Raw genomic sequence first — 129,919 nt, 5'->3', positions numbered from 1 at the left:
TATTTATTTTTTTTTGAGATGGAATTTCAGTCTTGACCCCAGGCTGGAGTACAGTGGCGCAATCTCAGTTCATTGTAACCTCCACCTCCTCCAAGCAGTTCTCCTGCCTCAGCCTCCTGAGTAGCTGGGGTTACAGGCGCCTGCCACCACACTCGGCTAATTTTTATATTTTTAGTAGAGACGGGGTTTCGCCATATTGGCCAGGCTGGTCTCGAACTCTTGACCTCTACAATTATTTTAAAAATACAGAGTAAAACCAAAACAAAACACATACAGAGCCAGTCTAACTGCTCTGACCTAGAGTACGTGGAGGCTTGGGAGCTAAGAAGGGCTTGTTCCTATAAACTGGATATTTGCTGATATTAAAGAATTACTAGGCCGGGCGCAGTGGCTCACGCCTGTAATGCCAGCACTTTGGGAGGCCAAGGCAGGTGGATCACGAGGTCAGGAGATGGAGACCATCCTGGCTGACATGGTGAAACCCTGTCTCTACTAAAAATACAAAAAATTAGCCGAGTGTGGTGGCAGGTGCCTGTAGTCCCAGCTACTCGGGAGGCTGAGGCAGGAGAATGGCATGAACCCAGGAGGTGGAGCTTGCAGTGAGCAGAGATTGCATCACTGCACTCCAGCCTGGGCAACAGAGTGAGACTCTGTCTCAAAAAAAAAAAAAAAATTAAAGGTCAAGGTGGCTCCAAGCCTGTAATCCCAGCACTTTGGGAGGCCGAGACGGGCGGATCACGGCGGTCAGGAGATGGAGACCATCCTGGCTAACGTGAAACCGCGATTCTACTAAAAAAATACAAAAAAAAACTAGCCGGGCGCGGTGGTGGGCGCCTGCAGTCCCAGCTACTCGGGAGGCTGAGGCAGGAGAATGGCATGAACCCAGGAGGTGGAGCTTGCAGTGAGCAGAGATTGCATCACTGCACTCCAGCCTGGGTACGAGTGAGACTCTGTCTCAAAAAAATTTAAAGGTCGTGGGCGCTGCGGCTCAAGCCTATAATCCCAGCACTTTGGGAGGCCGAGACGGGCTGGATCACGAGGTCAGGAGATGGAGACCATCCTGGCTAACGCTGTGAAACCGTGATTCTACTAAAAATACAAAAAACTAGCCGCGGTGGGCTCTCTGTAGTTCCATTACTGGGAGGCTGAGGCAGGAGAATGGCGGAACCCGAGGCGAGCTTGGCATGAAGCTGAGATCCGCCACTGCACTCCGCCTGGCGACAGAGCGCAGACTGCCTCAAAAAAAAAAAAAAAAAAAAAAAATTACCACCATTTCCAGGTGTGTGTGTGGACGGGCTTACTGTGATGTTTTCAAAAAGAATTTTGCTGGGCATGATGCCTTATGCCTGTAATCCTAGCGCTTTGGGAGTCTGAGGTGGGAGAATTCCTTGAAGCCAGGAGTTAGAGACCAGCATGGGCAACATAAGACTCCCATCTCTAAAAAAATAAATAAAGGGCTGGGCATGGTGGCTTACGCCTGTAATCCCTGCACTTTGGGAGGCCAAGTGGGTTGATCACGAGATCAAGAGATTTAGACCATCCTGGTCAACATGGTGAAACCCCGTCTCTACTAAAAATACAAAAATTAGCCAGGCATGGTGGCCTGTGCCTGTTATCCCAGCTACTCGGGAGGCTGAGGCAGGAGAATCGCTTGAACCTGGGAGGCGGAGGTTGCAGTGAGCCAAGATTGTGCCACTGCACTCCAACCTGGGCAACAGAATGAGATTCCATCTCAAAAAAAAAAATGAAATTAAAAATAAGTAAGTAAGTAAATAAATAAATAAAGTTGGCCAGGCACAGTGGCTCACACCTGTAATCCTAGCACTTTGGGAGGCCAAGGCGGGTGAATCACCTGAGGTCAGGAGTTTGAAACCAGCCTGACCAACATGGTGAAACCCTGTCTCTACAAAAAATACAAAAATTAGCCAGGCGTGGTAGCGGGTGCCTGTAATCCCAGTTACTTGGGAGGCTGAGGCAGGAAAATCTCTTAAACCTGGGAGACAGAGGTTGCAGTGACCCAGGATTGTGCCACGGCACTCCAGTCTGAGCGATGGAGTAAGACTCTGTCTCAAAATCAATTAAATAAATAAATAATTGTAGAATCTACAGGAAGTTTCAAAAATAGTACATAGAGTCCTGTGTACTTTTCACTCACCTTCACCCAGTGATGACTTTATTTTTTTGAGACGGAGTCTCGCTCTGTCACCCTGACTGGAGCGCAGTGGCGCAATTATGGCTCACTGCAACCCCCACCTCCCTGTTCAAGCGATTCCCCTGTCTCAGCCTCCCGAATAGCTGTGATTACAGGCATCTTCTACCACGCCCGGCTAATTTTTTTTTTTTTTTTTTTTGAGACGGAGTTTTGCTCTTGTTGCCCAGGCTGGAGTGCAATGGTGCGATCTTGGCTCACTGCAGCCTCCGCCTCCTGGGTTCAAGCGATTCTCCTGCCTCAGCCTCCCGAGTAGCTGGGATTACAGGCATGCGCCACCACACCTGCCTAATTTTGTATTTTTAGTAGAGACAGGGTTTCTCAATGTTGGTCAGGGTGGTGTGGAACTCCTGACCTCAGGTGATCCGCCTGCCTCAGCCTCCTAAAGTGCTGGGATTACGGGCACGAGCCATGGTGCCTGGCCTAATTTTTGTATTTTTAGTAGAGACAAGGTTTCGCCATGTTGGCAGGCTGGTCTCGAACTCCTGGCCTCAAGTGATCCGCCCACCTTGGCTTCCCAAAGTACTGGGATTACAGGTGTGAGCCAGCATGCCCGACCCCCAGTGGTGATTTCTTATATAATTATAGTACAATATCAAGACCAAGAAACAGACATTGCTACAACGTTAGCTTTACTATAGGTCTTGTTCATTTTTCACGTGGATGTGCCACTGTGTGTATGTGTGGTTCTGTGCAGTTCTGTCCCATGTATAGATACATATAACCACCACCATAATCAAGATACAGATTGTTTCCTCACCACAGAGGAACTCCCTCATGTACCTCTTTAATTATACCCTTCTGCCACTACTTCTAGTCACCGAGCAACCATGAATCTGTTCTCCACCTCTATAGTTTTGTCATTTCAAGCATGTTACTTGTATATTTAATGGAATATGAATGTTTTTATAGGCACTTTTGTCTTTACCTTAGGTGTCACCATTGTCTATTTTCCTCCACCTGACTGTCTTCAGATGTTTAGGTTGCCTGCCTGGCCCCTGCTGGCACTTGAGGTTGTTAACCCTGCCTAATTGTTAATTAGAGCCTGATTTCTTAGTAGACACCTGGCCACTGCCTCTTCCCTAGGCTGGCAGCTGTGGCTTCTGACCCCCTCCCTCCAACCCCTCACCCTCCAGATGCAGGCCCTGACTTCCTGTGAGTGCACCATCTGTCCTGACTGCTTCCGCCAGCACTTCACCATCGCCTTGAAGGAGAAGCACATCACAGACATGGTGTGCCCTGCCTGTGGCCGCCCTGACCTCACCGATGACACACAGTTGCTCAGTTACTTCTCTACCCTTGACATCCAGGTACTGCAGCCCCTCTAGGACTCAGGTACCCTGAGCTTTGAATAGCAACCCTCCCACCCACCACCTCTGCATCCTGTCCCCAGCTTCGAGAGAGCCTAGAGCCAGATGCCTATGCGTTGTTCCATAAGAAGCTGACCGAGGGTGTGCTGATGCGGGACCCCAAGTTCTTGTGGTGTGCCCAGGTAAGTGGCCTGCCCAGGGGAGCTACTGTGGAGGGACAGGGGATGGTTCCATGTCAGGCCTTTGATAACTTTATGCTCTTGTACTTACAGTGCTCCTTTGGCTTCATATATGAGCGTGAGCAGCTGGAGGCGACTTGTCCCCAGTGTCACCAGACCTTCTGTGTGCGCTGCAAGCGCCAGGTGAGGCACATTCATCCTTTCAGAAATACTTGCTGAGCTACTGCCAGGTACTGTGTTAGACTCAGGGGAGTTTGTATACTGGAGAGCAAAATAGATATGAGCTCTGAGGTCAAAAGAGCTTACAGACTAGTCAGAAAGACTAGGCACAAGGAGAAAGGGAAGAAAGCAGAGGGAGGGAGGAAATCGGGAGAGAAAGGAAAGGGGAGGAGGAAGGAAGGGAAGTAAGCCAGAGGAACTAATTATACATAGGCTTAAGTTCTATGAAGAAAACAAACAGGAATCTGAGATCAGGGTAACAGAGTGGACCTACTTAGGGTAGAGAGGTCAGACAAGTCTTCTCTAAAATGGTTTAAGCTCAGGCCTAAACATTAAAAAGAAGCCAGCCATGCAGAGAGCATTTGGGAGAGAAAGAACAACACATGGAAAGGACCAGAGTCAGAAAAAAGTGTTGTGTGGCTGGAGCCTGGAAAGCAAGGTGGGAGTGGCAGGTGGTCAGAGAGAAGCCAGCTGCCAGGTCTGGAGAGCCCTGGAGGCCAAGTGAGGCAGGTATCCGTCCGCCTTCATTCTGAGAAAAAGCAAGGGTGATACTATCTCATTTATCTTTCGTTTATTTATTTATTTATTTTTAGAGACAAGGACTCACTCTCACCCAGGCTGGGGTCCTCTGGTGCAGTCACAGCTCACTATAGCCTCCAACTCCTGGTCTCAAGTGATCCCTCGCCTTAGCCTTCCAAAGTACTGGGATTACAGGCATGAGCCACTATGCCCAGCCACATTTATCTTTTAAGAAGTATAATATTTGGCTAGGCACAGTGGCTTCTGCCTGTAATCCCATCACTTTGGGAGGCCATGGTGGGTGGATCACTTGAGGTCGGGAGTTCAAGACCAGCCTGCCCAATATGGTGAAACCCCGTCTCTACTAAAAATACGAAAATTAGCCAGGTGTGGTGGCATGTGCCTGTAATCCCAGCTACTCTGGAGGCTGGAGCAGGAGAATCACTTGAACCCAGGAGGTGGAGGCTGCAGTGAACCGAGATCACGCCATTGCACTCCAGCCTGGGTGACAGAGCGAGACTCCATCTCAAAAAAAAAAAAAAAAAAAAATTTCATCTGCATCATGTCTGAAACAAAGTGAACACCTGAGACTACCATGGGACCAAAAACACCACCAATACTGTGGAAGCTACCTGACTTACAATTTTGAAGTCCTTTTGACAGCTATGGGGAGAATTGATCCTAGGGGTGCAGGAATGGGAAACAGACTAGTAACCAAGGCAAGCAATTGAGGCAAGGGCTGATAGTGACCTGGAGTAAAGTGGTAGCAGTAGGGATGAAGGAAAAGGGGATAATGTTGAGATGGTCTGTGGGGTGGAAACAAGGCAAAAGGAGTGTGAGGCGGTAGGAGAAAATGAAAGAACCAAGGATGGCCTCTCATTTTTAGATCTGAGCAAATGGTAGGTGGCAGTGACATAAACCAAGCTGGGGACCACTGGATGTGAGTGGAGGGGCTAGGAAGAAGGGCCAGGGGATGGGATAGAGCTCCCACATGAAGCCTACTTTCCCTCCGGCAGTGGGAGGAGCAGCACCGAGGTCGGAGCTGTGAGGACTTCCAGAACTGGAAACGCATGAATGACCCAGAATACCAGGCCCAGGGCCTAGCAATGTATCTTCAGGAAAACGGCATTGGTAAGGCTGCCCCACTTGGCCTGTTTGCTCAGAAGCCTGTCATTGCCAGCAGCTCTCTTCTTGAGGGCCTTGAGTTGCAGCGGCAGCTCCAGCCCTGACCTCTTGTCCTTTGCAGACTGCCCCAAATGCAAGTTCTCGTATGCCCTGGCCCGAGGAGGCTGCATGCACTTTCACTGTACCCAGTGCCGCCACCAGTTCTGCAGCGGCTGCTACAATGCCTTTTATGCCAAGAATGTGAGCCCAGAGAGTTGGCGAAGGGATGGAAGGGTGGGGGCCTCCATTGGGTTTGAGAGGCAGAGGCCATTGAGGAGTGGCCCCGGGGAAGAGAAGAGGTCAATGGGATGTAAAGCACAACTCTCTATCCCCTTACCCTTTGCTTGCTTCTCCAATGTCTCCATCTCCCCTCACCCATACACCCCTCACGCAGGGGTTCCTGAGAGGCCAGGACCCCAACAGTCTCCAACTTCCTCTCTCCCATCTGGGTTTCTGCCAGAAATGTCCAGACCCTAACTGCAGGGTGAAAAAGTCTCTGCACGGCCACCATCCTCGAGACTGTCTCTTCTACCTACGGGACTGGACTGCTCTCCGGCTTCAGAAGCTGCTACAGGTCAGAGGTGGTCAGGAGAGAAGAAGACTGGGCCCAGGGTGGGCAAGAATGGAAAAGACTTCATGCTAGGAAATGCAACAGGGACTGGCATCAAGGGGAATGTAACACCCATCTGTCTCTCCTCCTCAGGACAATAATGTCATGTTTAATACAGAGCCTCCAGCTGGGGCCCGGGCAGTCCCTGGAGGTGAGTGTTAGGACAAGCCTTTGAGAAGAAGAGATGGTGTGCTGGGTTCCCACTGTATGATGGGTAAAGGGGAGGCTTGGGTCTGGGACCACTTGTTGCATGCCCTTTGGCAAGTTAATTGAGACTCCAGGCCTTGTTTCTTCCGCTGTAAAATAGGGGTAGTATCTACCTTGCAGCTAAGCCACTTTACGTAAGACATCTTTAAAGAACCTGGTACCCAAGAAGGCATTAATACTAATTTTCTTCTCCCATTCCCAAATGATCATAATTCATTAATTAACTCAATGAGTGTTTAATGAGACGTGCTAGTTGCAGGGCACTGTTTTAGATTCCATGAGGGTAACAGAAAGGTGTTACGTGTGGTTCTAACCTCTTTCACTTCCTACAGTGTAGACAGAGGTAAGTCTACAGTCCATACCACCCTGAATGTGACTAATCTTTTCTGATCTTGGAGGCTAAGCAGGTTCGGGCCTAGTTAGTACTTGGATGAGAGATTGGCTGGGAATACCAGGTGCTGTAGGCTTTAAATTTTTTTAAAAAAAAATAGAGGTGGCCTGCCAGGTGCGGTGGCTCATGCCTGTAATCCCAACACTTTGGGAAGCCAAGGCGGGCAGATCATGAAGTCAGGAGATGGAGACCATCCTGGCTAACACAGTGAAACCCCGTCTCTACTAAAAAATAGAAAAAATTAGCTGGGCGTGGTGGCAGGTGCCTGTAGTCCCAGCTGCTCAGGAGGCTGAGGCAGGAGAATGGCATGAACCTGGGAGGCGGAGCTTGCAATGAGCCAAGATCGCACCACTGCACTCCAGCCTGGGCAACAGTGAGACTCAGTCTCAAAAAAAAAAAAAAAAAGAGGTGGCCAAGCGCAGTGGCTCATGCCTATAATCCCAGCACTTTGGGAGGCCAAGGCAGGTGGATCACCTGAGGTCAGGAGTTCAAGACCAGCCTGGCCAACAAGGTGAAACCCTGTCTGTACTAAAAATACAAAAAAAAATTAGCCAGGTGTGGTGGCAAGCACCTGTAATCCCAGCTACCCGGGTGGCCGAGGCAGGAGAATCGCTTGAACCCGGAAGGAGGCGGAGATTGCAGTGAGCCAAGATTGCGCCATTGCACTCCAGTCCAGCCTGGGCAACAAGGGTGTAACTCCATCTCAAAAAAAAAAAAAAAAACCAGAGGTAGCCAGGAGTGGTGGCTCACACCCGTAATCCCAGCACTTTAGGAGGCTAAGGCAAGAGGATTACTTGAGCCCAGGAGTTTGAGACCAGCATGAACAACATAGTGAGACCCTGTCTCTATTTAAAAAAAAAAAAGAGGTAAGACCTTCACAGAATAAGTAAGTTAACTAGTCAAGAGATAAATAACAACCAAAAAAAAAAAAGCTATCTCAAGAGGGTATGTGTTTATGAACCAAAAGCCAGCTTGGATAAAAGTAGGGACAAATTCCTACCTCTGTATCAGATGGTCTGCCGCTGATGGCACCTCTGAGTACCCACCAGCACCACTGGGAAAGCGGGAGTTGCTGTGCTCAGTCCCTTCCTTGGAGGCTGCCTTCCCTACCTTGTGAGTATCCCAGTTCTGGAGCTTTGTGGTTATTGGCCTCCCAACAGAGGCTCCCTTCTTCCCTCACCTTCAGGTGGCTGCCGAGTAATGGAGCAGAAGGAGGTTCCCAATGGGCTCAGGGATGAAGCTTGTGGCAAGGAAACTCCAGCTGGCTATGCTGGCCTGTGCCAGTGAGTGTCAGCAGGACATGGGCATGGTGTTGGGCGGTGGGTAGAAGTGGTGAGGGCATGCCCAGGCAGTAAAGTGGGTCCCTGGGAGCAGTAGGTCTCGCAGTGGGTAGAAGGGAGGAAGCTTTCTGGGCAAGGGCATGGATAGATAGTAGCAGGCAGTGTGGGCACAGGCAGGGGTTGTTAATCTTGTTCGTCCAAGTGTCTCAGAGCCCAGCTATGTTAGACACACTCAGTTAATATTAGTCAACAGAACAAATATTCTGCTCCCTTTTCTCCCCAGGGCACACTACAAAGAGTATCTTGTGAGCCTCATCAATGCCCACTCTCTGGACCCAGCCACCCTGTATGAGGTGGAAGAACTGGAGACGGCCACTGAGCGCTACCTACACGTACGCCCCCAGCCTTTGGCTGGAGAGGATCCCCCTGCCTACCAGGCCCGCTTGTTACAGGTATAGCCTCCACCCAGCCTCACCTCTGACCCCACCCTACAGAATTCACCTGGTGCAGGCTGTGTCTGAGCTCCAGGCTCCTAATATCATTACCTTCTCTCTCCTGCAGAAGCTGACAGAAGAGGTACCCTTGGGACAGAGTATCCCCCGCAGGAGGAAGTAGCTGAGAGTAAGGGTCCCGATGAGGGTCCCATGGCCTACTCCCTCAGGAACAGCTCCAGCACCAATAAAGAGGCATCTTACCACCCAGGCTTCTTGGTGGTCCTTCTTCCTGGTGCCACCATCTAGGGGCACCAGGGAAAGAGTGGGGTGAACAGAGCTTTGCTGAAAAGGGCCCCCTGCAACCTAGTGCCTGACCCTCCCTGGACTCAGGACCAGGAAGGAGCTGACACCCTGGATGGTCAAGGGAGGCCCTCCCCATCCAGCCACCTGGCCTGGGCTCCCTCCCTCCCTGCCTCCTTTCTTCCTTTCATCGAATTCGACTGGTATTTGAAGTCACCCAGTATGTATCAGGTGGGCACTGTAGGGGAACACAGATGCACAGGTGTACACAGCAATCCAGAGGTCCCAAGCCTGACTCCAGGAAACTGGCCTCCCTGGGGAAGCCGCAGTGTCACCCAGAGAAGGTCAGATACAAGCAAGAGTATCTGAGGGAGGAAGGGGAATGAGCCAGGATGGAGCTGAGCCGGTAGAGTAGGGCCCCCCTGCTGCGACAGTGGCATCCTGATAGTGAGATGCTTAGATGCTGCTGCCCCCTGGTGGCCACCAGTTCCCTGCAACTCTGAGACCACGTGATTTCTGGGAAAAGGCCCTCCCTGGAGGAGAACCGAAACTTAGGGTGGGGACTGTAGAAAGGGGTGGAGAGATCAGCCGCCCAGCCAGGAGTTAAGCTGAGGTCGTCTGAGCCCTGCAACAGCCTGGACAGCAACTCAGGTAAGATCAGCCAAGAATGGGAGTGAGCCTGGGATCTAGGGCTAGAAAGTCCAGCCAGATTGGGGGTAGGGGGTTCTAGGGGTCCCTCTGTTAGACTGCGGGATAGACAGAAGACCTCTAAGTCAGGAAGTGGGAGATTCAGCCTGAGAATGAGACTGACAAAGGCCAGCACCTCAGACTCTTGTAGGCAAAGGTCAGAAGGACCTACTGCTGGATTGTTCAGGGAAGAAGGCTCATTGCCCCAGCCTCAGTGGACCATTTGTTTCCTTGCCGTCTGGCCCTGCCCACTTGTGCTGCAGCTCCACCCCCACCCCTGCTTCCTGCCCCACCTACTCCTGGGGATGGCAGAGGGGTGGGGGTCAGAGGCTAGGTGGTGTAGGCTGTGGGGCAGTGGGTGAAGGGCCTGATGCATCTCAGCAGAGCCTGCCTCTGCTGATGCTCGGGAATCTAGACAGGGCCTCTCACCAGGAATGATCACCAAAGGAATTACTTCCTAAACAATACATTTCTGAAAAGTCCTGAAATTAAGACCAATGCCCAAGGTTTCCTTCCAGGTATCACAGCTTAGAATGCTAAAAACAATGTTTGGGTTTTTATTTTGTTTTTGTTTTTTGTCATTGCTAGTGATGGTAGAAAGGAAACAATTCTGTCTCATAGAGTGTTGAAATGTGTCTAGAGCTAAAAGAAAATGGATGGGATCTCTGGGACCTGTTGCCAGAATCTAGTCTCAATGGCCAGGGTCTCAGGAGATGTTCCCTCCCAAAGTGTCAGTTCTGACGCTTCCTGCTCCTCTTATCCCCCAGGATGGCATCAGGCAGGGCACGCTGTACCCGAAAACTCCGGAACTGGGTGGTGGAGCAAGTGGAGAGCGGGCAGTTCCCTGGAGTGTGCTGGGATGATACAGCTAAGACCATGTTCCGGATTCCCTGGAAGCATGCAGGCAAGCAGGACTTCCGAGAGGACCAGGATGCTGCCTTCTTCAAGGTGAAAGGGCTTGGAAACCACTGTTCCTCTGCGTGAGGGATGGTGTATACACTGGTACACTCACCCTCGAGCACTTGCGTCTACCTGGGTTTCAGACAAGGGAGAGATTGGAGAGGAAAACTAGCTGCATCATTTGCAGAGTCCAGTACAAAATGAAAATGTGGAGGCCTTGTTCAAAAATTCTGGGGATTTTGGCCAGGCGCAGTGGCTCACGCCTGTTATCCCAGCACTTTGGGAGGCCGAGGTGGGTGGATCACGAGGTCAAGAGATCAAGACCATCCTGGCCAACATGGTGGAACTCTGTCTCTACTAAAAATACAAAAATTAGATGGGCCTGGCGGCGCATGCCTGTAGTCCCAGCTACTCAGGAGGCTGAGGCAGGAGAATTGCTTGAACCAGGGAGGCAGAGGCTGTAGTGAGCCGAGATTGTACCACTGCACTCCAGCCTGGCAACAGAGTGAGACTCTGTCTCAAAAAAAAAAAAAAAAAATTCTGGGGATTTCAAGATGGCAACACAGAGCACAGACCCTGCATGATCCCTTCTGAGCTTAGAGCTGTACGCCCATAAAGCCAGTCCTGTTGGAGGGGCAGCTGGAGCCTGTAACACACTGCCTCTTTTTCCCTTGCTTTCTTTCCTAGGCCTGGGCAATATTTAAGGGAAAGTATAAGGAAGGGGACACAGGAGGCCCCGCTGTCTGGAAGACTCGCCTGCGCTGTGCACTCAACAAGAGTCCTGAATTTGAGGAGGTTCCTAAGAGGGGCCGCATGGATGTTGCTGAGCCCTACAAGGTGTATCGGCTGCTGCCACCAGGAACCTTCTCTGGTGGGTTTCCCCTTGCCCAATCACTCCTAGACTCAGCAGACTGGGGAGGAAGGATAGATGTGCGGGCTTCCCCCAGGCTTCTCATAGCTCTGCCTTGTCCGAGCCCTTGGAGGCTGCTACCCAGGTTTCCCTTCCTAGGCTTGCGCATTCTTCACTGCCTCAGACCTCTCCCTTACCCTCTGTCCCTGCTCAAGACCCTGACCTTTCTGTCTCCCTCAACAATTCCACAGGCCAGCCAGGGACTCAGAAATCACCATCAAAGCAACAGCACAGTTCTGTGTCCTCTGAGAGGAAGGAGGAAGAGGGTGCCATGCAGAACTGCACACTCAGTCCCTCTGTGCTCCAGGAATCCCTCAATAATGTAAGAGATGGAAAGGGAACTGGGCGGGCCTGAGGGCAGGACAGTAACTAGAGGGAGAGGTGGGCCAATGAAAGACACTGTGTCTTGGGAGGCCGAGGCGGGCAGATCACCTGAGGTCAGGAGTTCGAAACCAGCCTTGACCAACATGGTGAAACCCTGTCTCTACTAAAAATACAAAAATTAGCTGGGTGTTGTGGCATCTGCCTGTAATCCCAGCTACTCAGGAGGCTGAGGCAGGAGAATCGCTTGAACCCAGGAGGCAGAGGTTGCAGTGAGCCGAGATTGCCCCATTGCACTCCAGCCTGGGCAACAAGAACAAAACTCTGTCTCAAAAAAAGAAAAAAAAAAAAAAAGACACTGTGTCTGCAGGAGGAGGAGGAGGCCAGTGGGGGAGCACTCCATTCAGACATCGGGAGCAGCAGCAGCAGCAGCCCTGAGCCACAGGAAGGTACCACCTGCCCTGCCTCTTGTGTTGTCCCCCATGCCACACCCTCTGGCCCAAGACTCCCCAGTCCCACTCTGAATGACCAGTGCCTTTGCTTCCCTTCCAGGTACAGACACAACTGAGGCCCCCTTTCAAGGGGATCAGAGGTCCCTGGAGTTTCTGCTTCCTCCAGAGCCAGGTACATGGCATTTCTGACTTTCTCCTGTGCCCTGTGCCCCGAGGTCTTCCACCTTTGACTGTGCATGCATTACCTAGTCAGTCAGGGCTTACAGCAAACTGTGCCCACATTACCATAGCCCAAGGCACTGGTTTCTAGGTGGCGAGAATTCCACATGCCTGGCCAGACTCCAAAAAGCTTGCTTCCCAAAAATATCACCCTATACACTTTCCTGGAAATCTACATTGAGACGTTGATTTCATTGGGCCAAAAAGAGGCCCAATCTCAAGGGACCTTCTAGTAAACTACAAGCCCCTGGTCATTAAACCCTGAGGCCTCATGGTCAATCACATACTAGCTACTTGCCTGAGTGACAGGAAAACCTGAGAAGAAGTCCCCTGGCTGGTGCAGGGAGGGAAGGTGGAGCTATTCCCCTGGGGAGGGGCTGCTGCCAGCCTGCATGCTCCTCCAGCACCAAGTAGGGCTGTTCTATTCCCCAGACTACTCACTGCTGCTCACCTTCATCTACAATGGGCGTGTGGTGGGCGAGGCCCAGGTGCAAAGCCTGGATTGCCGCCTTGTGGCTGAGCCCTCAGGCTCTGAGAGCAGCATGGAGCAGGTGCTGTTCCCCAAGCCTGGCCCACTGGAGCCCACGCAGCGCCTGCTGAGCCAGCTTGAGAGGGGCATCCTGGTGGCCAGCAACCCCCGAGGCCTCTTCGTGCAGCGCCTTTGCCCCATCCCCATCTCCTGGAATGCACCCCAGGCTCCACCTGGGCCAGGCCCGCATCTGCTGCCTAGCAACGAGTGCGTGGAGCTCTTCAGAACCGCCTACTTCTGCAGAGGTGAGGCTGCTCTCTCTGGGCACCTGAGCTCCCACCCCCTACCTCTTAGTACCCCCTGGGCCCAACTTGGTGGGTCCTGCCACTTCCCTATCTGCCAGCAGATCCTCCATGTAGCCTATGCATGGCACTCCTGCACTTGTGTGGTGCACATCCTGTGTGGCCATATGCCCAGCCTGGCAGCTACCTGGCAGCTATCCTCCAGCCAAGACAATGGAAGAGGTGGTTCAGGTAGAGCCCAGCACAAGAGTGTCGCATCTTGAAGAACACCATCACAGTGAAGCATGCAGTCACTATGTGAAGGTGCACAGAAGAATTGGCACAGAGATTTTGAGCTTCATGGCCTTCTTCTATATACACAGATTTGGGAGAGCTGGCACACATCACACACTCTGGCCCTGGCTGCACTGTCTCTACTACAGCCCAGGCATGCCTTAGGGTTGCACTTCTCTCCCATCCAATTCCAGCTCCTACTCAATTCTAAACCTGACCTTAAGGGTGGGAGCAGGTGTACACGGGTGCAGAGTGTGGGTGTTCCCAGCGCCATGGGTACCCTAGCACTGGAAGGGTGTGAGCAAGCAGCAAAGGTCTGGGCACATCTGTGTTAGCAGCCAGGGCTGCTGCCTGGGAGGACTCTAAACTCTCCCAGCAGAGAGCTTTTTCAGCTGTGCAGTGATCTACTTCTAAGCACTTATTTGAGGCAGGGGCACCCTTTCCCTATTTGCACACGGGTGAGTAGCATTTAGTTCCAAGTACTTCTGACCTTGCAGCTCCTGCTGTGGCAGGACCCCCTCCTACCTCTCTCCATCATGGGTTTCTCACTATTGCCTCCCTGCCTGTGGCCCTCTCTTCTTTTTGTTCTTCCAACCCTTGACCCTTTCTCTTTCAGACTTGGCCAGGTACTTCCAGGGCCTAGGCCCCCCTCCGAAGTTCCAAGTAACACTGAATTTCTGGGAAGAGAGCCGTGGCCCCAGCCATACTCCACAGAATCTTATCACAGTGAAGGTGAGCTCAGAGCAGGGGCAGAGTACCCATCTAATGAGACCGGGGGCAGTGGTACTCCAGGACGCAAAGGGGGTTTCCTAGTGGGGAAGGAGCTCCTGGGGGTGGTGTCTGTCCCTGATGCACTCACTAAGACACTCTTCTCCATCTCTTCCAATACAGATGGAGCAGGCCTTTGCCCGATACTTGCTGGAGGAGACTCCAGAGCAGCAGGCAGCCATTCTGTCCCTGGTGTAGAGCATGGGGTACCCATCTTCCACCTCACCTCTTTGTTCTTCCTGTCTCCTTTGAAATAGACTCATTCTTCACACGATTGACCTGTCCTCTTTGTGATAATTCTCAATAGTTGTCTGTGATAATTGTATCCTGAAAATCCTCACACACACTGGCTGGTGGAGCACTCAAGGCTAATTTTTTATCCTTTTTTTTTTTTTTTTTAATTTTGACATATACACCCTCTTTCATCTGTAAGGGACTGGGAAATTCCAAATGGTGTGAACCCAGGGGGCCTCTTCCTCTTCCCTGACCTCCCAACTCTAAAGACAAGCACTGCCGGGCACGGTGGCTCACGCCTGTAATCCCAGCACTTTGGGAGGCCAAGACGGGCGGATCACGAGGTCAGGAGATCGAGACCATCCTGGCTAACATGGTGAAACCCCGTCTCTACTAAAAATACAAAAAACTAGCCGGGCGAGGTGGCGGGCATCTGTAGTCCCAGCTACTCAGGAGGTTGAGGCAGGAGAATGGCGTGAACCCGAGAGGCGGAGCTTGCAGTGAGCTGAGATCCGGCCACTGCACTCCAGCCTGGGCAACAGAGCGAGACTCCGTCTCAAAAAAAAAAAAAAAAAAAAAGACAAGCACTTTATATTTTCCTCTTAGATATTCACTAAGGATTTAAAATAAAATTTTATTGAAAGAGGAATCAGTATCTGATTTTCTGGGAGAAGAAGGTAGCAGTGGTCACAGATAGAGATGTAAACTTAAAAGTGGGGCACTGGGGTTCTCTTCCTGCTGACATCTCCAGCCTTTTTCCTCTCCTCTGCCCACAGGTTCTGGCTAATATGCTATCTGGGCCCTGAGGGTCCTGGGCCTGGCACTCTACAGAGGTACCCTCTGGGCAGACAAGATTAGGGAGTGGGTTGGGATAGGCCATCAAAAGGGGCATCAAGCCTTCAGCCAGGCACTATAGCCACCAACTTCACATGGTAAAGTCTGGGCTTCATAGTTCTTGCTAGAAGGCCTCAACATCGGGCCTGAGGTTAGACTGGAGGTCTAAATGAGGAGGAGACACTTGAAGGTGACCTGAAACTATGGTCTAGAGGCCCTGGGGCCTGAGAACAGAGGAGTCAGAGCGAAGAGTTGCTAAACCTGTACCTGTTGTTACTGGCACCTCTTCCTCAAGCACAAATTTCACCGTCACCCCAGCAGGGTAGTCCCAAACTGGATTCCTTGCTCTATCTAAGCCCCATAAAAGACACTCTGGCTGGCTGGGTGCGGTGGCTCACGCCTATAATCCCAGCATTTTGGGAGGCCAAGGTGGGTGGATCACTTGAGATCAGGAGTTCGCGACCAGCCTGGCCAACATGGTGAAACCTCATCTTCTAAAAGTACAAAAATTAGCCAGGCATGGTGGCGGGCACCTGTAATCTCAGCTACTTGGGAGGCTGAGGCAGGAGAATCGCTTGAACCCGGGAGGCAGAGGTTGCAGTGAGCCAAGATTGTGCTATTGTACTCCAGCCTTGGCAACGAGCCAGACAGTATCTCAAGAAAAACACACACAAAAAAGGCACTCCGGCCTAGACTGCCATGTCACAAACATGCTGTTCATGAGACTTGAGGGCTCCAAATTGGCTGACACTCCTTTCCCTTTCCCCTGTGTTCATTTTACTACCAAACTGGAAGTTTTTCCTTCACCACAAGGCCACCTGTCACCTACTTTTTTGTACACTCACTTCCAGCAAACTAGTTCCAACCCAGGCCACAGCCTTCAGCTTCCTTCTTCCTGCATATGACACCAGCTTAGCTTTCCAGACTTCCTCCTGTCATTTCACTCTTCAGCCCTCAATGGCTCATACACATGATCAAATCTGGATGCCTAAGTCCTCCTAGGACCTTCTTGCTGCCTCATTTGGCAAGCTTCAGTGCTGCCTTTGAGCCTCCCTGCCTCCATGGACCTCCCTTCTTCCCTTCAGTCTTATCCATCATCCCCCTGGGAAGCCAAGTACCTAGACAGGCTCTGCACTAGCAGTGAAGAAATGAGGTACTGAGTGCAGAGTTGTACAATCCCTGTTGTGCCCTCAATGTGATGCAATGTGATGAAATCCCTCCTGGACCTTCTCTGTACAAGGTCTAAATTATCTCCTTGACTTCCATTTTATTTTAATTCTTTTAATTAAAAAAAAAATTGGCTGGCCATTGAGGCTCACGCCTGTAATCCCAGTAATTTGAGAGGCCGAGGCGGGTGGATCACCTGAGGTCAGGAGTTTGAGACCAGGATGGCCAACATGGTGAAACCCTGTCTCTACTAAAAATACAAAAAATTAGCCAGGCGTGGTGGTGGACACCTGTAATCCCAGCCACTTGGGAGCCTGAGGCAGGAGAATCGCTTAAACCCAGGAGGTGGAGGTTGCAGTAAACCGAGATCACACCACTGCACTTGAGCCTGGGCAACAAGAGCAAAACTCCGTCTCAAAAAAAAAATCCTTTTTCAGCTGGGCGCAGTGGTTTACACCTGTAATCCTGGCACTTTGGAAGATCGAAATGAGAAGACTGCCTTAGCCCAGGAGTTTGAGACTAGCCTGGGTGACATAGTGAAAACCTACCTCTACAAAAAAATTCTTTTTTTCTTTTTTTTTTCTTTTTGAGACAGAGTCTCACTCTGTCGCCCAGGCTGGAGTACAGTAGTGCAATCTTGGCTCACTGCAACCTCCACCTCCTGGGTTCAAGTGATCCTCCTGCCTTAGCCTCCTGAGTATCTGGGATTACAGGTGCACGCCATGATGCCAGGCTAATTTTTGTATGTTTAGTGGCAGAGTTTCACCATGTTGGCCAGGCTAGTCTTGAACTCCTGACTTCAGGTGATCTGCCCACCTCAGCTTCCCAAAGTGTTGGGATTACAGGTGTGAGCCACTGTGTCTGGCTCCCCAAAATTCTTAAAAATTAGCCAGGGGAGGCTAAGCACGGTGGCTCACACCTGTAATCACTGCACTTTGGAAGGCCGAGGTGGGTGGATCACTTGGGGTCAGAAGTTCAAGATCAGCCTGACCAACATGGTGAAACCCCATCTCTACTAAAAATATTTTAAAAATTAGCTGTGCGTGGTGGCACATGCCTGTAATCCCAGCTACTTGGGAGGCTGAGGCAGGAGAATCGCTTGAACCCAGGAGGCAGAGGTTGCAGTGAGCCAATATCGTGCCATTGCATTCCAAGCCTGGGCAACAAGAACGAAACTCCATCTCAAAAAAAAAAAAGTGAAAAAAAAAAAAAGAAGCCAGGTGTGGTGGTGTGTGCCTATAGTCCCAGTCACTCGTCTCCCAAACTGCTGGGATTACAGGTGTGAGCTACCATACCTGGCCTCCTTCCATTTTCTATCATACCCCACATCCAATTCATCAGCAAATCCTGTCGCTATTCCTTCAGTATGTATCCAGGGTCTGACCACTTCTCTCTGTTTCCATCAGTAACACTTTGGAACAAACTACCACCATCTCTCATATCTTCTCTGCTTCCTTCACATCTGTTTCCACTCGTGTCTACCTTAAGCTATTCTCAACACAGTAGAGATCCTTTTCACACACAATTCTGATCATGTCACTCCTCTGCTCAGAACCTTTCATTGGGTCCCAAATCACCCAGGGTAAAAGCCCAAATCCCCATAACGACCTCTGAGGTCCTGTGATGTGACCCTGCCCTCCTCTTTCTCCTGCCCCTTGCCATTCTTCCCCTGTCGCTTTGCTTCAGGCTCCTTGAACCCACCAAACACATTTCTACCTCAGGATCTTTGCAGTTGCCAGTTCTTTTGTCTAAATTACTCTTCCTTCAAGTAAGCACATGACTTACCCACTTTCTTCAAATTGTATCTCTTAAGAGAGGGGGCAAGGCTTCCCTGAAATACCCTCCCTAAATAGCAGTCGTCATTATTCTATCCTCCTATGCTGCCTCATTTTCTTCGTAGCACTTACAGTCACTTCATGTATTTCTTTTTTTCTTTCTTTCTTTCTTTTTTTTTAAAAGACAGAATCACCCACGCTGGAGCACAGTAGTGTGATCATGGCTCACTGCAGCCTCGACCTTCGGCTCAATTGATCCTCCTATCTCAGCCTTCTAAGTAGCTGTGAGTATAGGCATGTAATTTGAGAGGCTGAGGTGGGTGTCACTTGAGGTCAGGAGTTTGAGACCAGCCTGGCCAACATGGTGAAACTCTGTCTCTACTAAAAATACAAAAAAATTAGCTGGGCGTAGTGGCACACGCCTGTAGTCCCAGCTACCCAGGAGGCTTAGGTAGGAGAATTGCTTGAACCCAGGAGGCAGAGATTGCAGTGAGCCGAGATGGTCCATTGTACTCCAGCCTGGGCGACAAGAGCAAAACTCCATCTCAGGAAAAAAAAAAAAAAAAAAAAAAAAAAGCTCCCAAATTGAAGATAAGAAGATAAGGTCAGCTCAGCTGCGGTAAGAGATAAGTCTTAGGAAGAAGTATGCCCTGCAGTCAAGGCAGAGAAGGGCATTCTAGGCCAAAGAAATGGCTGTGCAAAGGTAGGAGGCATAGAGACAAGGGTTATTTGTTATTACAACCATACCTCTTAAATTTACACAAAAACAATTGTTTGAGAATATGGCTTTTCCAGGCTGGGAAGTATGTGCTGCATCCAACAAAGCTAAAGTCTATTTCAGCCGGGAGAACACTGGCAGCTGGGAAAGGACCACGTGGTGTGCCCATAACCTAAGTTGTTCAGATTTAGGAAGTGACCCCAGTAAGTCCTTTTGGAGTTTCGTGTAAGATTGACTTCTTCAGCTGGGGGCGGTGGCTCACACCTGCAATCCCAACACTTTGGGAGGCCAAGGCGGGCAGATCACCTGAGGTCAGGAGTTCGAGACCAGCCTGACCAATATGGTGAAACCCCTGTCTCTACTAAAAAATACAAAATCTGGCCAGGGGTGGTGGTGGGTGCCTGTAATCCCAGATACTCGGGAGGCTGAGGCAGGAGAATCCCTTGCACTGGGGAGGCGGAGGTTGCAGTGAGCTGAGACTGCGCCATTGCACTCCAGCCTGGGTGACAGAGTGAAACTCCATCTCAAAAAGAAAAGAAACAGCCTGACCAACATAGTGAAACCCCGTTTCTTCTAAAAATACAAAAATTAACTGGGTGTGGTGGAGGGCGCCTGTAATCCCAGGTACTCGGGAGGCTGAGACACGAGAATAGCTTGAACCTGAGGGGATGGGGGGGGCAGAGGATACAGTGTGCCGAGATTGCAGAGATAGCGCCACTGCACTCCAGCCTAGGCAACAGTGAGAGACTCCATCTCAAAACAAAACAAAACAAAACAAAAACGATTGACTTCTTCCTCATTGACCTGTGGGGGCTCCAACACTATCATCTCACATCTTTTTTTTTTTTTTTTGAGATGGGGTCTTGCTCTCTTGTCCAGGCTGGAGTGCAGTGGCACAATCTCGGCTCACTGCAACCTCCGCCTCCCAGGTTCAAGCATTCTCCTGCCTCAGCCTCCTGAGTAGCTGGGATTACAGGCTCGTGCCACCACGAGCAGCTAATTTTGTATTTTTAGTAGAGACGGGGTTTCACCATGTTGATCAGGCTGGTCTCGAACTCCTGACCTCATGATCCGCCCCCCTGAGCCTCCCAAAGTGCTAGGATTACAGGCGTGAGCCACCGTTTCCGGCCTCATCTCACATCTTTCTACCTCTGCAGCACATGACACGCCCTAGTTGGAAACAAAGTAGGAGTTTGTGGACTGGGGGGAGGGCGGGGTCTAACCTCAGGTCAGGCGCGTTGCAAGGTACATCTTGGCACCCGGAAGAGACCAAGCACAGTTGCCCCCGACGTGACCCGACCTCCCCTACCAATTGAGGCGCCCTTGTTGCTAGGCTAGAGGCGAGCGGCGGGGATGCGCTCATTGGTCAAGGAAGGAGCGCCTGTTACTAGAGGCGAGAACCAGAGCCCATTGGTCAGAACACCTCACAATGGACCCCAGCGGCACGCAGAGTCCTTATGATTGGTTTGCTGGCTGCCTCGGGAGACCCTGTTGCCTCGAGCCTAGGCTACTTGGCGCTCCCGACCCGACCCCTGTTCCCCATTGGCTGTCCTGGCAAAAGCTGCCATCTAATGAGGAGCGAGGTGCGGGGCTCCGGAGCGCACGCTTCCCGCGGTGCCATCTAGTCCTGCGGGAGGCATCCCGGACCCACACCGCGGCCGCCCAAGCCAGTGAAAGTCCCAGGGGCCTGATATCGCTCCCAGCGCTCGAGGACCGAGGCCTGCTGTGGAGGACACCGTGCTCCCTCGGGACCTGTTTTGGATTCCGGCCCGGGCGTCCCCTTGGAGCTCTGCATCTCCAACCTGGAACCCAACCCAGAAGGCTCAAATCGACGCATCACGTGGCGAGCGGATCCACTGAGGGTCCACAGAGAGGGGCGCCCATCTCCTGCATCTCAGTTATCCCGGTAATCGTGTATACACCAATTGTTCATTGCCTCATTAACTTGGTTTTCTGGGTGCACCCACCTTGCCACCAGAGAAGTCCAAATCCTGACTTCTCTCCAAGGTGTTGGGAATTCTCTGCCCTAAAGAATTCCGACTCAGATCCAAACGGCAATCTGGTGGAGTTGAGGGTGAAAGGCCAGAGGGACGATGTTCTACTATCCCAACGTGCTTCAGCGCCACACCGGCTGCTTTGCCACCATCTGGTAAGGGTGGGGCCCGTGGGCGTGCGATGGGGGATGCTGGCCGGGATCCCAGCCTGACAGCTCCCCCTCCGTCCCCATTTTCCCACCTTCCCCACCCACTTCAGGCTGGCAGCGACGCGCGGCAGCCGGTTGGTGAAGCGCGAATACCTGAGGGTGAATGTGGTGAAGACCTGGTAAGGCCCAGAAAAGGGAAGGAGGGCCTGGGGCGGGGGGTGAGTTAGGGGATGGGGTGGGCAACGCTGTGGGCCCAGTCCTGGGCGCAGCGGTAATCAGGGCCCATTGTTCCCCAGCGAGGAAATCCTCAATTATGTGCTGGTACGAGTGCAACCCCCGCAGCCCGGCCTGCCACGGCCCCGCTTCTCCCTCTATCTCTCAGCCCAACTTCAGATCGGTGTGATCCGCGTCTATTCTCAACAATGCCAGTACCTCGTGGGTAAGGCTGGGAACCCTCAGAGGTGGGGCGGGCTGAGCAGCTGTCTGCTAAGCTGGCTGTCTACCTCGCCCTCCCTGCCCACAGAGGACATCCAGCACATCTTGGAGCGCCTCCACCGTGCCCAGCTGCAGATCCGAATAGATATGGAGACTGAGCTGTGAGTGTTCCCTGGGCCTTTGATGGAACACCTGCTAATTTGGCCTCAGCCTAGCTCAGCCTCAGTCCCTGACGGCCTACATTCTCTCCCAGACCCAGCCTACTGCTTCCTAACCACCTGGCCATGATGGAAACCCTAGAAGATGCTCCAGATCCCTTTTTTGGGATGATGTCTGTGGATCCCAGACTTCCTAGTCCTTTCGATATCCCTCAGGTAGGGCTTATTCCCCCAGACTCGTGAATTGACAATGCAGAAGGGGAGTGCTGTCCCTGTGTCACTCTGATATTGGGGTTGGGGAAGGAAGCTTGCCACAGCTCTCTCCCACGGGAGGTGGTAACAAGGGGACTGCCAAGGTGGATCCATCCAGGCAAAGCCCCCTGTACTTATCTACTTGGGGCCAATCTGATCAGATGGTTTCCCCACTGGAGGCAGCTCTTGTCCCCACTTGTCTCCACACTGTTTTCACTGCCGAGGCCCTAATCCAGGCTCTCATCTCTCTGTACTGGGCTTTCTTACCCCTGTCCTCCTCCATCTATTCCCAATACTCCAACAGCTTAATGTCACCTCCTTCCTTAGTTCCCCATTTGAACAGTGGCTCCTGCTGCCAACAGATTACTAGCATTTGGGGCTCTCCATGCCCCAGTTTATTTTTTTATTTTATTACTATTATTATTATTATTTTTGAGACAGGATCTTGCTCTGTGGCCTAGGCTGGAGTGCAGTGGCACGATCTCAGCTTACTGCAACCTCTGCCTCCCTGGTTCAAGTGATTTTCCTGCCTCAGCCTCCCAAGTAGCTGGGACTACAGGCATTTGCCAGCATGCCCAAATAATTTTGTAATTTTAGTAGAGACAGGGTTTCACCATGCTGGCCAGGCTGGTTTCGAACCCCTGACCTCATGATCCGCCCGCCTCATCCTCCCAAAGTGCTGGGATTACAGACATGAGCCACAGCGCCTGGCCCATTTTTTTTTTGTTTTAGTAGACATGGGGTTTCGCCATATTGGCCAGGCGGGTCTCGAACTCCTGACCTCAGGTGATCCACCCACCTTGGCTTTCCAAAGTGTTAGGATTACAGGTGTGAGCCACTGCGCCTGGCCTATTATTACTATTTTTTAAGATGGAGTTTCTGTCACCCAGGCTGGAGTGCAGTGGTGTGATCTTGGCTCACTTCAACCTCCACTTCCTCTGGTCAAGCGATTCTCCTGCCTTAGCCTCCCAAGTAGCTGGGATTATAAGTGCCTGCCACCATGCCTGGCTAATTTTTGTATCTTTAGTAGAGACAGGGTTTCACCATGTTGGTCAGGCTGGTCTTGAACTCCTGACCTCAGGCGATCCACCCGCCTTGGCTTCCCAACATGCTGTGATTACAGGCGTGAACCACCATGCCCGGCACATACCCTGGTTTAGAACTAGTCATCCCCAGACTTCTCTCTCAGTCCTCTGGGCATCTGTGGCTCCTAAACACTAGTTTGGCCCTTATGCCTCAATGATACCACATTCATGTCTTTGCTTGTGCTGTTTCCCTAGCCCATAATGGTCACCCCTCATCCTCTACAAGTCGAGTTCTACATATTCTTACAGACCTGGCTTAAATGCTGCCCTTCTCTATGAAATATTTATCCCAGTCTTAGCTGGAACCAAATGCGGTTTGGGAACTCAGCGCTTTGCTAGGGCCTTGTTTTACCCTTTGCCTTGACTCTTGAGGGGTTACATACAACCTTGTCTCCCCACTAGACTTCCTTAAGATCAAGAATCTTTTTTGTTCACCTCTGTCAGCCACAACAGTTGACGATGCACTGCTTCTTTTTTTTTTTGAGACGGAGTCTCGCTCTGTCGCCTGGGCTGGAGTGCAGTGGCCGGATCTCAGCTCACTGCAAGCTCTGCCTCCCGGGTTTACGCCATTCTCCTGCCTCAGCCTCCCAAGTAACTGGGACTACAGGCGCCCGCCATCTCGCCCGGCTAGTTTTTTGTATTTTTTAGTAGAGACGGGATTTCACCGTGTTCGCCAGGATGGAGTGCAGTGGTCAGATCTCAGCTCACTGCAGTTCACTTCCCGGGTTCACGCATTCTCCTGCCTCAGCCTCCCGAGTAGCTGGGACTCACAGGTCACACCCCGGCTAGTTTTTGTATTTTTAGTAGAGACGGGTTTCACCCTGCAGCAACTAGAATGGTTCCCAACTCCTGACCTCATGATCCCCCATCTCGCCTCCCAAAGTGCTGGGATTACAGGCTTATTTCTCATCATACCGCCAGTTTTTTTGTATTTTTAGTAGAGACGGAGCCGACTGTTCGCCAGGATGGTCTCGATCTTCTGACCTCGTGATCCACCCGCCTCAGCTCCCAAAGTGCTGGGATTACAGGCTTGAGCCACCGCTACCGGCCACGTAGCACTGCTTCTTGCACAATTTTTTTCTTTTTTTGAGACAGTCTTGTTTCGTTTCCCAGGTTGGAGTGCAGTGGAGCAATCTCAGCTCACTGCAACCTCCACTTCCTGAGTTCAAGCAATTCTCCTGTCTCCACCTTTCGAGTAGCTGGAATTACAGGCACCACCACCACACCCTCGCTAATTTTTGTATTTTAGGAAATGGGAGCCATGATGTTGGCCAGGCTGGTCTCGAACTCCTGACCTCAACTGATCCACCCACCTTGGCCTCCCAAAGTGCTGGGATTATAGACGTGAGCTACCACGCGTGGCCTTCTTGCACAAATTGATGAGGGCTAGATAACTGGGGTTTGGGTTGGGAAGGGAGGTGAGAACAGGAACTGAGGAAAGGAGGCCAGATGGCGGGTGAGTTTACTGCAAGCTGATGTCAGTGCAACGAGAATTAGGCATAAAAGGAGATTACTGTGCATTGTTGAAGAAGGTTGTGAAAGTGGGAAAGCAGGGGGCTGAAGCTGAACCCTATCTTTTGTTTCCAATCCCTCCCCAAAGATTCGACACCTCTTAGAGGCTGCAATTCCAGAGAGAGTTGAAGAGATCCCTCCTGAAGTCCCTACAGAGCCCAGGAAGCCAGGTCAGCAGAGAGAACCTTCTTTCTGGTGAGAGGCATAGGCAGGCCCAAGAGCTGTAGAAATTACCATTTTTGAGCTTAAGAGCCCGGCCCTGTGAGGGGCCCTTTTTTTTTTTTGAGACAGAGTCTCACTGTGTCGCCCAGGCTGGAGTGCAGTGGTGCGATCTCGGCTCACTGCAAGCAATTCTCCCGCCTCAGCCTCCCTAGTAGCTGGGATTACAGACGCGCAATACCATGCCCAGCGAATTTTTATATTTTTAGTAGAGATGGGGTTTCACCACATTGGCCAGGCTGGTCTCAAACTCTTGACCTCAGGTGATCCGCCCGCCTCGGCCTCCCAAAGTGCTGGGATTACAGGCGTGAGCCACCGTGCCCCACAAGGGACAGTTTATGTGTGTAACCTAATCAGTACCTCACAAGAGTCCTCTGAGGTCAGATTTCTTATCCTTTTTTTTTTTTTTTTTTTTTTTTTTTTGAGAGACAGAGTATTACTCTGTAGGCCCAGGCTGGAATACAGTGGTGCATTTTAGGCTCACTGCAATCTTTGCCTCCCGGATTCAAGCAATTCTCCTCCCAAGTAGCTGGAATTATAGGCATGCACCACCACGCCCAACTAATTTTTGTATTTTTAGTAGAGATGGGTTTTCGCCATGTTGGCCAGGCTGGTCTCGAACTTCTTTTTTTTTTTTTTGAGACGGAGTCTCTGCCGCCCAGGCTGGAGTGCAGTGGCCGGATCTCAGCTCACTGCAAGCTCCGCCTCCCGGGTTTACGCCATTCTCCTGCCTCAGCCTCCCAAGTAGCTGGGACTACAGGCGCCCGCCTTGTCGCCCGGCTAGTTTTTTTGTATTTTTTAGTAGAGATGGGGTTTCACCGAATTAGCCAGGATGGTCTCGATCTCCTGACCTCGTGATCCGCCCGTCTTGGCCTCCCAAAGTGCTGGGATTACAGGCTTGAGCCACCGCGCCCGGCCTGGTCTCGAACTTCTGACCTCAGGTGATCCACCCACCTCAGCCTCCCAAAGTGGTGGGATTACAGGCATACGCCACCACACTTGGCTTTTTTTTTTTTTTCTTTTTTTCCCCAGGCTGGAGTGCAATGGCATGATCATAGATCACTGCAGCCTTGACCTCCTCCTCCAGGGCTCAAGCAATCCTTCCACCTCAGCCTCCAGAGTTGCTGGGACCACAGGGATGAGCCACCACACCTGGCTAGTTTTTAAATTTTTTGTAGAGACAGTCTCTTGCTATGTTGCCCAGGCTGGCCTCAAACTCCTGGGCTCAAGCAGTCCAAAGTGTTGGGATTAGAGGTATGAGCCATTTCGCCCAGCCTCCCCATTTTACTGATGAGGAAAGTGAGGCTCACAGTGGTTAAGCAGTGTAGCCAGGGTCAGGATGCCAGAGATTAGCCTGGGTCTGATTAGAATCCAGGTTACCTTGACTTCAGAGTCCATGCTTTTGCCTGACTGCACGGCTGTGGGAATTTGGAAAGAAGCAGAGAGGCTGGTGACTCCCCTGTTCCTCCAGACAGGATTCTGGTCACTGTGCTGCCCCCTGAGGCCATCACGCTCCGGGAGGCAGAGCCCATACGGATGCTGCGGATTGAGGTGAGTTGTTCCCTGCACACACGGCCTGAGGTCCAGCCCCCTTGCATCTACTTCTCTCTGTCCCCAAAGTCCTGCCTTTTCTGTCTCCATTTCCCTATTCTCTGTCCCTGGCACCTGAGCACCCAGTGGCTTCCTTGAACCTGGCCCTGTGGCATGCCTCTGGGATCCACTCTCCTGGATCCACCTGCCTTTTTCAGAAATGTTATTGAATCCCCTCCCCTTGCTCTTCCCTCTGGACAGGGTGAACAGGAGCTCCCAGAGGTCAGCCGCCGAGACCTGGACCTGCTGATCGCAGAGGAAGACGAAGCTATCTTGTTAGAAAGTAGGTGTCTCTGGCAGCATAGGGTCCGCCTGGAGCTGGATGGTCAGACCCCTGGCGTGGGCAGTCTGGGACTGGACAATGTTCCCATTTCTCCTTTTCCATCCTCTGAACTCTGATTCTCTCTCCACAGAGCTAAGGGAGGAGCTCCGGGTCCCAGAGGGTGAAATCGTAGTCCCCCGGCTCTCACCTCCAGCTCCTGCAGAGTAAGGGCAGGAATTCCTAGACCAGGTAGGGTGTTGGTGCTGGGAAAGGTCTCCTTATTTCTCTTGCCCATTTCCCTTCAGGGTGGAAGGAATAGCAGAGGCACTTCCAGTCCTGGTACCTGAGGAGCTGAGGCCGACAGGCTGGGAGCCTGGGGCCCTACTCATGGGTGAGTGCCCACCACGCCCCAGGGGCTTTTCTGGGAGTACTTCTATACTGCTGCAGACAAGGGCTCTATATCCCAACTCGCTAAAGGGAGGACCCTGCAGTTTCTTGCCCTGGTATCTGCAAGGGGTAAGGGGCTTATGGGACAGAGCCACAACCTTGGGTGTTGTTGCAGAAGTGACCCCCCCAGAGGAACTGCGTCTGCCAGCCCCACCCAGCCCAGAGGTGAGTAGCATCCCTTCCAATCCTCCTCCTCCTCCTCTTTGCCCTCCCCCACCAGGGCTGCCTCCCCAAGCCCAGGGCCACTGCTAGCTTACAGGGGTCCTTAGTGCAGATGATAAAAGATGTCCCTTTCTACACCCCATTGTGTCTGGCCTGCACTTTCCGGATGGGTACCCTTATGCAAGATATGAGCTGCTCACGTGCATGAAGACCCCACACAAGCCCTTTCCCCAGGTTCCTCTAGGGGCGGGGTGTGGGGCCCTGTTAGCAGTCCACCAGAATGACAGGAAAAAGAGTAATGGGCAGCCTTGCCCCTACCTGCCCTCCCCACTCAGCGGAGGCGGCCCCCAGTCTTCCCACCTCCTCGCCGCCGTCGTCGCCGGTTACTGTTCTGGGACAAGGAGACTCAGATCTCTCGGGAGAAATTCCGGGAACAACTGCAAACCAGAGCCCACTGCTGGGAATGTGTGAGTACAGCCCAGGCTTTGCGGGCAGAGGGAAGGAGGCAGGGACACCAGGGGCACATGCAGGCTGAGCCTTCTAAATTCCTCAGGAGGTTGGGGGTAGGATTGGGAACTTGATGAAAAATCCCCTCCTTTCTCCAGAAAATGCAGGCGATGTGGGTTTGCACATGTACAACTCTTCATGGTCCTTTAGTGACCCCAACTGTCATACCCATGGGCACCAGGTTAAAAAGTCCTTCTTTTAGCAATGAGCAGGGCAGGCAGGGTCACGAGCCCAAAAGCTGGGGGTCCAGAAGCCCCAGAACAATGCATTGCAAAGAGGCAAAGGGGACCTGAGGAGTGGCTGCTTCATAATGAGGCTTCTGACCTTTCCCCACCACACAGCCCAAGGTGCAGCCTCCTGAGAGGACCATCACAGGCCCTGCAGAGTTGTTCAGAACCCCAACTCTCTGTAAGAATGGCGGGGGATGGGCACAAAGGATCCTCAAAACCAATTTCTCATTCCTGGTGCTCCTCACGCCTCAAACCCTGTGCCTACTGCCTTCTTGTCCACAGCTGGCTGGCTACCCCTTGAACTACTGGGTCTCTGGACCCGCTGTGCCCAGCCACCCCCAAGAGCACTCAGGCGAGAGCTGCCCGAGGAGGCTGCTGAGGAGGAAAGGAGAAAGGCTGAAGTTCCGAGTGAGATCGAGGTAACTGCACCACCTGTTGCCTGCATCGCCCCAGTGCCAGGGTCTGCCTGACCAACTGGCTGCCCTCCCCTGCTATGAGGGCCAACAGCACAGGCTCACTGGCTTTGTGCCTTCTGAGGCCAGAGTCCCAGATGCTTGGGGTCTTAGTTCTGCTTCTCCTGTCCCCAGGTCCCGAGGGAGGCCCTGGAGCCCAGTGTTCCCCTTATGCTGTCTTCAGGTAAACACCTAGAGAAGAGGGGCAGTGGGACCACCACCCTTACCACTGTCCCAGGAAACTAGTATCCCAACTGCTCAAGCTATTTCATGAGTGAAGGCGTGTGTGTGTGACATAAGCAAGCACGGACTGCTCCTCCTCTGCTCTCTCACCTGTGTGCTTTTAACAAGTCACTGCATAGCTCTGCCATCTACTTATACCAGGTGGCCACAAGGCCCTAACTACCACCCAAGCAGACACCCACCAGTGCCTTTCCTCCCCGAACAGAGATCTCCCTAGAGGCAGCTGAAGAGGAGAAGTCCCGCATCAGCCTCATCCCACCAGAAGAACGGTGGTAAGCAGCCAGGCTCCATGGGAGCAAGGGCCCACAGCCTTTGGCCAGGTGGTAGAAATGGCTACTGGGATGGGTATACCCCTTGTCACTGTCACAGCTGCCACCTTCCCTGCTTTTACTCCCATGTTCTCCTAGGGCCTGGGCTGAGGTGGAACAGCCAGAACCTCCTGCATTGCCCGTGGTGCCTGAACTCCCTGAGGTGCCCATGGAGATGCCTTTGGTGCTGCCCCCAGAGCTCGAGCTGCTCTCACTGGAAGCTGTGCACAGGTACCAGGGGGGTGGCACCTTGATGGGGTGGACCTGGGTTGAAGCCTCTGCTAATGGTTCTTGATCCCTATAGGGCAGTGGCACTGGAGCTGCAGGCCAACAGGGAGCCCGACTTCAGCAGCCTGGTGTCACCCCTCAGCCCCCGCAGGATGGCCGCTCGGGTCTTCTACATGCTCCTGGGTGAGTGTATGCATGTGTGTGTGTATGTGGCGCAGGGACACACAGACCAGAGGCCCATACAGGGACTCCCCCAACCTGCCCTCTCCTCCCCTCTTGACCAGTGCTCTCAGCGCAACAGATTCTTCGCGTGGAACAAGAAAAGCCATATGGTCGCCTCCTGATCCAGCCGGGGCCCAGATTCCACCAAGGTTAGAGTCCATTTACAAAGCTGCCAGGAAACCGGCCACTTCTAGTAAACCATGTCATGGCTCACTGGGTCCTGCTTACTTCATTTCTGAATGTGCATTTCCAGCCTTCTTGCTCTCAGAGCTATTGTTCAAGCAGAAAACAAGCTGCTTTTATTACAGTATGATGTCATGACTCATTTGTAACAGATCCAGCCTCAGGGACAGCCCTGTAAGGCAGCAAGTAGGGCTGGTGCCAAATGGCTATGAGTCCCAGAATCTTTGGTAAGGCAGAACTGAACTGGGCTGAGAGGTGGTCTTAAGGCCTGGGCAGGCTCTGTTCTCTCTGGACTGGCTGCAGCCTGCGATCTAGGAGAGGCCCAGCACAGCCTGGAGCTCCTGAGCCTTGTCAACAGGCAGTGAGCCCAGAGCTGCCTGGAAGCTGTCGGCGTGCTGTTCGGCCAGGAATGTCAGGAGCAGCAACAGTGCGGCCTTGGTGTCTGGGTGCAGAGGGAGGGAGAAAGGTTGGGGCTCCTAAAGCCTCGCTGCCCCAGGTCCTCTGAGCCCTGCCACTCCCAGCCTCCCCCAAGCCCCTGCCCGTGACTCCTATCCTCACCTGGTGGGATCTTGTTGTCAGCCAGAATGAGGCTGCAGATACGCAAGAGCTCTGGAGCCACATCTACAACCTGTGAGGAAAGAGTGGCTGACTCAGGGCAGCAGCCCCGGACCCCAGGTCTAGGCGGGTGGTCAGGACCAAGGAGTGGCAGAGTCTCTTATTGGGGTGGTTGCACCTGGTACTGATTCACAGGCATCCAAGACAACTATGAACATGAGCAGGACCAGTGAAACTTGGTGGTAATAACTTTTTTTGGAGGGAATGGAGGATGTGGAACAAGATGATTAAAGTCATAGCCTCAAGACCTAAAGAAACCCAGACACCCAGGAGCTCCACCTACACAACAATCTCTAAAGGTGTAAGACAAGGATGACACAAACACTCTGACATGACTCCAAACCTAGCTACTTGGTACAGCCAAAATCTCTTCAGAGAGCAGAGCTGATGTAATTGAAATGTATGGTGTGGTGGCCCAGAGGTACCCAGGGCTCCACAGAGCACAGTTTGAAAGGGCCCTGGTTTAGGAAACCAGCCTGGGAAAACTGCAACTTCTGACTCAGACCAAAGGGTAGAAATGGAGCTTCCTCCAGAAAAATGCTACGTGGAGGAAGTCCTTCCTGTCCCATCACAGGACTGGCTGCCAATCCTTGCAGACAAATAAGAAATGGTGCAGGGAGTATCAAAAGAACAGCTGAAACTGTCACCTTGCATCAGGTGCAACCGACAGCCTGGAGCTCCTGAGCCTCATCAGCAGACAGTGCCTATCACTGAGTGGAGCGGCATGCTCCCCTCTGAGGGCTGCCAGCCACAAGGTTACCTGGTCAGGGCTGCTCTGGTACAGGAAGCTGAAGAGGCGCCCAATGGTGACCCACTCCTCCAAGTCCTTCTTCAGTGGCAGGGCATGCAGTAGGGCAGCCAGCACCTGGGCACACAAATGTCTCAGGCCAACCTGCCCTGCCCTCCACCACCCTCCCTCCTCAGCTTCCAGGCTCTGCCTGATGTCTCCCTCCCTCACCTGGGGCTCTGGTTTCCTGGTGGGACTGGCCATCAACAAACGGGCAAGTGCCGCACAGATGTTGTCACGGACACGATCGTGTCTCTCCCGCGCCAGGAGGGGAAAAAGGAGCCCCAGCAGCTTGGGGAAGTGTCTGATCCACAGTCAAGGAATGGCCACACACTCAGGTAGACCTTGCCCACCTGCAAGCCCTGGGGACACTCCCCCAACCCCCAGTCCCTCCCCTCCTGTGAGCCAAGGATACTCCTGGGCAGGGTGGCCCCCGTGCTCTGCTAGCACACCCAGCCCAAAGATGGCATTGCTTCGCACCTCAGGGTCTGCCTCTCGGGCGGTGCTCAACAGCACAGGGAGCAGCCGAGACACAAATTGGGCTGAGGCAGCACCCAGGCCCTGAATAGTCTCTGCCAAGGTCCCCACTGCAAAGGACTTCTCTGCCACTGTGCAGCCCTGTTTCTGATGGGGGAGAACAGGAAGGAGTACAGATCAGCCTGGGCCAAGGATAAAGGCTGAGGTGGGCACTGGGTGCATGAGGGGACTAGGGCTTGAAGCCAGAAGATGGACACTCACTGTCTTGCACACCAATAATGGCAGGAAACCAGCAAAGAATGGGGCAAAGGAGTCTCCCCCAGCCGCGGCTGCCAGGGCAGGGATGGCCTCTCCAGCATGCTCCAGCAACATGGCGTCGTACTCAGCCTGTGGAGCCAGGTCAGGGGCTGGAGCACCAGGGCCAGCTCAGTGACTGCACACCTCCCTACCATGCTCTGCTACCAGCTGCAGGGGTCCCTGGGGCTGCCCTTGGTTGATAGGGCTGGTCCCTCTCAGACTGGGTGTTTTCATGACCCAGCTTCTTCCCCTAGCTCTTCTGCTCCTGCCTATCGCTCTAAGCACACCCCAGTCCACACTGCTCTCCTTCCCTGAACTCCCACTGGCTTAATGGGATCAGGGTTGTGTCTCTCTGACCATTACCAATCTCTTTTAGTGGCCCTGGCTGCCCCAGGCCAAGAACAAATACACTGCCCACCCCTGTCCCTGTGGAGACTGCCTGGACCACCTGGTCCCAGTTTTCATCCCTGGCGCTCACCTGATCATCATCTTCCTCTTCCTCCTCCTCGTCAGTATCCTGACAGGCTGTCTACAAGAAGAAGTAGCTCAACTTAGCCAGAGCTTTCATGCCCTTTCTCTTTTCATCGGGGTATGGGGGTGGACTTGTAGCCAGTCCCCAACCTGGGCCCGGCACCTCTCCTTCCCGAAGCCCACCTGCCCTGCTCACCTTCCTCTGCAGCACAGCCTTGAGCATGCTACAGAGCTCAGCCAGGCGCCCAGGGGGCTTCAGAGTGAGGGTCCCACAGCTGCGGAGCACCCCTGTCAGGGCCTCCAGCACGGCCATCACCACCTGGCGCTCCCGCTCCCTGTTCACTGAATGCATGTAGGATGGCACCACTCGGGCCAGGGCAGCCTGCAAAGCTGGGGACATTATTGGCTGAAGCACTGGTCAGGCCCTGCCGTGCCCCAAGAACCCTCAGCCTGGCCCAGCCCCTCCTTCTCACCAGCAGTGTTGGGTTCTGAGGGGCAGCTTTGACAGGCCTTGTGCAGTGCACAGCAAAACTGACCCAGAGCCTCATGGGCTGCCTTCCGCACATTCAGGTGAGGGCACTGCAAGATGAGGAGGGGCGGGATGTGTCTGCTGTGTGCACTGTGAACACAGGGCCCCCAGCCTGAGAACCCCACCCACTCTACCCACTGGCCCCCTCACCTCCAGCAGTTTAAATACTTCTTCAAAGACACTTTCCATGTATGGAAGGAAGGCCACACTACAGAGAGAGACAGAGTCATGGGTAAGGGGCCCCCAGGCAGGGTTTTCAGTGCCAGGGAAGGGCGAATGCTCACCTGGTGTTCACAGAGATCTCCCCTAGGGCAGCACAGGTGTCTTCCTTCTCATCGAAGAAGGCGTTCTCCACGCTGTACCTAGAGTAAGATGGGGAGGCAGTGGTGATCAGGCACCAAGAGGAGCAGATCCAGCACTAGTCCCCTGGTCTAAAACCAAAGTCTAGATTCCTGATCAGAAGAGCACCCCTCCGCACCCTGAGATCTCTGAGTCATCCTCTTCTTCCACATCCTCATCCATGAGCTCCTCCTCTTCTTCCCCATCACTCTCATCGTCAAACAGAAGGAAGGAGCTGCTCCCGTCATACTGAGGCTGGAGTGGAGGCATGGCAAGGACTTTGGCTCAGCTAGGCCCAGGAGATAAATCCCATTGCAGGGCTGGCCTGGCCCAGCCCACCCTCTGCTCACCACAATGCCCTCGGTAGAACGCAGTGACAGCAGCATGAGCGTGGTGATCTGTTCCAAGTGGGGTGCCAGGCCCTCGCCCATCAGACCCGATAAGGCGGCAAATAGGCTGTACCTGGTCAAAGCAGGCAGAAGAAGCTGTATGGTCCTGCTTGCTACCACCAGACAGGATGGGGGAGCCCGGGAACACCTGGCTATGGTCCGAACCAGAGGACTAGAGTCTGGGGTGGGGATTCCAGTGGGTCCAGTGGGCAGAAAGGAGGGGTGGGGACAAGGGCAGAGGCAGGGTGAGGGATCACTCACGTGCAGCGCCGCAAGTCAGGGTCGTCTACCTGGTTGCAGAGGCCCAGACCCAGCTGGCAGCATTCCTCAGCCAGCGGCCTCATGGGCTCCCCCACCGCTCGTGCCAGCACTCCCAGTGTCTCTGTGGGAGCAAGGGCTCCATTAGCACCAGGAGGTGGAGGTGGGCTATAGGACCAAAGGTGGTAGCTGGGAGGGATTCAGAAATCCCCCCCTACCCTTTGGTACAGGGTGAAGAACACCCCCTTTGATGAGAAGGAAGACATCCGTGCTCCCGTGGGGGCAATCTCTGTCAACACCAGGTGAGCATCGGCCCTTTGCTGGCACTGGGATCCCCACCTGGGAGCCTCTCACTCACCCAGGCTCTGGATCTGCACAGGCTGAAGGTCCTCACGGCCTGTTAACAGGAATTCCCGCAGGTGCTCCATGATGGCAGGGAAGTAGGGCAGCAGCGAGGCCTGGGCAGCTGTAGCTGCAGGATGGAAGGACAGAATCAGAGCTGGAAAGGGCAGGGACCACCAGCCACAGGGCCTTTGGGTGAACCCCACATCCCTGCCTCCTGCCTCTCCTCACCAATGGCTCCTAGGGCGCTCACAGCCAGCTCCTTGGCCCGGGGACTGCTGGGGCTCCTCAGAGGCTGTAGCATGCATTCCATAAGCTCCGGAAGGTAGGGCTGCACTTTGGGCCCTGTGGGAAAGGATGCTCCTCTATCAACCAACCCAGATCTCCTACCTGCATGCCCACCTCCCTCCAGGCGGAAACCCCTTTGTGGTGCCATCACACACTTTCCCCCACCATAGGCAGCAATGCAAGGAGATGCACATCCTGCACATTCAGCCAAAGCCGCTGCCTCATCCCCCTCCCCCAAGCTCCCCACTGCCATCACTACCTAAGTTCTCCACGAAATTCTCCAGGGCATAGCAGGCCTTGGCTAGGTGGTGTGTGTGTCCAAGAGGCACCGACTTCAGGTAGGCGAGGAGCAGTGGCATCACCTCCCTTGAATAGCTGCTGATATGGGGCTGGGGGAGGAAGCAAGCAGGGCTTGAGTCAGGTTCACCTGCAGGGCACATACAAGAGTGCGACGGCAGCAGGGATGCTTGAAGAGATGAAAGGTGAGGGGAAGGGGACATTCAAGTGGTGGCTCCCACATTCAGCCTGGTTCACCTGTAGGTTTTCTGAGAACTGGCCCAGGGCAAATAGCGCAGCATTGCGTACAACTTGCGAGGGGTCCTCCAGGCCCTTGCACACGATCTGCAGCAGTGGGGGCAGCAGTCTGAATAGGGCAGGACAAGAGGACACAGGCTGAGGAGCTATACCTGACAGCCCTAGGCTGACCTGTTCTCTTCATTTTCCCTGGAAAAAACAAGGCTTTTCCTGTCACCAGAGGGTGGGCAGCAGCCCCTGATCCCTACAGTGGGGAAGCCATGTCATTTATCTTCTAAGCCAGGACACTTTTGAGAATGGGGGAAAATGCTGTTGATAAATAAGCTTGAACAACAAGCGTAAACCATGACAGCCATGGTCCTCCCCGTGGGCAACCCTCACCCTGGGATAGGGGAATAGATACCTCTGCCTGATGTGGTCACCAGCTCCGTCAGACAGCACGGCCAGCACCAGGAGTCCAGCCTTGCGCTGGTATGGGCTCTCGCTCCGCAAGGCCTCTTCCAGCATGGGCATCTAGGGAAGCATGTGGCACACTTCTGAAACCCCAGCAAGAGCCTGCCCATTCCTGTGGAAATAGACCTTCACACCTCCCAGGGTCTAAACGTCCTTGGCCTCAGGGGACTAGGCACACTTGGAGGTAGGGACACCAGAAGGACAGAGCCACACTTACCAGCTGGGGACAGAGCTTGTCGGGGGGCAGGTGTAGTGCCAGCATGTCCACAACCTAAGATAGGATGGGGACACTTACTTTGCTCGACTCCATCTCTGCCTCCCCAACCTCCAACAGCCACCTAACACCTTCCCCCTCTGTCCTGCCCCACATCTCACCTGTACAGCAAAATGCTTGGGAGTCTCCCCCATCAGCTCAATCTCCAACTCTTCCTCTTCTGAATCCTGGTCCTCAGGATCCAACTGGCCTGGCAGGGGCTCAGCAGCCATAATGGGGAAAAGGGTGTGTAGCAAGGGTGGCAGGAGACGATTCTTCAGTAAGGCCTTGACAGAGAAGGTGGAACAGTGTCCCTAAGAATCTGCTCCCAGGATGGGCTCACATTAAAAATTCCAGTCTTCCAGGCCATAAAGGGTCCGACAGAAAATTCCCAATCTCCCAGGCAGGAGCTGGGGTGAGGCTAGGCCAAGGCTTGAACCCCCACAGTACTTTAGAGACCCTGAGATGAACCGAAAGTCCCAGGAGTGAGACTAAGGGTGGAGAGTGGGTGGGGTGATGTGTGTCAATGGGCACTCACTCACCTTGCTCTTGACTTTGACCAAGAAAGTGAGGCAGCAGAGAACACGTACGCGTATCGCGTTGCCCAGGGCCACATTTCTAGCCACCTGTCCAGAGAATAATAAGAATCAGAGACAGGGAAGGAAAGTCCCAACAGAGCATGTAGCAGGGGCCATGTCCACTCCAGGCTCACCTCCAGGCAGAATGTGAGGACCTCAGAGAGGTAGGGGGTGATGATGGGCACCTCTGACTCCAACAGTTCATCCAAAACCTCAAGGGCCTCACAGGCCTTTGCCTGACAAACAAGGCACAAGGTTACCATGCTCTTCTTCAGTGGGCCAAGCTGGTCACTTTTGCACTCTTCTTCCAACAGAGCTCCTGCCCACCTGTCCTCACCTCATCTATGGGGATCAGAGTCTGCACAGCCACGATCAGCTTGGGCACCAACATCCGAGCGAGAGGCTGAGGGACACATCACAGACAGCATGATGCAGCCTAATCTCACACCCCAGCAGCTGACAGCTTCCTCATAGCCTGAATTGCGAGGAGGAGCCCAGGCATAATAGCCAGGCCCACCTACAGCATCCCCTCTCAATTGTCAGGAAGGGCCACAGGCAGGTAAAGAATCCAAAGCAGTTTTGTAACTTTTACAGATGAGGACATGAAGGCCTGAGGAAAGGGAGTCAAAGATACGAGGGCCCACATCTCACCACGTCTTCAGTGCTGAGGTAGGGGGCCATGGTGGTCAGAGTGCGCAGGGCGTAGAAGAGCAGCCCAGGAGAGCCCACCTCACCAAGAGTCTCATTCAGAAGCCGAAGCAGCTCCCGGTGGTGGGGTTGGAAGGCCTCGGGCCGGGAGGTCACCACCACACTTAGCAGCAAAAGCCCCATCTGTCCAAGAATAGAGGATTGGAGAGCAAGCTTACATGGTCTATCCCACCTCTTAGTCCCTCCCTCCTGCCAACCATGTGATGGTACCTCTCTCTCTGGGCTGTGGGGGCTGTGGGTACTGTGCTGAAGAAGCTGCAAAAGCTGTGGCCAGGCCTCCAGGCCTTCCTTTCGAAAAATGGTGGCTGAAAGCTGGGCCAGGCTGAGGCTCACACAGTGCCTGCAAACAGGAGAGATCTCCTCTATCACTCTCCAATACCTTCCTCTGCACATAGTGGCCAGGCACAATGGGGCAGCCAGGAGAGAAACTTTCAGGAGGTGTGGGCACAGGGTCTTTACCAAGTTGGGACACATGAGACAGCAGCTCAGAGGGAGCCCAGCAGCACTGCGGGCATGTAATCTGGTAAGTTCAGTCTTACTAGCCTGAATTTCAGTCTTATTCTTCTGACTTGAGTTTGGCAGATCATAGTCACCCTTCCTCAAGAACTTCAGTCTTCAAAACAGCCTTAAAATTCTCACTCCACCTTGGGTCTAGAACTGAAGTCCCTGCCCCACAAGTCCCAGCCTGGAACTGAAAGGGAAGGCAGAAACCCCGACAAGGTCGTCAGGATCCCGAGAAAAGGGGGTAGGTACTTACTCTGTTTCTCTCTGCAGGGCCGTCAGGATCAGGGACTTGAGGCTGGAACACAGGGGGCAGGTGTTTGGTATACAGACTGCCCAAGAAAAGTCTCCGCCTGGCCCCGCCCCAATCCAGGCCCAACCCACCTCTCCCGTTGCTCCGCCGCCAGCCGTCGCCAGCGAGTGTTCAGTCGTCTGCGGGTCAGCACCGCCGCAAACTGGCGGATCTAGGACGAGGAAACAAGCACGTGGGGGTCCGGGCAGGAGGGTGCTGAGCGGACCGCAGGGGGCGGATATTGGGGCTTGACCAGTGGCGTACAGTGGGAAGCTCGGAGGGGAGAGTCAGGGGTCTCTCACCTGGGGGTCGGCCGCCGAGGCCAGCAGGTCGCAGAGAGCCGGCAAAGCGGCGGGGGCCCGAAGAGCGATCTGGAGCTGTTCCGTGGCCTGGGGGGAAGCTAGGGGTGAGAGTCGGGTCTTTCCCGCAACCTCCCGCTCGCCCTGGCCCGGTTATGCCTACTCCCGTACCCGACGGATGCGCTCGGTGTCCGGCAGCAGCAGCTCCCGTAGGAGCTGCTCCAGGCCGGCGGGCTCCATGGCAGCAGCTGAGCCGCCGCTACTGGGCCGAAAAGGGGAGGGGGAGGGACAGCACGTGGAGGCTCTGACACCCACTTCCGGCGGAAAGGGCGTTGCCACACGCCCCGAGGGTTGCCAAGGTGATTCAATTCACTTCCCACAAAGAGGTCCGACTCCTCCACTTCCGTTATGCTGAGCAGCGGCTGAGTCGCGGAAACCCAGCTCTGGCAATGTAGGTTCCCCACGCCGGGAGTTCCCAAGTTGGGTTGGAGAACTCAAGCTTCGGGCATTCAGTGGCCAGCTCGGCTTTCTAAAGGACCGTGCCCTTAACCGCGGGGCTGGAGTTCCTATATCCAGACCAAAACCTCCAACTACATGATCCTTTTTCTTAACAAATTTTATTTTGATAATTGTAAAAAGAAAAATCAGGACCAAAACTAAAGGCAACTTAAAAATTTCAAATATATACTCCTTATGTAATAGAGATTTATAATTTCCAGGCCCTCTCTGGGGAAGGAAGGCCCAAAGGGCAAAGGGGAAGGCAACAATGCCATCACACAATTCAGTCAATCAGAAGAGAAGCTGGTAGGAGAGCTCAAGGAGGCATGAAGAAAGGGAGAGAACAGCAGTACTTCTGCCACACAGAACTCAGTCCATCTTGAGGTTAACATAGATATACCGGATGAACTTTAGGGAAGAAAAAAAGGAGATGGTGCCCAGCATGAGGAAGAAGACATAACCAGTGAGTAAGGAGTAGCCAAAGAACTCTACTGTCTGTACTGCCCCAGACATGTTGGAGCGCCGGGCATAATAGAAAACTGAGTAGAGGAAGATGAAGAGGCCAGTGGAGCCAACGCTCAGCACAGATCGCCACCACCAGCGGTAATCCTCCCCAGACAACTGGAAGTAGGTGAGTGCAATGGAGATGCAAGCCCCCACACTCAGCAGGATGGCGAAGACAAAGAAGAGGATGCCGTACAAAGTGTACTGCTCCCGACCCCATACTGTGGCAAAGATGTAGTACAGCTCCACAGAGATGGCACTGTGAAGAAAAGAGATGATACACAGCATTAAAGGGCTGTGCACAGTGGCTGGGCTGAAATCCAGCCCCCACCCTCTCCCATGTTGCTGGGTCATTGTGAAAAGTGAGTTCACTCCACTCTCTGCCCCAGATCTCCTGGCTTCATGGGGATTTTTTTGCCTATGATTAGCTGCTCTCACTTCAAGAATATCTTCCCTAATAGATTGAGGGCAGGGATCTTATTCATTTTACTTTCCACTTCATTCTTTGCCTGGCACAAAGAAGTATTCAACAAAGTAAATGGATCATCAAATGGGCTTTAAACCCCACATGATGTCCACAGACACTAAAGTCAGAAACCAGGAAGGTGAAGGGGGAGATGTCTCTGGAGGCCCTTATAAGTGAGACACTCTTATATCTGAACTGATTCAAGCTCAGTCCTGCTTGGAGATAGGAGGAACCATTTAATGATCTCTGAATGGTACCACTGAACCAGGGATCAGCGGGTTGGGTTAGGGTACTGGATGAGTAGGGACAGGAAAAGTTGAGGTCAGGAACCTGAGAGTGATAGCCATGGAATAAAGGGAGGATACCTGAAAGGCAGGAAGCCTCCAACAGTCATGTGGATGACAGTAGACTTGTACCAGGGCTGGGGTGGAATCTCCCGGGCGATGTTCTTGGTGCGACAGGGTGCATCAAAGGGGCTGGCGTTGTTCTTCCCGAAGATGCCTCCAATGACAGTGAGGGGAAAGCCCACCAGCAGCCAAACCGTCAGAAGCAGCAGGATGGTTGTGGCTGGCAGAGCCTGTGTCGAACCATTGGCCCAGTGCACTGAGTTCACCACACTCCACGTCAGGAAGAAAGGCACTGCAGGGATGGCCCCCGGAGGGAGGGTCAACACTAGGAGCTACATCTCTAAGGGTACCCACTTATATCCAGGACCAAAAGGGGAGGGGGGTGAAGCAGCCTGCCACTCTTAACAGCAGACTCATGCTCCTGGATGTCCCTACAGAGTCAACTGCCTTCACTTCCACCCTTTCAGATCCCGTTACTCTTTGCTTTTTTTTTTTTTTTTTTTTTTTTGAGACAGAGTCTCACTCTGTTGCCCAGGCTGGAGTGCAGTGGCACGATCTCCGCTCACTGCAAGCTCTGCCTCCCGGGTTCACGCCATTCTCCTGCCTCAGCCTCCCGAGTAGCTGGGATTACAGGCATGTGCCACCACACCCGGCTAATTTTTTTGTATTTTTAATAGAGACGGGGTTTCACCGTGTTAGCCAGGATGGTCTCGATCTCCTGACCTCTTGATCCACCCACCTCAGCCTCCCAAAGTGCTGGGATCACAGGCCTGAGCCACCGTGCCTGGCCTCTTTGCTCTTAATCTTACCACCACCACCCCCCATCCCGGTGTCATTAAGGATCCAGTTAGCTACTACATAATCTGAGAGTAACACAAATCCACCTGCCTCCAGGGGCCTGTCTTGCCTTGGAGTTGGTAATTCCTAGCATGAGACATTTCTTTGGATTAAGGCCCTGTTTTCAGAAAGCCTTGGTTCAAATATAAATGTGATGGGATATAAATCAGACACATAGGATTGGGAACAAAAAGGGTTCAGAACAGGGACTACTACTGCCTTTGAAAGGGCAATCTGGTTTGAAAGCTTAGAGTGGGCCCACCTTCAAAATAAAAATTAAAGGGTGTTACTTTAGTGTAATGGGTGAGAATACAAGTCAGACTGCTGAAACCTGGTTCACTACTTTTTAGGAGTGTAATCTCAGACAAGTTACTTAAGCAGCCTTTAGTTCAGTTTCCTCATCTGTGGAATGGAAATATTACCTACTTCACACAGTTATTGCTGAGTGCTTACCACACTGCCTAGGACATATTATTTATTTTTATTTTTTTGAGACAGAGTCTCGCTTTGTCGCCCAGGCTGGAGTGCAGTGGCGCGATCTCGGCTCACTGCAAGCTCTGCCTCCCGGGTTCACGCCGTTCTCCTGCCTCAGCCTCCCGAGTAGCTGGGACTACAGGTGCCTGCCACCACGCCCGGCTAATGTTTATTTTTGTATTTTTAGTAGAGACAGGGTTTCACCTTGTTAACTAGGATGGTCTCGATCTCCTGACCTTGTGATCTGCCCACTGTCAGCCTCCCAAAGTGCTGGGATTACAGGCGTGAGCCACCGCGCCCAGCGAGGGCTTTATAATGTTAAACTATTCAAAAGAAGTGCATTCTTGTCTTTTTTGGTTTTCTTGTTTCTTTTACAATATTCCTTCCCTTCAAGCCTCATCCTGACTCTATCCCAAGTTCTATGATGTGTTCTTTTTTTTTTTGAGACAGTCTCACTCTGTCACCCCAGCTAGAGTGCAGTGGTGCAATCATGGCTCACTGTAGCCTCAACCTCCCAGGCTCCCTAGACTCAAGCAATCCTCCTGCCTCAGCCTCCCAAGTAGCTGGAATTACAGATGTAAACCACCATGCCCAGCTAATTTTTTGTTATAGAGACAGGGTCTCACTATGTTGCCTAGGCTTGTCTCAAACTTTTGGACTCGAGTGGTCCTCCGGCCTCGGTCTCCCAAAGTGCTAGGATTACAGGTGTGAGCTACTGTGCCCAGCCACAATGTATTCTTAATTCCTAAGTCCAGAAAGGCCCACCAGGGAAAGGAATGTCCTCACCAGAGAAGAGACTGGTGGTAAGAATGATGTTCCACACCCAACGCTCGCCTCCAATCTGCCGGTAGAAGTGGCTGGACACGTAGCCAGAGATGCAGCAGGTCAGGGCATACAACAAGATGGCTGCCGAGTTAATGGCCCCATGACGGTGCACATTGAACATGCCCAGCAGTGCCATGACAATAATGCCTGCAGGACGGTAGTGGAAAGCCCATGTTAGGCCTTACCTGTGTCTCTTCTAGCAATTTCAGAGGAATCAGCCCCCCTTCTCCCAGACCCAGGGCCTCCAGCAAAACAATCTCCCCCAGTTTTGCTATCCAGAAAATCTACAATAGAATACGCGCATCCTTGCTAGAGCCACCTTATCCCTTAGGTCTGCCCCTCTGGATAGAAGATCCACAGACCTTTTCTGAACAAACTCCATACCTAGTTCTACCCCATGAGATAAATCCCCAATTCATTTTTATCACCTCACCAGTGCCAAGGGCCAGGAACTGGGCGCCCACGCCAAGCACAGCACAGAGCAGACCACGGTATGGGGGGAAGCGGAAGACATCTGTATGGATAATTTTCCAGCCATTGTCACCTTGGTCAAAGTCATCACCAGAACCTGCAGAGGTGGTCTCCTCATCTAAGTTGTACCGAGCCAGGTCATTCCGAAGCACACGCATTAGAATGACAGCCACAAAACCCACCAGTAAAAACACAAGCACCATGGAGTTGATGATGGACAACCAATGGATTTCCAGTGTTCGAGGAAAGAAACCACCATCATCACCACGGCGCCTGTCACTCCGACGCTCTACTGAAGTCTCAGACCAGCGCACGCTATAAGTGTGGGTAAGGCCTAGGAACTCATCAGGTCGTAACCCATCCAAGCTGTGGGGCTTGACGTCCCGCACTGAAACATTGGCAAATATAATTCGGTCTCCATGAAATTCTAGGTGGAAGTCCAAATGGGTCCAGAGTCCTATCTTGTGGCTGTGTGGCAAGAAGCCGCTCTCCTCCATGTAGCCCACAAAGCCCCGGATTGGCAAGTCATCTACCACAAATTCAAAGTAGTACAGTTCTTCGATGGCCTGGCGCAGCTGCTCCACCTATAAAGAGCAAGTCAGGAGTTGGTCACACAAGACCTCCCCAGGCAGAGAGTTAGAGCAAAGTTTCTCACCTTCAGCACTACTGATATTTTGGGGTGGACAGTTCTTTTTTTTTCGAGATGGAGTCTTGCTCTGTCGCCCAGGCTGGAGTGCAGTGGTGCAATCTGTTTACTGCAGTCTCTGCCTCCTGGGTTCAAGCAATTCTGCCCTAGCCTCCCGAGTAGCTGGGATTACAGGTACCCACCACCACACCCAGCTCATTTTTGTATTTTTAATAGAGACAGGTTTCACCATGTTGGCCAGGCTAGTCTCAAACTCCTGACCTCATGATCGGCCCACCTCGGCCTCCCAAAGTGCTGGGATTGGCCAGGTGCGGTGGCTCATGCCTGTAATCCCAGCACTTTAGGAGGCCGAGGCGGGCGGATCACAAGGTCAGGAGATGGAGACCATACTGGCTGACACGGTGAAACCCCGTTTCTACTAAAAATACAAAAAATTAGCCGGGCATGGTGGCGGGCACCTGTAGTCCCAGCTACTCGGGAGGCTGAGGCAGGAGAATGGCACGACCCAGAAGGTGGAGCTTGTCATAGTGGGGTTGTCCCATGCACTGTAGGATGTAGCTTTCCTGGCCTCTTCCCATTACATGCTGGTAGTACCCCCAGCTGTAACAATAAAAAATGTCTCCAGACATTGCTAAATGTCCCTTGGGGAACAAAAGTGTTCCCTGTTGACAATCACTGGATTAGACTCCAGTATGTTGAGATTCTCCAAAAGAAAGAGCAAGTATGACTTGACAGGGTTAAAGCCTAGAAAAAGGAGAGTGGTAAGGTGTAAGGAAGTCTGGAGTGGACTAAGAAGTACCAGGATTCACTAAAGAAAAAGCATGACAGGGAAGGTTAGGTAGAGACTACAGGAAAACAGTTAAGAAACAGCCAAGAGGTAGGCATGGAAGGAAACAGAAATATGTAGGACTGATAGTTGGGACCTCATGACCAACAGAGAAGCTTGCAGTAAGAAACCCTGGGCTCTGATATCAGTTCTGCAATTCACTGTCAATGTAATCTTGAAAAAAGTAACTTCTAAGCAAGTTCGTAACTTAGTCAACTGAATTAGAATAGCATCACCTACCCTGCCTGCCACACTGGGTTGTATTGTAGTTAGAATCAAATCAGACAATTTCCATAAAGGTACCCTGAACCATATATGTAAGGCACTGTTAGTCTCTGGGAAGGAGGGCTACATGATAGCCAATGTGGAGAGGCTGACCTGCGCAGAACTGAGCTGCATGTGGCACAGAATTCTCTTCTCCACGTTTTCCCGAAAGCGGATCTCATACAAAGACTCAGCCATTCGGTCCCCATCCAGCACTTCACCCAGGCTAAGGCTTTTGTGACGTATCTTCTCAGGGCAGCAAACTGGAAGCTGATAGTAGTGGTAAGTTTCCTGAGGGTTATGGTAGGGTCCCACTTTGTTGACATATAGAATAACAGGGTCGCCGGCCTTGTAGTGTGTCACGCCTTCCACCCCTGGCCCATGGCCTGTGCCCAGCAACAGTATCAGGATTGGCAACCACTGGCAGCTCCAACTTCGAGGGTTCCCTATGACTGTCATCCTTAAGGCAGTGGAACCTGTTTGGGGGAATCCTGAGGTTACAGAAACCAGGGAGGTTACAGAAACCCCAGGTCAGGTGCCTCGAACTGAGGTCCCCTGGCTCCACTTGCTCCCATTGACCCCCTCCCCGCCCCCACCCTAGCCCGCCTCTCTCTATCCCAAAGACCCCGCTCCACTTCTGCTCTCTCATCCTCCCAACCTGGGGTTCATCCCTCCCGCAGCCCGTCCGACCCGGGGCCTCTATTTCGCGCCCTGGCCCGTTTCCATGACAACGCCGCGCGGTCTCGCACCTCGGGTCCCTTCCCGCCATAGCCCCGAGGTCCTCACCGCGCGGGAAGGGCTGGCCGAGGCGGCGCCAGCGGCCTCCGCGGCCCCGTAGCTGCCCTTGGGCTCCTGCCGGGGTCTCTACCACAGCGGCGCGGTAGCAGCGGGTTGGAGAGGACCTGCCAACCGACCTCCACGGGGTTGCCCGCTGCTGCGCCTGACAGCTGCAGCTGCGGCTACACCGCGCTGGACACAGCTCTGGCTCACTCAAGAACTCCCCGCTGCGCCTTCTCCATCTGGAGGCCCGGCCCAGCTCCGGCGACCCCGTGAGGCTCGGCTCGCCCCGCCCGTCCTGGGCAAGGCGGGGGTCCTCCCGGCGATCGGCAGCGCGGCCCAGGACACGTCAGTCTTACCACTTCCGCCCTCAGCGGCGGGGACCTCAGCCTGGCGGAAAGCTCGTTGCATTGAATGTAGAGGGCCTTAGACGCTGCAGCCCCTGGGGACCCCTTCGCGACGGCTTCCCGGGGAGGGGCCTGAGGCCTGGCAGCCAGGACCCTGACGCCCCTTCGGGAGAGGAGTGGCATCTAGGCCGCTCGCTTGCTCCGGGAAAGATTTGGGGTTTGAGAGCTCTTGGCCAGGAGGCTCGCCCTGGCCGAGGCCCGAGAGGTGTACCCGCAGGCAAGAGCCTAGCGAGGGCCGGGGAGATGGAGCGCAGGCGGCGGCTTTGTTCGAGGCACTTGCCAGCTGAACCACCAGCTGCTGAGCCCTGCGAGGCGGTTCGTGGCCCCCCAACCGGGGAAGGGGCTCTGGGCATCTGTCCCATGCAAGGGTCCCACCGTCTGAATCTCACCTCACTCCTCTCCCACCTGTCACGAATGGCCCGCGCCAAAGTAATAAATATGTAATAGGAATGTCTTCCAGAGGCTATGCTGGAGACTTCCCTGGCCGCACAGCGAGCGTTCAGTGCCCCACCATAAGCAAGCCGAAACCCGGTCTGGCGCAGAGGCGCCCAAGGAGAGAGGGTGTCTGTCCTTTCACTCTCTGAGTTGGGCAGCCTGACACGGTTATTGTTAATTGGTAAAGTATCTCGCGGTCCGTTAGTCTTCTTCTATGTTTTTGTTCTTATTTATCACTGTGTATGTCTTTGGGCTTCTCTTAACTTTGTATGGCAAATTATTTTGAAAAAGTTTACCCTTGTGTTTATCTCAGCGACTTTAAAGGGGATCTGCCGTCTAGGGAGTTCCCCTTGAAAATTGGACCTTTGAGTAGTGACTTCTGTTTTGCCACCTGGGAGCAACGTGTAAGGAAGTGGACTTAAGGTTCTCTCTCCCCAGGGGAAGAAGCACAGTGGAAAAATCACAAATGACTTCTGGCCTGAAAAGCCCTTAATTTACCTGCTTCTACAATTACTGCCCTTTATGACCCAGTTCATCTCCCTGCAGACATAGGTGAGGGTCAAAGAAGTAGATGGTGGAGTTTTTTAGACAATCAGTGAATTTTGTAATTAGAAAAAGAACTGAGGTCGGGCACAGTGGGCTCACACCTGTAATCCCAGTGTGTCCGAAATTGGTGGGTTCTTGGTCTCACTGACTTCAAGAAGGAAGCCGTGGACCCTCACATTGAGTGTTACAGTTCTTAAAGATGGTGTGTCCGGAGTTTATTCCTTCAGACGTTCAGATGTGTCTGGAGCTTCTTCCTTCTGGCGGGTTCGTGGTCTTGCTGTCAGGAGTGAAGCTGTAGACCTTGTGGTGAGTGTTACAGCTCTTAAAGGAAGTGCCTCAGGAGTTGTTTGTTCTTCCCGGTGGGTTTGTAGTCTTGCTGGCTTCAGGAATGAAGCTGCAGACCTTCGCCTTGAGTGTTACAGCTCATGGCAGCATGGACCCAGAGTGAGCAGCAGCAAGATTTATTACAGAGTGAAAGAACAAAACCTCCACAGGGTGGAAGGGGACCCCAGCGGGTTGCCACTGCTGGCTCAGCCAGCCTGCTTTTATTCCCTTATCTGGCCCCACCCACATCCTGCTGATGGTCCATTTTACAGAGAGCTGATTGGTCTGATTTGACAGAATGCTGATTGGTACGTTTACAATCCTTGAGCTAGACACAGGGTCACAGAGTGCTAGTTAGCTAGATACGGTGTTAGCTAGATACAGAGTACCAATTGGTATGTTTACAAACTTTGAGCTAGACACAGAGTACTGATTGGTGTATTTACAAACCTTGAGCTAGACACAGAGTGCCGATTGGTGCATTTACAATCCTTGAGCTAGACACAGAGTCAGAGTGCTAGTCCTCCAAGTCTCCATTCGGTTAGCTAGATACAGAGTACCAATTGGTGTATTCACAAACCCTGAGCTAGACACAGAGTGCTGACTGGTGCACATACGATCCTCCAGCTAGATATAAAAGTTCTCTACTTTTTTAAAATCAGGATTCTCAGGGGAGGGGTTACCTGGTCATCAGCATTTTCTTTTCTTTTCTTTAAAGCAAGCACTGAGGCCGGGCTCAGTGGCTCACACCTGTAATCCCAGCACTTTAGGAAGCCGAGGTGGGTGGATCACCTGAGGTCAGGAGTTCGAGACCAGCCCGGCCAACATGGTGAAACCACGTCTCTACTAAAAATACAAAACAATTAGCCGGGCGTGGTGGCTCATGCCTATAATCCCAACTACTTGGGAGGCTGAGGCAGGAGAATCGCTTGAACCCGGGAGGCGGAGGTTGCAGTGATCTGAGACTGTACCATTGCACTCCAGTCTGGGCAACAAGAACCAAACTCTGTCTCAAAAAAATAAGCACTGATTTTGTTTTCGTTGTTTTTTTTTTTTTTTTTTTTTTTTTTTTTTTTTTTTTTTTTTTTTTTTGAGACAGAGTCTCGCTCTGTCTCCCAGGCTGGAGTGCAGTGGCGCAATCTCAGCTCACTGCAAGCTCCACCTCCCAGGTTCATGCCATTCTCCTGCCTCAGCCTCCCAAGTAGCTGGGACTACAGGCGCCCGGACCACGCCTGGCTAATTTTTTTGTATTTTTTAGTAGAGACAGGGTTTCACCGTGTTAGCCAGGATGGTCTTGATCTCCTGACCTCGTAATCTGCCTGCTTCGGCCTCCCAAAGTGCTGGGATTACAGGCGTGAGCCACCACGGCCGGCCAGCACTCATTTTGATGTATACCCAGATTATATGAGCATACAAGGTAAAGTCAAAATAGCCTGGCATATGAGACCGCTCAGACCTGGATCCTAATTACTTCTCGAGGTACATTCCTCTTCTGGAACCCTATCCTGTATTCAAATAGAAATACTGAATATCATATTCTCTCAAGCCTACAAGCCTCATATTGTTCCTCCTGCCTAAACCACCCAATCTCCTATTCCCTACTTACCTTTTTTTTTTTTTTGAGACGGAGTCTTGCTCTGTCGCCTAGGCTGGAGTGCAGTGGCGTGATCTCGGCTCACTGCAAGCTCGGCCTCCTGGGTTCACGCCATTCTCCCACCTCAGCCTCCCAAGTAGCTGGGAGTACAGATGCCCACCACCACGCCCAACTAATTTTTGTTTTTGTATTTTCTGTAGAGACAGGGTTTCACAGTGTTAGCCAGGATGGTCTCCATCTCCTGAACTTGTGATCCGCCCGCCTCCACCTCCCAAAGTGCTGGGATTACAGGTGTGAGCCACCACACCTGGCCATTTTTTTTTTTTTTTTTTTTTTTTTTTGAGACAGAGTCTCACTGTCAACCAGGCTGGAGTGCAGTGGTGTGATCTCAGCTCACTGCAGCCTCCACCTCCCAAGTTCAAGTGATTCTTCTGCCCCAGCCTCCAGAGTAGCTGGGACTACAGGTGCGCACCACCACGCCTGGCTAATTTTTGTATTTTTTAGTAGAGACGAGGTTTCACCATATTGGCCAGGCTGGTCTTGAACTCCTGACTTTGTGATCCGCCCACCTCAACCTCCCAAAGTGCTGGGATTACAGGTGTAAGCCACCGCACTCGGCCTTACCCTTTTTTTTTTTTTTTTTTTTTTGAACAGTGCAAATCTCTATAAAGCCTTCCCTTACATCTCCTGCCAGGTTTGTTTATAGCATATCTCACTGTATGGTTATTTTACTTCTTATGTGTCTGTCTCCCTTGCTAATTTCAAACTCCTCACAGGAAGACTGTAATTTATTCATCTCTGTTTCTTCAGGGCCTAGCAGTGTTTTTGTATATATTAGGCAGCTTAATACATGACATGATCCTTGCATGAACTGGTTTACCCCCTGTACATGATGAGAGACTAGAGTTGCCACCAAGTTACCTATCCAGGGGCCAGCCTGTGGGATCAGATGGGCAGGATTGGGTGGGCCCCCTTACCATGGTGTGCCCTGGAAAACTGCTCATCTTGCTAAATTGAGGATGTAGAGCTGGTTTCCAGCAGAACTTTGGAACCATCCTGCCAGCAAGGTCAGACTGTCAATAAATAGGAATTTATTGCTGGCCTGTGGCATGATCTGTTCTTGAAGTATTTGTTCTGTTCTGGAGGATGGAAGATATAAGAATTTGGATTCTTCCCTTGTTCTTTCCTCTGCCCCTCTGTCCCCCGCTGATATAGTTGGGATAGTTATCCCTGCCCGAATCTCATGTTGAAATGTAATCTCCAATGCTGTAGGTAGGTCCTGGTGGGAGGTTTTTGGATCATGGGGGTGGACCCCTCATGGTTTGGTGTAGTATTCACCCTATGAGTTATCGCAAGATCTGGTTGTTTAAAAGTATGTGGCACCTCCCCCACAACTCTGTCTCGCACTCCCATTCTGACCCTGTGACGTCCCTGCTTTCCCCTTCACCTTCCGTTTTTTTTTTTTTTTTTTGAGACGGAGTCTCGCTCTGTCACCCAGGCTGGAGTACAGTGGCGCGATCTCCGCTCACTGCAAGCTCCGCCTCCCGGGTTCGTGCCATTCTCCTGCCTCAGCCTCCCGAGTAGCTGGGACTACAGGCGCCGCCACCTCGCCCGGCTAATTTTTTTTTTGTATTTTAAGTAGAGACGGGGTTTCACCGTGTTAGCCAGGATGGTCTCGATCTCCTGACCTCGTGATCCGCCCGTCTCAGCCTCCCAAAGTGCTGGGATTACAGGCTTGAGCCACCGCGCCCGGCCTCACCTTCCGTTTTGATTGTAAGCTTTCTGAGGCCTCCCCATAAGCTGAGCCAGCACCACGCTTGCTACACAGCCTGCAGAACGGTGAGCCAATTAAACCTCTTTTTTTTTTGAGACGGAGTCTTGCTGTGTTGCCAAGCTAGAGTGCAGTGGTGTGATCGTGGCTTACTGCAACCTCCCACTCCTGGGTTCAAGTGATTCTTCTGCCTCAGCCTCCAGAGTAGCTGGTACTACAGGCATGCACCACCATGCCCAGCTAATTTTTGTATTTTTAGTAGAGATGGGGTTTCACCATGTTGGCCAGGATGGTCTCAATCTCTTGACCTCGTGATCCACCTGCCTAATTTGGCCTCCCAGAGTGTTGAGATTACAGGCATGAGCCACTGCACCCAGCCTAAACCCCCTTTTTTTTTTTTTTTTTTTTTTTTGAGACAGAGTCTCGCTTTGTCGCCCAGGCTGGAGTGTAGTGGCGCAATCTCGGCTCACTGCAAGCTCCGCCTCCCGGGTTCACGCCATTCTCCTGCCTCAGCCTCCTGAGTAGCTGGGACTACAGGCGCCCGCCACCGCGCCCGGCTAATTTTTTGTATTTTTAGTAGAGACGGGGTTTCACCGTGGTCTCCATCTCCTGACCTTGTGATCCGCCCACCCCGGCCTCCCAAAGTGCTGGGATTACAGGCGTGAGCCACCGCGCCCGGCTAAACCTCTTTTCTTTACAAACTACCCAGTCTCACGTTTTTGTTTGTTTTTGTTTGTTTTTGTTTTTGAGACAGGGTCTCACTTTGTCACCCAGGCTGGAGTGCAGTGGTGCGATCTTGGTTCACTGCAACCTTCACCTCCCAGGCTCAAGTGATCCTCCTAAGTAGCTGAGACTGTAGGCACATGCCACCACACCTGGCTAATATTTGTATTTTTCGTAGAAATGCATCTTCGCTATGTCGCCCAAGCTGGTTTTGAACTCCTGGGCTCAGGTAATCCACCTGCCTTGGCTTCCCAAAGTGTTGAGATTACAGGCATGAGCCACGGTACCTGGCCTCAGGTATTTCTTTTCTTTTGTTTTTTTTTGTTTTTTTTTGAGACAGAGTGTTGCTCTGTCACCAGGCTGGAGTGCAGTGGTGCAATCTCGGCTCACTGCGACCTCCAACTCCCTGGTTCAAGCGATTCTTCTGCCTCAGCCTCCCGAGTACCTGGGATTACAGGCATGCACCACCACGCCCAGCTGATTTTTGTATCTTTAGTAGAGACGGGGTTTCACCATGTTGGCCAGGATGGTCTTGATATTCTGACCTTGTAATCTCTCTGCCTCAGCCTCCCAAAATGTTGGGATTACAGGTGTGAGCCACCACGCCTGGCCTGGTATTTCTTTATAGCAATGCAAGAACGGCCTAATACACCCACCACACAAAATCTTTTTTTCCTGGTTTTTTTTTTTTTTTTTTTTTGGATGGAGTCTCGTTCTGTTGCCCAGGCTAGAGTGCAGTGGCGTGATCTTCCGGCATTTTTTTTTTTTCCAGACAAAGTCTCACTCTGTAGCCCAGGCTGAAGTACAGTGGCATGCTCTTGGCTCACTGCAACCTCTGCCTCCTGGCTTCAAGAGATTCTCCTGACTCTACCTCCCAAGTAGCTGGGATTACAGGCGCCTGCCACCACACCCAGCTAATTTTTGTATTTTTAGTAGAGATGAGTTTCATCATGTTGGTCAGGCTGATCTTGAACTCCTAACCTCAAGCAATCCACCAGCCTTGGCCTCCCAAAGTGCTGGGATTACAGGCGTGAGCCACTGCGCCTGGCTACAAAATCTTAAATCTAAATAACTCCTCTGTGACCACAACCTCCTGTTCTTCTCATGCTCTCAATTCCTACCAAACTTGTTTTTCCATTCCAGTGACACCTGCAACTCCTCCCTCTGCCCCTTTGGCCAGTTTCTAGCTTGTCTTCTGTGTCAGCTGCCTTGTTATAAAGAAATACCTGAGACTGGGTAATTTATAAGAAAAGAGCTTTAATTGGCTTGTGGTTCTGCAGGCTGTACAGGAAACATAATGCTGGCATCTGCTTCTGGGAAGGCCTCAGGAAGCTTACAATCATGGCAGAAGGCGAAGGGGGAGCAAGCATCTCACACAGTGGGAGCAGGAGCAAGAGGGCAAAGGGGGAGGTGCTACACACTTTTTTAAATGACCACATCTCATGATAACTCACTTCAAGAGGGTGGTGCTAAACATTCATCAGAAACCCACCTCCGTGATCCAATTACCTCCCACCAGGCCCCACCTCCAACGTTGCAGATTACAATTGACCATGAGATTTGGGTGGGGACACAGATCCAAACCATATAATCTTCCTTACCCATGCAGCTTAGATTCCGCATTCCATCATTTCAGCCACGTTCTTGTGTATGTTCTTGATGCCCCTCTCCCATTGTTGTTTCACTGCAGCTGCCAAGCAAAACCCTAAATCATCCATCAACATTCAAGTACCTATAACCAAGATGCTAAAAGAATCACAAAACTGTAATATGTATCTATGGACAAGTTGTTCTCCAACCTCAGTTGGGCCAATGCTACTCATTTTCTAAACCAGCTCTTTTCTGTTCTCCACAATTCATCTGTCTTCTCATCAGTTGACCTGCCTATATAGCTTAGTGGGAGATGAAGTAAGAGAAGCAATTACAGATACCATGTTAGGTGCTGTGACAGACAAAGTACTGGGCCTGTGGGAGCACCCAGGAAGAAGGAATATCTAACTGAAGCTTGAGCAGTCAGTTAAGGTTTCTTTAAAATAGCTCCGCTGGGCGCGGTGGCTCATGGCTGTGATCCCAGCATTTTGGGAGGCTGAGGTGGGTGATCACCTGAGGTCGGGAGTTCGAGACCAGCCTGACCAACATGGAGAAACCCCGTCTCTACTAAAAAATACAAAATTAGCCTCACATGGTGGTTCATGCCAGCTACTGGGGAGGCTGAGGCGGGAGAATGGCTTGAACCAAGGAGGTGGAGGTTGCTGTGAGTCAAGATCACACCATTGCACTCCAGCCTGGGCAACAAGAGCGAAACTCCATCTCAAAACAAAAACAAAAACAAAACAGCTCCTATGCCAAGTTCTCAAGGAGATCTGGAGTTTGCCACAAATACAGAAAAGCAGTTTTGGAGTATTATGTGTGTGTTAAAAAATAAAATTGGGGAGGTAAGCAGGATCAGACTTAAAGCTGTATGAAAGAATCAGGACTTGATCCTGAAGAGAATGTGGATAAACGGAATTGTTCCAAATGGAAATAAAATCAGATTTATGCTTTGGACTTGGGATGGACCAACTGGAGGAGAGCAGAAGGCTGGCTGGGGCCATCTGTTGGATGATGGAGGCGTGAACTAAGGGAGTGGCAGTGGGCTCAGAAAGCCATGAGAATATTATCAAAGAGATAATCAGGAGGTAGAAGAGATAGGATTTGGTGATAGATTGAATGTAGGGACTGAGGCAGGAGAGTCTGGGATGACATTTGAGTGTCTCAATTAAGGGTGATTAGTGTACAACTCACAGAAAGGTCTGAGAGAAGAAAATAAGTTCAATTATTGATATGTTTAAGTTCGAGACGGATATGGTAAGTTCCATGCCTGGGGCAGACATGGCCATGTAATACTGGCTGCTCTATCTGAACTCCAGAGATATATGGGATGGAGATGAAATTAGGAGCAGTCAGCATAAATGTAGTATTGACACTATGGGTATGGACAAGATTAAGGGAGGATGTGAAGGTTTGAGAAAATAAAGCTTGTGATAGAACACTTGGGATATGATTAAGGGATGGATGGAGAAAGATACAGCTTCAGTGAACGCTGAGGAATGACCAGAAGGATGTGGAGAAAAACTAGAGAGTTCTGACTCATGAAAGATAAGAATGCATTTCAAGGTTAGATTTTCCTAGAACATGTTCAATACCTTACTGTTGCAATACTTTCACACTTGTATTTCTCATTTTCTCATGCTGCATTATAAGCTCTAGGATCGGCCGGGCGCGGTGGCTCAAGCCTGTAATCCCAGCACTTTGGGAGGCCGAGACGGGCGGATCACGAGGTCAGGAGATCGAGACCATCCTGGCTAACCCGGTGAAACCCCGTCTCTAGTAAAAAAATACAAAAAAATAGCCGGGCGAGGTGGCGAGCGTCTGTAGTCCCAGCTACTCGGGAGGCTGAGGCAGGAGAATGGCGTGAACCTGGGAGGCGGAGCTTGCAGTGAGCCGAGATCCGGCCACTGCACTCCAGCCTGGGTGACAGAGCGAGACTCCGTCTCAAAAAAAAAAAAAAAAATAATAAGCTCTAGGATCATAGTGTCTCTATTGGCCTTATTGAACTAAGGGGGCCGCAATGGGCTTGGAAAGCCTTGAGTGTATCATTAAAGAGATAAGTAGGAGATAGCAGAGACAGAATTTGATGAAAGATTGTATGTAGGGATTGAGGAAGGAGGAAGGGTCTGGCATGACATTTGGGTGACATTTTATCCAACTATTCAGCACACTTCTGGTACTTAGTAGGTACTCATATATCAATGAAAGGGCTGATCTTTAGGAGTTTCAGCAGACTGTGGAAGGTGCCTCTGGGAATGAGTATGTTTCCAACTGCACTTCATTCTCAAGTTTTGTGGCCAATGATGGATAGGAGGTGGATTGTGATGTATTCAGAACATGGGACCTTGAGGAGTTCCGTAACCAAAAGGACAAAGTAACAACAGCCAGTGGAGACAAAAAGAACTGCTTCTCTTTCTTTCCCCCTCCAACTTCCTAGTGGAGGGCTGAGCCCAGCATCCCAGACTTGTGTGACTATATAGGCAAACATCTGGAGACCTACTTCACTTTGATACCCTAGCCTTCGGCGGCTCAAGGTGTTGGCCTTTGGATAGGAAGCTTCCAATAGTAAAGCTCCCTGCTCTCAGCAAGCCCAACACCATGGGGAAGGGAGATGTCGTAGAGGCAGCACCAACCACCACAGCCTACCACTCCATCATGGATGAATATGGTTATGAGGTGGGCAAGGTCATTGGCAATGGCTCCTATGGGACAGTATATGAGGCTTTCTACACAAAGCAGAAGGTCATGGTGGCAGTCAAGATCATATCAAAGAAGAAGGCCTCTGATGACTATCTTAACAAGTTCCTGCCCCGTGAGATACAGGTTGGAAAGGGGGCTGGAAGAGGGAACTGGAGCTTGGTACTAAGCTGCTTGAGGTTTCTCAGAAGGGGTATGGCCACGAGGGGTGGGGCCAGAAATCCCTAAACCAGAACTGAATGTCTCACTAGCAGCTAGGAAAATTTATGTAAGTTAAACCTCTTTCCCATCCACCCACTCACCTCCAGCCCCCCAAAAAGTAAAGGTGCAAAACATAGCATTTGACCACAGGCCACCGGTTCTCTGGGGTTGAGGGGTTGATCCTATTGCAAAGTTCTAAGTCAGTAGCTGAGGGCAGGAGATGGCTGGGAGTGCCATCACAGTTCTCCCTTCCCAGGTTTGATGGGTCCTTCTTCTGGGGTCAGGTAATGAAAGTCTTGCGGCACAAGTACCTCATCAACTTCTATCAGGCCATTGAGACCACATCTCGAGTATACATCATTCTGGAGCTGGCTCAGGGTGGTGACGTCCTTGAATGGATCCAGCGCTACGGGGCCTGCTCTGAGCCCCTTGCTGGCAAGTGGTTCTCCCAGCTGACCCTGGGCATTGCCTACCTGCACAGCAAGAGCATCGTGCACCGGTGAGGGCGCTGCCACCCAGACTGGGTCCTTTGCCCTCAAGGGGGTTTTATGCACATCTCCCATTTGCTGCCCTTTTTTCCTCTCTCGAACTCCCTCCTCAATATCTAGGCCTATTCATGTACTCTATTTTAATCATATGGTCAAGGATACTGATAAAGTACTCACTGTATGCACAGCATTTTATGAAATATGATGGTGAGCTCCCGGTGGTCCTCAGATACCATCCTCTCTCTCTCTCTCCCTACTTTGGTCTCTGCTCACAACTCCATGGCTTTCCTTCCTCTCTACCTTGTGCCCTCATAATGGTTTCTACCTCCCACTTCTTTCCTCATCTTTACCCTCTGACCCCTGGCCCTTCAGCTCCCAGTCTAAAACTAAGCCCTCTCCCCAGCCTGATGCCCAGCCTTTCTGCTGCTGGTAGGGACTTAAAGTTGGAGAATCTGTTGCTGGACAAGCGGGAGAATGTGAAGATATCAGACTTTGGCTTCGCCAAGATGGTGCCTTCTAACCAGCCTGTGGGTCGTAGCTCTTCTTACCGCCAAGTGAACTGCTTTTCCCACCTCAGCCAGACTTACTGTGGCAGCTTTGCTTATGCTTGCCCGGAGATCTTACTAGGCTTGCCCTACAACCCTTTCCTGTCTGACACCTGGAGCATGGGCGTCATCCTTTACACTCTAATGGTCGCCCGTCTGCCCTTTGATGACACCAATCTGAAAAAGCTGCTGAGAGAGACTCAGAAGGAGGTCACTTTCCCAGCTAACCATACCATCTCCCAGGAGTGCAAGGTACTGGCTACCTAAGGAGGGGTGAGCCCTCAGGGATGACCAACAGGGAGGGGTGAATATCCAACCTACGTCACCCAACCTAGGCCTCCCAACCCTGGGGAAAGGCTCTTCCCACACCAGAGCCATCTCACACACTAGTTCCTGTCCTATAATAAACAGTATGGAAGGCATAAAGGGCCAACCACTAGGCTCCAAACCTTGCTTGATACACAGGTTCTAGCTTCTGTCTCTTTAGGCCAGAAGAGAATTATGGAAAGCATTCCTCCCAAGGAACTTTTCCCTTCCCCTCCAGGGAGTTAACTGCCTGGCTCTCCAAGATAAAATCAGAGCCACACCTACTTTGACCAGAGTGGCATGATGGGCTATCCTGCTTCTTTCTTAGGTCCAGCTGCTCATTGCCTGCGTGGCACAATGGAGAAAAACTCAGGCAAGACCTCTCTCTCCCCTGCTCTAGAACCTGATCCTCCAGATGCTACACCAAGCCACTAAGCGTGCCACCATTCTGGACATCATCAAGGATCCCTGGGTGCTCAAGTTCCTTCATGAACAACCCACCCATGAGATCAGGCTCCTAGAGACCATGTGCCAGCTCCACAACACCACTAAACATCACCAATCCTTGGAAATTACGACCTGAAAATGGCTGAAGGAGGGGGCTGAGAGAGGAGCAAGCAGGAGGTCTTGGGCCAAAAATCTTTTATACCAAAAATAAATCTAAATCTGATTTAGTTTTATCAGCTAGGGTCAAAGACATTTTTTTCTCAAGGCAATCTTACAGCAGGGAACACTGCTGGGGTAAGAGACGATTTCTGCCCACAGCCTGTAACCAATAATCTTGACACTGTTAAATCAACAGTGTAATTCATGATGTGGCTCATAGGAGATGGGGTGCTCAGATTAACACTCTATTTTGGGAAGCTTTATTATTCAACTCAATATATGCTCATTATTTTACATCTTTGTGCTGTTTAAATGCTCAAGCGGTGGGGCAAAAACCCTGGTTGCTCCACTTTGATTATGGCTCTGCCTGTCTATAGTCCAAGATGATGGCACTGTTAGTTCTTTTAGAAATGGGTATTCGAGCTGGGTGCAGTGACTCACGCCTGTAATCCCAGCACTTTGGGGGACCGAGGTGGGCAGATCACTTGAGGTCAAGAGTTCGAGACCAGTCTGGCCAACTTGGCAAAACCCTGTCTCTACTAAAAATACAAAAATTAGCCGGGAATAGTGGCACCTGGCTGAGGTGTGAGAATCACTTGAACCCGGGAGGCGGGGATTGCAGTGAGCCAAGATCGCCCTATTGCACTCCAGCCTGGGTGACAAAGTGAGACTCTGTCTCAAAAAAAAAAAAAAAAAAAAAAAAAAAAAGAAAAGAAAAGAAATGGGTATTTGGGTGTATGAAGGACCTCGGTTCCTTTTCCCTCTTCCAGTGTCACCTTAACCACTACTGATAGAATAGCAGGGAGACAAGGCTTCTCACACTGTTGTTCCCAGACATAGAATTCAAACCAAGCCTTCTAGTAGTGAAAGCTACTATGGGTTCTGGACAAAGGAAAGCTACTTGCTCCTTCCATGGTATTCTCCCTCCTTGTCCTTGAAAATGGGCTTTGTAAAATAAATTTGGGGTTGTCTTGGCAGAGGCACAACCAGGGGAAAGCAATGAGGGAAGACTCAGAGATGCCTACACATGGTTCTAAGTGGTAGATGGCAGTTTCTTCAATCGCAGCAACTAGGCAACTCTAGGACAAACCGACTTGAAAGATGAAACAGTGTTTGTCTGGAACATGGGTTGAGATATTAGGAATGCCCATTTGTTCTATGTTCCAACCTCCCTTCTTTGCTGTAATTATTTATTGCTTGAAATAAGGCTCTTGAGGACAAGGCTCCAAGGGCCAGGGGAACAGCTTCAGGGGTAGACAAGGCAGTATAGACACTAGGATTCCATCTGCCCAGTTTTATTGGGAACAAGGGCATTATAACTGCTATCAAAGAGAAGGGAGCCCAAGGGCTCCTTCTGTAGCAAGATCTTCTTCAGAGTTGAGCCAGGGCTGGGAGGGCAAGAGACCCTTTTTTCAGGCAGGGTCATACTACCACCCTCAGCAGGACTTCCCCAAAAAGTTATTCTCCTTTAGCTCAGCATTTGGCACTTAAGGAAAAAAGGACCAACAAAGGTAGCATTAGGAAGACAAGCCCAGATTTATCAGGATACCCACTCAGCCAACTGCTTTAGTGCTTCTTCATCTTCATCCGCTTTGGGAGCTTTGAGGACAAAGATACCCAGAGAAAAGAAAGGAGAAGGATTAAGGTCTCAGCAACTCCAACCATCCCCTACTATGACATTCAGAGCCTGCTGAATTCTGTCTCCCCACAAAAAACCTAAAGGTGTGGTCCTTCTGCTTGCTAGGCTGCTGTTCAATCCCATAGCACCTTTGTGCAAATTAGAAAAAAGGTGCCTCTTGCTCCTGCCATTTGTAGCCCTAAACCAGGGTACACAGCTTGCTGAGTGAAGCACAGGCTAGGTGGGTGCCCATATGCAGTCAACAACCTGCACAACTGCAGCAGCAGCCCTTTCTGTGTGGCTCCTTTGAGGCAGGATGGATGAGGAATAATCTTTCCCCATACCTCTCCTACCCTCTTAAGTCCTCAAGACAACAGAACAACCCTGCATACCTGGCTCTGCCGGCAGATGAGTAGAAGGTACACTAGGCAATTTGACTGGGGGTTCTTCCTCCTTGTCGCCCACACTTAACAACTCCTGGGCCAATTCCTCCTGTTCCAGCAACTCTAGCTCCTCCAGCAGTTCATCCTGTATAGGGAAGACAAGACCATTTAAGATGAAGAAAAAAACATCTACCTCCAAAAACATATTGCTTTTGAAGTTCCCTCCCAAACTTGCCCCAAGAGCCTCTCTTGGGTGTTCCTTCTGGCCAGTCCCATACTTTCTCCAAAATGCCCTGACCCCTCACCCCCAATCACCTCATCCACATCATCTCCAAAGCCCATAGGCCGAGAAATGGCATCTGAGATCTGCTGGGCCACCTCCTGTTGTTCTGTGATGTCAGTCATCAGTTCATCTACCTTGTCAATGTCCCTGAGAATGAGACAGACAGCTAAGAAATCAGGCAACAATGCCCCCTTGACTTCCTCATCTCACATGAATGAAACCCCTCCTGCCTTGTATTGTCACACTGATAAGCCCATAGCTATCAATCAGAAGAGATCCCTGGAAAACTGCAAAGATGCAAGTCTGGGCTAAGAAATAGCAAGGAGCCACACTGGAGAGGATAGGTTTCATTCCCTTTCCTGAAGGATCTTTAAGAATTAGAAAAGGTAGCCGGGAGCTGTGGCTCACAGTTGTGATCCCAGCACTTTGGGAGGCCAAGGCAGGTGGATCACCTGAGGTCAGGAGTTCAAGACCAGCCTGGCCAAAATAGTGAAACTCCGTCTCCACTAAAAATACAAAAATGAGCTGGGAACAGTAGCACACAACTGTAATCCCAGCTACTCAGGAGGCTGAGGCAGGAGAATCACTTGAACCCAGGAGGCAGAGGTTGCAGTGAGCCGAGATCGTGCCACTGCACTCCAGCCTGGGTGACAGAGCAAGACTGTCTCAAAAAACAAAACAAAACAAAAAAAGAATTAGAGAAGGCATCTTTGCTCCCTAGAATGCCCCAGGCAGCGAAAGAATCTTATAGGAAGCAAGGGGCAGACAGAGGTCTAGCCATTACAAGTATCTATACTGCAAATCCACATTCTGAGAGGCTTTAAAGTTTAAAGTGTGAGGCCGGGCGCGGTGGCTCACGCCTCCCAGCACTTTGGGAGGCCGAGGTGGGCAGATCACGAAGTCAGGAGATCGAGACCATCCTGGCTAACACAGTGAAACCCCGTCTCTACTAAAAATACAAAAAAAAAAAAAAATTAGCCAGGCGAGGTGGTAAGCGCCTGTAGTCCCAGCTACTTGGGAGGCGGAGGCAGGAGAATGGCGTGAACCCGGGAGGCGGAGCTTGCAGTGAGCCGAGATTGCGCCACTGCACTCCAGTCTGGGCCACAGAGCAAGACTCTGTCTCGGGGGGGAAAAAAAAAAAGTTTAACGTGTAATAGCAAGCCACTCTTCCCAGTTCTTGGGTCCCCTCCACCCCTTCCCCGTACCCACATGTCCTGGTAGGCTTTCTTCATGCCTTGGGCAGCAAGCTCCATGGTACGAAGGACTTCTGCATTGGTGGTGGCATTCTCAATGGCCTCACGCTGAAACTCCAGGGTGGATAAAGTCCCGTCAGTTTGTGCCAGCTGCTGTTCGAATCTTTTCTTCCTCCGCAAAGCCTGTAGGGCAGCTGACCCAGCCGATACCCTTAACATCAAGGGTCAGAAGCACCTGCTTCCCATCTGGGCCCTCCCCATAGGCTTGTTTCCCTCATTACCTCTCTTATTCTTGGTCCCATACTTCTTGGCTGTTTGTAGCTCCTGTTGAATCTTCTGCTCCAAAAATTCCTGTTTCTTGATCAGTATCTTCTCTGTCTCCTTCAGTTTCTGTATTGCTTCTTCAGGGGTTGGCCCTTTCTCCTTCTTACCTGAGGAGTCCAGTGGAGTAGGCCCAAATTTTGTGAAGGAAAAATATTAGCCACCAATCATTGAATACATAGTATGTGCTAGGGACCTGTGTTATTGTTAATCCCCAAATCTCTACAATGAATGTGCTCTCTCTTCACTTAAAAATGTGAAAACAACCACAAAGATGTTAAAAATCACAATTAATAAGAGATTGTTCAGGAATCAAAATGTGGCAGTATGAGTTCTAAAACCAATATTCTTTTTACTATTCCTGGCTGCCTTTTTTTTTCTTTAGGCAAAGTTTCGGTCTTGTTGCCCAGGCTGGAATGCAATGGCGTGATCTTGGCTCACCTCAACCTCCGCCTCCTGGGTTCAAGCGATTCTCCTGCCTCAGCCTCCCAAATAGCTGGGATTACAGGCATGTGCCACCACGCCTGGCTAATTTTTTGTATTTTTAGTAGAGACAGGGTTTCTCCATGTTGGCCAGGCTGGTGTCAAACTCCCAACCTCAGGTGATCTACCTGCCTTGGCGTCCCAAAGTGCTGGGATTACAGGCGTGAGCCACTGTGCCAGGCCTTCTTTTTGTTTGAGACGGAGTCTCGCTCTGTTGCCCAGGTCAGAGTGTAGTGGCATGATCTAGGCTCATTGCAACCTCTGCCTCCTGCGTTCAAGTGATTCTCCTGCGTCAGCCTCCCTGAGTAGCTGGGACTACGGGCACACATCACCATGCACACCTAATTTTTGTATTTTTTTTTTCTTTTGAGATGGAATCTCCCTCTGTCACCCAGGATGGAGTGCAGTGGCGCAATCTTGGCTCACTGCAACCTCTGCCTCCTGGGTTCAAGCGATTCTCCTTCCTCAGACTCCCTGAGTAGCTGGGACTACAGGTGCGCGCCACCACACCCAGCTTTTTTTTTTTTTTTTTTGTATTTTTAGTAGAGACGAGGTTTCACCATGTTGGCCAGGCTGGTCTCGAACTCTTGACCTCAGGTGATCCACCCGCCTCGGCCTCCCAAAGTGCTGGGATTACAGGCGTGAGCCACCGCGCCCGGCCAATTTTTGTATTTGTAGCAGAGACGGGGTTTCACCATATTGGCCAGGCTGGTCTTAAACTCCTGACCTCATGATCCACCCACGTCGGCCTCCCAAAGTGTTGCGATTACAGGCGTGAGCCACCGCGCCCGGCCAAGAAGGCAGTCTTTCTTCTTCATCTTAGATCCCTCTTGCCCAGCACAAAGTATTATAGAACAAGGTTTTGAAAAGGGCTGAAGACAGCAGGAAACTCGTCTTCAAGCCTGAACAGTGGGAGCCAGCACGATCGCCACGCCCTCAACTCAAGTCCCCTCCCCGATCTTGAGTTCTTCCCTCAGAGAGTGAGGGAGGACGGCGGACGGGAACCAGGCGCCTTGACATGGTGTGCCTTCTGGCACCGGCGATGAGCCTTGCTCCGCCATCGGCCGCCGGGGTTTTCCAGTCAGCCTGTCTCCTGATTCTCTTCCCCTGCCCGGCGCAGCGGTCCGGCCGAATCTCGCCGGGATCTCCTCTTCCCCTGCACCAGCCAGCGCCTCCTGGCTGGCCAGTCCCACCCCGGCTCACCCTTCCCGAAGAGCCTGCCGAGACCACTCATCGCGAGCTCGCCTATCCCGCCTCCGCCCCTCGGCGTCCTCCAGACTTCCGCCTTGCTCCTGGGAGGGTGATGGTCTCATCACACAGGGACCAGCTTTGCCCAATCCCTCCTCAGGGCGCCGCCGCGACATCATCAAGAGGCGCAAACGAGACCACCGCTGTCACGTGACCCAAGCCACCAGTCCCAGACCGAGGTGCTCCTCTTAAAGCAGCCACATCATTTTCTATTACATAAAAAGGCAGTCCTGTCTCCACCCCAGAGTATGTGCTTGTTCTCTGGAAGGAAATGTGCAGTGTGATGGCACCTCAATGTATGGGGTCAGTGGGAAAACTCTTCATGCTCTTTACAGGGCTCAGGAAAGTGGGGTGGTATAGGTTCAAGCACTTGGGGTTGCCCTAAGTTTAGATAGCAAACCTGATGCAGTCTAATGTCTCACATTCTGGTCTTTGCACCTCAGGACAACCAACCCCATTTCACAGGCTAGAAAAATAGAAACTCCCCATACTGTGAGTAAAAATCTCTACTGTCACACACAGATGAACTTTAATAAATTACAAATGCACCTGAAAATGTCTTCTTGATTTCCTTTCAGTTTAGGCCTCAAATGGGCTTTCCTCAAGGCTGGACCTCAAGGCCCAGTTTGGGCCTTTGCAAATGTCTCTAACCCTTGACTTAGAGTTTGAAGATTCATTCCATTCTGGATATGAATGCAGGTAACACCTAGAAAGATAAGAAGTCACATTTCATCAGGCTTTCAGGGTTCTCCATTATCACTCTGACCTTTGTGGGTGCCACCTATAGGGCAAACTATCCATCCTGTGTGTATCTACCTAATCCCTCCTAGGGACCCCAAATGGCTGTTGCTCATCACTCAGTACCCAGTTTGCTGACGTCTACAATATTCCGCCTCTCATCATCGAAGAAGATCATCTGGGAGAAAGGAATTCCAGTCTTCTGCTGCAACCTGTGGAAGATAGGGCATGGGTAACCAAGCTAGTATCTTGGTTTCCCAAGCCTCTCTGGTACTTTCTCACCCTGCTCCTCCCTTATGTCCGCATACCTCTCAAAGTGTGTGACTTTGCTGCCTGGATAGATTTCCCGATGAACAAAGTACCTGATGAGGTCAAAGAGCTCCAGTAGCTGGTTGGCCCCTTCTATCTCACTTGTCCTGCAAAACGGTGTAAAAGATGGGATTACCAAAGTGAAGGGCCAGGGCTACGTTAACTTATTAAGCAAAGCTAGTAAGTATAGCCAGGGAAATCAACTTGCTGTTTTTCTGGGATGGACAGGCATCCTCAGCCTCTGTTTAACTCCATTGCCTTCCTGTTTGACGAAATTGGTGCTGGGCCAAAGTTTTAGTTTTTGTTTTGAGACGGAGTCTAGCTCTGTCACCCAGACTAGAGTGCAGTGGCCCAGTCATGGCTCACTGCGGTCACAATGTCCTGGGCTCAAGTGATCCTCCCACCTCAGCCTTCCAAGTAGCTGGGACTACAGGTGCACGCCACCACATTTTTTTTTTTTTTTTTGGTAGAGATGGGGTCTCCCTCTATTGCCTAGGCTGGTCTCAAATTGCTGGCCTCAAGTGATCCTCCCGCCTAGGACTCCCAAAGTGCTAAGATTACAGGTGTGAGTCACTTTGCCCGGCCTCACTTGTTTTTTTTTTTTTTTGAGACACTGTCTCACTCTGTCACCCAGGCTAGAGTGCAGTGGCTCCATCTCAGCTCACTGCAACCTCCACCTCCTGGGTTCAAGCGATTCTCCTGCCTCAGCCTCCCGAGTAGCTGGGATTACAGGCGCCCGCTAATTTTTGTATTTTTAGTAGAGACGGGGTTTCACCACGTTGGTCAGGCTGGTCTCGAACTCCTGATCTCGTGATCCGCCCGCCTTGGCCTCCCAAAGTGCTGGGATTACAGGAGTGAGCCACCGCGTCCGGCTGCCGGCCCCACTTTTTAATAGTTAAAAGACCAAGGAGAAAAAATATGCAAATACTTGCAAACTTGCACCGCCCCTATTTTTGTAGCCCAGGGGTTTCACTGTAAGTCTCTTGCATGCACCCTTCAGCATTACACTATCAGTTGTCAGTCGCTCTTACCTTGAAGCAGCCGCACCGGGCACCCCAAGACTCTGCAATCGTTTTAGGACCTCAGGCACCTCTGGGTACAGTCGGACGTCTTGGCCCCGCCTATCTCGTACAGTTCCATCACTGGGGAGGGCAAGAGTGCGCTCAGCCCTGGCTGGGTCCCATCTCGCCCCAGTCCTCCCTGTCCCTACCTCACCTGCTCTTATGGAACGGAGGGTCCACGTGCGTGTCGACCCAGAAAGGCCAGAGAGTGTAATCTGAGAGAGGAAGGAGAGGGAAGGTTCAGCCTGGTGGTGGGGGACGCAGGGATTCGGGAGCAGCAGTTAGGGGTATGGAAAAGGACGGCGCCTTACGAAATTCTCCTTCCCGTCCCTCACCCAAATCAAAGACTGCCAGCTTCGGTAGCCGCGCCATGACCCGCACCGCAGGCTGCGCGCAGCAGAGTTGGTGCTTCACCCAGGGCGGGTAGAGAGTGCGGCACCTCCGGCAGCTAAGGCTGCCACCCCGCCTGCCATAGACAAACGGCTACTAGAGCGTCGCCACTCGGGGCGTCATCAGCCTAGATATGGCGCAAGAGGGCCATCTGATGCTGGGCGGGGAAGAGGATTGCAGCGAGGTACCAACACGACCGCCACACGCAACCACAGCAGTCAAGTCTCTCCAAGGCATTGGCCACGGGCATCCTCCCTACTTCTCCACTCCACCCAGCCTTGCCCGATTCTATTATACTAAGAAGCCAGGGAAGAAGGAAAGCATTTTCTAGCACCTGCCTCTTCTTGAGACCCAAGTGATACATTACAGTTTGTCACTCAATCTTTCTCCATTATCAACCTCTTGATAGTGCAGAACCCAAAGCCCTCAGTAATATTCCAGCCAGAGTGCAGTGTCGGCCAAACCCTTGACGGCGTTCTCCAACCAGACCTAAATGTCCAGTAGAGCCACATTCAGAGAGAATTCACTCTCTGAAGGTTTCCACCATCCATGTCAGCACTACGCTGGTAGATGTTTAACAACCAGTTTGTGGGGAGGAACTGATCTGTAGTGTTTGCCAGTTTTTGTAAATAATCCTACCATGGCCAATTTCAAGCTACCAACATGAAGTCACTTAAGAAAGTTGGAAAGAGGTGCCAATAGTTGGCTCTCATTAGCCACTAGGAACTGGCTCCAGCACACCAGTAAGTATGTTTTCCTAGAGTCTGATAATCCTTCTAAGAGCACCATCCCTTCCATTGTCCGATTCCTTCAGCCTGCTATAACTGAGTGAGCATTACGTCCATTTTTTATTTCAGTCAACTTGTGCAACAGAAGAAAGATTCCAGGAGGCCAGGAAATATTTTATTGACAACCAGGGACACAGCCATAAGAGAAGGAAGCACACAGGACTGCAAACTAACACCCAACAGCCAGCAAGGGCCCTCTGGGCCAGGAATACTGAATCCTGGGGTCCTCACAGTCTCCCACCAGTAGATGTACAATACTGGGCATCCAGGGGAGGGGGCAGTGGCTCTGGTGTCCCAGAGAGTGAGAGGATATATGATGCCTCATTATGAGCGACACGGTACAGAGGTAAAATGGAGGGTCCATCACTGCCTAAGACCACCTCCTCCTCTCAGAGCCAACACCAGGTGAAGAACTGAACCACCTAAAATCTTGTAATCAGCTGCTGTCTTCTCATCATTCCTGCAGGAAAAGGAAGCCGAAAAAAAAGACTTAGGAGTTTTTTTTTTTTTGTTTTTTGTTTTGACAGAGTCTCGCTCTGTCATCTAGGCTGAAGTGCAGTGGCACGATCTCAGCTCACTGCAACCTCCGCCTCCTGGGTTCAAGCAATTCTCCTGCCTCAGCCTCCCGAGTAGCTGGGATTACAGGTGCCCACTACCACACCCAGCTAATTTTTGTATTTTTAGTAAAGATGGGGTTTCACCATATTGGCCAGGCTGGTCTCGAACTCCTGACCTCAGGTGATCCACCCACCTCAGCCTCCCCAAGTGCTGGGATTACAGGCGTGAACCACCACACCCAGCCAGAACAGAAGTTCTTGAGTTTCATGGATCTCTTTGGGGGTCTGCGAACTTGAATGAGAAAAAAAATCCCATCTTTATTTTTACTAACCCCCAACTGAAATTTAACATTTCTTCTAACTTTAAACAAAGCCCAAAAACCACAGTAGTATTAGCAATATACGCAAATTGTTAACAATAGAAATTAACTATTTTCTATCATGATCATTTATAGGTATCTTGAAAATATTTCAAAATTATGGTCATATTAGACCTACCATTAGATCTTATTAATAAAAAAGTACGTATATTACTACATCACAAATTTTAGTATTTTAATAACTATTTCAATATAATTAGTTTTCTTTTAATTCTATATATTTTGTTTTATGCCTGAAAAAATCTTATTCTGAGAAGGGGCTTAGAGGCTTCACCAGATTGCCAAAGGGTCTAAGGCACCAAAAACAAGAGGCACCCCTGATCCACCTCAGTACGTGCCCCCTCTCATCTCATCTTCACGTAGGATTGCCACGCTGTCATTCTCACTCCAAACTCACATCTGTTTGCCACTGTAGATGAGCCTCTGCTGTTGTGGGGGGATTCCCTCTTTCTCCTCCACACGCTCCTTGATCCGCTCCACCTTTAAAGACACAAGTAGTCAGGGGCTGCTCAGGGGTAGGACCATGGAAATGGAAAGAACAAGGGCTATGCAGACAGCATAAGAGCAAAAGGACCAAGTTCATAAGCATATGCAAACAAATATACATGGCAAGAAGTGCATGAAGAGGAGCTGGGCATGCATCACCTTGTCTGTAGGTTCAATGTCAATCTCAATCTCCTTTCCGGTCAGCGTCTGAAACAGGCAATGGTTTCATGAGTCCTTAAAGCCCAATGTACAATTTGTCTTCTAGGTAAAACATCCTATCTTGGTCTTTGGGATCTAATGCCTTCTAAAAGGTGCATATTCTTATCTTTGGAGAATGAGAAGGCTTTGAACATACCTTCATTTATCAAATTTTTTAGGCTGTGAACAACTTTGATAGGGCAAGATTCTTTGAACCATCAGATCCTCTTAATTCCATGAGTCATCTTCCAAAATCAGTCCCCCAAAACCAGTGAGAATATTGGCATTCTTTTGGATAATATGGCAATGAAAGGTATCTTTTATTTATTTATTTATTTTTGAGATGGAGTTTTGCTCTCGTTGCCCAGGCTGGAGTGCAATGGCGCAATCTCAGCTCACCGCAACTTCCGCCTCCCAGGTTCAAGCAATTCTCCTGCCTCAGCCTCCCGAGTAGCCGGGATTGCAGGCATGCACTACCACACCCGGTTAATTTTGTATTTTTAGTAGAGACAGGGTTTCTCCATATTGATCAGGCTGGTCTCAAACTCCCAACCTCAGGTGATCCGCCCGCCTTGGCCTCTTAAAGTGCTGGGATTACAGGCGTAAGCCATTGCACCCGGCCTGAAAGGTATCGTAAAAAAAGTCAGAAGGACCTTGTTCTAAATATCAATACTAGGAATTAATATTCAGATAATTCAAAGAATTCTCAAGGACATCAGAAATCACCTCTGAGCAGTAGTTTTAAAAATGCTAGAATTGGCTGGGCATGGTGGCTTACACCTGCAATTCCAACACCTTGGCAGACTGAGGCGGGAGGATCACTTGAGCCTAGGAGTTCCAGAAGAGCCTGGACAACACGGCAAGACCCTGTCTCAACCAAAAAAAAAAAAAAAAAATTAGCTGAGTGTAGTGGTGCATGCCTGTAGTACCAGCTATTTGGGAGGCTGAAGTGGGAAGATCGCTTGAGTCCAGAAATTAGAGGCAGCAGCAGTAAGCCATGATTGTGCCACTGTACTCCAGCCGGGGCAAGAGGAAGACCCTGGCAACACCCTTGCGGAAAGAAAAAAAAAAAAAAAAAGAAAGAAAAAGAAAAAAGAGAAAAGAGGACTAGAAGTCAACATTACATCTCCCATATCTTTCCAGACTTCTACCTAAATCCTAAATTGCAGCTCTTGTCTTCTTGACTTCTTCCGTAAGTTAAGGGCTGGTGATATCCAAAACAATAATTATACTGATTATGCAGTCATAAATGTTGTGTCATCGCCCATCTGTCCTTGCTCTTAAAGCTCTATCTGCATTAGTCTACAGTGATCCAGGCCACAAACACACCATGCTGAGTTTAATTTATGGGCATTTCTTTGCTTCCGTTGTTTTCCTTGTTGCAATATCCTCCCCTTCTCCTTCTCCAAACTTCAAGACCCCTTAAATAAAAGACAATCTCCTGGCAGGGCGTGGTGGCTCATGCCTGTAATCCCAGAACTTTGGGAGGCTGAGGTGGGTGGATTACTTCGAGACCAGCCTGGCCAACATGGAGAAACCCTTCTATACTAAAAAATACAAAATTAGCTAAGTGTGGTAGCACATGCCTGTAATCCCAACTACTCGGGAGCTGAGGCAGGAGAATCGCTTGAACCCAGGAGGCAGAAGTTGCAGTGAGCCGAGATTGTGCCATTGTATTCCAGCAATGTATAAAACCTCCTGTATAATGTGTAGACCTGTTCCCAGTGTACTTTACTAATACTTCCAATATTAATATACCAATTACAGCTAGTTGTTTAAGTGTTAAACTTTCCCAGTGTTCGACACATAAGCAGTCAATGAATATTTTTGAAAGGCTAAATATACTGATGATCATGCTATAATCACAGCTAACATTTACTGAAAACTATTTTTTTCCTTTTCTTTATTTTTTAAGGGTCTTGCTCTGTCACCCAGGCTGGAGTTCAGTGGTGTGATCCTGGCTCACTGTAGCCTTGACCTCCTGGGTTCAAACAACCCTCCCACCTCAGCCTCCTAAGTAGCAAGGACTACAGGGTGTGTGCACCACCACACTCAGTTATTTTTAAATTTTTTTTTTTGTAGAGATGAGTTCTCTCTATGTTGCTCAGGCTGTTTTCAAACTCGTGGGCTAAAGTGATCCTCCTGCCTCGGCTCCCAAAGAGCTGGGATTACAGGCATGAGCCACCTTGCCCAGCCATTGAACACTTTCTAAGGGTCAGGAACTATGATCAGCATCTTACATGCATCACATTTAATTCTCCCAGTATTTATGAGATACGGACTATTACTATTTCCATTTTATAGATGAGAAAAATAAGACTTAGGTTAAAAACATAGCTATGCAATCAAAAGTAGAGCATGGATCCAGATTCCCTGGTCCCAGAGCCTGTGCTTTTATTGCTATCTGGCTGCTCTAGTATTGGGACCCAATGTACACTCTTATACTAGCTCAGAAAATAACATATGGTTTCTCCTTATGGTATTCACATAGACCAGCATGAAAGAGAACTCAGAAAATTTCCCAACAAGGAGAATTATTTAGTACTAGTATGTTTCCAAAAATACAAGAACAATTTCTTTGGATTAACCTGTTTGGATGTGAAAGAATAAATTACAGCAGTGATTCTCAAGCTTCTACCCCAACCTATGCTGGTCTGTGTGAAAATTTTCAATAGCCTATGGTAAAATGAGAAAAGCAGTGTTAACAGTGAAATTTTCATGAAACTAAATATATTCAGGTGTTAACGTCCTTTTAGGGAATGGTGGTGACAATTTGTGGTAACTTTAAAAAGACAAAATAAAAAGTTTGTAATTCTGTGTTGTCCACAAATTATTTCACTTTATTTATTTATTTTTGAGACAGGGTCTCAGTCTCACCCGGATGGAGTACAGTGGCGTGATCATGGCTCACTGCACCTCGACATACGGGGCTCAGGTGATACCCACCTCAGCCTCTTAAGTAGCTGGCACCACAGGCGGGCACCACCACGCCTGACAACATTCTGTATTTTTAGTAGAGATGGGGTTTTGCCATGTTGCCCAGGCTGGTCTTGAACTCCTGACCTCAAGTGATCCACCTGTCTTGGCCTCCCATAGCGCTGGAATTACAGGCGTGAGCCACCGTGCCTGGCTGATAATACAATCATTTATTTATTTATTTATTTAATTTACTTATTTATTTTGAGATGGCGTTTTACTCTTGTTGCCCAGGCTGGAGTACAACGGCACAATCTCAGCTCACCCTGCAACCTCTGCCTCCCAGGTTCAAGCGATTCTCCTGCCTCAGCCTCCCAAATGGCTGGGATTACAGGCATGCACCACCACAGCTGGGTAATTTTGTAGTTTGAGTAGAGAAGGTTTTCTCCACGTTGGTCAGGCTGGTCTCAAACTCCCGACCTCAGGTGATCTGCCTGCCTCGGTCTCCCAAAGTGCTGGGATTATAGGTGTGGGCCAGTGCGCCCGACCACAGATTCTTAAAGAGTGAAAAAAGACTCTTGGAGAAGATCTAGAGCTGCTCTCCCAGGAGCAAAATGCTTGGACCTTATATTTTTAAAAAGAATTATTGGTTTCTAAATTCTAAAACTCTAGAGCTGGCCCTTTGTTTCTGAAATCCACTGTAGAGGCCCATAAATATATCTAGAGAGCAATCTGGCAATATAGTGTCCCAGCAACAAACTTCCTGGAAAATACCCATGACTATGTCCAAAAGTATACCTACAATGGTTATTGCAACATTTTGATACTATAAAATTAGAAACACAATCTAAATATCAAACAGCTGAGGGTTAAATAAATTATGGTACAAGCATAGACAAAAAATTACAAAGTCCTCAAACAATGTTTAGGATAACTATTTGTAATATATTAACAATATACTGATAATTTAACAAAAAAGTTATAGTATATAGAGTATAATTAAAATTTTGTAAAAACAACACATGCATCTATATGCTCTCCAAAAAGCCTGGAAGTATATTAATGCTTTAACTTGAGTAGTGGAATTATGGGTGATTTTAATTACATTATTATGCTTTTCTGTATTTTCCATTTTTTATGCCACAAATGTGAATATGCTGTAATGATAAAAAATTATTTAAAAACCAATGTCCTTGATTAGGATAAGAGTTTGTAAAGCAGCACTGTCCAGTAGAAATCTAATAAAAGCCATATATGCAATTTTTAAATTTACTAGTAGCCACATTGTCAAAGTTTTTTAAGAGGTAAAATTTTAATATTTTTAAACCCAACATAGCCAAAATATTATTCACATGTAATCAATATAAAAATTAATATATTTTACATTCTTTTTTCCACCCAAATATTCAAAATCCTGTATTTCATATTTACATCACATGTAGAGATGGGGCCAGGCACGGTGGCTCATGCCTGTAATCCCAGCACTTTAGGAGGCCGAGGGGGCGGATCACGAAGTCAGGAGTTCGAGACCAGCCTGGCCAACATAGTGAAACCCCATCTCTACTAAAAATACAAAAATTAGCTGGGCATGGTGGCGCAGGCCTGTAGTCCCAGCTACCAAGGAGGCTGAGGCGGGAAAATTGCTTGAACCCGGGATGCAAAGGTTGCAGTGAGCTGAGATCATGCCACTGCACTCCAGCCTGGGCAACAGAGCAAGACTCCATCTCAAAAAAAAAAAAAAAAAAAAAGAGACGGTAGGCTGGGCATGGTAGCATATGCCTGTAATCTCAGCACTTTGGGAAGGGGACATGCGAGTACTGCTTGAGCCCTGGAATTTTGAGACCAGCCTGGGCAACATAGTGAGATTCCCACCTCTACAATAAAATTAGCCAGGCATAGTGGCACAGACAGATCTGTAGTCCCAGCAACTGGGTACTCAGAAGGCTGAGGCAAGACTGCCCAAGCCCAGGAGTTCAAGGCTGTAGTGGGCTGATTGTGCCACTGCACTCCAGCTTGGGTGACAGAGTGAGACCCTATCTCAAAAAAAAAATAAATAAATAAAATTCAAATGGTAAATTTTCATCTGAAATACTTGACTATATTTAAATTTCATAATTTACAACAGAAAAAGTAGATTTATAAACCCAACAACATACTTAAAAGTTTGGTTTTTTTTTGAGACGGAGTCTCCCTCTGTCGCCCAGGCTGGAGTGCAGTGGTGCAATCTCAGCTCACAGCAAGCTCTGCCTCCCGAGTTCACACCATTCTCCTGCCTCAGCCTCCTAAGTAGCTAGGACTACACGTGCCTGCCACCACGCCCAGCTAATTTTTCGTATTTTTAGTAGAGACAGGGTTTCACCGTGTTAGCCAGGATGGTCTCAATCTCCTGACCTCGTGATTCACCCGCCTCAGCCTCCCAAAGTGCTGGGATTAAGGTGTGAGCCACCATGCCCAGCCTGTTTTTTTTTTTTTTAATTTTAATTAATTAATTAATTAATTTATTTATTTATTTATTTATTTATTGAGATGGGGTCTTGCTCTGTGTTCCAGGCTGGAAAACAGTGGAGTAATCATGGCTCACTGCAACCTCCAACTCCTGGGCTCAAAGTATCCTCCCACCTCAGCATTCTGAATAGCTGGGACTATAATAAGTACACACCACCATGCCTGGCTAATTCTTTTTTTTTTTTGAGACAGGGTCTCACTCTGTCACCCAGACTGGAGTGCTGTGGCATGATCTTGGCTCACCGCAACCTCCGCCTCCCAGGCTCAAGCGATTCTCCTGCCTCAGCCTCCCAAGTAGCTGGGATTACAGCTGCATGCCACTACGCCTGGCTAATTTTTGTATTTTTAGTAGAGATGGGGTTTTACCATGTTGGCCACACAAACTCTTGACCTTGTCAAATGATCTACCCGCCTCAGCCTCCCAAAGTGTTGGGATTACAGGTGTGAGCCACCATGCCCGGCCTGAAAATTGTTTTGTAGAGATGGGGTCTCGAAATGTTGTCCAGGCTGGTCTCAAACTTCTGGCCTCAAGTGATCTTCCCGCCTCAGCCTCCTAACTCACTGGGATTACGGTGTGAACCACTGTACCCGGCTAAGTTTCAGTTTTTAAATTTAATTAAAATCAAGTACAATCAAAATTTCAATTCTTCAGTCTCTCTAGTTACATTTCAAGTGCTCAATAGCCAAATGTGGCTAATGGCTACCATTTTGGACACTTTTCAAATATTCCAGCTAATACATGAAGCAACAAGAATATTACAGCATTCCTAGTTTGTAACCCCCAATGAAACAATGGATGTAGGAAATGACTGACATCACAGAAAACAAAACAATCTGATGGAAGTACATACCACATCACCACCTATGAATTCGTCTCACATATGAACATACAAAGACTAATCAAGCCTCTAGATCTAATTACCAGCTGACAGGAAATACCGAGGAAAGAGGAATATGTTAAAAGACAACACGGGGGCCCGTTGCAGTGTCTCATGCCTGTAATCCCAGCAATTTGGGAGGCCGAGGTGGGCGGGTCGCTTGAGGCCAGGAATTTGAGACTAGCCTGGCCAACATGGCAAAACCCCATCTCTATGAAAAATACAAAAATTAGTCAGGCATGGTGGTGCACGCCTGTAGTCCCAGCTACTCAAGAGGCTGAGGCACGAGAACACAAGAATCGCTTGAACCCCGGAGGCAGAGAAGTTGATGCAGTGAGCCAAGATTGCATTGCTGCACTCCAGCCTGGGTGACAGAGCAAGAGTCGTCTCAACCAAAAAAAAAAGAAAAACATGGGAATGTAATCAGCAAAATTCAAACTGCAGGAAACTCTAGTTTACTCAACAAGGAAAAAATGGGAAAAAGGAGAATCTACAGATTTAAAGAAACTTAAAAACACATAAACCAATGGCAATGTATGGATCTTAACTGGATCCAGATTCAAACTGTTAATAAAAAAAAAAAAAGAGACACAATAGGGTAATTTGATGATAGTAAGGAATCAGTTAAATTTTTAGATGTAATAATTATGGTTATGTTAGAAAAAAGCTTCTCTTTTACAGATAAACACTGAAATATGTGTGAATAACATATGCTATGCTATCTGGAATTTGCTTTAAAAAAACCAGGTAAAAGGAGTTGGTGGGTTTACATTAAATAAGATTGGCTATGAGATGATAATTTTTGAAGGTGGATGAAGGGTGCATACACCCTTCTCTTTCCTGATGTATGTGTTTGAAATTGTCCATAAAGTTGTTTTAAAGTAACTGAACAATTTTAGAAGATATTCTTGATATATCACACCACAACCTGACAATACATTCAATGATATTTAAACAAGTATAAGATGAGCCTAGGCCGGGCGCCGGGGCTCACGCCTGTAATCCCAGCACTTTGCGAGGCCAAGGCGGGCAGACTACCTGAGGTCTGGAGTTCGAGGTCAGCCTGGCTAACATGATGAAACCTCGCCTCTACTAAAAATACAAAAAAAAATTAGCTAGGTGTGGTGGCACGCACCTGTAATCCCAGCTACGCAGGAGGCTGAGGAGGAGAACTGCTTGAACCCAGGAGGTGGAGGCTGCAGTGAGCTGGGATCACGCCACTGCACTCCAGCCTGGGTGACAGAGAGACTCCATCTCAAAAAACAAAACAAGGCCGGGCGCGGTGGCTCAAGCCTGTAATCCCAGCACTTTGGGAGGCCGAGACGGGCGGATCACGAGGTCAGGAGATCGAGACCATCCTGGCTAACCCGGTGAAACCCCGTCTCTACTAAAAAATACAAAAAACTAGCCGGGCGAGGTGGCGGGCGCCTGTAGTCCCAGCTTCTCGGGAGGCTGAGGCAGGAAAATGGCGTGAACCCGGGAGGCGGAGCTTGCAGTGAGCTGAGATCCGGCCACTGCACTCCAGCCTGGGCGACAGAGCGAGACTCTGTCTCGAGAAAAAAAAAAAACAAAAAAAAAAACAAAAAAAAGATGAACCTAAACCTAACATACTGCTCTAGGCACTGGAGGAGATACAAAAGAAATGTGATCCAGCCTTGCCAACAATCTTTATCAAGCAAAGATGTACAACCAAGAAACAATTAGACATAAAATTAACAGAATAAGGCTGTATACAAGGAAGTTCTGGCCAGGCGCAGTGGCTCATGCTTATAATCCCAGCACTTTGGGAGGCTGAGGCAGGTGGATCACTTGGGGTCAGGAGATCGAGACTAGCATGGCCAACATGGGGAAACCCTGTCTCTACCAAAAATACAAAAACTTAGCTAGGCATGGTGGACACTTGAACGAAGGTGGAGGTTGCAGTGAGCCGAGATCGTTCCACCGCACTCCAGCCTGGGTGACAGAGGGAGACTCTGTCTCAAAAAAAAATAAAATAAAATAAAAATTAAAAACAAATCAAAACAAAACAAAAGGAAGTGCTATATTGTCCAAACACAAGGGGGCAATGACAAAGTGCTATGGTGAATGAAAATCAATGTTAATCAATTTAAGCCTTGAATGAGATAACATTATATAACACTATATATAGTGTCTTAATTTATATTATATAACATTATAACACTATAAGAGCCAAAATAAAAACGAATGACATCAGCATTTTTATGGTGCTACAAGGGTACCAGCTAGTAAGGGTACAGAGCAACTGGAATGCTCACACACTGCAGGTGGGAATATAAAATGGTACAACCCCTTAGTTTCTTTATAAAGTTACATATATCTACCACATGACCTAGTAATTTCATTCTTAGGTATTTATCCAAAGGACATAAAAACACGTTCACAAAAAGATTTGCATAACAATGTTCATAGAAGCCTTATTCATAATAGCCAGAAACTGGAGATAACTCAAACACCCATCAACAGCAGAATGGATAAACAAATTACGATATAATCCGTCCAATGGAATACTATTCAGTATAGAAGGAATAAACCACACATTACAATAGACATTACGCAGAATGAAAGCAGCCAGATACAAAAATTGTACATTGAATACTTCCATTTATATACAGTTCTAAAACAAGCAAAACTAACCTATGAAACTCTTAAGGAGTAGGGATACAAATGTTGAGATTTTGTAATTACATCAACTTATGCTATTGTTAAAAACTCACTGAACTAAACCCTTAAGAACTGTGCATTTTATTGTATGTTAAAAAACATGAATGAGAAAACTAGTTCACATAGTAAAGACAGTTGCCAAAGTAATCTACAATGAGGAAATCAATGAAGGATCTGGGTTTTGGGAGTAATATAATGCAAAAGAAGCTCAAGAAAGACCTGCACATTATGGTTTTGTACATCACATCTTGGTTTAGACTACACTTTAGAGGGGATATGATGGTAGGAAAACCTGGTTGGAAGTATAGACCCCAGACCAGAATGAGGGTAATGGAAATGGAAACAGAGGTTTTAAGTGAAAAATTAGGTCCTATAAAAGGACCATATAATTTTAAATGACTCTAAAGAATTGTATTCCAGACACCTGAGTGACTGATGGGATTAATAAATGAGATGGGTATTGGGATATGGCTTATGACAGAAGATGATGCATTTAATTTTAGAACCAGAGAGACAAGGTAACAAGATTTAAATCGGGAAGAATTTAATTGTAAAATCTTACAGAAAAATATGGAAGTCAGCTACACAGAGACAGCAGTTGAAATGAATTATTCGGCTGGGCACGGTGGCTCATGCCTGTAATCCCAGCACTTTGGGAGGCCAAGGCAGGTGGATCACTTGAGCTCAGGAGTTCAAGACCAGCCTGGGCAACATGGTGAAATGCCATCTCTACTAAAAATACAGAAAATCAGCCAGGTGTGGTGGCATGTACCTGTAGTCCCAGCAATTTGGAAGGCTGAGCTGGGAGCATCCCTTGAGCCTGGGAGGTGGACGTTGCAGTGAGCTGAGATGATGCCACTACACTCCAGCCTGGGTGACAGAGTGAGACTGTCTCAAAACAAAAACAAAATGAGGCCAGGCGCAGTGGCTCACACCTGTAATGCCAGCACTTTGGGAGGCCGAGGTGGGTGGATCACCTGAGGTCAGGCGTTCAAGACCAGCCTGGCAAACATGGCCAAACCCCGTCTCTACTAAAATATAAAAGTTAGCCGGGTGTGGTGGTGGGCGCCTGTAGTCCTAGCTACTTGGGAAGCTGAGGCAGGAGCATCGCTTGTGAGGCGGAGGTTGCAGTGAGCCGAGATCACGCCACTGTACTCCAGCCTGGGCGACAGAGTAAGACTCCATCTCAAAAAAAAGAAGAAAGAATAATTCAAAAAGGGGTCCAACATGGTAGCTCACTGCTGTAATTCCAGCACTTTAGGAGGATGAGGTGGGAAGACCACTTGACCCCAGAAGTTTTAGACCAGCCTGGGCAATACAATAAGACTCCGTCTCCACAAAAAAATAAAACAATTGGCTGGTATGGTGGTGGTACATGCCCGTAGTCCCAGCTACTCAGGAGGCTCAGATGGGAGGATTGCTTGGGCCTGAGAGGTCAAGACTGCAGTAAGCTGTGATGGCACCACTGCACCCTAAGCCTGGGCGACAGAGTGAGAACCTGTCTCAAACAAGCAAACAAAAAAACGGAACTGTAATAAAAATATGTCACTTACATGGTAATTAACAGCTATCTTTTTTTTTTTTCTTTTTTAAATTATTATTTTCTTCAGATGAGACTAACAGCTATCTCATGTATAACTGCTTTCCTATGTATTTAATAAAGAAATGCAACAAACAAGAGGGGATGGGGGAGAGGGGGAGATAGAGATGGGGCACAGAGGCCTGTTTGAAGGCAGAAGGGTAAGTGTTGTAGGAAAGAAGACTGGCAATTTTAGAGAAGTACCATATAAATATGAATTCAAAGAAATAGAAAAACATCTAGAATCTTGCTATTCAAAGTGTAGTTCTCAGACATTCAATATCACCTAGGAGCTTGTGAGATATGCAAAAACCTGTGCCCCATCCTAGACTCACAGAACCATAATCAGCATTTTAGCAAGACCACAGGTGATAGGATGTTGTATTTTCTTTTCAAGCTTCCACACACAGCATTGATTTTTTTGTTCAGTTTTTTTTTTTTTTTTTTTTTTGAGACAGTTTCACTCTGTTGTCCAGGCCAGAGGGCAACAGCACAGTCTTGGCTCACTGCAACCTCTGCCTCCCAGGTTCAAGCAATTCTCCTGCCTCAGCCTGTCCAGTGGCTGGGACTACAGGCACGTGCCACCACACCCGGCTAATTTTTGTATTTTTAGTAGAGACGGGGTTTCACCATGTTGGCCAGGCTGGTCTCGAACTTCTGACCTCATGATCCACTTGCCTCAGCCTCCCAAAGTGCTGGGATTACAAGCATGAAACACCATGCCCAGCCTTTCAAACAGTATTTTTTAAACTGCAGGTCTCAACCCATCAGTTGGCAGGTCTAAACCCATCAGTGGGTTATCAAATCAACTTAGAATTGAAAGTTTGAGAGCATATCACAAATAGCAAAGTTTTTGTGTCTCTATGGGTTGTGACATAAAATTTCTTAGTGTGGGGTGACATTTTCAAAAAGTGTACAAAACATTCAACATTAGTAACTTAACTTCTTTGGACCTAGTGGACATGAGAATCCATATGCATTGAAAAGTCAATAAAAGTATTCAATAGGCCGGGCGCGGTGGCTCATGCCTATAATCCCAACATTTTGGGAGGCCAAGGCGAGTGGATCACCAGGTCCAGAGATCGATACCATCCTGGCCAACGTGGTGAAACTCCGTCTCCACTAAAAATATAAAATTAGCTGGGCGTGGTGGCATGCCCTGTAGTCCCAGCTACTCAGGAAGCTGAGGCAGCAGAATCGCTCGAACCCGGGAGGCGGAGGTTGCAGTGAGCTGAGATTGTGTCACTGCACTCCAGCCTGGTGACAGAGTGAGACCCCGTCTCAAAAAAAAAAAAAAAAAAGTATTCAACAGTGTTTCTCAAGATTTTGACAGTGATTCATACTAAAAAATAATATGAACTAGTAACACCCCCTGCGTAATATACATATAAAATAAAATAAAAAATTTCAGGCCTGGCAACAGAGATTCTGTCTCAAAAAAAAAAAAAAAAAAAAAAAAAAATTAACAAAACAATATCCTTACCTAGCACTAAACTGATGTTTCCTATTTTCTCCCCCCCTCTTCTTTTTTTTGGGGGAGGGTGGGGGAGACAGAGTTTCGCTCTTGTCGCCCAGGCTGTAGTGCAATGGCGCTATCTCAGCTCACTGCAACCTCCGCCTGCCAGGTTCAAGCGATTCTTCTGCCTTAGCCTCCAGAGTAGCTGGAATTATAGGCGCCCACCACCAGGCCGGGCTAATTTTTATATTGTTAGTAGGTGGGGTTTCACCATGTTGGCCAAGCTGGTCTTGAACTCCTGACCTTAGGTGATCCACCCACCTCGGCCTCCCAAAGTGCTGGGATTACAGGCATGAGCCACTGCGCCCAGCCTTTTTTTTCAGGCAGGGTCTGGAGTGCAGTGGTGCCATCACTGCTCACGGCGGCATCGACATTCCAGGATCAATCAATCCTCCCATCTCAGCCTCCCGAATAGCTGGGCCTACAGGCATGCGCCCAGACCCTTGGCTAATTTTTTGTATTTACTGTAGAGACAGGGTTTCGCCATGTTGCCCAGGATGGTCTCGAACTCCTGGGCTCAAGGGATCGGCCCGCCTCGGCCTTCCAAAGTGCTGGGATTACAAGAGTGAGCCACCGCGCCCAGCCTATTTTCTCTTTTTAATGGTGCCAGTGACCCATTCACCTATTAAACTGATGTTACGACTCTTACATAGGTCGCTACTCAACGTTAAAAAAAAAAAAATCATCATTAATATACTATTTTAATACTTGACCTCAAATCTTAGCTAAGAAGTAGTTTGGAAGGACGAGGGAAGACAAGGTTAAGAATGACTATTCTGCACGGTAAACATGCTAAGAAGCTGATGAAATAATGATAGATTTACTTAGCTACAAAAAGGCCAAACTAGCATTAGACTTCATCACTTGTCAGCAGTTTGTTTTTTTTGGGGGGGGGTGGGTGCGGGGGGATCTCTGTTTGACTGAAGGCACAAAAGAGGAAACAGCAGATAGGACTAATGAGGGCTGCAATTTGGTGAAGAACCACCACGGGAGTTGAGAGATGCAGATGGAGGAAACCATGGCTAGTACCAAGAACTAGGGCAGCGGTAACTAACCTGCCTCAGCCAAGGAAGCGAGGCTGGTCCAGGATGCCAGGCTCAGAAAGGCAGATGCTGACTGAACACACTCCCCGCTTTGGTTCCTGTAGGACGGGTGAGATACCACACCTTGGCAACCACCAGTAAAGGCTCATAGTCTAGCCCCTGGGAGGCCCCGGTTTCCCCGGGCTAACGTTTTAGGGCTGTGCTCGGAGGTGACCTACGTTAGGGACTGGGAGAAACAGGTACCCTGGGAATGAAGAATGGAGAGCAGCGCTTACTCCAAGAATCTGAGAGACGGGGGAGTCAAGCCGCTGCTAGGCCTTCTCTATGACTGCGGGGGTTCGAATACAGTGAGACCCGACAAAAGCGACCCCATTCTGGGTGACAGCACAGTCTTGGCAAAAAAGCAGGGATGGCAAAAGACCCCAGGGTCGTCAGGTGGGACCCGGGCCCCGCTCTCAAAGCCCTTCTGGGTCCCCCTATTTCCCACCACCCCTCGCGCCGAGCCCTGAGGCAGTCAGCGTCCTCCAGGCTGGGGAAAGGCGTGGTTTTCCTTCCCCACGTCTCCCGTAAGGCACGGTTGCCAGCCCAGTACTACTGCGTCTTGGCAAGGCTGGAGGTGCTCCCACCTTCACTTTAATTAGCATCTTCTTTCCAGTTTGGGGCTGCACACGGATAAATTGCTGCTCCTACCGCTCCGGTCGCCGCTGCCGCTCTCCAGCACTCTGCCTGCAAGGGCCACTTCTGCTTCCGGGTCACTGTCTGGCTCCACCCCCCCCCCCCTTCCCACTGAGTTCCGGAAAGGCTCGGGAGTGCTCCCGCGTTTCGGTTCGGTGACGTCGTAAATTAAAATGAGGCATCCAGTTTAGCTACAGCAGAGATGACGACTCTGCGATTCTGAATCCCTAGCGAGCCCGGGCTAGCGAAAAGTGGGGGCAGAACGAACTACAACTCCCATCGTGCCAGCGGGCGGTCCCGCCCGTTTTCCCCTGGGGATTGTAGTCTAACCGCCCTCCCACGCTTGGATCCAACAGCAACCTCAGTGCGTGAACTCTGTTACCCAGAAGGCCTCGCCCGGCCGCCACCGAAGCTGGAATTCGTCGGCTAGTAGTTCTCGCCGGCTACTAGAGGAACCTGGCGTGGCCCAGAAGGCTCAGCGGGATTGCAGAGGTTAGTTGCTAAGCAAGGTGGTCTTTCGTCAACTGCCTCCTGGACCAAGGCAACAGGAAGTGAGTACCCCTATTCCGGAAACTAGTTATGAACCCTCTCCGCCCCCCGTCGCTAACACTCCTTCGTCCCCCTGGGTCAGCCTCTTGCCCCATTGCTCTTTGCAGGGGTGGAAGAAGGAAGTGTAGCGGGGTAAGGAATGCACCGTCAGGGTCTCTCACAACCCCTTCCCAGCTCTTCTCGTCAACAAACAGTACCTGGGATGGAGCCCTAGGGTAATCGCAGCCACGGGATGGGTCGAGGCGACAGGCCTCAGGGACCACACTTCGGCCTTTGCCCGACCTTCCACAGCTTAAGCGAGGAGAGCCCGCCAGCCGTAACAGGGCGTTAAAGCCCAGGGGAAGATTGCTCCTAATGACTTCCTGCCTTCCAGCCCTCAGATTCATCGCTACCCCGAGGCTAAGCGCCATGCCTCATATTGACAACGATGTGAAACTAGACTTCAAGGATGTCCTTTTGAGGCCGAAACGCAGTACCCTTAAGTCTCGAAGTGAGGTGAGCAAGCTTCTCTACATGCTGTTTCTTGACCCCACGCTCCCGATGGGCCACAACCAAGAAAGATGCCTGTCCTTGTTCTAATATGGTACGTTTTGTGGATTAATGAAATGCTCAATTTCCTGTTCATATCTGTAGGTGGATCTCACAAGATCCTTTTCATTTCGGAACTCAAAGCAGACATACACTGGGGTTCCCATCATTGCTGCCAATATGGATACTGTGGGCACCTTTGAGATGGCCAAGGTTCTCTGTAAGGTAGGGCTTTCCTCATGCCCCATCCCTATTGGTGTCCAGTTAGCCCAGCTGACTGCAGAGGTGTTTGCATCCCCACGCCCATGCCCAGTCAGCTCTCTGGCAGTTAGCAGTCAGGATGCTCTGATTTACGGTTTTTTCCACTGCTAAAGTCCCTTTTTCCGATAAGTTCAAAAGGCTCTCTGAATTAGTGTGATTCAAAGCTAAGTTTTGCTCCCATATTTCTGATATATGAACAGAATTTTCCCTTTTGTCCTGTCTAGCAGTTTGTACACCTTGCCAACTTTTCCCACCACCCAGGTCACCCCCTCCCAGTCACATGCATCCCTTCAGTTACACGATTGTCCACATTGAGCTTTCACTGTTTTCGTCCAGAAACTACAGTTTAAGCATTCAAAAATCCCAACTAGAAGATCCTAGTAGAAGCAGCTTATTAATTTTCTTTAATAAGAACAATTCATTAATAAAATAATACTTCTGCCATTCTTTTTTTTTTTTTTTTAATCTTCCTCTTCTTTAAGTCCTAGGTTCCTGGGAGTTTCTGGGATGTGCCCCAAATGGGATGTGTTTTTCTTATATACAAGTTGTTCACTTTGAAATGGAAGATGCTGCTCCTATCAGTACTATTACCTGCCTCTATACTTGTTGCTGAGAAGGTAGAGAGTTATCTGGGCACTCTGAGAACATGCACTCTGCTGGTTGATCCATGTAGCCCTGGTTGATGAATTCTGCTACTGTTTGTGGCTCCATTAGTCTTAAGGACCTCATATCCTTTTTTCTATTTTTGATTGCTATGTCTTTGTGGAATGTCTTGTCATTTCTTTGAGGTTGATAGTTATGCAGTTTTGTTTTTACTTTATTTGTATTGCCATTCAGTAACTGCTTAGGAATCTTGCTGTTGCCCACTGTCCATCTGCCCTGACCAGTAGAATTCAGAAATGGTGACTCTGACTGCAGAGTTAACAGACATGCTGTAATACATGAACCTTTTTGGGGACTGTCTTGATGCTTTATGTGGAGCCTGGCTTTCAGTATTGCTGATGAGAGGTAAAGAAATCAGGTTTTAGAGATAAGAGCCAAGTCTCACTGTAATAAAAAGGTTGGATGCAAGCAAACATCTTTTTTTAAGCTTGGTATGTGCTCATCATGCCACACTGTGCTAGTATATCTCCAACGTCTGCTGACTTCCTATCCTGTAGTGACTTTTCTTTGCTTATCAGTATGTTGATGATAGAATGTTTGTTGAGAAAGCAGAATTCGATACCAGCTTTAGCTAGACAGTGTTGATCTCTGAGTACGTATGTAGAGCACTTGCTTGTTGCTAGCTAATACATGACTTCCTTGGGTTTCTTGTCAGTTGCAAGATTTGTGCTGTTTCAGCCAACTGCCGTCTCTTGTCTGTTTGCATGTAGACATGTAAAGCACAAACACCAGCATTCACAATGGCCTTTGAATGCCTTTCTCAAAGTATTGGGATATTGTTTGCAATTTGTTGAGCTAGAGAATATGAGCTTGATGAGTCATTATATTTTTGAACTTTATTAAAATGGACTGAATGAAACAGATTTTTTAGCTTGATCCATGTCTCCAACTAGGAAATTTGTCCTTTTTTCCACTAGAGATGGAGACAGGATAGGGTAGCCCCTTATCAGCTCTTATCAACCTTAAGCCATTACCTTTGGTGAACATCCAGACCTACTGAATTACTGCTGGTAAATGAACAAGGACATAACCAAAAATAGTTCAGTACTAGGTTACCTTAGGAGGAGGGGCTGAGTCAGTGCAGAGAAACACAGGTTTCATCCAGCCTCTTCATGGTTCTTTCATGTCTGCTGTCTGTCCCACTGCACCAGCAGCTTGTCAGCTTTTAAGTTGGAAGCAGTGAATGTGCTGGCAGATGAAATCCAACCCAGATCACTCAGTACTTGGATGGGAAATCTGACAAGTACTAGCTTATGATAAAAAGCCTTACTGGTATTTGTAGGGAGAAGACAGGTTGAACTCAAATCCCAGCTCAATCTGACTTCTTCGACTTGTTTCCTCCCCAACTTCAATCATGTCCTCCCTCAGATAGAATAGGTCTGTTTCTAGAAAAAAAGACCTTAAAGTTTTCTCCCTTTGATGCTTCTTTGTCTTCTCCCCAGTTCTCTCTCTTCACTGCTGTCCATAAGCACTACAGCCTTGATCAGTGGCAAGAGTTTGCTGGCCAGAATCCTGACTGTCTTGAGGTAACACTGGGCATACCCTGCGCCCTTCCTTATCCCAGTTTTTTAGCAATTGTATTTTGTCTTTCTGGGGACCAACCCTCACCACTGAGCCACTGGCTGCCCACCAGATCATCTCTGATATGCCAATGGCTCTGTTTCTCCCACAGCATCTGGCTGCCAGCTCAGGCACAGGCTCTTCTGACTTTGAGCAGCTGGAACAGATCCTGGAAGCTATTCCCCAGGTGAAGTATATATGCCTGGATGTGGCAAATGGCTACTCCGAACACTTTGTTGAATTTGTAAAAGATGTACGGAAGCGCTTCCCCCAGCACACCATCATGGTATGTTTCTATTATAGTCGGTACCTTTTTATCTTTTCACTTTCCTGCCACTCCATTTTGCTACATCAGTCCATTTCTCCTCTGCTGCATGATGGTATTCCTAGTCCATTTAATCATGATACTGGATGATTATCCATAGTTCTAAGCTGAAAATGTCTATTTGGTCAGTGTAGTATGTCTGACCCTTGGTTCATAGTCTTTGTAAATCTAGTGTGCCTGATGTCACTCACCAAACCGTGATGGAACATCTGTGCACTGTACATACCTGTGATACATAGACATCTGCCCACTGAAATGGATACATACTACAATCACATAAAAGGGGTCACATGAAAAATGATTTATTTTTTTTACAAGCTTGTAAGAGTGGCCCTCATTTTCTCCACAGCATTGAGGGGTGTGTCTACTGACCATCAAAAGCCAATACAACTGGTCAAATGGGTCTTTAGCCTTCCCTGAAGCCAGACAGGTTCTATGACAGAATGGCTTAAGGACAGTATATGTTTGGGTCTCTTGAGGAAGGGGAGCTAAATCTACTGTAAATCAGATGTGAGCCTGGTCCAATAGTTCCCTTTGCCTCACTGAATGCTCCTCCATGCCACTTCATGTGTCCCTGTTGATCATAGCACCTTGTTGCCTTAGAAAAGTGCATCATGGACCTCGGCTTTACCCTAGGTTCAATGGTGACATTGGCCACTCACCCCCTACCTTGGCTTGGTGTTGGGGGAATGGGTAGGGAGCAGGGTTCTCTGAAGTGGCTAGTGTAAAAGCCCTCAGAGAGCCCAGTAGAGGGGACCTAGGTATCCTTTCTTTGTAATAATGTTGGAAAGTCACAGTCCACACATACTGTATGTGACAATACATGACCTCCTGTTTCTGGCCTTAAGGATGCTGTATTTCAATTGCTCTGTCTCAGGCAGGGAATGTGGTAACAGGAGAGATGGTAGAAGAGCTAATCCTTTCTGGGGCTGACATCATCAAAGTGGGAATTGGGCCAGGTAAGCTGGTTCACTGGGGCCACTGGCTACCCCTTCAGTGGCAAACACCTGTGGAGCACGTCATTCTCAACCTTGTCATGTTCTTCCTAGGCTCTGTGTGTACTACTCGGAAGAAAACTGGAGTGGGGTATCCACAGCTCAGTGCAGTAATGGAGTGTGCAGATGCTGCTCATGGCCTCAAAGGCCACATCATTTCAGTAAGGCTCAAGGGCAGGGTAGGGTATGAGCTGGGTTTCTGCAGGGTATGGAGGTGGCAGAGATGGATTAGAATTCCTGGGTTTGGCTGGGCGCGGTGGCTCACGCCTGTAATCCCAGCACTTTGGGAGGCTGAGACAGGCGGATCATGAGGTCAGGAGATAAGAGACCATACTGCCTAACATGGTGAAACCCCGTCTCTACTAAAAATACAAAAAAATTAGCCGAGCGTGTTGGCAGGCGCCTGTACTCCCAGCTACTCGGGAGGCTAAGGCAGAAGAATGGCATGAACCTGGGAGGCGGAGCTTGCAGCGAGCCGAGATCGTGCAACTGCACTCCAGCCTGGGCGACGGAGCGAGACTCCACGTCAAAAAAAAAAAGAATTCCCGGGTTCTTGTTGGCTTTGAGTTGGGCTGTTGGGACATCGCTGAGGGCTTGGGAAATCCATGTTGTGTTCATAGTGCTCTTACTTTGCAGGATGGAGGTTGCAGCTGTCCTGGGGATGTGGCCAAGGCTTTTGGTAAGAAGCTTGAGGGCACGGAAGGATGATTCTGTACAAGAGGATGAGTCACCTCTGAGGGTCTAAGAGAGGCTCAGGAAGTCATTCAGATTATTTCATAATATGAATTAGTAACTCTGAAGTCTATGGTATCACCTGGGGCAGCCAGCAGGGGACATCTGAGATTCCAAGTGTGGGCCAGGGCCATCTGACCATCTCCTAGATTGCTGCACAGTGCAGACTCCTGAGCCCCAGCCATACCTAAAAATATTAGGTGCTGAGGAATGGGACAGCACATCTGCATTTTTCATTTTGCACAGCCTCCCAGGAGACCATTACTCCCATTAAAGTTGGGGATCTTTGCTCTTGGGACACATGAAATGAGTCTTACTTAGCTGGGCACAGTAAAATGAAATGACCAGACGATGGTAAAAACAGCAAAAGGAGAAAGCGAAAGCCAGGCAGGGACTCTCCAGAGGCTCTTTTTTAAATCTTGGGGAAATCATACCCACTGAGGAATAGAGGCCAGAGCAGATCAGACCTGCATGGATTGTGGGTCAGCTAGGGGAGCAGAAAGAGGGAGATGCTGGGATCATTGTCAGGACTGAGAATATGGTGTGAGTTGCTTTTGAGGGTGGCCATATGAACACCTTGGCCAGATTAATCTCTTTCCCCTCTCCATGATGGTGGCAGGGGCAGGAGCTGACTTCGTGATGCTAGGTGGCATGCTGGCTGGACATAGTGAGTCAGGTGGTGAGCTCATCGAGAGGGACGGCAAGAAGTACAAGCTCTTCTATGGAATGAGTTCTGAAATGGCCATGAAGAAGTATGCTGGGGGCGTGGCTGAGTACAGGTATGTGTGGAGGCCCAGGAGCTTAGTAATAGTATGGAGGCAGAACTCATGGCTGCTGAGAGGGGGATGGTACAGTTCTGAGGAGAAGCATGGTGAACCAGGGCTCAATGCTAGGGTCTAGGGAAAAGTCCCTGGACTTAAGGAATCCAGAAGGAGGAGATAATAAAGTTTTTCCTACTTTAAGAGCCTCAGAGGGAAAGACAGTGGAAGTTCCTTTTAAAGGAGATGTGGAACATACCATCCGAGACATCCTAGGAGGGATCCGCTCTACGTGTACCTATGTGGGAGCAGCTAAGCTCAAAGAGTTGAGCAGAAGAACTACCTTCATCCGAGTCACCCAGCAGGTGAATCCAATCTTCAGTGAGGTGCGCTAGACCTGGGCAGTTCTACCCTCCCAAGGCACAAGTACTCTACCATGGGGCATCCCAAGTGGGCTCTTCACCCATCCCAGCTACTGCAGCTCTGTACTACTTTGTCATTTCCTGTTGTCTCACTCCTGAGGGCTCCTGCAGTAACTCTGTACTTCTCTATCTGCACACACAAAATGCCCAAGACACTCACTGGGGAGGAAGCAAGGAAGAAAATAGTCTGAGAAAATGACGCAAGATAATCAAATGGGAATCTGGGGATCCAACATCCTGAAGATTATTAAAAGGAAAAGATGCTGATTGGTACATAAGTCTCTTATGTGGCCTTGGTCTAGAGGAGGCAGGCTTTTAGAATCATGTTTTGTTAATCTGCTTCACTAAATGGGACCTTCACATATCTAAAAAGCTCTGAAGTGTTTGTATATTTGAAATACCTCAATAAAGAGAGAGCTCATTGACTGTAAAGAGATGCTGGGGCTTTCTGTACAAGGCTAGCATCTGGATGCTGTTGCAGAGTGGGTGGTGGTAGGGTCAGCACTGACCCAGTGGGGTCAAGAACAATGAGTATTATTCCCATGAAGTATCTCCATTCTAGTGCCACCACCCCCAGATAATCTGGCAGCATGAGAATTTACAAAGTATATTCTGGCATTAGGACACATATTTCCAGAATACCAAAGGACATTTCTCTTCCAGGCTCTCAACCTTGCTAACCCTTTTAGGCACAGCTGAACAACACTTAGCAAGGGAAGTAAAAAAGGCAAAGGGATCCTTCCAGTTTGGAAGGGCCAGTTCTGTTTCTAAGGAATGACCTATGCTGACCTTACGGAAACCTTAATTCCCCTCCTTCACATCAAGGCAGTATTTTAACAAATCCAAAGTTTAATTATTAAGCATTACAAATATTTTTAGCAGTGTAGTCAGGCAATCCAAGCCTGGACTTCCACTCCATTCCTACTAAACTACTTGCAGAGCTGAAGAGGCAGGAGACAGGCAGAGTACAAAGGGCATTTTAGTTCTATCACAGGGGTCTAGAGCTGTCTCTACAGTCATAGGAAGGAACAGGCATGGCACCGTGGCCAGAAGAGGGTAGGTATTCACAGAAAGTGGGGATCAAGGTGTCAAACTTTGTCTTCTGATAGTTTTCCAGAGATTCCTGTACAGAAGGGAGCAGGGAGATCCTACCATCTGAAACCATTCCCTGAGCCCTCGGAATTCTGAAGCATGTGGATTTCTCAGTCTTGTTCTACCCATCCGCCTTCCCCAGCTTTCTGCTTCTTCCTACTCACCTTTCCTTCCCCCTGGCCATTTTCTTCCTCATCAGAGTCTAAAACCAAGTCCCCTATGGTAATGATGGAGCTGCACAGAGATGGAGGACACACTGTAGGAGGGAAACCAGAATCAAACTACTACTTCTAGATGAACACAGGCTCTTGAGAGTCTCCAAGAGAGGAGGCTGTTAATCCAATCCTGACTCAGACTACCTACCTGGCTTCCTGGCCCTAGGAGGTAATAATGATAGTCTCAGGGGGTCCATGTAGCAATCCAAGCAATTCCTGAGGTGAGAGCAAGCAAAGAGGATAGGATGAAGGGAAGGCAGGCAAAGAATGTGCTCCTAGTAAAGAGAAGCAACTCTGTTCCACTCACTCCTTTTGCTCTGTGGCAGGCAAGTCAACTGGGTTCTCCTTCAGAGCCCTTCCCCCCAGGGTCTGGCATGGACTCTTAGACTTCCCAGTAGAGGCTGCTCTTGTGCCCATGGCTAGGTCTGCTGTGTATATCGCATGTTCTTCCTTGCTCTCAGGCTTAGATATGACCTGGGTTGGTGAGCCCAGATTCCTAAAGGGAAACAGCATGACTGTGGGGCGCTCCTTATGGCCTCCCCTAGTGGACGCCCATTGGGACTGGACTCTTCGTCGGCCTAAAGGGGCCAGATTGAAGTGGCGGCCAGCTAGAGGTTCTGGGTGCGTCCTTGAAGATGGTCCCTGAGGAAGACATGGGCCAGGCTTGGCTTTTGGCAGAGGATTGTGGAGTGCTAGTCTTTGTTGCTGAGGATTCTGTTCCATGAGCTCAGCCAGGTTCACTGAGTCAGTAACAGAGCACTCTGAAAAAGAAAATGAGGCCCCTTATAAAGAGAACAGATAGTAACAGAATAACTGCTTTCTTATGCCTGGAGCCCATGGAACCATTCCAATGGACTGCCTCAAAAGGTCTCATGCTAAACACTACACCTCCAAATTCCCAGTACCTGGAAGTGGCCACCCCATGTCCACACCATATTGTCTCCAGGCAAGAGAAGAGGTGATAGAGACTCCAGGCTGCATCCAACTCAGCACATCCTGAAGCTGTGGGCAGGGATAGAGGTATAAAGACCACAGTCCTTCATACAACCACCCCACACTCTGCTCTTACATGTTTTGCCCCAATAAAACCTGCTGTGCCTGCGGTGTAGGCAGTGCTTTCTCCAGCTGACACAAGTACTCAAAAAGCAGCTTTTCCATGGCAGCCAGAAAGGGTTCCCCATATTCTTGTTCAAGTTCCTGCAGCAGAGGAGAGTAGATCAAAAGTGGTGGCTCACGCCTGTAATCCTGGCACTTTGGGAGGCCGAGGTGGGAGGATCACTTGAGGTCAGGAGTTCGAGACCAGCCTGGCCAACATGGTGAAACCCCATCTCTACTAAAATACAAAAATTAGCTGGGCATCTATAATACCAGTTATTCAGGAGGCTGAAGCAGGAGAACCGCTTGAACCTGGGAGGCAGAGGTTGCAGGGAGCTGAGATTGTGCCACTGCACTCCAGCCTGGGCAACAAAGCAAGACTCCCTCTCAAAAAAAAAAAAAAAAAAAGGTGGGTTAGAGAAAATAGTCACATAATAGCCTTCAAACCAGTCTCACCTGCAGCTTCGAGGCCAAATCCACAGGAGCCTCTGACAGCTGCTTCACCTGTTGGTAAAAAGTCTCCTGTGCCTCCAAAATCTTCCTCAGATCCTGCTTTGTCTGTTGAGGATATAGAAGACAGAGAAGTTAACACCAACATCCAGTAGACAGGAGGAGCAACTTTGCTGTACCAAGTTGAACTGGGGTCAGGGCTTGTTCCGGGGATTACTCACAGCCTTGGGATCCCGCACTATAGGTCCAGATTCTGGAAAGTGGTGATTCAGGGTTTTCAGGACTTGGGCCCAAGGCCGGCCCTGCAGGATCAGCTCCACCACCACCTGTATGGTACTGAATTCAGAATCCCCACTTCGGGGCAAGCTGACCTTTTCCAACTAGTCTCATCCCCAAGCTGTGGGCCCTTGTCAGGTGCTCGCATCCCGCCCCTTCCTTTCCCCTTCCAGGTCCTACTTGCTCCAATACCTTGGCCTTTAGGCCCATACAAAGGCGTTCGTGGTGCCGGTAGCGAACCAAGCCAGGGGCAACAGCGCGCAGAGATCGCAGAAACTCCAGTACTCGGGGAAAATGTTCCACACAGCGTCCGCGCACAACCTGCCAGCTAGCTGCGGCGGCGAAGCGTAGAGCTGCAGGACCGGCCCCCGGGGGCGTAGCCATGGTCGGCGGGCTCCGCCCTGAGGCGGTCCCTCCAGGTTCCTCACCCGGATGGGTGAGGCTTTCCGATCACTCCTAGGGGCGGGGCTTCTGGCAACACTCTGTGGCTCGGGTTTGTTGGCTCTGGGTACCTCGCGATCCGACTCGGCTCCCTTCCATAGGCCCCCAGAATTCTGGGGGAGGGGGTCTTCTGGCTCAGGCTGGAGGAGCCTGAGTGGAAAAGCTGGCCGTCCCAGTGGTACTGGGTCGCTCAGCTTTAAACGCCGCCTCTGTCTCGAGCCCAAGGGTGCCTCACTTCCGGCTCCGCTACTAGCTTCCCTTGCCCCGGAAAAGGGCGGTAAGAGGGAGCCAATGGGTGGCCACAGAGGGAACTGTGACGGTGCGTCAGAAGGCCACGCCCCAGCGGATCTGGCGCTGCCTGCTCGCTGCGCCCTGCGCCCTCTGCTGGCTGACTTGAATTGGCCGCTGAGACTGTTGTGGCCGCTCGTCTGGGTCCTCCTAGCCTCGATTTCTTCTGCGGAGAAGCCCCGTCACTCCCCTGAGGCTCGACTTCCTAGTCTGTGAAACGAGGATCGTGCCACCGCCTCTTCCCACTGTCTTCACCCGTCGAAATTCAGTTCCTTAAATCCCAGACCCTAGCCGGCGTCTACAAAGCCTTCTCCTGCGCACGTCGCTTCCAGTAGGAATTCGACTGTTCCTTTTATAAAACGGAAGAGGGCTCCCGCCCTTAAAAAGTAAAATACAGGCCGGGCGTGGTGGCTTGTGTCTAATCCCAGCGCTTTGAGAGGCCGAGGCAAGAGGGTCACTTGAGCCCAGGAGCTCCAGACCAGCCTGGGCGACATGGTGAATGAAACCCCGTCTCTGCTAAAAATACAAAAATTAGCCAGGCGTGGTGGCAGGCCCCTGTAAATCCCAGCTACTCGGGAGGCCGAGGCCAGGAGACTGGAGGTGGCAGTGAGCTGCGATCTTGCCTCTGCATTACAGCCTGGGGGACAGAGGGACAATCCCTCTCAAAAAAAAAAAAAAAAAGGAAGAAGAAATAGAATACAGGCTGGGGGGGCGGGGCACGGTGACTCACACCTGTAATCCCAACACTTTGGGAGGTCGAGATGGGGGGATCGATCCGCTTGAGCCCAGGAGTTCCAGACCAGACAGGGTCACATGGTGAGACTCTATCTCTACTGAAAATAAAAAAAACTAGCCGGGCGTAGTGGCATGTCTGTAGTCCCAGCTACTCAGGGGGCTGAGGTGGGAGGATTGTTTGAGCCAGGAAGGTTGAGACTTCAGTGACTGCACTCCAGCCTAAGTGATAGAGTGAGATGGGGTCTCACACACACACACACACACATTAAATGGTTTCTTGTTTTAGGATTCTGTTGTGCACTGAACTTGTCAGCCCCTTAATGTAATTGACTGCTCTCCTTGACTGTCTCTTTGTCATCCTTCCCGGTGCCTCTCATTTCCATCAGCAAGCACAGAACCTAACGCACAGCTTACACTCCTTAGTTGTTGGCTGGATTAGTTGCCTGCCTTGACCACTTTACAAGGATTTAGTGAAACTGCTCCGTCTTTAGCCCATGTCTTCCATTCCCAGAGATAATGATTCACACATCCTTGTCTCCGCCCCAGATGAGTCTCAGCTGATCCGGCCATTCGACTGCCTAAGAAACACCCAGTCCCAAAGTACCCCAAATTGGATATGTGTGAAATTGTAGTTATCTTCCTTTTTTCCTTTATTTATTCCTTCTCTAATGTTCTTTCTTATGTAGATCTGAACTTCTGACATGTCGTTTTCCTTTTTTTTTTTTTTTTGAGATGGAGTCTCTGTCACCCAGGCTGGAGTGCAGTGGAGCGATCTCGGCTGACTGCAAGCTCCGTCTCCCGGGTTTACGCCATTCTCCTGCCTCAGCCTCCCGAGTAGCTGGGACTACAGGCGCCTGCCACCACGCCCGGCTTATTTTTTGTATTTTTAGTAGAGACGGGGTTTCACCGTGGTCTTGATCTCCTGACCTCGTGATCCGCCCGCCTCAGCCTCCCAAAGTGCTGGGATTACAGGCGTGAGCCACCGCGCCCGGCTTTTTTTTTTTTTTTTTTTTTTTTTTTTTTTTTTTTTTGGAGGTGGGGAGACAGTCTTGCTCTGTTGCTCAGGCTGGAGTGCAGTTATCTTGGCTCACTGCAACCTCTGCCTCCTGGGCTCAAGTGATCCTGCTGCCTCAGCCTCCCGAGTAGCTGGGGCTACAGGCATGCACCACCATGCCTGGCTCATTTTTTTCTATTTTTTTTGGAGAGACAAGTCTACGTTGCCCAGGCTGGTCTCGAATTCCTGGACTCAAGCCATCTTCCCACCTCGGCCTCCCAAAGTGTTGGGATCACAGACATGAGCCACTGCATGCAGTCCCCAGCTAATTTTTTAAAAAATCTTTTTTGGGTGCTGATGAGTTGATGAGTGCAGCACACCAACATGGCACAAGTATACATATGTAACAAACCTGCATGTTGTGCACATGTACCCTAGAACTTAAAGTATAATTTAAAAAATATATATTTTTTGGTGGGTGTGGTGGCTCATGCCTGTAATCCCAGTACTTTGGGAGGCTGAAGTGGGAGGATCACTTGAGGCCAGGAGTTTGAGACCCGCCTGGGCAACACAGTGAGACCCTGACTCTAGGAAATAAAAAGAAAAATGTGTTTTGTAGAGAAGGGGTCTCTCTGTGTTGCCCAGCTTGGTCTATCTTCATTTTTTGTTTTTGGTATTTATCCTGCTTGGTATTCTCTGAGCTTCCTGGATCTGTGTTTTGTGTCTATCATTAATTTGGGGAAATTCTCAGTTATTATTGCCACATTTCTTCCGTTCCTTTGTTTTTTTCTCTGCCATTCTGATTATGTGTATGCTACACCTTCTATAATTGTCCTACAATTCTTGGATATTCTGTTTTCATTTTTTTTTTCTCATTGCATTTCAGCTTTGGAAATTTCTGTTGACATTTCTTCAAGCGCACCATGTTCTTTGGCCGTGTCCAGTCTATTCATGAGCCCATTACAGGCATTCTTCATTTCTGTTACAGTGGGTTTTTTTGTTTGTTTGTTTTTTGAGACAGTGTCTCGCTTTGTTGCTCAGGTTGGAGTGCAGTGGCTCAATATCAACTCACTGCAAACTGTGCCTCCCAAGTTCAAGTGATTCTGCTGCCTCAGCCTCCCAAGTAGGTGGGACTACAGGTCGTATGCCACCACGCCCGGCTAATTTTTGTTTTAATAGAGATGGGGTTTTGCCATGTTGCCCAGGCTGGTCTCGAATTCCTGACCTCATGTGATCCACCTGCCATGGCCTCCCCAAGTGCTAGGATTACAGGTGTGAGCCACCATGCCTGGCTGAATTATTCATTTTCAGTTGCTGTCTCTGTGTAGCTGACTTATTGGGAGTCCAAGGCAGGTGGACTGCTTGAGTCCAGGAGTTTGAGACCAACCTGGGCAAAATGGCAAGACCCCCGTCTCTACAAAAAAAAAATTGTTTAACTAGCCAGGGTTAGATATACACACCTATAACCCCAGTTACTCAGGAGGCTGATGTAGGAGGACTGCCTGAGCCCAGGAGGTTGAGGTTGCAGTGAGCTGTAATCCAGCCTGGTTGCAATGAACTGCACTCCAGCCTGGGCAACAGAGTGAGAATGAATGCAATGGATGTATTTCAAAATGGCTACTTTCCTCTTCCCCTCTGCCAGAATCACGGGGCAGGAGGTGGGGATGGGGTGGGGTGGGGCGGGGGTTCTCCAGTTTTCACTGTGGGATCCTGGTAAAACTTGTGGCCATGTGCCATGGCTCACACCTAGGATTGCTTGAGGCTAGGAGTTCAAGACCAGTCGGGGAAACTTAGTGAGACCTTGTCTCTACAAATAAAAAAAATCTAAAAGCTAGCCAGGCGACCGGACACAGTGGCTCACACCTGTAATCCCAGCACTTCGGGAGGCTGAGGTGGGTGGGTCACAAGGTCAAGAAATCAAGACCATCCTGGCCAACATGGTGAAACTCCGTCTCTACTAAAAATACAAAAATTAGCTGGGCATGGTGGCGCGCATCTGTAATCCCAGGTACTCAGGAGGCTGAGGCAGGAGAATCACTTGAACCTCGGAGGCGGAGGTTGCAGTGAGCTGAGATCGCACCACTGCACGATCTGCCTGGTGACAGAGCGAGACTCCATCTCAAAAAAAAAAAAAAAAAAGCCAGGCATGGGCTAAAGACACCTGTAGTCCTAGCTACTTGGGCTGAGGCAGGAGGATTGCTTGAGCCCAGGAGTTGGAGGCTGCAGTGAGCTGTGATTGCACCACTGCATTCCAGCCTGGGTAAAACAAAAACAAGAAACAAAAAATAAAAAACAAAAACCAAAAAAAGGGTAGGGTCCCCCTAAGAATGGGAATGGGACCCCTAGTTTTTTTTTTTTTTTTTTTTTGAGACGGAGTCTCGCTCTATCTCCCAGGCCGGAGTGCAGTGGCCGGATCTCAGCTCACTGCAAGCTCCGCCTCCCAGGTTTACGCCATTCTCCTGCCTCAGCCTCCCGAGTAGCTGGGACTACAGGCGCCTGCCACGGCGCCCAGCTAGTTTTTTTGTATTTTTTTTTTTTTAGTAGAGACAGGGTTTCACCGTGTTAGCCAGGATGGTCTCGATCTCCTGACCTCGTGATCCGCCCGTCTCAGCCTCCCAAAGTGCTGGGATTACAGGCGTGAGCCACCGCGCCCGGCCTTTTTTTTTTTTTTTTTTTTTTGAGACAATCTCACTCTGTAGCCCAGGCTGGAGTGCAGTGTTGTGATCTTGGCTTACTGCAGCCTCAACCTCCCCAGGCTCAGGTGATCCACCTCAGCCTCCCGAGTAGCTGGCATTACAGGTATGTGCCACCACACCCGGCTACTTTTTGTCTTTTTTGTAGAGATTGGGGTTTGCCATGTTGCCCAAGCTGGTCTTGAACCCTTGAGCTCAGTGATCTGCGTGCCTCAGCCTCACAAAGTGCTGGGATTACAAGCATAAGCCACCATGCCCGGCCACTATAGAGTTTTTAGCTCACAAATTTGTCCACCCTAAGCCTCCAGCTATGAGTCAATTACACTTTAAGTTTTCCTACCCTGGTACTGGCTCCCCAGAAGTTTCTGTTTTTGGGCTTCTGCTGTTAAGTTGTGATTCTCTGTATCTGCTTTTTTGTCTCTCCAGTTTTAGGGGCAGGAGTTTGCCCTGTGCCCTCAATTCTCTGATAGATCCAACAAGAGTTATTAACTTTCAATTTGTTCAGCATTTTTCTTGTGAGGACAGGAGTCCCAAGGACTCCCAAGCTTGTTACAGGCCAGACTAAAACCTCCACCTCCTGGGTTCAAGCAATTCTCCTGTCTCAGCCTCTCAAGTAGCTGGGATTACAGGCATGTGCCACCATGCCTGACTTTTTTTTTTTTTTTTTGTATTTTTAGTAGAGACGGTTTCACTATATTGGCCAGGCTGCTCTCGAACTCCTGACCTTGTGATTCGCCTGCCTTGGCCTCCCAAAGTGCTGGGATTATAGGTGTTAGCCACCGGGCCCAGCCTATCTTCCCTTTTATAATATGGTCTTCCTCCTGGGCTTCGAATTTCTATGCATGTCAACCTCTGTTCATGGCACCCATGAGTCAGAAATGTAGGCACCACCCTTATCTCTGCCCTCCCTCCTCTCCAAATTCAATCTATTACCAAGTCTCATCAGTTTTATTTCCTATACAACCTTCAAACCCACCCCCCCTTTTTTTTCCCATTGGTACTACTTCTACCCTAATTCAGGTTCTCCTGTCTCTCATCCCAAGAGGACTCTAGTCTTCCTACCTCCAGCCCAACCCTTCTAATTTCTTTTCTATGTTGCTTTCATCGTGAATCATGTGAAATGCAAAACTGATCATATCATCCCTAATTGAAAGCTCCCCCTTACTTTCAGAAGGAAGTCCAAACTCCTAAATATGGCAAAAGGATTTTTAATGAACTGGCCCAAGCTTACCTCTTCAAGCACATCCCTTGCCACTTTGTACTCATCATGTACCCATATGCCAGTCCTCATCCAGCTGTCTGCATTTCCCAAATACGCTGTGTTGTCTCGCATGTCTGTGCTTTACACGTGGTAGGTGATTCCTCTGTCCTCTGCCTCTTGGACTTGACTTTTTCTCATCTTTCATGGGTCATCTGGTAATCACCTTCATGAAGCCTTTCTGTATGAGCCCAGGCAGAATCACAGTTCTCTGGGCCCCTCGGCATCCTGAACATCCCTCTACTACCATGCAGAACGTATCTCGTAAGGTTGTTGTAAGGATTAAATGAATTCATAAATATAAAGTGCTTGGAGCCTGGCTCCTGGTAAGTGTGATATACGCATTTACTGTATTTAGAGTGTTTACATATCTGCCACCCCCACTGGACAGAAGCACCTTAAGGGAAGGGCTTGTTTCTTCTTGTGCATGTTACACGACTGATACCTCAAGGTATGCACCTTGTTCATGTGTTTATAGCTAGTAGGAACAGCTGAATTTTAGCTCTCTTTTTCCTACCCCATGAGCCCTTTGTCTTGAAAGCCTTCTAAACTTAAAGGTTCAAGAAGACATGTGTTCAGGACCAGAATATCAGGTACATGATCTCATGGCTACTGCTGGCCCAAGAAGAACGTAGGCAGTGGGAATGCAGAAAAAAGAACAGCTGAAAAGAAAAATGAAAGGACATTGTTCTTGATCTTTAGTATACACAGGAGTCAAACTCTTGGTGAGTCTGTTCTGGGCCTCTGCCACAGGGATTCTGACACATGAAGTCTATGCTAGGGCTCATATATCTGGATTATTAATAAACATTTCAGTGATTGTAATAAAGGTGGTCTAGACACTACACTTGAAAAACCCTGAGGTAAGGGAACAGTTTCATTCAAACCAAAGCCAAAATCCTCTAAAACTCACCTACAAGAAAATTTCCAGGTAGAAGAAAGTTATACAAAGAATATCGACTCTGTCTCTCTGAGCCTCAACTTCCCTTGTGCTTCCCTCTCTCTGGTGAGGGACACCAGCCCCTGTCAGTGGATGATATAGAAAGGCCATGTGCAGCCCTGGGACAGACCATGGTTCCATCCATCTTGGTGTGGCATGGACTGAAAGATGGACAGAGCAGCAGCTTCATTAAAAAACAGTTTATTAGCATCTGTGCCCCTAGTGCAAATGAAGACTGACTCCCTCTCCAGGAGCCCTGGACTCCCCACCTGAGCTCCTGGGGAGCTGCTCTGTAGTGTGCCCCCATCTTGGGGCAGTGTCCTTGCTCATCTGACTCCAGTCTGATTGCTCCTGGCACAGGGCTAAGCTCCACCTCGAGATGCCATAGGGATGGTTTCTCCCAAGTGACTGTCACCTCCAGTGTCTGAGAAGAAGCCCCTGTCCCCAGGGGCTGGGGCCACATCCACCTGGATGACACCGTGCACCTGGGAGAGCTGCGGGCTATCCAAGCTGGCAATGAGCTGGCGGGGGCCTGGTCGCACAGGCACAAATGTCTGGCGCAGTGTCACTGTTTCATTGCCTCCGATGTCCCTGTGGACAGAGACAAGGTCATAGGCCTGGAGTAATTGGGGGTGGAGTGGGGAGTAAGAGCTGATCGAGGGCAGTCAGGAGGAAGAAGCAGGAGGTGGACCCATTCAGACAATTTCAGGCTCACCTGAAATTTCCACACCTAACACCAGGAGCCCCAGGGCGCCTCTGCATAGCCAGCTCAGCAGCCACCCACCAGCTGCCTGTGCTGAAACTCTCCCCATCGTCTGGGACTCCTTCCTCCCTACTCCCACATCCACCTGGACAAAGACTGCTGATGCCACCGCAGAGGCCTCTCATGCCATCCCCTCTATCACCACTGCTCCTGCCCCAGACAGAACATCCTCATCTCACCTGGGGTTTCTAAAACCAAGAAAACTTCAAAATGAGACTTTGGGGGCCCAACACAATATTTCCAAATACTTTCAGTTTTGACAAGAGCATAAGTTGAAGAAAAGAAATTATTCTCTGCTATGATCATCGTTCCAAAGAACAAAAGAGCATTTTCACACACAAAAACATTAACAGGATGTTATCTTCGGAAAAAAAGGAAAATCCTCCCCAAGAACAGACAACAGACATCTTTAAATGGACATAAACCCGTGTGTGTGTGTGTGTGTATGTGTGTGTGTCTGAGAGAGACAGAGAGGCAGATGGACAAACCCCCCCCACACACACGTGTTTTCATTTTCTCCTTTCCACATGGGCCTCTGAAAAATTGATTCCTAGACCTCCCCTGGGAATCATGATTTCACTTGTCCTCTAATGGGACTCCTTGCCTACCATCCCACTTTTGTATTCTGTTCTGCTAACCACTCAGAGGTGAACTAAATCCTTCAAGAATTTTGTGCTCCTTTGGTGCTTGTGGCACGAGATCCTGGCCCTCTAACCTGACACACAGGCTCAGTCTGACTCAGCCCCTGCTACTTGCACAGCCTCATCATCCCCCACCATTCCTCCTGCTGAGCAGCCCTACTGAATGCCGTCTTCCCCAGACTCACCTCCACAGTCATGCTTTGCAGTCTTCGCCTTGTGTGGAATGAGCACCCAGCTCTGCCTCCCCACCCTGGGCGTCCTTGTGAAGGCCTACTTTTCCTCCAAGGCCTGGCACACCACTTCCTCAGTGATGGCTCCCCTGAGCACCTCTTGCCTCTAGGAAAAGGAACCTCACCCTTCTCTGAGCTCCTCCAGCAATCTGAACGTTTCATTTTATACACTGAACATGATTACATTTATATTGCATTTGCTCGTGCCTGTGGGAATTTGTCTTTCCTGCCTTTGCCTAAACCTTACCTCTGGTGCCCTATTCAACCCAAGCCTGCTGTTGGGGACCCTTTCCAGACACAGAACCTGTGCAGTCACTGTTGTCCTCTAAGAGAATGAGCCAACATCCCTAACTCCAAGGATGAGTTCTTTTCAGGGCAAAGCATTTGTCTTGGAGCCTGGTTCTGAGGGGTTTCCCGTAACCACTCTACTCCCTTTTCTACCACTTGTTAACTGTGAAGCTTAGGAGAAGCTATTTAACGTCTCTGTTCCTCACTTTCTGGGTCATAAAATGGAAGTGAAAGTAAAAGGAGGAGTGGGATCTGATTATCCTGAAGGTGCTTCTGAGCTCCCTGAAGGAGGGAGGCAGGGATATATAATTGAATGTAGTATGATAGGAAGTCTATAAATTAAGTCTATAACTTAATGGCTAGGCTGTGTCCTGACTGCTTACAAATTTGCATTCTTAATTTTTGCTAACTTTTTCATAGATACAAGATTCAAGGTTGTGCAAGCTCAGACCAGCCCTCAGAAGTCTATTTATACCATAATTGAACTGTAATATTTCAGAAAATAACCTTTACATTGCAATAACTGATTATTTTCAAGAGAAACTGTTTTCTAGGTGGAAATGTCAAGATCTCTCCCTCCCCTGGTCTCACTGTGAGTTGGGGACTTTACCACACCTCTTTTGTGAGTTGAAGCCGAGTACAAGCCATCTGCTAAAGCTGGGATGTTCCTGAAACTGAGTGTGGGTCATGAAACCAACTCCTCGACAAGGATACCAGAACTTAGACATTGAAATGAGCATTGTCGAATTGTGTACTTGTTCAATCATATTGCCTAGGCTTGAAACATTTTTAAAACTCTTCCTGGACTCTTCTTCAGAGCCATTTAAACCATATGCACACATACGTGTGCTCAGTGACGCAACAGTCAGCCTGTCCTTCCTTCCACAGCATGCCTCGGTTCTGATGGAAAAGGGCAGTTACCCATCTGTTCGCTTATCTTATTAATTAGTCTTAGCTCTTGATGACTTCAGGTCTCTCCGCAAAGTCAAATCTACCCCTAAGAAGGCAGATTGACCACTCTGAGGACATTCTAGAGAGTATGACTCAGACTCTGAGGGAAATTCCCAGGAAGGGTTTGGAACAGACTTCCAGCCTCCCTGGTGACTGCTTTTGGTGGTGACAACAGCCATCTGGAGGAGTGAGTTCTGGAATGTTTATTAAGTGGCCAGTCACCACACTGGGGTGGCACACCTTATGCTATAATGGGGTTCCATGCCACAGCCTTTGATGTGCAAATGAGAGGCAAAGTACACCCATCTTGGAAACTTATTTATCTGAACCAACAGCTCAGAGATGTCCCCCTGGAGGCTCCCAGTTGTACTGGAGGCTCTGTTCTGGGCTCACAGCAGCTAAGGAGCCACAGACTGTCCAGGGAGGATCCGCCTTAAGAAACCATCGTCCAACCCTATCTTTTGCTGTAGGTAGACTCACACAAACTCTACAGGTAAAGACAGGGAACAGGTCCCCCAACACTCAGCACAGTGGCCCTTTCCTTACTTCCAAGCAGGGCCAAGAGGCAAAGGCCTGGTGGGGCTGCTGAGGCAAGTCCAGCTCTGGGGATGCCTTAGGACGAGGAAGCTCCCCCTCCCCACCATGTGGGGGTGTGAGTAAGAGATGTCTGCCGGGCAAGACGAGCAAAGCAGGCTATTCGGAGGGTTCAGGCTCTATTCACTGAGCTGCCAGAGACCCTGGTAGGGTGACATGAGGAAAGCCCTCCTTTGTGACACATAGCATTCCCAGGGGCCCAGGCTGGGGCAAAGATCAACATAGCTGCCTTCTCCGCTTTGGCCTCACGGCAAAGGTGGCGGCCACCACCAGGAGAGCTGCGAGGGAGGGGTGGGCACGGGGTCCTCTGCTTCCTCCCCTCAGTTTCCCCACCCCAAGCCATTGTTCTTTCTCAGGAGCTGTCTGTCTGAAGGCGAAGCCTGCCCCTGTCCCAGAAGGCTGATCTAGAAGGCCAGGCTCTGGCCTGCTCTGCTTTCCCTCTGTGCTTTTCCTAGGGAGGGACAGGGCAGCACGTGTGAGTCTGTATCAAAGATGACAGCCACAGGCCCAGGAACGCAGCATGTGTGTGCCCTCACTGCACCCAGGGGCTTGTCCAGCCCAGGATCAGGCCTAGACGGCTGGGTAAGGGCCTGAGGGATGGGATTCTCTCCTCTGGAATTGCTACTTGGCCCTCATGGCACAAAACAAGCAATGAGCTTGAGAGCCTGTGCATGGTATGCACCACAGTGGGTAGAGCAGAGTTTGCCCCTTACGAGCTGTGAGACCACGTGAGACGTGACCGCCAGCTTCTCCATCTGGAAGTGGGGGTGCTAATGGCAATAATAAAAATAATAACTACCAATGGAGCACTAACTTTGTGCCAAGCAATGCAGTAAACAACCCTAGGTTCAGGGGCTATTGCTATCCCTGCTTTACAGACGAGAACACTGAGGCTTGAAGGAGAGAAACCGCTTGCCCAAGGGCATATAGCCAGTAAGTGCTAGAGCTGGGACCTGAACCCATATCCTTAGGGTTCCAAAACTTTGCTTGTGTGTGTGTGTGTGTGTGTGTGTGTGTGTGTGTGTGTAAGAGAGACAGAGAGAGAAACAGAGACACATGGTCTCACTCTGTCGCCCAGGCTGGAGTGCAGTAGCACAAACATGGCTCACTTCAGCCTCAACCTCCTCAGGCTCAGGTGATCCTCCCACCTTAGACTCCCAAGTAGCTGGGACAACAGGCGCACACCACCACACTGGTTAAGTTTTTAAAACTTTTTTGTAGAAACAGGGTTTCACCATGTTGCCCAAGCTGGTCTTCAACTCCTGGGCTCAAGTGATCCACTTACCTTGGCCTGCCAAAGTGCTGGGATTACAGATGTGAGCCACCACACCCGGCTCAAAACTTTGCTTTTAATCATATGATGATCTTTAATGTGTTTTTGTTTTTGTTTTTGTTTTTTGACATGGAGTCTGCTTCTATCACCCAGGCTGGAGTGCGGTGGCTCAATCTCAGCTCACTGCAACCTATACTTCCTGGGTCCAAGCGGTTCTCCTGCCTCGGCCTCCCAAGTAGCTGGGATTACAGGTGCCTGCCACCAAACATGGCTAATTTTTTTACTTTAGTAGAGATGGAATTTTACCTTGATGGCCAGGCTGGTCTCGAACTCCTGACCTCAAGCGATCTGCCTGCCTCGGCCTCCCAAAGTGCTGGGATTACAGGCGTGAGCCAGCACACCTGGCCTTCTAATGTACTTTAAAGAGTTTTTGTGTCCAAAGGAGATCATATTCCTGAAAGTGCCTGGTCAGTTCTTCAGTACTAGGCAAATATTAGCAATGAGTTACTAACGATTCCTATGTGGGGCTTTTGCTCCCTAATTAGTGAGGCAGGGCAAGGACACAGCACAGCACAGCACCAGGTGCCCAGGAGGTCTCCCTAAAGGCTGGTGGGACTGAGCTGGGTAGGGAGGTATTGCTAGCTGGCCCCAACCTGCTTGTTTGGGTCCTGACAGAACATACTTGTCCAGACAGAGAGGAAGCAAAGCTGGGAACCAGGGCAGCCTGTGGGGAAGGCCAGAGTGGCAGCAGGGGCAGGAGGAGAGGCAAGACTTACCCAACATTGAGGATCTTGGGCCTCTGTAACCCAGAGCCCTCGAGTCGGAAGACGACATTGGTGAGGGTGACGGGAAGGGGGTTCTTGAAGACAATCTGTACTTCACACTCCTGGCCAACCACTGCCGCTCCCAGTAACTGAGAGAAAAAGAGGCCCATCCCCCATGTCAGAGACCCTGGTGAAACACACAGGACCGTACACTGCACCAGAGAGGGGAATCTGCTTAGAAGCAAAACCTCCCCGTGCCCCACATTTATCCTCCTGAGAGAAGACTCCCCAGAAGTCAGAGAAGAAACTCCAGCCTATTCCCCAACAAAGGCTGTCACAGAACCAGAGACATAAGATCCCATGCTACAGACGAGGAAACTGAGACCCCAGAGCCAGTCCTTGACCTTCTCCTACAAAGGCTTATCAGGCCAGCCTGCTCCTGGCTTAGTGCCCGCCTCTGATGTCCTTATCCCCTGGCCTTCACTCTCTGACCACCCCTCATGCCCCAGCAAACTGCATTCACCGTGAGGGAGAGGTCTGGGGTACGCAGACGGAAGGTGTGCTGCTTGGCCAGCACCTGCCCGCTCTCCTTGACATGGCCTGAGACGTTCAGCAGCATGGACCCCTGGTCCACAAGGTGGGGCCGGTATTCCTTGTAGGCCACTGGCATGGTCACACGGTCCGCTGGGGAGAAGAGGCATGGCGTCACTGAGGCCTGCTTCCCCACATCCGACTTCCCCCAGGGACTCCCCACTGCTCCTGGGGTCTCCATGTCCACAGCCCTGAGGTGCCCAGCCATCCAGGGGGCAGGGCTGGGTAAGGAGAACTTACAGGCCCCTGGTGCCAGCTCCACTTCCTTCTTGGTCTCCTTGAAGATGGTCCCAGTGACACCAGTATAGAAGGTGACTGAGAGGTAGAGGTGCAGTTTTACTGTGCGGCGGCTGCTGCTGTGATTGGTCAGCATGACTGAGACCATCAGATCCTGCCCCATCACCGCGTCCTGTGCCTCCACCTGCATGGCCACATCCTCCGCTGAGCCCCGGTTGGCGTACACATTGGGTTTGCTGCCGTGGGCTGCTGCTGTCTCTACTGCCTTCCGCTCTGCGTCTGAGCCTGGGGGTTGAAGGTCAAGGGTGAGGTTCCAATTCCCACTTGGGTGGTCGAGCACTTGACAGGAACACTTGTCATGGGGCCCAGAGCTGGCTGGGTTGGGGGAATGGTACCTTCTGGGTGCTTATAGAGGTAGGTGATGTCCTCACGCATGTTGGAGCCGATGGCCTTTGTGACAATGAGTGTGCCGATGGCCTTCTCCTCCACATACACAATCTTGAAGCTGCCATCGTCCTGCCGCTGCCAGTACACCTTGTCACTATTCACCTGTGGGAGGGGTGGGGGTGAACAGGAATGAGTGAGCCAGAGGGTCTGAGGGTGGCCTGACTCCCGGCCTCCTTCCCCTGATCCTAGGAGCTATGGAACAGGGCTTGGTCCCAAGGGTGGGAGCTTCCTGGCAGAGCCCAAGGGGAGACTTTCCAAGACGAGCCAGATGAGGCCAGAGCGCAGGGAAGAAGCTGGTCTGGGAAGCTCCTCTCAGAGCACTTTGGCAATAATAACAGTAATTCTTCACGCTCATTGGCTGATTTTACGACTAGTAAAGCAGTTTCATACCCATTATCTCTTTTGATCCTGAGTACAAGCAGCAAGGCAGCCTTGATTATCCCCTTTTACAGGTGAGGAAACTGACTTGTATAATGAGTGACTGGCCCAGGGTCGCACAGCTGGTCAGTCAGCGGTGAAGTCGGGACCAGAGAACCCACGACCGAAGCCCAAGAAGGCACCTGCAGTCCAGCCCTCACCTCAGCAAAAATGAAAGGCGTGTCATACTTCATGTAGACCAGGCCATTCTTGATGGACTCCACGGAGCAGGGGCCACAGCAGAAGATGCCTAGAGTGAGGTGGGACAAAGGCGAGAGATCTGAGAAGGCAGAGAGGGACCTTCAGATCCTGGGTGGGGTCCACACAGGGCCCCAGCCCCAGCCACTCAGGCCTGGTCCCACTGCCTGGTGGCCTCTGGAACAAGGCCATCAGCCCTCACTCAAACACTTGGGGGTCAGTTGACAGCCAGTGCAACACAGGTATGGAAAACAAAGAGAGAGTGGCTCCATTTGGCTGTCAATTCGCTTTCCTCAGCCCAGGCTGCTCTGCTGGAGGACGGGGGCAAGGTACAGATGTGCAGACCAGCCTGCCTGATAACCAAGTCCCTGACACACTCTTTCATGGCTGAATGACACTGGATGTCCACCGTCTGTGACCCCCAGAGGACAGGACCTCCTATTCTTTATCGTAACCAACCCAGAGTCTACAGTGGCCCTGCCTCATGGCCTTTGTGACAATGAGTGTGCTGATGGCCTTCTCCTCCACATACACAATCTTGAAGCTGCCATCGTCCTGCCACTGCCAGTACACCTTGTCACTATTCGCTTGTGGGGGGTGAATAGTGACACCACCGCCACCACCATTTCAGAGAGATGCGGAACAACCCTCAGCTCTGCAGCCTGCTGCCCTCTCTACTGGGGGGAGCTGGTGGGAAATAGAGTCTGCCCTTATCATACTCAGGAGGCTGCCTAGAAGAGATAGGCTGACAGGAGGAGGCCTGGCAGGAGAGGACAGAGCGGGAAGTGAGTACCATCCAACAGGAAAGAATCTTAGACAACACCTAACACTACACCTCCTTTACAGACGGGGAAACAGCAAGGCGAAGTGCATGCCAGGATCTCACAAGACAGGAGGTGCAGGGAGAATGAAAGGAGCTAAGACTTTCTGAGTAGCTACTACGCTTCTGGCATGCTGCTGGTCCCTTCAGATAGAGAATTTCTCATTTAATCCTCCCAATCACCCTATGTGGTATCTATTATTCCCAAATTACATCCAAACCCCAAAGCCGTAAAGTGCGAGGTGCTTGCCCAAGCGCATGCATCTGAGAAGTGATCAGGCTGGGATCAAGCCCCAGTCTGGCTGGCCTCGAGCCCCCTGCCTGATGTCCACCCCACCACTTCCCAGAGTTGGAGGCCAGAGCTCAGATCTGCCAGTGTCTGGGCCAGGCTGTTTCAGCATCACAGGCATCACTGGGTTGCACCGCTCAGGGGGCTGTGTTCACATATCTGAGTGAGAGGGAGGGCGCTGGGAAGAGGCCAGGGGAGGAATGTAGGCTAGGGAGGACTCTTTGACCTGGGGTGAGTAAGGGAGAGGCTGGACAGAAGGCAACTGGCAGGGCAGGCCTCGTGGCCTGCGGCTGGAGTATCACGGTAGGAAGGGGTGGGGGTGTGTTTGAGAACAGAGTGTATGGTAGTTCTAATTTCTGCAGAAACACATGTATGTGGACACAGAAAAGAGACCCGTGGGTTGTATCAATAGTAATCATGTATTAAGGCAGGGTCATAAGGGCTATTTTCTTTTTTGAACCTATCTGAGCCCTGACTTTTTTCTATACTGTATATATAATTCACAGTGAGCAATGGAACAGACAGGAAGGAACTTGGTGAAAGCGAGAGTATGTGTTTAAAAGGACTGGACTTGTTCTGTTGCTGACCTACCACTCTGTGCCCCAGAGGACGTCACTCCATCTCTCTGGTCACCCTTTGGAGTGGGTCCCAAGTCTGGCCGATCGTCAGAATCACCAGAAGAACTTTCAAAAATATACATTGTTAGCATCTATCCTTAGAAAGTCTAATGTATCAGGTTTGGGGTAGAACCTAGAAATTTACTTTAAAAATATTTTTGAAAAAAACCCCAAATACCTCCTGAGAGAGAATAGGGAACCTTTACATTTTGTGTTCTTCAATTCCACACTTTTTTTCCTTCCAAGCATGTATTATTACTTATCAAAATGACTTTAAAAGGGTCCTTCAATTAATTATCTCCAGGATATGTAAGTTAAAAAGCAAGTAAGAATAGTGAATATGAATTCTCTTTCTCCGAATACTCTTACAGCTTTGAATTTTGAACCTCCCTTGTATATTAACCATTATAAATAAAATAAACCATTATAAATAAGTAAAATTTAGGCAAATAGAGCGTTATACAGAAAAGGTAAAAATAAACTAACGTCCACATGGTGGTTCATCTGATAAACCCATTTGAGAAGCCGTGGGGTTACAGGGCTTAGCTCTCCAGCCCAGCCCAGCACTGACACTCTGGACTGTGTTACTCAGGTGGGGGAGATGAGCAGGGGCATGGTGGGAAGTGGGGGGGCCCGGCTCACCACTGCTAGTCTCCTGGGGTGTGGCATCCACCACCTGCCACCCATCAAAGCCCGAGGGAAGATCTGGCCTCTTCATCCAGCAGTCGTTCCACACGTGGAAGTTCCTGGATGGACATGGAGGAGGGGCTGGGTCTGAGCCCCAGGGTCAGGAGTCCACGGTTTCCCCAGCCTCCCCTGCCCACCCTCCACCTCCAAAGCTCAGGTCACCATTCTTCAGCACAGATGGGCAGTCCACCCCAGCTCACCAGACAGAATCATGGTTCAGGTGCTCTAGGGGCTTCATGTTCTCATCGAAGTAGATGTCCATGGTAAGAGATGTGTCTGTGTCATGGGCGGAGTTGAAGTTGGTGACAGTACGGGTGGCCAGACCCAGGCAGCGCAGCACTGTGGCAGAGCGAAGGTTGGGGTTCAAGGCATGGGTTGGGGGCAAGTGAGGCATCGTGTCAGGAATATCAGGGGCAGAAGGGCAACCAGGATTGCCAAGCTGGGCATAGACTGCCAGGGTCAGGGTCACTGGGGCCAGAAGGCCTTTGGGCTACAGAGCACTTGGGGTCAGGGGAAGCTAGGCCACCTGCCTGGCTCAGTCCCTGCCTGTCCCTTCTCCCTCCTTTCCCTTAGGCCTCTCTCTGTTGTTAACACTAATTAATGATAATTAAGACCAGCCTATCATCCACCCCCGCCTGCACCCTGCACTGTAGCCACAGCTGGGCAGGGCTGGATAAGCCTGGCTTTCCTCCCTTCTCCCTGTAGGGCCCGTGCCACTCCTGTCCCAGTCCCTCCACTACCTGTAGTGGTCACACCAGCAAAGACCCAGCACTGGCCATATGGGACGGAATAGCCGGTGCGTAGGTAGCTAAGCAGGATCTCCACGCTGCCCACCCACGCTGATGGGTTGGTGCCTCGGGAGTAATCACCAGACCAGTTCCCAATCAGGACTCCATTGTCATCCAGGGAGTTCACCTGCCCAGGACAGGATGAGACGGGGCTGAGGTGGAGGAGGGGATCAGGACCTGCCATGTGGTCCTTAGCCCAGCCCTGACCCTGCAACCACCCCTTACCCCTAAATGCCTCAGGATCCAGACATCAGCCTGAGCTCCATCCAGCCCTTTCCTGAGCCACCTGCCCCCCTCCCACCCAGGCTCTGACACAGGAATGTGAATCCTGGGTGTGCCAAGTTTTGGGTTTGGCCCTGCATTCCACAGGAGCTGGGACAGGAGCCAGGAAAGGCGGGCTGCGGGGCAGGCAAGGGAGAGAAGAGAAGGGATACCCCTTCCTGAAGTATCCTTTGCAAGGGCAGGGACAGGGCTGGGGGTCCTCAAGGAATCCAGAAAGGGCAGGATGAGGGTGGAGGTGTGGCGAGGCAGCAGGCAAACACACAGTAGGGCTCAGAGACATAAGGGTGCTCACCATGGCAGAGATGACCCGGGAGACACTGACTGGGTCTCCACGGCCTCCATATGGCATCCCCCGCCGGTCCAGGATGTATAGGCAGGCATCCAGCACCCCGTGGTCAAACTGGAAGGAGGGATGGAGGGCAGAGGTGACAGCCTGAACCCTAGGCCAGCACCCTGCTCCAATACCCCAGCCCCCACACCCACCCCAGCTCCCCTGGGTGCATGTGACCCTGGCCAGCTGCATCATACCTGGCCGTAGTTCCAGGTCCGCTCGCCAATCTGTGCTTCGGTCCCGTAGTAAATTCTCCCAGACTCATTAAGCACATACTCCTGCCGCCAATCCTCATGGTCCACGTACACAATGTCCTCTGTGTCCCCAGAACACACAAAACTGGTTCCCTCCAGTTCTCTCCCTGGGCCTCACCTACTCCTGGCCAGTTCTGCAGGACTCATGTCCACAGAAGAAAATGCGGGGATGCCCCTAGCCTGACAGGACTGCTGCAGGAGAATGGGGTAGCATGAGAGATGGTAGAGGAGATTGGCCTTTGCCAGGGGCCTTCGCCAGGAGAGGTGTGGCTGGCTGTGTGACCCTGGGCTGGCCACCTTTCTGCACCAGGCCTCGGTCCTCTCATCTGCTCAATGGGAGGCTGGCTTCTCCTGGGGTGAGGCACCTAGGCACCCTGCCGCGTCCGAGGGCAGGAAGCCCTTCCCTGTCCTTCCCTCCCATCTACCCTCTGCTCCAGACCCCAGCTGCTCACCTGGGCACCAGGGGTTGAAGAGGATGTAGATCTCGTTGCGGGGGTCAAAGGGCAACTGGAACTCCCCAGCGTCTGACTGTGTGCGGACTGTGAACTGAAACTTGCCGATGATGGCGTTGGGGGAAGTGTGGACCCGTAGGTTCAGAGTCTGCCCACTGGCCTTGGTCACCTGGGCTTTCCAGCCTCCACTGCCCCCCTTGCCCACTGGGATGATCACGTGCGTGCCCTTGCCCACCTCAGGGTTGTTTCCTAGAGTAGGAAATCAACAATTAGCTGGTGAGGCCTCCCTGAGGAGAGGGGATGGAACCTAGGACTTCTCCCAGCCCCACCCAAAATGTATATGAGCCACTGTGTATATCCCTACATTGGGCCATCGTCTTATTCTCTGACAATCTCCCTCAGAGCAGCTCTGTCCCCACCCGATGCTTGCCCACATGTTAGGGCAGGGCCACAGTCCAACATCCCAAACCTGTTCCCCTAACACTGAACTCTGAGGTGGGGAGGAGAGATGAGGGCTCTTGTCACCTTCTGCCTGCCTGTCACAGTGCCTAGGCTGGAGAGGCAGATCCACCTGCCCTGTATGAAAGGGCAGTCCTGATCCTGAAGGCCAACCCTGCCTGCTCCCTGGGGCTGCAGGTTCTAGTGCCCAGGGCATCCCTGGTGAAGGTGGTAGGGGTTCCTGGGAAATTAGAGGGTGAGGTGGGCAAGGTTAGGCCCTAATCAAAGGGTAAAAGGAGTCGCCTGCCCCAGGCAGCAGCATAATCACCAGCCTGAGAAGTCAAGCTCCATCAAGCAACGCGGTGAGGGAGGCACCTGCCCTGGGTCACGGGGACAGAGGGGCAGAGACAGAGGGAGACAAAATTGGCAGAGATGGGGGACGTGGAAGGAGAGAGGGAGAGAGAGAGAACCAGCCACATCCTGGGGAATGAGAACAGACGCAGAAAGGACAGAGCAGCAATGCCAAAGGAGGCACTGAGGCAGGCCCTGAAGAGGAGTACTCTGAGACCGATGCCCCAGGAGGCTTGAGGAGGATGCGCTTGGGAAAAACTGAAACACCAAGATCCTCTCTGAGACCCACCCCCAGGGGCACAACCACACACTTGCACCTGCCTTATCTGGCAGAGGTGAGGAGTGGGACAGGGAGGAGCCTAAAGACCTCTCTGACTCTAATGCCAGCCTCTCCCCACCAAACACAGGGCCTTCACCCTTCCCACTCCAAGCCCCACTGACCGATGAGTAACTCAAGGGTGATGCGATCAGAGGATTCATAGGTCCGGGACAGGAGGAGAAGCATGCGGAAAGGCTGCCCGCGACGTACTATCAGCTCATCGTATTCATACTCGTCTGTGTGGTGCTCTTGGCGGTTCTGGTCCGAGCGCGAGCTCAGCAAGTCCACACCGGTCACTACTAGCATGCCCTCTGCAAGGGCACAGCTCTGGGTCAGTGAAGCCCCATGGGGAGCCCAGGCCCTCATCATTAGCCTCCTATCCCCCCAGAAATGCCAGGATGAGTCTCTGGTCCCATTAAAGCCTTTCAGCTCTCAGCTGAGGAGGACAGACTGGCCTCACCTCGGATGGTGCCATCTCCAGCTGCATTGACACCGCTGCCCCGGGAGACAGGCTGGCGGGAGTCTGAGCCCCGGGAGCCAGGTCTTCGAGTCCCAGAGCTGGACCCTCGACCCCTGGAGTCAGAGGGTTCGGGTCCCCAGTCGTCATCTGCCACATTTCGGCATGAACAGCAGCCACAGCAGCGAGCCCAGAAGGAACGGCCTCCTCCTCCTCTGCGAAAGCGTCTGTCTGGCTCTGGCTCTGGCTCTGGAGAAGGCGTGGTAGGGGGCTGCAAGGGGTTGCCACCCCAACGGCCAACGTCGGAACGTGGCCCGTCCATCATGCCTGTTAGGAAGAGGTGGGGGTGGCTCCTTAACCCAGGTAGCCCCAGCCAGCTGACCCAGAAACCCTCCATCCAGACAGCTGATTCGGTCCCCGCCCGATGACCGAGACAATCCCACCTTGGCCCAGAGATTCTCCAGAAACATCCAGAGACCCTCCCCGAAGACCATTCAGACTCACCCAGAGAAGCTTCTCACACTGCAGAGAAAAGCCTTCCCCTCACTTCCACCAAACCACATCCGAAAAACTGCCCAATGAAAAAACCCACTCAAGGATCCATCCCAGGAAATCCACATAGTTCCCTGCATGGACACTTGTCACAGCCTCAAGACCCAGCTGCACACACATCAGAGTGCTCCAGCATCCCTGGGCCTGGTCCCTCCACCTGCTGGCTCCGCAGTCTAGAGGTGCACAATGCTGACAGCTTCTAGAACTCATTTGTTAGCAGAAATTCCCCAACTCAAGGTTCTTCACAAGACAGACAGGTGGCCCCGGGGCCTGGGGTCCTTGGCATTCCCAAGTCAAGGAAGACCCCACTTGGGGCTGCCAGAAGGGGTAGAGCATGGCAGTTGCCCGGAGCTGTGCCCAGTCCAGGGAAAGCAGAGCCTTGGTGTTGGGGAACAGCCTGGCTGGGGCTGACAGGTACACAGCTGGCCCACACCCCACCGTGCTGGATCCCGGCACTGCCTCCGATAGTGTGGGCTGCCTGGGCTCAGCACCACAGTGCCCGTGGTGGCCCCTCACCTGGCAGCAGTGTTGGCAACCGCAGCACTGAGTCCCGGGGCTGAGATGGAACAGGTCAGGATGGATGGGACAGGCCTGGTAAGTGACTTATATGGGAAGGAGGGGCCAAACTGCTGTGAGGGGTGGAGGGAAGAGGCGAGGCCTCTGAGTGGGAAATGGGGAGAAGATGCTAGGGAGGGAGCAGGCGTGAGGTCTGGGCTTAGGCTGGGCTTTGGTGTGATCCACCTGTGTGATGGCCCCTGGCACCAGCCTGATTCCTGCCAGACTGGGCATGTGAGGAGCCCCTTCTCCCGGATGAAGAAGCTGCAAGGGCAGCGGGGCAGGCAGGTCCTTCTACCCACAGCCCTGTCTGGCCGACCTTCTGGTCCCAAGCTCAGGCTGCCTACCTCTGCTCTCACAGGCTCCTGCTACTGAGCTCCATGAAGCCCAAGCCAGGCTCAGCCCTATGAAACTGGCCCAGGGGCCTGGTGCTGGAACTCATCCTGCCCAGGGAGGTCCCGGGATCCCAGGTTGCAGACTGGTGACATCAGCAGAGAGGCCCTCAGACTGGCTCAGCCAGCTAACCCCTGACCTGCTGGCTCTACCAGATATTCTGACTCCCCGCACCCCCAAGTCTGTCCCTTCTTTCTCAGCTGCTCTACAGCCCCAGGCATGAGTGAGCTGCCCCTCAAGTTTGGGATTAGGGAGATCAGAGTAGGAGCAATCTCATTTCACGTCCCCCACCCCCACTGTAGCCTGGGGAGTTGGGGGAGGCTTAGGCCTTTCCACTCAGGCTTGGGTGGGAACTAAGACCCCCTTCCAGGGGTACAGAGTACCTTTCTCTCACTGAGAGGAGTCTCTGCTCATTTGGACTCGAGGATTCCCTTTTCTCCAACTTGAATTCTTCTGGGAATCCAGACCAACCGGCTCAGGCACCTGTGCTGTGTGCATCCTAACTCCACCCCGACACTGGGGAAACACCAAGGATGGCACAGAGGCGATCCCAAGGCAGAAAGGAGGAGGCTAGGCATCTTCAGGGAGGATCTCCTTGGGTCTTGTCCTTGGGCCCGTCAGCCAGGGCCTTCTTCTTTCTTTCTTTCCTTCCCACTGGTGTCCCAGCTCTGCCCACGGGCCGCCGAGCAGAAGACAGCGAAAACAAGTTGACAAGAAGACACAAGGAAGCAGAATCCAGGAGGGGCTGTTTGGTGATGCATCAGGCAGGGAGGCGCCATGGGAAGTGGGGACAGAGAGGCCCCAGGAACTGGCAGGGAGCCCTCCACACCCACACTGCCTTTTCTTGTCCAGCTCCAAGCACCAGAACCTGCCTGGGGGTGGGGGCCGGTGCCCCACCTCCAACACCCTCAGTAGACACACCAGGGGATATCAGACTTCCAGGCAGGTCAGCCAGAGGGCTCTGTGCAGGGGCTGGCTGTTTCTGCATCACTGCAGATACGGGAAGGGGCAGGGCCCTGGTTGTCCGGATGTGTGTGAGCACACGTGGACCCAGGCGGATCCCAGAGAACCAGGAGGATGCCTTTGTCACACTCTCTCCCTAGCTTTAACCAATCTTTCTCTCCCCACCCAGCCACGTTTGAGCCAGTCCCCTCCCCCCACCACCACTCAGGACTGTCTAGGTCAGGACAGGGTGTGTACATGGTATGTGTGGGGGGGACACCATGGGAGCAGACACTCAGCTCAGGACCTCAAGGAGCTGAGGCCAGGCCGCTGCCCAACCATTCCTTACCGATACAGAAGCAAGAACATGAGTCTAGAATCCTAGACCAAGGGTAGAGACAACTTTGGTTTCAGTGCTGAAGCGCTCTGGCCAAGAACCATGGGCAAGTCTCAACAGCAGTTTCCTCATCAGAACACTGGGCCTAATAATCTCTTCCCTGAGACTCTGTGAGGATTAAATGGTATCAAGTATTCTCAAGGGTTCTTCAACCGTAGAATGCTACTCATGGGGGCCGATACTGTGGTTCAGGCAGGGCGGAGCAAGAGCACCCTGGCCCACTCCTGGGAACACGGAGCCCCTGAGCCTCCCCAGCTATGGTGAATGGGGGCCAGGGCAGAGGGAACATCTGGAAGGTGCAGGGGTCATGGGAAAAACTTGTATGATGCTTCTAGCTGGAGAAACTCACAGCTGCTCTGTTCAGGCTCTGCTCAGCCAGAAGCAGAACCTGATCCCAAGCCCTGTTCCTGCTTGGAATCTAGACCCAGTCCCAGCCTCAACCCCAAACCAGAAGGTAAACACAAGCTCAGCCCTCACCCTGAATTCTGCCCCAGACACTGAGGCCTTGGTTCTCCCTGAGAGGAAACAACAGGATGGCGCAGAAAGAATGAGCTGACAACACCCCATGTCTCTTCCCTTTCTTTTCCAAAAATAAATGGCTGTAGTGATGAAGGTAGTGGTGTAGTGGTAGCAGTGACAACAGGTTGGTAGCCTGAGAGGGCCTCTCCATTCTTTATTCAGTCCCAATAAGTTAAAGGGCAAGGGTAGGGGGCAGGGCCTCTTAGGTGAGGATGCTGCTAACTGAAGGCAGCAGTTCAGCCAGGTGCTCCAAGATGCCCATCGCTTGGCACAGCGGGTTACCCTGCAGGTTGAGGAGGACCAGCCTGGGGCAGGAGGCAAGAGGCTGGAGCGCTGCAGGTTGCTGGAGGCCTTGTGCAGGAGAGTCAAGGAAAGCTTGGCAGGTTCCTCCCAATTCATTTGCTCCTGTGTACCCTCAAGAGCTGGGGACTGTTGCCTGGAAGTCTGTTTGATGGGCATCTCATGTGCTCCCTGGAGGGAGTCAGGCTCTAGGCAGGGACTGCAAACATCTGCCCACAGGGTCAGCCAAGAAACAATGAGCGGCAACACCCCAAGCAGACTGGTGTAGTATCAGGGGAGTGGTGGAGGGACCAGCCTGGTCCAAAGAGACATTTACTATTCAGCAACGACCAAGGGCTGCTGAGGGAAAATACCAGTGTAAGGTTGCTCTAACTTCCAATTTTTAAGAGGGGAATCAGAACTCTAGATGGTTTTTAAAGTATGAAACTTCCTGATTTTCAAAAAGCTACATGGAGCTGAAGAACAGCTGCAGGCTGCCCATTTGTGAACTCTGATTTAAGAAAGTCACTTACACTCTGCCAAACTCCACCAGTGCAAGTCAGTGATAGCCCAACAGCCCCAGGCTCTCCCCCTTCAACTCACACTACAGAGCCCCTGTCTCCTGCCCTGCCAGAGGGTGGCACATACCCTGCCTGCTGTCTGTCCCTCCCCAGGGTGGCACCTCACCTTACTCACTGTCTGAAAGGCACCCAGAAGGAAGGATACGGTTGTTGCACAGTAGCAGCTCCTGCAGCCGGGGTAGGTTGGTGACGCCATCCAGGGACTCTATGGCATTATCACTGGCCTGCAGCACCTGGGGGCAGGGAGGGCAGGGAGGCAGGACAGGCGCTGTTAGCCGGGGATGGTTCAGCAACTGAGGAGCTCAGGCTGACAGGCCCACAGCGCACACAGGGGCTCACGGGTCAGGCTGCGTGATGGAGGTGGAAGGCACACAGTTACCTGTTCGAGGTGGAAGGTCCTGCACATCTCTTTGTGGGATGGGCAGACTTCTGAGGTAGAGGAAGAGGAAAAGAACCGCCCATGACAGGGATGGAGACACGGGTACTTTACCTCAAGGCAGCGCAGGGCAGCCAGTGCAGGTGGCAGGGTTCGGAGACGATTGTGTGACAGGTCAAGATGGGTGACCAAGAGCAGCTGTTCCAGATGGCAGAGCACTGTCAGATCCTGGGGGGTAAAGGGAGGAAGGAGGTGATGGGCTTCCCAAGAGACCTGGGAGAGGGTCCTCAGCCAGCGTTTATTAGGCACATGCCCTCTGTGCCCCACAGGCCCTTGGGGACCCCAGCCAAGGAGAGGATGGGAGCACATGGAAAGCTGACCTTACAGTCCACAGCAGTACATGACATGGGACAGTGAGTACTGTGAGTAGGGTAACCAGTGGGGTGGGTGAGGAGGAGGAGGCCTGGAGTTCAGAGGTACAGGGGCCAGTGGAGGGTGCTGGGTAAACAAAGACTGGTCCCCCATGGGGACTGGTCCTGATGAGGCAGAGATGAGTTTGGCAGGAATGGAGGTGGGCTGTGGTGATGTGATAAAACTAATGTGTTGGGAAGGTGGACTAGGAAAAGTGGAGCCTGGACAACTTCTCAGGAATCTCTGGAAAGTATTTGACCTTCAGGTATCGGGGGTTGCTCCAGGGTGAGATGGGCTGGAATGTGTGGGAGGAGTGGGCTAGGGGTCATTCTGAAGGAAGATGAAGCTGTGACCAGCCTGGGGAAGAAGCAACACAAGGAGGTCCTGGTGACTCGGGATTTGAAAGTGAGTGACAAGAAGAAGAATTGGCTGAGAGACAGAAAGGCCTGGAAGAGGAGAAAGCTGGGAGGGAGGGATGAACTCTATCTTGATTGGGAGGAAGTCCACGAAAGCACCTGAGACTGGGGGCAAAGTCAGGGACATGGGGAGGCCAGCAGGATGAGGGCCAGGGGAAGGCGTGCGTGGTAGCTCATACCTTGTGAGCCAGGTGCAGCACACGCACCTCAGCATACTCCATCTTGAGCACGCTATTCTCCAGCAAGAACTTGCTGCGCAGGTCATCCAGATATGCTGCCCGCATGGGGTCCACGGCCTGGAGTGGATGGGGTGGGCAGGGTATGCATGTCAGCCACCTGCCTCCTGCCTGCTGGGCCTCCCCCTGGCCTGTTCTGCGGGCACAACTTGCCTTGAGGGTCTGGAAGTACTGCAGGGTCTCCTTCTCATACAGCAAGGGGTCCAGTGCCCGCATCAGCAGGATGATGGTAAGCAGGCACCCTGAGGAGAGGGTGGGGAAAAGGAGGGTTTCTCCTGGATCCTCCTCTGCTCCTACCCTCCTGAGGCCCTCCTGCTGTCCTCTCAGGGCCACACTGGAAAGGGGCTCCCTCAGCGGGCTGTGGGAGCAGACTCTCACGGAATGGGGCCTCACATTTATTCTCAGGCTCCAGCTCCTGCAGCTCCTTACAGGATTCCAGCTCAGACTGCAGCACTGTGGACTTCTCCACTGACAGCTCACACCTGAGGGTGGGCAGGGTGCGGAGGTGTTGAGGCCCGCAGCCCTGAAGCACTGGTCAACATCCCCAGTATCTAGACTGAAACAGCTCCTTGAGGCCCCAACCTCCTGCCCTGGCTGCCTAATGCCCAGAGTCCAGAGCCCCTCTCCTTGTTTTGTGCTTCCCTATCACCACCTGAATAGCTGCTCGTCCGTGGTGGAGTCCCGGCACCAGCCCTCCTGGCGGCCTGGGGAAAGAGTAGGTGGTTGAAGGGTGCACCCTGGAGAGGAAAAGAGTGATGGGGACTGCTGCAAGGGGTGGAGGCTGCAGGTTCCATCACCTTTTAAAAGCACGCATTCTTTCTGGACATCACCTGCTGTCCAAATGACGCGAAATGTATGTTGGGGCAATTGGTCGTTGAGGGAGGCAGCAGGCAGGTCACAGAGCTGGGAGTACTGGGTCAAGGAAATGCCCCGGCCTAACTACTTTTTTGACTGTCCCACCCAGCCCTGCCCCAGACCCCACTTCTGCCCCACCAATCCTGGGATACCCAGACATGGCTGGGCCGGTTCCTGCCATCTGGGGTCCTCCACTCCACAATCAGGGGAGAATCATCAACCATGAGCAGCAAGATCTCCGTCCTGGAGCCCACCTGGCACAAAGGACAAAGACAGACTTCAGCCCCATCAGCACCAGGCCCACAATCCCACAGTGCTCTTGACAAAAGCTGCAGGACTTACTAGGAGGGGCCGAGAGAAGGAGACAGTCAGACAGGCCTCGTCCCGGCTCACATGCAGGCAGCGCAGTGCATCCTGGGGGTCAGCTGCAGGGAGACACAGTGTCAGATTTCCTTAAACCCTCTCCCATTCCTACTAAGCCCTAAACACCCAGCCCCTTTCCTCAATGCTTACCTCGGCCTAGGAGCCAACGGTGATAAAACCAGGCACTCTGATCATTGGGGTCAGTGAAGAAGGCATTCTGCACCAACTCCAGCTCTGTAGGTTTCCGGGAGGCATGGTGCTGTGGTCAGGACACTGGTGGGCTCCTGGCCACTCCAACACCCTACCCTCTCCTTGGAGTACTTCCAGCCCCCAGTGTCACTTATATGCTGTCCTTGCACAGGGGCTATGTATGTCAGTTTTATCTTCCCCATCAGACACTTGAGCTCCCTGCAGTCAGGGACTGATTCTTAGGCACCCCTGGAGCCAGGCATGAAGTAGGTGCTCAATAAACCTGAGTGACAGGTTCAGGAACAGGGTCAGGCATGGGGACTGGAAGGGTGGCACTGCAGAGTCCTCCCTTCTGTAGGAAGGAGGACCCCTGACCCTGCTTACCTTTGAGCAGCACATCCTCAGGGAGGCGCCCCTGTGGTCCAGAATCCGGCTGGGGGTGCAGCTGGGGCAAGAGACAGGAGCGGTAATGCCAGGACGAGTAGTTGGAGAAGTTTCGGGTGATGAGGCTGTCAGTGAAGGCTAGCTCTTCTGCAGGGGGCACGGCTGCCTGTGTGGCCACAAACCGCCGATAGTCCCAGCAGTGAACTGGAGGGGAGAGGTGACAGCATATCTTAGAGGCAAGGCAAGAGGAGCTACCTGGCTGGGACCCCTAGAGTCCCCTCAGAGAACTCCTAGAAACACTTCAGTGCACTCCACGGAGGAGGCATTTGACTCCAACATCCCTTTCAGCACCAGCTCAGTGGACCCATCCTGGATATCCCTCCCCATTCTGGGCCTTACTGAGGCCCCAGTACCAGAATGTGGGCAGGTGAGGGCTGTGGGGACAGAATCTGCAGGCACGTACAGTTCCGCTCATCCACCTCCAGGAAGCGGGCACAGAGCTCCAGCTCTCGGGCCCAGTTGGGTTCAGGCAGGCGGCCTAGCAGCCAGCATCGGTGGTGCCAGGTGCCATAAGACTTGGGGTTCACCCGCAAGCAGCTCTCCAGGAAGCCCAGTTCTGCCTTCACCAGAGCAGCCAACTCTTCAGGAGACCTGTACCCCGAAGGGAAGGGGGGTCAGGGCTCTCCTACACTCAACCTCAGCTCATCCCTCACTTTCTGCACCCAGCCCCCTACTGTCCTCCATCTATGCCACTGGCTGCCCCATTTCTCCTCCACCCCTGGACCCACGCAGTGTAGGCGCAGGGCCAGGGCAGTCTTCTGAGATCCTGAATCCCTACGCACTTCTGAGTCTCCAGCTGCTGCAGCACCTCTCGTCGGCAGTTCCAGAGGGTGGCAAAATCAGGGTTGGCTCCCAGAATCTGACTTGTGAGTTCCAGCACTGACTCATCCAGCTCACCAGCCTGGCGCTGAGAAGATAGGTGGCAGGGTCAGAGATCATATCACTTTCCCACTACAGGACTAAATAACGTAAACTCAAAACCACCCAATATTCTGTGAATCCCACATTATACAACAGGTACTATGAACCATGCTTTATGGCCTTACAGGTATTCTCTCATTTAATCTTCACAACGGCCTTATGCAGTAGGTGCAATTATTAGCCCCATTTTACAGATGTGCAAACTGAGGCCCAAAGAGATCCAGCAACTTGTCCAAAGTCATACAGTTATAAGTGAGAGAACCCAGAACTGGATCTAGGCAGTCTGACTTTAGGGACCAGCTCTTGGCCTCCATACTATACTAAGAGAGCTACTTGGGGTCGGGGCTACCTCTGAGGGCCCCACCTTCTGGAAGACGGCCTGGGTGGCTGACTGGTATAGCTTCAGCTTCTGCTCTCGTTCTAGCCTTTTGGCCTCCGCCTGCTCTTCTGACGTCTTCACCTTCAGGCGTCCGTGCTATAAGGATGAACGGGTTGGAAGAGTGCAGGTTGCCTTGCAGGAGCTGACCTGCAAAAGCCCCACACTGTGGAGCCCTAGGTTCATACGGGGCAACCAAGTGCACGACCACTGCGGGTGAGGGCGCGGGCGTGTGGAGATGAAGGGCTGGGCTCAGGGTTCTCACCATGGTGCCGGCTCAGGGTTCAAGACAGGGAAAGGGTCCAGTGGTAGCCCTCGAAGTCTGAGGAGAGAGGTGTCAATCACGTAGCCCCGCCCCCTACTAGCCCCGCCCACAGCGGTTTCCCGGAAGCAGCAAGCGTGCCTGGGCAGAGACCCCCAGGGTGTAAAGAGGTACTGGGACAGGCTTTGCACATTCAGCAAGAGGCGAACACCCGTACTAGAACTTCCATCCGTATGGCCCTTCCTACAGCCCGATTCGCCCGGGCCAGAGCCCGAGCCGGGGCACCTGGGCGTTAGGGACCACTCTGCGCACCAAAGGTTGCCGCTCCCCGCCCGTCCCACGGCTCCCGGGCACCCCCGCCCCCCGCGGGCGGACCCACCTGCGCTGGGAGGAGGCGCGGGGGATGCGGAGCTGCGGCGCCCGCCACAGAGCCCAGGCGCTGGCTAGAGCGGCGCCACGTCCTGGCTCACTGAAACGCAGCGCCCTCTGCAGGCTTGGGGAGGGACTTGCGACGGAGGAGGCCGGCTCGGAGGCGCGTGCGCGGGGGCTCTGCGCTTGCTGTCTGGAAACGCCTCGTACCTGTTAGCCACCTAGTGTGTACGAGTGCGCACGCGCGACTGTACCGTGCGTATGAAATAGTGGGGAGGACCATGCCAGTTGGCAACTCAAAAATGTAGTGTAGTTAGTGGAAGAGGTTTCTCCAACAGCCAGAAACCCGCACCTTCACTACTCCACTGACCTCACCCTGGCCACACCGACACCCTTCTATATGTCAAATCTAACAGGTGGAGTTGCCTGTCATTTTCTCTAACCTCTGAAGCATTTGACGCTACCCACTTCTTTATACTTGACACCCCCATCCTGGCTTCTCCTCCTGCATCTCTGCCTCTCTCTTCTCATCTGTTCACCTCCACCCCTAAATGTTGGTGATCTCCAAAGGGTCCTTTCCTCACTGCTTTTTCACTTCACACACTGTTCCTGGGAGAATGTTTAAATCTAAGCGTTCAACTGCTTTGAGTTGGAGCTCCTCAGAGCTGTTTTGGCCCACAAATCTGGCATTACACTTTCCCTGGGTGAGTTCATTCACACTCATTGTTTTAATTACTACCTGTAAATTGATGACACCCAAATTTATATCTCCAACCCAGATATCTTGCAAGCTTAAATAACAATAAATAATATACATGCACATACATATTCAAACACCTATTGGATATCACCTGGTGTCCCAGAGACACCTCAAACTCCAAAAGCCAAAAGGTATAAATTTTCTCTCATCCATCCTCTCTAAACATTGGCCTTTACGTTTTCTATTGTAGTGAGTGGCACTATTTCCTCCTCACTTCTTAAACTCGCTTAAATACTCTATTCCCACTGCCACTAGAAGTTCAAACTCCGAATTTCTTATCCAGATTGTTGAAAGTCTTTTCAATGTTCTCCACCTCATCCCTTGTTATCAGTCCAACCTCTGTGCTGCTGAATCAATTTTTCTAAAATGCAGATTTCATGCCCTATCTCTGCCTGAAAGTGCTGAGTGGCTCCTTTTCAGGATAGAATTGTAATCTCTCAGCTTAGCACATCAGACCTACTGGCATTTGGGCTCTGCCTACTCTCTGGCTGTATGTCCTGCCTGACCCTGCCAAAAACCCTTCATGACAGCCTACAGAAATACTTGAAGTTTCCTAGATGTGTTAGCCTGTTCCCTCTCCTTGACTCTCCTTTCTCTACACTCCTCCTTTGCTGCAGTAAATCCTGTTTAAGATTTAACTTTTTGAACTCCACAGAACAAAGAAAAAAGATTTAACTCAATTGGCACCTCGAGGAAGTTCTCTAAAATGCCCGTCTGATTTGATAGACCTACATATGTACTTTCAAAGACTGTGATTTTCTCCCTGTGCCTACTGTAAGGAAGGTTTTCTGGTGGAATCTTCATGAGGTTCATGGTGGCTAGTGAGTGTCCCACATGTACATGTGTGTGATGTCTTTGTGAATAGTGTGTCCATGTGGCATATGCATGTTTATAACTCACACCTGGGTAAGAAGGTAGTGCTTTAAATCTTTTTTTTTCTTTTATCTTTTTTTTTTTTTTTTTTTTTTTGAGACAGGGTCTCACTCTGTCGCCCAGGCAGCAGTGCAGTGGCACAATCTCTGCTTACTACAACCTCTGCCTCCTGGGTTCAAGCAATTCTTCTGCCTCAGCCTCCCGAGTAGCTGGGACTACAGGCATGCACCACCACACCCAACTAATTTTTGTATATTTAGAAGAGACGAGGTTTCACCACGTTGGCCAGGCTGGTCTCAAACTCCTGACCTCAGGTGATCTGCCCACCTTGGCCTCCCAAAGTGCTGAGATTACAGGTGTGAGCCACCACGCCCAGCCAGTGCTTTAAATCTTTATATATCCTCTTTCTCAGCCCCTGGAAATGTGTGTAAAGTGTCCATTATATGCTTGTCCTTTCCTAGATCCTATAACAAATTACAGAGGAAAAGAGACATTTTTCCTATCCCTGTGTATTTGTAGTCCCAGTGAGTAAAGAGTTAAACCATTTATTGGTTCTCTTTGTGCCAGCCACTGTGATGGGAGTTTTGCATATATATGAGGGATGTGCATGCACGTAGAATTACAGGTAGGAGGCAATAAGCAGAATGATTAAGAACATAGATGCTGGAGCCAAACTGCCTGGCTACAAATCCTAGCTTTGCCACTTACTTGTCCCAGTGTGACCTGGGGCAAGTTACTCAACTTCTGTGTTGAGGTTCCTCTGTGTCTCAATTTCTTCAACAGTAACACAGGAAAAATATTATCTAGCTGCTGCAGTTGAAGTTAATCTGTTGAAGTTAAGCTGAAATAAAAGAATCTATGTGAAGTGCTTAGAACAGTGTCTGTACTAAGTAAGGGCTCAGAATAGTAATAGGAAACTGAGGCTCAGAAAGATTAAGTAACTTGTTGAGGGCCACCCATGTAATAAGTGGCCAAATGGGACCTGTGTCTAGTCTGATCCAGCCCTCCCACCTCACCACCAGCCTTTTTTTGTTGTTGGTCACCTCCTTCTCTAGCTTCCTGCTCTGCGCACACTCACAGGCACAACCAGATACTTGGGAACACAGATGCCCCCAAGTGCATATTTGCCAGGTATAGCCTTGCATCATAGTCACTAATCACATTGTGATTAGCAATCTTGAAACTGGGAAGGGTGAGTCAAGCAGGCTTAAGAGAGGAAGTGAGTCTCATGAAAAAATCTGCATCAGAGAAGGCAGGGCCTGGGTTTTGGAAAGAGCAGGCAGGAAGGGTATTTCAGGTATGTAATATGACGTGAAGGTGGGGGAGAGAAAGCCAAACAAACTTAGCTGGCTGGCAGAGGGAGGCTGAGCCAGGTGCCTTTGGAGATAAGAGCAGTGGAACTGATGACAAGCCTCTTGCTTGAAGGCAAAAGGAGCTGTCAGGAGTTATATTTGGCCTCCTATGTGGGATAAGTGGGAACCATACAGGTGTCTGAGAGCCACACTTCTGAGGACAGAGTCTTGTCTCTGTCACCCAGGCTGAGCACAGTATGCTGGTCTCTTGCTCACTGCCAGCTCCGCTTCTCCCAGGTTCACATCATTCTCCTGCCTAGCCTCCCGAGAAGCTGGGACTACAGGCTTGCCACCACGCCTTGGCTAATTTTTGTATTTTTAGTAGAGACAGGGTTTCACCTTTGTTAGCCAGGATGGTCTCACCTCTTTGACCTTGATCGCCCGGCCAGCCTCCCAAAGTGCTGGGATTAAAGGCATGAGCCACTACTGCCCGGGTTTTTGAGACAAGGTTTGCCTTTTGTTGCCTAGGCTGGAATGCAGGGCTGGCACGCATCTGGCTCACTGCAACCTCTGCCTCCTGGGTTCAAGCTGCATTCTCCTGCCTTTTATTCTCCTGAGGCTGAGCTTACAGGCATGCCCCACCATGCCTAAGAAATAATTTTGTATTTTAGTAGAGACAGGGTTTCTCCATGTTCGTCAGGCTGGTCTTGAACTCCTGAACTCAGGTGAGCTGCCTGCCTTGACCTCCCAAAGTGCTGGGATTATAGGCGTCAGCCACCGCACCCTGACAGCCACAATCTAAATGTTTGAAGAAGAGATTTTTACTGCCCTCTATGTATAGAAAGAAACAAACAATAATTGAGTATCAACATAGCTCCAGACATCTTTTTTTTTTTTTTTTTTTTTTTTTTTTTTTTTTTTTGAGACGGAGTCTTGCTCTGTCGCCCAGGCTGGAGTGCAGTGGCGCAATCTCGGCTCACTGCAAGCTCCACCTCCCGGGTTCACGCCATTCTCCTGCCTCAGCCTCCCGAGTAGCTGGGACTACAGGCGCCCGCCACCTCGCCCGGCTAGTTTTTTGTATTTCTTAGTAGAGACGGGGTTTCACCGTGTTAGCCAGGATGGTCTCGATCTCCTGACCTCGTGATCCACCCGTCTCGGCCTCCCAAAGTGCTGGGATTACAGGCTTGAGCCACCGCGCCCGGCCCAGACATCTTATTTACTGCACTCACTACCTATATGAAGTAGGTATTATTATCCATATTTTACAATATGGATAATTTTACATGTAAAATAATTCATTTTACAACGAAGCAACAGGGAATACAGTGGGTTTGCAGAGGTTAGTTTCTTGTCCAGAGTTACACATCTTCAAGATTCAGAATTCAGTTGGCTCTAAAGGTGGGAGTGACCATTGCCAGAGGCCTGAACTTGAGTTTCTTGAGACCTGGAACCCCGGCGTCTTTTCACCCCTGCCAATTCATTCTTTACTCCTGCTCCCAACATACATACATAGAAGCACACACACATAGTCACTTATAATGGCTCCAGGACCCTGAGCCCATCACAGACCAAAGATAATTTGGAGGGAGGAAAGGGGGCCACGAGCCCTGGGTCAGGGCCTTGGGTGAAAGCTTGGCTAGAAGCCATGGTCTGAAGGCAGGGGGAGCAAGTGTGAGACAGGTAATGGAGGTATTGCTGGGCCGTGTGCAGTGTGTGGTAGCGTGTGCCTTCATTCAGTCCCTTGATGTTCAGGATCAGTGCTGGGCCTCACAGCATGTTGGGTGCCAGGGATCCAGTAATGGACCAGAAAGACAAGTCTCTGTCTTCCAGAGCTTATGGTGGAGTGTAGCACTGTCCAATATAACTTTCTGTGACAATGGAAGTGTTTGGTATCTGTGTCATCCAGCACAGTTGACAGTAGCCCCATGTGACTACTAAGCACTTGAAATGTGCCTAGTGCAATGGAGGAACTGAATTTTTCATTTTGTTTCATTTGAATTAACTTAAAAAAATTTCTTTTGGCCAGGGGCCAGCTGTAGTGCTATAGTCCCAGCACTTTGGGAGGCCAAGGCAGGCAGATCACTTGAGGTCAGGAGTTTGAGACCAGCCTGTCCAACATAGTGAAATGCCATCTCTACTAAAAATACAAAAATTAGCTGGGCATGGAGGTGCGTGCCTATAGTCCCAGCTACATGGGAGGCTGAGGCAGAAGAATCATTTGAGCCTAGGAGGCGGAGGTTGCAGTGAGCTGAGGTCGTGCCACTGCACTCTAGTCTGGCAACAGAGCAAGACTCGGTCTCAAAAAAAAAAAAAAAAAAGTAGGTGGGACTACAGGCACACACCCAGCTAATTTAAAAAAATTAGCCCATGCCTGGCAAATTAAAACAAAATTTGTTTAGAGACAGGATCTTTCTATATTGCCCAGGCTGGTCTCCAACTCTTGGCCTCCAAGCAGTCATCCTGCCTCAGCCTGCCAAAGTGCTGGGACTACAGGCATGAGCCACCGCACCTGGCCTAATTTAAATGTAACTAACTGCACGGGGCAAGCGGCTAGTATTGGACAGAGCAGATCTCTTGGGTGAGACACATAAGATGGAGTAGGACAGGGGCCCATGAGGGCCCACAGAAGGGACACCTTACCCAGACTCAGGTTAAGAGGAACTTGTTTTAGATCTGGTGATTGTAATTGTTTACATTTTTTTCTGTTTAACTTTTGATGCTTATTCTATTCTTCTATAAAACTTGTCACTGAGGCATAACGTGTTATACTGAAAGTGCACAAATCACAAATATGCAGCTCTGATCCTCCTATTTTAAAACTCTCCCAGACACAGGTATGGGTAAAAGGTTTAGCGGGGGACCGAAGACACAGAATGGAGGTAAATGTGGGGAAAGAGGTTAGAAAACCCCCTCCTCAGGGATAATTTGGCAGGACCTAGAATCCACATCAATGTCCCTGTGGCTGTGGGTGGGCAGTGGGCATTGAGAATGAGATGGAGAAGGACTATTTCTGAGGACTAATAGGCAGGATTTGGGAGCAGGCGAGACTAAGATGCAGGGATGACGGGAACTTCGAGGAAGGCTTACAGTTGTAAAGCTGAGGACTTGAGAATTTGTGGTGTCCATAGAGGTCCCAGAACATGGGCGTGGGGAGGGATGGTTGCGTGAGAAGAGGAAGGGCTACTTCTCACATGTTTGATTTTGAGGTGGAGTTGTCCTGAGGCAGCAAGAAATCCTTGCCTGGAGAGAGACTGAGAGGTCAAGGCAGAAGTCAGCGTGGGTGTCAGGTGTGTGCAGGTAGTAATTACACCCAGCAGAGAATGGGTGCTCTGGGGAGAGGGGAGGTGAGGGGAACCCACAAACAAGCTTTGGTAGAGCGTGGTGAGAGCAGGGCTGAGGGTGTGAGGCGGAGAAGCCTCAGTGGAGGGCAAAACAAGAAATGGACAGCGAAGAGAAGAACTTCTGTGCTCTTGAAGCCATAATTAATGTGAAATTATAATGACTGAATACTTTATAGCTATGATGGCAAGAAACTGAAGCTCTGTCTGAGGCCACACAGCCAGAAGTGATAAAGCCTGGCCTCATGCTCAGGCTAATTCCAGAAGAAGCTCTCTTGCTGGCTTTCCCTCAAGCCTCGCCCACCATGCTTTGCTGGAGCTGGTCAGGGCCAGAAGTGTGGGAAGAGGGTGGAAGGAGGTGTCCAGAGACCTCTGGGAAGCTGGGGTGGGGGTGCTGGATGCTGGCCTTGTAGGGAAGGGGGGCCAGCAAGGAGAGGCAACTCAGGCCAGATGGTCTGGATCTAATCTTGGGACCCAGAGGAAATCAAATATTGGGAAATCTGAGTTCCAGCACAAGTTAGGGTCAAGAAAAATGAAAGGGGAAGAGCAGTGCTGGGTGCCTGCCATGTGTCAATGACAGCAGAGTTGAAGCTTCCCCACGGCACAAGCAGAAGTGCTCAATTCTTATCTCTTGCAACAGGGACCTTCCTCTGCCCCCAGCTTCCTGATTCTTTATAACCCTGACCATCACAGAGCAGAATGTAACAGCGAGACAGGGCTTGACGGATCCCCAGCAGCCCAGAGATACTCAGTGAAGTCACATACCCGGAGGTGGGGCCAGGTTTGGAAACCGGGTTTTCAAATGACTCTTAGTGGTTTTGCATCCATCAGCTCTATCTTAGGATATGTTGAGCAACAAAATGGTGAACTGTAGGTTTGCTGGTAGGATAGTAGATATGGTTGTAACAGGCAGGACACCCATCACCAAATAATATGAATTAATGTGTCTTTGTCAACCTGGAGGGAGGTCCCTAGTGGTGGCACATTTTCAGTGACATGCGGGATGAGCACAGATGCCACTCATAATCGAAGGTCACTTGCACATGATTGGGAGGAATACTGGATGATGACATCTGGCGAGATTGTTGGGCCAAATTTGTCACATGGTATTGAATAGGGACAGAATTACAGTTTGGTTCTTTGGTCTTCAGATAATCAGCTGCACAAGAGTAAGATATGTGAGGGGTGGAATAACAATAGTAAATGAAGACAGGAGGACTCTGAATGATAAGGGATTGGAAAAAATTGACCGTGATCTGCTTACCAAAAGCACTAACATGACTTTGGGATGCACTAAGAGAGCTTTAGTACCCAGAACAATGGGGCTCATAGGCCCCAGACTCTGTGAGAGTCAAACCCTGTTAGGAGTGTGTGGCCCATTTTGAGAGGGACAGAGACAAACTGTAGAGTCCAGAGGTAGAAATCAGGATGGTGAGAAGAGCCCATGACCAGAGGGAGGACATGAAGATACTGAACTGGGAGAGAAGATTCAAGGGGCAGATGATAATAGTCGTTCTACTCCTGGATAGAAACCGAATTGATTCTGCGTATCTTGAGAACAAAGAACAAAGACCAGAGAGTGGTTGCAGATCCTTTATGAGGAAGGACTTTCTAATAATTAAAGCTGCCCGAAGGTAGAATGGGCCTCAATGAGAGGTGGGAGGCATTCAAGCATATGTTGGTCAACCACTTTGTCAGAATGCAGTAGTGGACATTCAGAGACCAGAGTCTCTCCACTCTGAAGTTCTGATAGATTCTGATCCCTGGGATGGAGCAGGGGACTAGAGTAACTCAGAGCCCAAGAAGACCCTCTCCACTGCCCATTCCCCGCAACTGCCCATTCCTTGGACACTTGGTTTGAATGCTTGCATTCTTTCTCTTCTCCCTGCTCCCCAGTTCTTTCTGAGTCAGGCTGAGGAAATTCCTTGATGGCCCATGGGGATTGCCATGTGCCTGTAGCACACTTCCTGGCTGGGGAAGAAGACAGAACAGGTTAGCCAGTGAGAAGGGAGGGCAGGTCCCCAAGGCTGCCCTAAAAGACAGAAGGGCCCCAGAGGGAAAGTCCCTACAAGAGCATTCTAACTCTCCCAGGGTGTGGTGGGTGCTGACTCATGTTGGCGTCTCTTGGGGAAGAGTTGAAGGAAAAGCAACCAAGAACTGGTGGTGCTGAAAAG

The 129,919-nt window shown here is 50.7% G+C and overlaps 13 protein-coding genes across 57 annotated transcripts in view; 5 read left to right on the top strand and 8 right to left on the bottom strand.

The window, feature by feature from the left end:
* RNF31 (ring finger protein 31) overlaps positions 1-8,790 on the top strand; it is a 13,745-nt gene extending 4,955 nt beyond the window's left edge. Inside the window, exons 11-20 of one of the 4 annotated variants that reach the window (XM_009211284.2) lie at positions 3,346-3,519; positions 3,603-3,701; positions 3,792-3,881; positions 5,453-5,567; positions 5,683-5,801; positions 6,061-6,174; positions 6,304-6,361; positions 7,995-8,091; positions 8,372-8,540; positions 8,650-8,790. In XM_009211284.2, the coding sequence (XP_009209548.1) occupies positions 3,346-3,519; positions 3,603-3,701; positions 3,792-3,881; positions 5,453-5,567; positions 5,683-5,801; positions 6,061-6,174; positions 6,304-6,361; positions 7,995-8,091; positions 8,372-8,540; positions 8,650-8,703 (1,089 nt within the window). In that variant the 3' untranslated portion in view covers positions 8,704-8,790. Of the gene's footprint in view, positions 1-3,345; positions 3,520-3,602; positions 3,702-3,791; positions 3,882-5,452; positions 5,568-5,682; positions 5,802-5,994; positions 6,175-6,303; positions 6,362-7,994; positions 8,092-8,371; positions 8,541-8,649 lie in introns of all 4 variants that reach the window. The other 3 variants (XM_003901622.3, XM_017961057.1, XR_002523267.1) reach the window with 3 other exon arrangements.
* Positions 8,791-8,860: 70 nt separating this feature from the next.
* Positions 8,861-14,528, top strand: IRF9 (interferon regulatory factor 9). Of its 6 annotated transcripts, none has more exons than XM_021941074.2 (9): positions 8,862-9,473; positions 10,277-10,457; positions 11,097-11,280; positions 11,511-11,641; positions 12,011-12,089; positions 12,193-12,264; positions 12,716-13,085; positions 13,972-14,087; positions 14,247-14,528. In XM_021941074.2, exons 2-9 carry the CDS (start codon positions 10,369-10,371, stop codon positions 14,319-14,321), a joined length of 1,116 nt encoding a protein of 371 aa, XP_021796766.1. In that variant the 5' UTR covers positions 8,862-9,473; positions 10,277-10,368; the 3' UTR covers positions 14,322-14,528. The 6 variants fall into 6 exon arrangements, with proteins under 6 accessions (XP_021796767.1, XP_021796766.1, XP_021796765.1 ...); XM_021941070.2 differs by having other exon boundaries at positions 8,880-9,473; positions 12,744-13,085; XM_021941071.2 differs by lacking the exon at positions 8,862-9,473 and adding an exon at positions 9,517-10,027 and having other exon boundaries at positions 12,744-13,085.
* A 5,345-nt stretch (positions 14,529-19,873) lies between these two features.
* On the top strand, positions 19,874-29,613 carry REC8 (REC8 meiotic recombination protein). Of its 7 annotated transcripts, XM_031669157.1 has the most exons (20): positions 19,874-20,757; positions 20,859-21,000; positions 21,105-21,173; positions 21,291-21,433; positions 21,518-21,590; positions 21,683-21,803; positions 24,525-24,606; positions 26,127-26,206; positions 26,447-26,528; positions 26,659-26,731; positions 26,813-26,898; positions 27,070-27,119; positions 27,452-27,583; positions 27,965-28,031; positions 28,136-28,272; positions 28,441-28,489; positions 28,754-28,820; positions 28,956-29,087; positions 29,161-29,267; positions 29,369-29,613. In XM_031669157.1, the coding sequence occupies exons 2-20, from the start codon at positions 20,945-20,947 to the stop codon at positions 29,458-29,460; spliced, it is 1,698 nt and encodes a 565-aa protein (XP_031525017.1). In that variant the 5' UTR covers positions 19,874-20,757; positions 20,859-20,944; the 3' UTR covers positions 29,461-29,613. The 7 variants fall into 7 exon arrangements, 5 of the variants coding, with proteins under 5 accessions (XP_031525017.1, XP_009209563.1, XP_017816548.1 ...); XR_002523269.2 differs by having other exon boundaries at positions 21,291-21,590; positions 27,351-27,583; XM_009211299.4 differs by having other exon boundaries at positions 29,161-29,613.
* Positions 29,578-38,682, bottom strand: IPO4 (importin 4). 2 transcript variants are annotated; one of them, XM_009211296.3, is made up of 30 exons: positions 38,071-38,682; positions 37,903-37,989; positions 37,693-37,772; positions 37,565-37,606; positions 37,018-37,147; positions 36,751-36,930; positions 36,437-36,502; positions 36,234-36,335; positions 36,064-36,147; positions 35,644-35,808; positions 35,486-35,539; positions 35,219-35,328; positions 34,816-34,924; positions 34,541-34,670; positions 34,225-34,338; positions 34,010-34,123; positions 33,655-33,775; positions 33,355-33,466; positions 33,144-33,259; positions 32,950-33,027; positions 32,816-32,873; positions 32,610-32,715; positions 32,333-32,526; positions 32,144-32,194; positions 31,630-31,755; positions 31,307-31,515; positions 31,063-31,195; positions 30,865-30,969; positions 30,048-30,117; positions 29,578-29,931 (listed from the first exon to the last, which is right to left on the bottom strand). In XM_009211296.3, exons 1-30 carry the CDS (start codon positions 38,137-38,139, stop codon positions 29,801-29,803), a joined length of 3,246 nt encoding a protein of 1,081 aa, XP_009209560.1. In that variant the 5' UTR covers positions 38,140-38,682; the 3' UTR covers positions 29,578-29,800. The 2 variants fall into 2 exon arrangements, 1 of the variants encoding a protein (XP_009209560.1); XR_002523268.2 differs by having other exon boundaries at positions 29,586-29,931; positions 31,630-31,775; positions 38,071-38,264.
* TM9SF1 (transmembrane 9 superfamily member 1) lies at positions 38,498-45,826 on the bottom strand. Of its 4 annotated transcripts, none has more exons than XM_009211294.3 (6): positions 44,807-45,826; positions 44,172-44,533; positions 42,284-42,905; positions 41,812-41,997; positions 39,733-40,006; positions 38,498-39,160 (listed from the first exon to the last, which is right to left on the bottom strand). In XM_009211294.3, the coding sequence occupies exons 2-6, from the start codon at positions 44,514-44,516 to the stop codon at positions 38,767-38,769; spliced, it is 1,821 nt and encodes a 606-aa protein (XP_009209558.1). In that variant the 5' UTR covers positions 44,517-44,533; positions 44,807-45,826; the 3' UTR covers positions 38,498-38,766. The 4 variants fall into 4 exon arrangements, with proteins under 4 accessions (XP_009209558.1, XP_009209557.1, XP_003901681.2 ...); XM_009211293.3 differs by having other exon boundaries at positions 44,172-44,548; positions 44,844-45,826; XM_003901632.4 differs by having other exon boundaries at positions 44,844-45,826.
* An 8,336-nt stretch (positions 45,827-54,162) lies between these two features.
* TSSK4 (testis specific serine kinase 4) lies at positions 54,163-57,144 on the top strand. Of its 5 annotated transcripts, none has more exons than XM_017961060.3 (4): positions 54,163-55,047; positions 55,407-55,621; positions 56,014-56,407; positions 56,790-57,144. In XM_017961060.3, the coding sequence occupies exons 1-4, from the start codon at positions 54,823-54,825 to the stop codon at positions 56,859-56,861; spliced, it is 906 nt and encodes a 301-aa protein (XP_017816549.1). In that variant the 5' UTR covers positions 54,163-54,822; the 3' UTR covers positions 56,862-57,144. The 5 variants fall into 5 exon arrangements, with proteins under 5 accessions (XP_017816549.1, XP_009209554.1, XP_003901683.1 ...); XM_009211290.4 differs by having other exon boundaries at positions 54,165-54,900; positions 56,862-57,144; XM_003901634.5 differs by having other exon boundaries at positions 54,166-55,047; positions 56,862-57,144.
* Positions 57,145-58,346: 1,202 nt separating this feature from the next.
* CHMP4A (charged multivesicular body protein 4A) lies at positions 58,347-62,981 on the bottom strand. Its single transcript, XM_009211289.3, has 6 exons — positions 62,552-62,981; positions 60,826-60,975; positions 60,561-60,738; positions 59,384-59,498; positions 59,078-59,213; positions 58,347-58,666 (listed from the first exon to the last, which is right to left on the bottom strand). Exons 1-6 carry the CDS (start codon positions 62,580-62,582, stop codon positions 58,608-58,610), a joined length of 669 nt encoding a protein of 222 aa, XP_009209553.2. The 5' UTR covers positions 62,583-62,981; the 3' UTR covers positions 58,347-58,607.
* On the bottom strand, positions 58,351-65,861 carry MDP1 (magnesium dependent phosphatase 1). Of its 2 annotated transcripts, none has more exons than XM_009211288.4 (11): positions 65,040-65,861; positions 64,859-64,919; positions 64,675-64,785; positions 63,643-63,750; positions 63,413-63,546; positions 62,552-63,302; positions 60,826-60,975; positions 60,557-60,738; positions 59,384-59,498; positions 59,078-59,213; positions 58,351-58,666 (listed from the first exon to the last, which is right to left on the bottom strand). In XM_009211288.4, exons 1-5 carry the CDS (start codon positions 65,074-65,076, stop codon positions 63,450-63,452), a joined length of 414 nt encoding a protein of 137 aa, XP_009209552.2. In that variant the 5' UTR covers positions 65,077-65,861; the 3' UTR covers positions 58,351-58,666; positions 59,078-59,213; positions 59,384-59,498; positions 60,557-60,738; positions 60,826-60,975; positions 62,552-63,302; positions 63,413-63,449. The 2 variants fall into 2 exon arrangements, with proteins under 2 accessions (XP_009209552.2, XP_009209551.2); XM_009211287.4 differs by having other exon boundaries at positions 63,461-63,546.
* Positions 65,862-65,975: 114 nt separating this feature from the next.
* On the bottom strand, positions 65,976-81,446 carry NEDD8 (NEDD8 ubiquitin like modifier). Its single transcript, XM_031669160.1, has 4 exons — positions 81,249-81,446; positions 67,465-67,512; positions 67,217-67,299; positions 65,976-66,342 (listed from the first exon to the last, which is right to left on the bottom strand). The coding sequence occupies exons 1-4, from the start codon at positions 81,264-81,266 to the stop codon at positions 66,246-66,248; spliced, it is 246 nt and encodes an 81-aa protein (XP_031525020.1). The 5' UTR covers positions 81,267-81,446; the 3' UTR covers positions 65,976-66,245.
* GMPR2 (guanosine monophosphate reductase 2) lies at positions 81,440-88,522 on the top strand. 11 transcript variants are annotated; one of them, XM_021941079.2, is made up of 11 exons: positions 81,618-81,789; positions 82,220-82,341; positions 82,480-82,599; positions 83,118-83,252; positions 84,741-84,824; positions 84,971-85,144; positions 86,061-86,142; positions 86,233-86,339; positions 86,815-86,857; positions 87,530-87,689; positions 87,874-88,515. In XM_021941079.2, the coding sequence occupies exons 4-11, from the start codon at positions 83,154-83,156 to the stop codon at positions 88,061-88,063; spliced, it is 939 nt and encodes a 312-aa protein (XP_021796771.1). In that variant the 5' UTR covers positions 81,618-81,789; positions 82,220-82,341; positions 82,480-82,599; positions 83,118-83,153; the 3' UTR covers positions 88,064-88,515. The 11 variants fall into 11 exon arrangements, with proteins under 11 accessions (XP_003901692.1, XP_021796771.1, XP_021796770.1 ...); XM_021941078.2 differs by having other exon boundaries at positions 81,618-81,848; XM_021941080.2 differs by lacking the exon at positions 81,618-81,789 and adding an exon at positions 81,930-81,978.
* Positions 86,625-92,403, bottom strand: TINF2 (TERF1 interacting nuclear factor 2). Of its 2 annotated transcripts, none has more exons than XM_021941077.2 (9): positions 91,411-92,403; positions 91,164-91,268; positions 90,949-91,050; positions 90,487-90,594; positions 90,303-90,399; positions 89,705-90,158; positions 89,546-89,613; positions 89,347-89,438; positions 86,625-86,888 (listed from the first exon to the last, which is right to left on the bottom strand). In XM_021941077.2, exons 1-9 carry the CDS (start codon positions 91,600-91,602, stop codon positions 86,793-86,795), a joined length of 1,314 nt encoding a protein of 437 aa, XP_021796769.1. In that variant the 5' UTR covers positions 91,603-92,403; the 3' UTR covers positions 86,625-86,792. The 2 variants fall into 2 exon arrangements, with proteins under 2 accessions (XP_021796769.1, XP_003901700.1); XM_003901651.5 differs by lacking the exon at positions 86,625-86,888 and adding an exon at positions 88,922-89,213 and having other exon boundaries at positions 91,411-92,394.
* Positions 92,404-98,752: 6,349 nt separating this feature from the next.
* TGM1 (transglutaminase 1) lies at positions 98,753-115,478 on the bottom strand. Of its 5 annotated transcripts, none has more exons than XM_031668235.1 (16): positions 115,363-115,478; positions 112,551-114,993; positions 112,050-112,373; positions 111,712-111,900; positions 110,482-110,730; positions 109,973-110,091; positions 109,737-109,844; positions 109,115-109,289; positions 108,575-108,713; positions 108,330-108,433; positions 105,925-106,013; positions 105,295-105,448; positions 104,903-105,184; positions 104,595-104,755; positions 104,084-104,220; positions 98,753-99,158 (listed from the first exon to the last, which is right to left on the bottom strand). In XM_031668235.1, the coding sequence occupies exons 3-16, from the start codon at positions 112,369-112,371 to the stop codon at positions 98,930-98,932; spliced, it is 2,457 nt and encodes an 818-aa protein (XP_031524095.1). In that variant the 5' UTR covers positions 112,372-112,373; positions 112,551-114,993; positions 115,363-115,478; the 3' UTR covers positions 98,753-98,929. The 5 variants fall into 5 exon arrangements, with proteins under 5 accessions (XP_031524095.1, XP_009209571.2, XP_031524094.1 ...); XM_009211307.4 differs by having other exon boundaries at positions 113,930-114,993; XM_031668234.1 differs by having other exon boundaries at positions 112,050-114,214; positions 114,838-114,993.
* A 51-nt stretch (positions 115,479-115,529) lies between these two features.
* Positions 115,530-121,738, bottom strand: RABGGTA (Rab geranylgeranyltransferase subunit alpha). 7 transcript variants are annotated; one of them, XM_021941085.1, is made up of 17 exons: positions 121,493-121,738; positions 121,117-121,173; positions 120,840-120,950; positions 120,283-120,461; positions 119,958-120,145; positions 119,495-119,698; positions 119,072-119,155; positions 118,901-118,983; positions 118,711-118,812; positions 118,501-118,606; positions 118,356-118,407; positions 118,097-118,185; positions 117,857-117,945; positions 117,647-117,763; positions 116,644-116,868; positions 116,410-116,497; positions 115,530-115,755 (listed from the first exon to the last, which is right to left on the bottom strand). In XM_021941085.1, exons 2-17 carry the CDS (start codon positions 121,117-121,119, stop codon positions 115,607-115,609), a joined length of 1,869 nt encoding a protein of 622 aa, XP_021796777.1. In that variant the 5' UTR covers positions 121,120-121,173; positions 121,493-121,738; the 3' UTR covers positions 115,530-115,606. The 7 variants fall into 7 exon arrangements, with proteins under 7 accessions (XP_021796777.1, XP_021796780.1, XP_021796779.1 ...); XM_021941088.1 differs by having other exon boundaries at positions 116,755-116,868; XM_021941087.1 differs by having other exon boundaries at positions 120,337-120,461.
* Between the last annotated feature and the right edge of the window lie 8,181 nt (positions 121,739-129,919).

Source organism: Papio anubis, chromosome 7 (genome assembly GCF_008728515.1).
Source record: "Papio anubis isolate 15944 chromosome 7, Panubis1.0, whole genome shotgun sequence".
NCBI lineage: Eukaryota > Metazoa > Chordata > Mammalia > Primates > Cercopithecidae > Papio > Papio anubis.
Note: the sequence above shows the minus strand (reverse complement) of the source record. Positions and strands in the feature narration are given on the sequence as shown.

What these genes read in the sequence shown, in the direction of transcription:
- IRF9 (XM_021941070.2), top strand. Translation starts at nt 10,278, where the DNA reads ATGGCATCAGGCAGGGCACGCTGTACCCGAAAACTCCGGAACTGGGTG. An exon ending in TCCAGGAATCCCTCAATAAT is followed by an intron (nt 11,642 to 12,010) that starts GTAAGAGATGGA and finishes CTGTGTCTGCAG; the next exon opens with GAGGAGGAGGAGGCCAGTGG. An exon ending in TCTGCTTCCTCCAGAGCCAG is followed by an intron (nt 12,265 to 12,743) that starts GTACATGGCATT and finishes TCTATTCCCCAG; the next exon opens with ACTACTCACTGCTGCTCACC.
- REC8 (XM_017961058.3), top strand. Translation starts at nt 20,945, where the DNA reads ATGTTCTACTATCCCAACGTGCTTCAGCGCCACACCGGCTGCTTTGCC. An exon ending in ATAGATATGGAGACTGAGCT is followed by an intron (nt 21,591 to 21,682) that starts GTGAGTGTTCCC and finishes ATTCTCTCCCAG; the next exon opens with ACCCAGCCTACTGCTTCCTA. An exon ending in TACAGAGCCCAGGAAGCCAG is followed by an intron (nt 24,607 to 26,126) that starts GTCAGCAGAGAG and finishes CTGTTCCTCCAG; the next exon opens with ACAGGATTCTGGTCACTGTG.
- IPO4 (XM_009211296.3), bottom strand. Translation starts at nt 38,139, where the DNA reads ATGGAGCCCGCCGGCCTGGAGCAGCTCCTACGGGAGCTGCTGCTGCCG. An exon ending in TGTGCAGATCCAGAGCCTGG is followed by an intron (nt 33,776 to 34,009) that starts GTGAGTGAGAGG and finishes TTGCTCCCACAG; the next exon opens with AGACACTGGGAGTGCTGGCA. An exon ending in AAGAGGAAGATGATGATCAG is followed by an intron (nt 31,756 to 32,143) that starts GTGAGCGCCAGG and finishes CTGGCTCCACAG; the next exon opens with GCTGAGTACGACGCCATGTT.
- TM9SF1 (XM_009211294.3), bottom strand. Translation starts at nt 44,516, where the DNA reads ATGACAGTCATAGGGAACCCTCGAAGTTGGAGCTGCCAGTGGTTGCCA. An exon ending in TGCAGCTCAGTTCTGCGCAG is followed by an intron (nt 42,906 to 44,171) that starts GTCAGCCTCTCC and finishes TGCTCTTTATAG; the next exon opens with GTGGAGCAGCTGCGCCAGGC. An exon ending in GGAGGCTTCCTGCCTTTCAG is followed by an intron (nt 39,161 to 39,732) that starts GTATCCTCCCTT and finishes TTTTCTTCACAG; the next exon opens with TGCCATCTCTGTGGAGCTGT.
- TSSK4 (XM_003901634.5), top strand. Translation starts at nt 54,823, where the DNA reads ATGGGGAAGGGAGATGTCGTAGAGGCAGCACCAACCACCACAGCCTAC. An exon ending in TCCTGCCCCGTGAGATACAG is followed by an intron (nt 55,048 to 55,406) that starts GTTGGAAAGGGG and finishes TTCTGGGGTCAG; the next exon opens with GTAATGAAAGTCTTGCGGCA. An exon ending in AGCAAGAGCATCGTGCACCG is followed by an intron (nt 55,622 to 56,013) that starts GTGAGGGCGCTG and finishes CCCTCTCCCCAG; the next exon opens with CCTGATGCCCAGCCTTTCTG.
- CHMP4A (XM_009211289.3), bottom strand. Translation starts at nt 62,582, where the DNA reads ATGAGTGGTCTCGGCAGGCTCTTCGGGAAGG. An exon ending in CGGCAGGCTCTTCGGGAAGG is followed by an intron (nt 60,976 to 62,551) that starts GTGAGCCGGGGT and finishes TGGACTCCTCAG; the next exon opens with GTAAGAAGGAGAAAGGGCCA. An exon ending in AAGAAAGCCTACCAGGACAT is followed by an intron (nt 59,499 to 60,560) that starts GTGGGTACGGGG and finishes TCTCATTCTCAG; the next exon opens with GGACATTGACAAGGTAGATG.
- MDP1 (XM_009211287.4), bottom strand. Translation starts at nt 65,076, where the DNA reads ATGGCGCGGCTACCGAAGCTGGCAGTCTTTGATTTGG. An exon ending in CCCGGTGCGGCTGCTTCAAG is followed by an intron (nt 63,751 to 64,674) that starts GTAAGAGCGACT and finishes ACCGTTTTGCAG; the next exon opens with GACAAGTGAGATAGAAGGGG. An exon ending in TGTAGACGTCAGCAAACTGG is followed by an intron (nt 63,303 to 63,460) that starts GTACTGAGTGAT and finishes TTATCTTTCTAG; the next exon opens with GTGTTACCTGCATTCATATC.
- NEDD8 (XM_031669160.1), bottom strand. An exon ending in ACATTGAACCTACAGACAAG is followed by an intron (nt 67,300 to 67,464) that starts GTGATGCATGCC and finishes GTGTCTTTAAAG; the next exon opens with GTGGAGCGGATCAAGGAGCG. An exon ending in ATCTACAGTGGCAAACAGAT is followed by an intron (nt 66,343 to 67,216) that starts GTGAGTTTGGAG and finishes CTTTTCCTGCAG; the next exon opens with GAATGATGAGAAGACAGCAG.
- GMPR2 (XM_009211302.4), top strand. Translation starts at nt 82,255, where the DNA reads ATGCCTCATATTGACAACGATGTGAAACTAGACTTCAAGGATGTCCTT. An exon ending in CCCTTAAGTCTCGAAGTGAG is followed by an intron (nt 82,342 to 82,479) that starts GTGAGCAAGCTT and finishes TCATATCTGTAG; the next exon opens with GTGGATCTCACAAGATCCTT. An exon ending in TGGCCAAGGTTCTCTGTAAG is followed by an intron (nt 82,600 to 84,740) that starts GTAGGGCTTTCC and finishes TCTTCTCCCCAG; the next exon opens with TTCTCTCTCTTCACTGCTGT.
- TINF2 (XM_003901651.5), bottom strand. Translation starts at nt 91,602, where the DNA reads ATGGCTACGCCCCCGGGGGCCGGTCCTGCAGCTCTACGCTTCGCCGCC. An exon ending in CATGGGGTGGCCACTTCCAG is followed by an intron (nt 90,159 to 90,302) that starts GTACTGGGAATT and finishes TTTCTTTTTCAG; the next exon opens with AGTGCTCTGTTACTGACTCA. An exon ending in ATGGCCAGGGGGAAGGAAAG is followed by an intron (nt 89,214 to 89,346) that starts GTGAGTAGGAAG and finishes CCTTCTGTACAG; the next exon opens with GAATCTCTGGAAAACTATCA.
- TGM1 (XM_017961063.3), bottom strand. Translation starts at nt 112,443, where the DNA reads ATGGAGGGTTTCTGGGTCAGCTGGCTGGGGCTACCTGGGTTAAGGAGC. An exon ending in CGCCTTTCATTTTTGCTGAG is followed by an intron (nt 105,449 to 105,924) that starts GTGAGGGCTGGA and finishes CCCCTCCCACAG; the next exon opens with GTGAATAGTGACAAGGTGTA. An exon ending in CCTCTATAAGCACCCAGAAG is followed by an intron (nt 105,185 to 105,294) that starts GTACCATTCCCC and finishes TTCAACCCCCAG; the next exon opens with GCTCAGACGCAGAGCGGAAG.
- RABGGTA (XM_021941083.1), bottom strand. An exon ending in GGACCTTCCACCTCGAACAG is followed by an intron (nt 116,498 to 116,643) that starts GTAACTGTGTGC and finishes CCCTGCCCCCAG; the next exon opens with GTGCTGCAGGCCAGTGATAA. An exon ending in GCTGCTACTGTGCAACAACC is followed by an intron (nt 115,756 to 116,409) that starts GTATCCTTCCTT and finishes CTCCTGCACAAG; the next exon opens with GCCTCCAGCAACCTGCAGCG.